General features: G+C 63.4%; 4 protein-coding genes across 5 annotated transcripts; 2 read left to right on the plus strand and 2 right to left on the minus strand.

Annotated features, from left to right (window-relative positions):
• Positions 1-7,108: 7,108 nt before the first annotated feature.
• Positions 7,109-29,022, minus strand: ASPG (asparaginase). Of its 2 annotated transcripts, none has more exons than XR_013960610.1 (16): positions 28,666-28,964; positions 23,821-23,929; positions 23,119-23,230; positions 20,743-20,868; positions 20,332-20,415; positions 19,864-19,990; positions 16,233-16,345; positions 15,418-15,600; positions 13,680-13,793; positions 13,075-13,188; positions 12,042-12,137; positions 11,651-11,814; positions 9,809-9,895; positions 8,229-8,328; positions 7,828-7,934; positions 7,109-7,328 (listed from the first exon to the last, which is right to left on the minus strand). XR_013960610.1 is itself a non-coding variant. In XM_080668244.1 (16 exons), the coding sequence occupies exons 1-16, from the start codon at positions 28,745-28,747 to the stop codon at positions 7,308-7,310; spliced, it is 1,713 nt and encodes a 570-aa protein (XP_080524370.1). In that variant the 5' UTR covers positions 28,748-29,022; the 3' UTR covers positions 7,109-7,307. The 2 variants fall into 2 exon arrangements, 1 of the variants encoding a protein (XP_080524370.1); XM_080668244.1 differs by having other exon boundaries at positions 7,828-7,908; positions 28,666-29,022.
• A 5,161-nt stretch (positions 29,023-34,183) lies between these two features.
• Positions 34,184-88,243, minus strand: TDRD9 (tudor domain containing 9; the record flags this gene model as incomplete). The annotated part of the gene is made up of 36 exons (XM_080672692.1): positions 34,184-34,779; positions 36,023-36,095; positions 36,990-37,108; positions 37,698-37,836; positions 38,913-39,009; positions 39,719-39,828; positions 41,121-41,191; positions 42,630-42,782; positions 43,667-43,927; positions 44,549-44,638; positions 44,868-45,080; positions 46,241-46,352; positions 48,672-48,845; positions 49,894-49,994; positions 51,315-51,422; positions 52,165-52,281; positions 54,383-54,436; positions 54,963-55,007; positions 55,404-55,467; positions 55,542-55,605; positions 55,671-55,836; positions 56,749-56,880; positions 57,278-57,375; positions 59,413-59,517; positions 60,738-60,795; positions 61,815-61,899; positions 62,033-62,087; positions 62,762-62,826; positions 66,206-66,309; positions 66,866-67,030; positions 69,155-69,235; positions 70,265-70,387; positions 70,743-70,964; positions 72,173-72,270; positions 78,076-78,182; positions 87,993-88,243. 36 exons carry the CDS (start codon positions 88,241-88,243, stop codon positions 34,678-34,680), a joined length of 4,182 nt encoding a protein of 1,393 aa, XP_080528818.1. The 3' UTR covers positions 34,184-34,677.
• On the plus strand, positions 81,236-83,316 carry RD3L (RD3 like). Its single transcript, XM_080672701.1, has 4 exons — positions 81,236-81,415; positions 81,500-81,647; positions 82,031-82,334; positions 82,667-83,316. The coding sequence occupies exons 3-4, from the start codon at positions 82,036-82,038 to the stop codon at positions 82,947-82,949; spliced, it is 582 nt and encodes a 193-aa protein (XP_080528827.1). The 5' UTR covers positions 81,236-81,415; positions 81,500-81,647; positions 82,031-82,035; the 3' UTR covers positions 82,950-83,316.
• A 4,808-nt stretch (positions 88,244-93,051) lies between the features above and the next one.
• ATP5MJ (ATP synthase membrane subunit j) lies at positions 93,052-98,788 on the plus strand. The gene is made up of 4 exons (XM_080668445.1): positions 93,052-93,183; positions 97,220-97,343; positions 98,041-98,064; positions 98,622-98,788. Exons 2-4 carry the CDS (start codon positions 97,220-97,222, stop codon positions 98,654-98,656), a joined length of 183 nt encoding a protein of 60 aa, XP_080524571.1. The 5' UTR covers positions 93,052-93,183; the 3' UTR covers positions 98,657-98,788.
• The last annotated feature ends 17,790 nt before the right edge of the window (positions 98,789-116,578 follow it).

Genomic DNA, 116,578 nt, shown 5'->3' on the forward strand with positions numbered 1-116,578 from the left:
CGAGGAAACTTCACCTGGACGTGTCCCCCGATCCATGTCCCCCAACCGTGTCCCCCATCCATGACCCCCCCATTCATGTACCCCTACCCATGTCCCCCTATCCATGTCCCCATCTGTGTTCCCCCATCCATGACCCCCATTCATGTACCCCTATCCATGTCCCCCTATCCATGTCCCCATCCGTGTTCCTCCATCCATGTACCCCCATCCATGTCCCCCATCCATGTCCCCCTATCCATGTCCCCGTGTTCCCCCATCCATGTACCTCATCCATGTACCCCAATCCGTGCCCCCATCCATGTACCCCAATCCGTGTCCCCCAACCGTGTCCCCCATCCATGACCCCCATTCATGTACCCCTACCCATGTCCCCCTATCCATGTCCCCATCTGTGTTCCCCCATCCATGTACCCCCATCCATGTCCCCCATCCATGTACCCCTACCCATGTCCCCCTATCCATGTCCCCATCTGTGTTCCCCCATCCATGTACCCCAATCCGTGTCCCCCCATCCATGTACCCCTATCCGCGTCTCCTATCCATGTCCCCATCTGTGTTCCCCCATCCATGTACCCCTATCTGTGTCCCTCTATCCATGTCCCCATCTGTGTTCACCCATCCATGTCCTCCATCCATGTTCCCCTGTGTCCCCCCATCTGTGTCCCCCCATCCGTGTTCCCCCATCCGTGTCCCCCAAAGCCTCTCAGACCATAGCAGAAGCTCAGCCAGGTCCCCGCTGGCCCAGAGCCCTCCCAGGTGGACAGGTCTGTTTCTCGGGGTTCACCTGTCACTGAGGGTGTGGAGAAAGTGAGGAGCTGCCCCCTGTTCTCCTCCCACAGCGGCAACTGGATGGCAGTGGCGGCAGCGGGCATAAGCCCTCACGGGCAGCCCGTGCATATGGGCTCGGGCAGACACCTGTGCCCGCTGGGGGCCCGGGCAGGGAGGCTGTGCCCGCTGGGGGCCCGGGCAGGGAGGCTGTGCCCGCTGGGGGCCCGGGCAGGGAGGCTGTGCCCTCTGGGGGCCCGGGCAGGGACCTGTGCCCGCTGGGGGCCCGGGCAGGGACCTGTACCCGCTGGGGGCTTGGGCAGGGAGGCTGTGCCCGCTGGGGGCCCGGGCAGGGAGGCTGTGCCCGCTGGGGGCCCGGGCAGAGAGGCTGTGCCTGCTAAGGGCCCGGCCAGGGACCTGTGCCCACTGGGGGCTCAGGCAGGGATGCTGGACCCCCCTGGGGGCTCCGCGGCTGAGGGCCAGAGGGCTGGCAGGACGCAGGCATCCCCCAAAGGCCCAGGCCGGGGCTGGGTCCCCTCCGTCCACCCTGTTCTCTGGCTGAAGTCTAGCACCTCAGCGAGGTCTCGGCCTCAGGCCTCAGGCCTGTCACCCTGGACTTGGGGCAGATGCTCCCTAGCCCCAGCGCCTCCCCAGCCCACCTCCCCAGCCCGGCCTGGCGCTCCTTGCCGGCCCTCTGGGCGAAGCGCTGGCTCAGGAGCGTGAACAGACAGCAGCGGCTTGGGAAGGACAGAGGTTTATTTCTCTGGTGGAAAAGACAAGCGGTCCCAGGAGCGAGGGTGCGTGTCCCCCGGGCCGGGGCTCCAGGACCGACTCGGGGCTGCAGCAGGGAAGTCCCGGCTCACCGCGTGTTCGGCCCCATCTTCGTGGCCCTCCGTCCACTTAGCTCGGCTCCTCGGGGGCCTGGCTGGGCTGGGAGGGGGAGGACAGGCCAGGTGCACCGGGCAGAGCCCCGTGTCAGCAGCGCAGGGGGCCATGTGCCCGCTACCCGGGGCTCCCAGCACTAAGAAGGGGTGCGGACTCCCATCCCCGCAGGTGAAGGAGAGAGGAGAGGCTGGGACACTGGGGCCGAGACCCAGAAGGACTGGGCTTGTGTTTGCCAAGCAGGAGCCGCCAGAGGCCCCGGGACTGGAGGGGCCACTTTTGAGACGCCACCCCACTGCCAACCTGCCTTTCCCCCACCAGCCCTCCCACCTCGAGGCGATGCGGTCCCAGACAAGCATGAGCTCGCACCCAGGCCAGCGTCTGGGGGTTGGGCTGCATCGCTGCCATGGACCCTCCAGTGGCCCCACGAGGTGGGCGCCGCTCCCCTTAACCAGAGTGGGGGGGGGTTGCACGGAGGGGAGAAGGGACTGGCCAGGCCACCTGAACCCCTCGGACTCTCTGCCTGTGCCATGCCGGCACCGGGGGGCGAAGGGGGGGATCCTCAGTCCTCCTACCCTAACCCTCCAGCCTCGCCCCCTCCCGAGGACCAGGGCCCCAGCCAGGCGTGAGGGGAGCAGCCAGGGGCCTGGGAGAGGCTGGGAACAGGGTGCAGTGGGCCGCGGGGCCGGGTCCCCTCCCCACCTGCTCCCTGAGGCAGCAGCTTCAAGCGGAAAGGGGGTGGGGGGGCAAGGGCCGGTCTCAGGGAGGCAGGAGGGGTCTGCTGAGTCCCGGAGCCCCTCCCTGGGGAGGGGACGCTGTGGCAGGGGTGGGGGCCTCCGGAGACCACAGAGCCAGAGGCAGGGATGAGAAGGGCGGCGGAGACGCCACATGACGATGCCGCCTGGGGGAGGAAGGACTGCAGCCCAGGATACGCTTCAGTGTTGGATCAGGTGTTTATTTTCGTGGATCACAACGTGCACATCCACCGCGGACACACCGGCCCAGCCCCAAACAGCACCCGAGGCTCCCAGGCCCACCCGCTCCCCAAGACTCCCGGCCCACTGCGGGCCCAGGGCTCCGGCCACCAGGTGCCCCGCCCTCCTCCGCACCCCAGTCCCTGTCCCAGGGACCCCTCATTCATTCCGCGCTCACCGGACGCCTGCACGCCCCGGGGAAGTGCGGGCTCCGACTGCACAATCCCAGCTGCTCCCAGCGCCCGGGGGGTGACCAGCTCCCGGCCAGGAGGGCAGGGCGCACCTCCCCAGCTCCAGGAGGGCAGGGCGCACCTCGCCAGCTTAGGAAGCAGAAGCAGGGGCGTGCCCTCCCTCCGCGGGGCCCACCGCCAGGTCCCGGCTGGGAATTCTGCGGAGTTTCGAGAAGGGTGGGGCCCTCCGGGCGCTGGAGGGCGGCGGTGGCGTCTCCAGGCCGACAGCGCGCCAGGAGCGCGGGGGCGGCCGCAGCGCCAGGCGGTTCCCCGGTCCAGCGGTCCCAGCGCCGGGCATCCCCAAGTCCGGCCGCCTCCCAGCAGCAGGCGCTCCTCCGCCAGGGCCGGGGCTGCCGAGCCGCACGCGGAACTCGGAGGAGACCCGGGTGCGTGGACCGCTTGGGCGGGCTCCTCCCCGGATCCGGCGCGCCCCTGCCCCGGACTCTGCGCTGAGCCGGCCGCGCGGGACGCCCCGTCGGTGTCGCCGGCGCCGCCGTGTCCTGCCGCCGCCGGGCCCGCCGGGGCTAGTGGTCCTAAACATTTCACAATTGCGCTACAGACTGTTGAACTGTTGAGAACCACTGGCCCCGGCGCGCGGAACGCGGCCGCCGCGCTGTGGAGAGAAGGCCCGCCTCCCCGTCCGGGGCCTGCGCTGCGCTCCGTGCGCCCCGACAGCCCGACGGCGCAGACGCCCCGGCCCAGCGCAGGGGAGCACAGCCTCGGGCCGGCCCATCCGCCGCGCCGCGTCCGTCCTCCGCGGAGCCCCCGAATCCCGGGCGTCCCTGCGCGCGGCCGGCGGTGCGTCGGTGCCGCGGAGGCCAGCGCGGCGGCGCCTTTTAAGCCGAGGCCCAGGCGCCCTCCCCCGCCCGGAATGCGCCCGCGCGGCGCTGGCCCGACCGGTTCTTCCGGGCGGGGCGGCTCCCGCCGGCCCGTGGGTCGCGCGGCGGGTCGTCCGCGGCCGGTACCGGCGGACGCGCCCCTGCGGGGGTGGCCCTGACTCACCGGCCGTGGCCCCGCCCGGCGCACCTGGCGTCCCCGGGGTCTCGCTTCTGGTGGGGGGGGGGGGGCACGCCCGCACCGTCTGGCGTGGGGCCGGCGCCCAGACTCCCTGCGGGGGCGGGGGCGGTGACACAGGCCCTGGGAGGCCGGCGGGAGGACGCAGCCTGTGGGCGGGGGCCCGGCCTGGGCTGCGCGCCCATCCCTGTCCCTCTCACTTCAAAGGGAGCTGGTGGGAGGGAGGGAGGAGGGGAACAAAGAGAAAGTGAAACCAGAGGTGGCGAGAGCAGCCCAGGTTTCTAGGTCTCAGACCCGGTGTCTTCCCAGAGGGAGGGCGGGCGCGGAGTCCAGCCCAGGACCCACACTGGGCGCCCCGTCCGGCCCCCTTCCCTCCCACGGGGCCCAGCCATGCCCCCCCCCCACACACACACACTGTTCCATGCCCCATGCCCTGGGTCTGGCCTCCCGGTCACCTGGAGATGCTGGGGGTGGGGGGGCGGCGGTAAGACAGTGAGTTCAAGCTTTAGGGAAGAGAAAGCTTGGAGGGAAGGGGTCCCCAAAGTCCTTGGCCACCTTGAGCCAGGGGTGTGGCTGCATGGGATGGGGGTGGGCGCAGGGCCGTCCTAATTCGCCTAAGCCCAGGGACTGCATGTTAGGGAAACTGAGGCTCAGAGAGGGGCAGCGCCTCCCGGAGGTTTCACCGGCTGGTGGTGGAGCTGGTGGTGGAGCTGGGCCCGGGTGCCTGGTCCGCAGGCCTGAGGGTCTGTGTGTGGGGTCAGGGGCTGGGGCAAGGGTGGGGTGTGATTGTCACAGAAGTGTGACCAAGAGGAGCCTAGGAATTCCTGCCCCCATACCTCCACCTCACGGGCCAGGGGAACCCCTCTCCGTCCCCAGCTCGAAGCCCTGGGACAGCCCAGCCCAAGGCAGACCCCCCTGCCTGCCCTGTCCTGCCCAGCACCGTCTCCCGCACCAGAGAGGCTGGTGAGAAGGAAGACGGGACACGGGATGAGCACCGGCAGCGGGAGGGACTGCGGGGAGCAGAGGGGAGGAGATGCGGGGCGGGGTGGCCCTGGGCGGGGCTGCCGAGAAGCCTGACTTTGATGGAAAACGCTGGTGATGGTAACAGCAGCCCAGGCGAGCGAGATTTCAGAGATAGGCTGGGATCAGGGAGGCAGGAGCCAAGCCCCACCCAGAGGGAATTGCTGGGTGTGAGCTCACGGGGGAGGCTGGTCCCTCAGGGACCCTGAGGGGCCCTAGCTGCCTCCCACGCTCCCCCGCCCTCGCCATGCCAGGCCTTGCTCCTGTCTCACTCCAGCCCCATTCCACGTCCCTGGTGGCACCACCTCCAGGAGCTGAGGAGGCTGCCCGGTCAGTGCCAGGCGCGCGCATCGCCATGTGCCGCGTGGGGACCCTGCGTGCAGACTGGGCCTCGTCTCCTCAGCTGTAAAGGGGGGGGGGCAGGCCCCTCAGGGGCGATCGGGACAGAATAAGCTGCATGTGGCACTGTCCTGGGTGGGGCTGTCCCATGCCACAGTGTCCTCGGAGGAGCTGACCTGGCCCCGGACACAAAACAGCCGAGGAGCTGTCCCGCTGTGCCTGCGACTCCCCCAGCTTTCTGAGGCGCCTGCCGGTCCCGGGGCCGCTCACCACAGGGCTCCGTGTCCCCCCCGAGTGTGGGGGCCCGAGAATGGGGTCAGCCGCCCGGCCCTGGGGGTGAGGGAGAGTGCCGGGATCTGCTGGCCGAGCCGCCCCAGCCGCCCATGACCCACTTGGAGAAGGGCCGGCTGGCAGTGTCTCCTCCGCGGGGCACGCAGGACAGTGGGCGTCTTGGGCTGGCAGGACCCAGCCCAGGACAGGGCTCCGCATCAGCAGGCCGGCACCTGCTCTGGCGGGCGGTGCCCTGTGGGGTGACAGGAGCGGTTTTCACAATCCCTCGTCCCCAGTCCCCTCCGAGCAGGGCCAGAGGCAGAGGGGGAGCCGGAGAGGACGGGTGCCCCGCTGTGGGCCTCCACCGGGCCCCCCGCCCCAGCCTTCTGAGGGTCCCAGCCCACCAGCAGCAGCAGGGCTCCCCCAACCCCTCCTCCCCCTACGGCCCCCACACCCCACCATCAGGTGTGGGGCAGAGGCCCAGGACCCACCATGCCCACGTGGTGTCACTGGTTGTGCAAGGCCCTGGCACACCCGAGACTGGGTGAGAATCTGGGAGGCTGCCAGCCGGGCCTGGGAACCAGGCTGAGGAGCCTTGGGGCGCAGGTGGCGCCGCCCCCGGCCTGGCCCACCTGGGAGAGGCCCCGGCTGCACAGTGGGTGCCCAGGGTGAGCTCTGACTTCATGCTTTTGCCCCAAATCTACAGGGCACGGCCTCTCCGCCCAGGGCACACGGACAGATGGACAGACAGCCGGAAACCGTCCTGTGGGTAGTTGAAGAGGTACCAGGTGCTGCGGGACCTGGAAGGAGGCAGCCCCCGGCTCCTCAGGCCTATCAGGGAGGGGTTGGGGGATGTGGGGGGCCGGAAGGGAGCCCCCCGGGCAGCCCAGGCAGAGTCACAGATGGGGCCGAGCCTGGGGTGTGCCCTGCCCACTGGACCACGTAGATGGACAGGGGACCAGCCCGGGGACCGGACGCCTGGTCTCAGTTCCACCTGGGCCTCTGAGGATGGAGCTGCCACTGGCCTTGGAGAATCACGCCCACCAGCCGGGGCCTGCCCGCCCACCTCACACCTGGGGGCCGCGGGGGGCGAGGGAGGCTGCCATCTGCCCACTCAGAACCAGGGATGCACAGGCCACGCCCCTCTAGCTCCCCAGGCAGGTGGCCTGGTGGCAGGGGAGGGGGGCTCACGGTGTGTGGTGAGTCAGGGCCCCCGGCAGATGGGGACTGGAATGAACCCCTCGGAAGGGCCGGCCCCCTGCAGGGCCCTGGGCAAACCAGGCAGCCGCAGGCAGGCGAGGCCCCGAGAGAGGGTTCCTCGGGAGTTACTGGGGAGCCGCGTGGGCGGGGGGCTGCCTGGAGGAGGTGACTCCAAGCTCTAAGAATGAGAAGGATTCCCACGGAGGGAGGTGATGGGGCAGAGGTTGTCTGGAGGAGGGAACAGCCCGCAGGCAGGCGGGAGACGGGCAGTGGGGGAAGGGGACCGCTGGCCCTCGCCGAGGCAGGGCCTGGCGCTCACTCCTGCTGCCTGGGGCAGCCAGCCTGTGAACCAGAGCCTGGACCTCGCCCGTCCCCCCCCCACCCCCCCCCCCCACACACACACACAGCACGGGGGACCCGGGAGGGAGTGTCCCTGAGACTTTATTGTCACGCCACCCAACACAGACACCAGCCCAGTCTCGGGAACAGGACGGACAGAGTGCCGGCAGCGGGGGCACATCAGTCAAGAGCCACGGGGAGGGGTGCCCCCCCCCGCGACCCCGCCTGCAGGTCACAGGAAGGGATGGCTGATGCGGCGGCAGACAGATTCGGGTCAGACACCAGGCAGCACTTCCTGAAACGAGAGGTCTGCTGAGGCCCAGGGCAGACAGAGGGGCCCACCCAAGGCCCAAACACATCCACCAGCCTCGAGACTCTTCCAGAGGCCGCGGAGGGCATTGGGGGGTGGGGGGGGGCTGTTGGCGGGGTCCTGGCCAGCACAGCCTGGGAGGCAGTGGGGGCGCCCAGTCAGGGGGGCGCGGGGGTAAGTGGGTCAGGGCGGGCAGTACACACAGCAGAGGCATCCAAGCACCATTGGGGCTGGAGGACCTGCTTGGCCATGGCCGTGCCCTCCGGGGCTGTGGTAGGTCTGTCAAGGGGCGGTTGACAGGACAGAATCCAGAAGGCCTGAGGTGGCCCCTTCCTCCAGGCAGCCCTCCCTGACTGCTCCCATCTTCCACCAGCATATTCACCTGCCCTTACACAGTGGGTGCCTGCCCACAGGAGAGGCTCTGGCCCACGCTGGGGTCTGGCCACAGGGCTGGGAGTGGTCAGCCCTGCCTGGGGGGACTTACCGGCCCCGGGGCCGGGGCCCCAGCCGCAGCCTGGAGACTCTGCAGGAGAGTCACCACCTCCATGTTCCCAGCGGCTTCTGCCTGCAAGAGGGAGCCCGAGGGAGGGGCTGCTGAAGGGTTACTGACCTGCCGCCTGGCCTCTACCCAACCTTCCCCAGCACAGGAGCCCCCGCTCCCCGCCTCCTCCCACCCAGACACACGGGGCCCATGTGTCACTCTCGTCCCCACAGCTCTGGGCGCTGGAAGGGGGTCATCCCTCCCTACCCCACCCCGGGCTCCCAAGTGGGAAGTGTGTTCACCAGGAGAGTGTGGGCATTTGTGAGAGGGGCAGGGGGGCTTGCGGAGCTTCAGGGAGGCCTTCCTGGAGGAGGCGGCGGCCCTGGAGCCCGGGTGGCACTCACCACAAGCAGGGCGCTGCGCCCATCGTAGCCCGGCTGCCCCAGGTCGGCCCCCGCCTGCCACCACGCCCGCAGGCCTTCACCGTCCGCCCTGGAGGCCAGCCTGGAGGGGAGCCAAGGGGGCCATCAGGGCCTGCTGGGCGCCGGCCGGCCATCTGCCCACCTGCCTGCCCGGGTGCTGGCAGCGTCCGTACAGAGCCAACGCCAAACAGCTGGCCCAGAAGCGCCGGGCCCGGGGGCGGGAGGCGGGGGTGGGCAGCCTGGGTCTGGTTTCACCCAGTGCGGGTGCCTGTGACTCAGGTCAGGGGTGCACACGCACGCACACATGCACGCACACGCGCACACACACATGCACGCGCGCGCACGCGGGGACACGTACACACGGGCATGCAGGCCCGGGCACACGTACACACCCCGTGCTGAGAGCTGCGTGCCAGTTTCACATTTCACAACACGCTCTCCCTGGGTGGGGCCCACGGGCCAGGAGTGTCTGAGGCCGACCCGTGGGGGGACGGGAGTGAACCCGGCAGCTCACGGAGGGGCCTGGCTTGGCGGGGCCTGCCGCCCTGGAGGACGAGGTGGCAGGTGGCAACCCCGCACCCCTGCCCTCTCGGAGGAGCCCACCCCCAGCTCTGGGACCTGGGGGTGCGGGGCTGGGAGGGGCAGCCCCACAAAGCGGCCCTAGTGACCCTCTCCTAGTCAGGAACCCACAGCAGTCCCCATGGCGGTGCTGGGTAACTTCTGGGTGCACCCACCAGCCCCTCTGGGACCTGGCTGACCCGACCGCTCCCTGCCTCGGTTTCCCCATCTGTCAATAAAGCCAGAAAGGTCCACCTGCGGGTGCAGCCCTGAACCAGAAGTCCCTCTCGAGTCCAGACCAGAGGCTGTGGGCAGCCTCACAGGTTCGGCCTGAGTCCCTCCCTCCGGGCCCACCCCCACCCATCTGCTGGCCCAGCACACCCCTCCTCCCTGACAGAGGGGCAGGGGGGTCAGGCGCAGGACGTGACCCACGACCCTGAAGCCAGGGCTGGAGGGAGGCTGGGGCTTTGGGGTGGGTGCGGGGGCAGAGCTCGGGGTCTTCTCCTTGTGAGCGGGCAGCTCACCCCTCCTCACTCCCCGCCAGTCGTCCCGAGACCCCTGGGCCCGGGCTCTGAGCTTCGGGGGGGCACACCCCAGCCATGGCCAGCGCCCCAACCCCAGCCACACGGGACAGGCCTCGCCCTGCTGTCTTCTACGCTGCCCCAGCGCCATCCTCCCACCTCCACCGCCCGCAGGCCAGCCTGTGGGCAGCCCGGGCTGGATGTGGGAGCTGCTGGGGGCGCAGGGGGGCAGCGACGGGGCCTGGGCACCCTGGGGAGGGTCCCAGGGACGCAGGAAGCCCTGGCCTGCCCTCCGCAGCCAGCAGCTCCCTCGCCGGGGACCTCCAGGCCCGCCCGCCCTGTGCCTGTCCCCTAGGCAGGCCGTGGTGGCCGCTCAGGGCGGCTGGGAGATCAGTCATGCTGGCCATGGGCACAGGGCCTCCAAAGACCCCCTCCAGGCCCCCCGCCAAGGCCTGGCCTCCCCGGCCCAGCCCCAGGCCTCACCTGCACAGCTCCGTCCCCACGTCCTCCAGCTCCCGGGCCGACAGGCGGGCCCCGGCCGCCCGCAGGAGCCCGATGGTGCCCTGGTGCCTGCATGGGGAGGGGTGCTGAGACACAGCGGGGCTCCACTCCTGCGCTCGGGACAAGAGCCCCTGCCCCAGACCAGACCCACGCCCCCCGCTAGTCCAGGGCACCCTGGCTCCCCAGGGGACGGGCCCGCCAGCCCCCTGGGAAGCTCCTGCATCGCCCCCTGAGGTCTCCCCGCCCCCCATGCTGGGGCTGCGGCACCCCTGTGAGCACCTGGGACAGCCCACCCTGGGGGACAGTCCCCACGCCCAGCTGTCCACCCCACGGCACACCCCCCTGGCCGCGCTGAGCCTGGGCAAACTGAGTCAACGGGACGGACTCTGCCCTTGGGGTGGGGAGGGGACGAACATGGGTTGTGCTGGTGGGGAGCAGGGCTGGTGTGGACAGCTGTCAGAGGCCAGTCCCCTGGGCCCGCCGGGCTGAGCCGGCCATGGGGAGGGTAGGTGGGTGTGGCTCCAGAAGTCAGGGCAGAGCAGCCCGCTGCAGTGGGGGGCAGAGACCCCCGCCCCCGCAGTGTCCAGGTAGACAATAAACCCCACGGAGGCCGCCTCCCCTTCAAGGAAGCTGGGAGGAGGGTGTGACCCCAGCCCTTGCCCCCCCACGCTGCCAAAGAGCCTGCAGAACCACCCCAGGGCACAGCAGGGTGGGAGGGGAGGAGCGGGGAGACCGGTTTGGGGGGTGTTGTGACAGCAGGCGGGTGGGGAGGAGGGCGGGACCCGGGTGGGGTGATCTCATTGTGCTACCCAACCCCGCCCCTGCGAGCTCCAGCCAGATCGCCTGGGCGCTGGGGTACAGCCTCCAGGCCCCCCGCCCCCCGCCCCCCGCCAGGCCTGTTCTGAAGGCCCCGTGCTCACAGGAGCCTGGGAAGGAGGGTGGAGCCCCTCACCCCTTCACCAGGGGATGCACCCACCCAGGGCGCACAGTGGAGGAGGGCACCAGGGCTTGGCCCTGACCGTCTGGGGGCCCAGGCCCCACACCCCCACCGCCTGCCCTCAGACTCCGGAGCCCCTCCCTGAACTAACCCAGGACCCGCAGGCACGCCCCATGCCCTCCCCCAGGGAATGCTGAGGGGCCGGGGCTGGGGTGGGGTCTGGGGGTGGGGCTGGGGCTCTGCCTCTGGGGGAGGAAGACTTCCCAGGGATGAAGAGCGAAGCTGAGGCTACTGCCCAACACACATGTTCATGCGTGTTCACACAGACGCGCACACAGCTGTGTCTGGGGCTGCTCTGGCACACACGGGCAATGGGGCCGGGACGCCAGCAGGCCCGCCCCACCTGCTGGGCAGCCACGGTGCCTGGGCCCGGCACCTGCCTGTCCGGTCACATCAGGGCCACCGCACCCCCCCCAGGTTTGGACTGTCCATCAGGGCAGGTGAGGTCGGCCCCCGGAGAGAGGCCAGGCCTGGGGAGGGCCAGGAGGCGCCCAGAGAAGGCACGCGGATCCTCAGGCCACGGCCTGCCCGCCGGACAGAACACCCCCACTGCCTCTCTGCCCGGTGCCCTCTGCCCCCTCCCTTGAGGAGACCACACTGGCACCCCCAAACACCTCAGGCTGGGCCCCTGCCTCTAAGAAACAGGGTGGGGCCAACTCAGGGGAACTGAGCCTGTCCGAGGGCACCTGTGCCCACCCAGCCCGACGCCTGGCACCGTGCAGCCAGCTTTACACGTGCCCCAGCCCAGAGCTTGCCCGCCCCCGGAGGTAGCTGGGTCCAGGCCCCCCACAGGGCGCCCCGCCCCAGTGTGCACGCAGGGCCCATACCTGCCCCTCACGGCCAGCAGCAAGGGGCTGAGGCCCTCCTGGTCCCGGGCGTTCACCGCCGCCCCACTCCTCAGCAGCAGGCTCACCGCTGCGGCGTGGCCCCTCCGGGCGGCCACGTGCAACGGAGTCTGACCCTGAAAGTCCTCCAGGCTCAGGTCACTGCCCTGGGGTGACGTAAGGACATGTCCCCCACTGAGGAAGGGCTGGGCAGGGTCGGGTGGGCCACAGGGAAGGGACAGGCGGGGGCGGGGTGCAGCCGGGGCGGGGCCCGGCACAGCCACTGTGCTCCCCTTCGCTGCAGCCGGCTGCCCAGCCTTGTGGCCCCGCCACAGGGGCGCTATGGAGCCCCAGAAAGACCATCCTGCCCCCCCAGGGCGGGGCTGGGGCTCACCCGCTCTGCCAGGGCCTGCAAGGCCTCCAGGTCACCGGCGTGGGCCGCAGCACAGGCCAGGCTGGGGGTCAAGGCGTCTCGCACAGCATCCATCTCCTGGGGGGGGGGCAGGGATGCAGCATCTGGGACCATGCCTTGCCCTGGGTTCTCAGCATCCCCCAGAGCGAGTCCAGGGCGTGAGGCTGCCACCCGCTCTTCTCACCAGCTGGGCCCAGGGTCCCTGCCCCTGAGACCGCTTCCGGCACCACCTTCCGGGACATACGACCACGAGGCGCTGGGGCTCTCGGGAAGGAGCCAGGCCCGCCCCCCCCCGAAAGAACCCCACTCCACACGTCTCCAGAGCCCCCAACACCAGGAATGTGGGGGCGATCCAGGAGCTCCCCCGATGCCAGAGGCCAGGGGTCCCAGCAGAGGCCGCGGCAGGCAGCCCCGCACCTGGCCCAGCCCACGCTCAGCCCGCACCTGTGGCCGGGCCTGACCACACGCATCCGGCTCTCATCTGACCGCCACCCGGGGGAGCCGCAGTGAACGCTCCGAAGCTCCCACGACAGGTCCGCCCACGCCTGCCGTGCTGAGGGGAAACTGAGGCACGGGACGTGACCCCGCCAGGTCTCACTTCACCCCGAGGTTGGGTGTGTGAATGGGCACTGAGAGGCCCCAACCTCCCCTGCAGACCTGGCCCCCAGCCCCCACTCCTCTGCCCTTTCCTGGTCCCGGCAGCCTGGCCGAGAAGGGGGAGGAGAGAGAGCTCGAGGCCCAAGGCCGTGGGGCTTGGAGCCTCACCCCGTGGAGCCTGAGAGACCCCTGTGCTGGCGGCCCCTCCCTTCCAGCCTTCAGGACCCGCACCTCACGAGGCAGCCTGCTCCATCCCACCAGCGGCACGCCACAGAGGCTCCCCGGCTGCCCCGCCTCCTCCCTCACTGCTCCACGAACCCCGCAAACCCTTTCTGCGGACCCGACCCCGGAAACGGGGGGACCTGGGTCCAGAACCGGCCAGGCAGCTCCCGCGGACCCGCCCCCGCACCGGGCATACCTGGCTGAGGCTGAGGAGCTGGGCCACCCCGAGTCCCAGGCTGCTCTGAGGGGAGGGCCGGCAGGTGTCCGCCTCGGGCAGCGTCATCTCTCCCCGGAGGTCCCTGGCCAGCAGCTGGGGGAGCACAGGAGGGCGGGCCCCAACGCGGCCCCGTGGACACGCGGTGAGGGGCGCCCGGGGCCTGCAGCTCCCCATCCGGGCTCCATCCTTCAGCCTGAGCACCAGGCTCTGCAGACCAGCCCGCCCCCCACCCCTCCTGGCTCAGGGTCCCCAAGACCAGGCCCCTCCTCAATCAGAGCGCCTGGTGGCTGTGCCTGGGGCTGCCTGGGGCGGGGGGGCTCTCTGGGGCAGTTTGGGGAGCCTCCGTGTGTGCCTGACCTCGGGCTCCCTGAGAAGGTGAAAGGACAAGTGGGGGTCGGCAAAGGGTGCGGGAGCGGAGGCCCCAGAGCGGGCCCTTTGCACCGTGGGAGGCCCGTATCCCTGCCCCCTTTCCAAACGCAGACACGGCCCTGGGCCGCCCCCCCCCCCCCGCCCCTCTGCCCGTGTCACACCCCGGCCCGCCCTCAGGATCCCGCTGACATGCCCACAGCCTGAGGGGCTCGCACCTCCTTCCTGTCGTCCAGGCTCAGCCCGGGCTGGCCCAGCACATAGGACAGCTTGGCCAGGGCCGCCTCGGACGTCATGTCGAAGCCTGAGATGATGCCAGCTCCCGCCGCGGCCTGCGGGGGAGGGGCGGCCGTAAACCGGTGTGGGTCCCAGCCCAGTGCGCCCTGTGCCCTCGCCCGCCCCCTCCGGGCCCGCTCCCCCCATGCCCGCTGCAGCCTGCGGGGGGGAAGGGGTGATGGGGGAGGGGTGGCGGTGCCCTTGCCCACCCCCCTCCAGGCCCGGCCCCCCACCATGCCCGCTGCGCCTTGTGCCCTCGCCCACCCCCCTCCAGGCCCGCTCCCCCCATGCCCGCTGCAGCCTGCGGGGGGGGGGGGAAGGGGTGATGGGGGAGGGGTGGCGGTGCCCTTGCCCACCCCCCTCCGGGCCCGGCCCCCCACCATGCCCGCTGCGCCCTGTGCCCTCGCCCACCAAGCCTGCGGGGGGGGAGGAGTGATGGGGGAGGGGGGCGGTGCCCTCACCCACCCCCCCCAGGCCCGGCCCCCCCCCATGCCCGCTGCGCCCTGTGCCCTCGCCCACCCCCCTCCGGGCCCGGCCCCCCACCATGCCCGCTGCGCCCTGTGCCCTCGCCCACCAAGCCTGCGGGGGGGGGGAAGGGGTGATGGGGGAGGGGGGCGGTGCCCTCGCCCACCCCCCCCCGGGCCCGGCCCCCCCCCCATGCCCGCTGTGCCCTGTGCCCTCGCCCACCCCCTCCGGGCCCGGCCCCCCCCCATGCCCGCTGTGCCCTGTGCCCTCGCCCACCCCCCCCCGGGCCCGGCCCCCCCCCATGCCCGCTGCGCCCTGTGCCCTTGCCCACCCCCCTCCAGGCCCGGCCCCCCCCCATGCCCGCTGTGCCCTGTGCCCTTGCCCACCCCCCTCCGGGCCCGGCCCCCCCCATGCCCGCTGTGCCCTGTGCCCTCGCCCACCCCCCCTGGGCCCGGCCCCCCCCATGCCCGCTGCGCCCTGTGCCCTTGCCCACCCCCCTCCAGGCCCGGCCCCCCCCCATGCCCGCTGCAGCCTGCGGGGGGGGGGGAAGGGGTGATGGGGGAGGGGGGCGGTGCCCTCGCCCACCCCCCCCAGGCCCGGCCCCCCCCCATGCCCGCTGCGCCCTGTGCCTCGCCCACCCCCCCCAGGCCCGCCCCCCCCCCATGCCCGCTGCAGCCTGCGGGGGGGGGGGAAGGGGTGATGGGGGAGGGGTGGCGGTGCCCTCGCCCACCCCCCCCAGGCCCGGCCCCCCCCCATGCCCGCTGCGCCCTGTGCCCTCGCCCACCCCCCCCATGCCCGCTGCGCCCTGTGCCCTTGCCCACCCCCCTCCAGGCCCGGCCCCCCCCATGCCCGCTGCGCCCTGTGCCCTCGCCCACCCCCCCCAGGCCCGGCCCCCCCCATGCCCGCTGCGCCCTGTGCCTCGCCCACCCCCCCCAGGCCCGGCCCCCCCCCCATGCCCGCTGCAGCCTGCGGGGGGGGGAAGGGGTGATGGGGGAGGGGGGCGGTGCCCTCGCCCACCCCCCCAGGCCCGGCCCCCCCCCATGCCCGCTGCGCCTTGTGCCCTCGCCCACCCCCCTCCAGGCCCGCTCCCCCCATGCCCGCTGCAGCCTGCGGGGGGGGGGGGAAGGGGTGATGGGGGAGGGGTGGCGGTGCCCTCGCCCACCCCCCTCCGGGCCCGGCCCCCACCATGCCCGCTGCGCCCTGTGCCTCGCCCACCAAGCCCGCTGCGTAGTCCGAGGTCACGGTGCCCTGCAGGCAGTGGGTGCAGTTGAGGATGAGCAGGCCCCGCGCGGCCGCCGCCCGCAGCTCCCGCAGCAGGTCGGGCTTGGTGGGCCCGTTCCCGGAGCCGAAGGTCTCCATGACCACGCCCTTCAGGGGCGGCTGCAGGAAGGCCCGGACCTGCGGGCCAGGAGGGGGTGAGGCCTGGGCTCCCTGCCCAGCGGCCGCCAGCAGCTCGGCCCGCACCCGCGCACGGCCGGAGGAAGCGGCTGCCCGCGGTGCTCCAGGGCGGCCGGGCGCGGGCGCGTGGAGAGGCCGCTCCACCGAGTCCTCCCCGCGGGACCCCTGGTCTCTGCCATGTGTTCGGGGCTGCGGCTGGGGTGGAGATGCCCGGGCCACGGGAAAGGGCTCGGGGGGGCTGCCCACCTCCCTCCCGGCCTAGCCCACCGCCCGGCACGCAGCTCTGCCGCCCGCACCCGCACCCAGGAGGCTCCCAGCAGCCGGGGTTGGGGAAGGCCTGGCAGCTAAGCATGCGGGCGGGGTCGCGTTACCGGCCCACATCCCAAATCGGTGAGACGGCCCCAAAGCCCCGAGGAGGCGGGAGGGTGCAGGTCCCCATGCCCGACCCGGGACACTCCCGGCTCCCGGCACGAGGGGCGTATGCCCGAGGCCGGCTTCCGGGTGCCCAGCAGGGCGTGCATCGGGGACAGGATGGCAAGGCGGGCGGGCAGGGCCAGCTGGTACCGGCCCTGGGGAGCCATGGGGGGCCTGGGAGCGAGGGCACACGACGGTGGGGGTTCGGCGGCACCTACCAGGGTGGCGGGGATCCCGGGGTAGAGACGCAGCAGGCCCACGTCGCGCTCCATGCGGCTGTGCACCACCAGCCGGGCCTGCCCGCGGGCCTTCCTCACCAGCTCCCGGTTGACTGAGGACAGAGGGCCGCGTGGGGCCCGGGAGCCACCTTCGGGCCAAGACCCCGGCCCACCTCCTCCGGCCCTTTGTGCTGCCGGCTCCCCCCGAGCCTCCCCCGGCCACCGGGCCCTCCTGACGCCCAGCCCTGGGCTCACGAATACCCTGGCGTGTGCCAGGTCCCTGGGGCACAGTGCTCTGGGGGAGAAGGACCCCGGGGGTGGAGGCCTGCCTGAGCTGTGGCTGCGTAGGCAGCGGGGGAGGAAAGGCATTGGAGGCAGAGGAACAGCAGGTGCAAAGGCAGGAGGCACAACAGATGGGCCCAGCCACGGGATCCCAAGCCAAGTTTGCTGTCCGGGGCCCCCGGAGAAGTCGGGGTGGCCTTCTCAGAACAGCAGCCGCACCTGCCCCTGCCAGGCACCTACCCCGCCACAGCTGAGAGGGCGAATGAATGAGTGAGTGAATGAGTGAGTCTTCCGGACCCCTCACCGTTGGGGAAAGACAGCCTCCATCGGATTCACCCCAAAGCCTCAGAGGCCTAACGTGTGCCCACCCGCTCCCCACGCCAGGGTGGGTGACGGGTCCCAGCCCTGTGGAGGGAGGGGCAGATGCTTGGGGCCGGTGCCCCTCAGGCCACCACGCAGAGGCTCGGGGTCCCCAGTCTGAAGGCCGCTGCTCCGCCAGGACCGACCACGGCGTCCCCGGGGTGAGGGCTGGGCAGCGGGTCCGGCCTGCGAGCCTCAGGAGCCCATGCCCAGCAGGGCCCCTCTCAGCCCCGGCGGCCTGGATGGGCGGGGGGGGGGGTGGTTTGCTGACCCCCCAGCACCGATGCCATTAGAGCCCATCCCGGGCACAGGCACCTAGAGGCCCGCCCACCCCAGGACACGGAGGCCCGGAGTGGGGAGCCTTGCTGAGGCTGCTGGAGAGTCAGGGCAGAAGTGGGGGGACGGGGTTCTAGGAGCTCCACCCGGGCCTCCTCCACCCCGACGGGGTGGGTGCCAGCCTCTGTGCCCGCTGTACCCGCCAGAGCCCAGAGCAGTGCACACCTGATAACGACCTGAGGGACATTCCAGACACGCCACCCTCTCACAGGGCGCTGGGGGGGCGGGCGGGCACTGGAGGGTGGGCAGCCGGGAGGGGCCAGAGGCTAGGAGACCCCGGGGCCAGAGCATCAACCAGACGGCCTTTAATTCAGGGCCCTTGGCCCCGGCGGGGGAGGAGGTCAGACAGCGGCGGGTGGGGGCTGACACCACGGAGGAGTGATGGCTGCAGAGGGGTTCGCAGAGACCAAGATGGCCACGTCCCCACAGACGGCCACCCCGAGAGCCCACGGGACCCATGTCCCCCGCCCGGCCAGGCGCGCTGCCCACCACCAGAGAGGATGGCCTCCTGGGGCCCAGGGTGGACCACGGGCCTCGGCCGCTGGGCAGCTGTGGTCCACAGCCGGGGGGTCAGGGGCTGGCAGGCCAGGAGCTGGCCGCCCCCCTCGGACGGGGCCTCTGGAAGGGCGGTGAAAACACAACCCCACCCGGGAGGGGGCCCAGTGTGGAGAAGCCCTCCGGCTGCGTGCCCACACCCCAGTCACCCGGGGCCCCGCCAGCCACACCCGGGACCCGGGCAGAGCTCCCTGTTTCTCAGCAGCAGCTGCCAAACCGGACAGGCCTGGGCGCGCGAGGCCGGGTTCTCACACCCGCACGCAGTCCAGCCGGTGGGAAGCCAGTGGGGACCTGGGCCTGGGGGCCGGGGGGGCCTCTTCCCTGAGGCCAGCCTCAGCCCTGCACCCGTCGAGCCTCTGAGCCTGGCAGAGCAGGCGGTCCTGTGCCCGCGGCCTGCCTGGGCTTGGCGAGACCCAGCCAGGGGCCCCGGGACCCAGCGCCCTCCTCCGCGCCCGCCAGCAGGCTTCACCCCCCAGCTCCACTCCTAAGCTCCAGATGAGGGGTGACTCAGCCCCCACGGGGGAGGGGTCCTTGCTCCTTCCTTCCTCAGCTGGGCTGGGTCTCCCGACACAGGCAAGAGGGGCTGAGTGCCACCACCCAGCATGGGCAGGGAAGCCAGGCCTTCCACCAGCGCCAGCATCGGTGCCGCCCTCTCCAGGAAGCCCCCTGGATTGCTCCAGCTCTCAGCGAGCAGGAGGGCCCTCCCCGCCCCCGGACCCCTGGGAGCGCTGCACAGGCATGAGGTGCACTGACGTGTTCTGGGCCTCACCCCCCCCCTCCACCCCAAAGCCCCCGGGGAATGGACAGGGTGGGCCCAGCCGGAGTGCAGGTCAGAGCTCGGGAAAGGGAGTCGGGGCTCGGGGCCAAGCCAATGCCTCCCTGCCCCTCTCCACCTCGGTCCCACCATGGGGTCCTCCTGCCCTGACGCCCTGACCCCCTGGCAGAGAGGCCTGCCCGTCACTGTGCCTGACCCCACAGCTGTGTCCTGACCGGAGATCCGAAGGCTCTGGGGGCGTTCAGGGTCACATGACCAGCCCACCTGCTGGGAAAGAGCCCGCCCCTGCAGGGGCTGCACCCCAAGCCCTCCCCGGCTCCCCGCTGCCTGCCTCTGGGAACCGCCCTGCAGACCCCGAGGGCTCCACCTCGCAGGGGCAGAGGCCCTGTGGGTGAGGCCACCTCCGTGTTCCGAGGGCCAGACGCTCGGGCAGGCGGACCAACCTGAAGAGCTGGGTCCTGTGTGTCCCACAGAAGCGGCCCCGCCGGGAGCGAGGCCCCAGGCCCCACACGCCCCCCAGGAAGGGGTCACAGCTGGGGGCAGGGCGGGGCGGGGCGGGAACAGGTGCTCCAGAGCCCCTGTGCCATCGGAAGCACAGGCCTAGCAGGCTGGGGTGTCGCTTACACACGGGGCCAGGGGTGGCCAGGCCCCTGGGGGAACCCACAGGTCCCAGGGGCGTGGGGACGCTCTGGCCTGTCCCGGGAGGGCTGCCAGGGTGTGAGGGGAGGGAGGCGCTGGCCAGGCCCATCTCGGACCTGGAGAGTGAGGGACACCACGGGCCTGCAGGTCTAGAGGACCCTCCGGGGCCATTAGGTGGCCCTGAGCTTGGCCCAGCGGCCTGGTCAAGCAGCTCCCACACCCAAAGCAAGGGGTGGGGCGTCCTCCCGGGGGTCAGGACACATGACCTGCTGGAGACAAGGGGTGCGGGCTGCCTGCCAGGCCCGGGGGACAGAGAGAAGGGCCCCAGGACCAAGGTGCATGGCCTCTGAGAGGGACTCCTGGGCTGGGGCCACCTGGCCGGGGGTGGGGGGGGACACGAGGGGCAAACCCCCCAAAACTGCTCCTCCTCTGGCTGACTCCTGGCCCGGGCTCCCCCCCAACCCCTCCCAACCCTCCCAACCCCCCCAACCCCTCCCAACCCTTCCCAACCCCCCCAACCCCTCCCAACCCCCCGCAGCCCACGCAGCCCCGGGCAGAGCCGAGCTGCACTGTCCCAGCTCGGGGCGGTGGGTGCTCCCGGCCCAGTCTCCCCGCCCAGCTCCCCGCAGGGTCCGCAGGCGCCCTCCTGCCGCCCTGGCACCCCTCACCCCTCACCCCGCTTACTTATGACGTCAGCGCCCACCACAGCCAGCGGCGGCAGGTTGGGGGAGCAGAAGGCGGCGAACTTGCGGGCGTCCACCTTGGTCACCCGCGTGCCCCGAAACAGCTGGTTCTGGAAGAACAGGCAGACCTGCGGGGGGCGGTGGGGGGGGCAGCAGGTGACACGGGCCGACCGCCCCTCTGTGCAGGCCCCTGCTGTGTGGGGGGCGGGGAACCTCGTGAGTGACGGCTGTGCCAGATGCTGAGGCGGGAAAGGCCGGCTCGGATCGGCCAGGACCGTGTGCCTCGTGGGAGCTCACCCAGGGGAACAGAAAGGCAGGTCTGGGGGACCCCACGGACGACCGCGTGCCCCGAGGGCAACGTGGGCGGCTGTCCCGCCCCTCCCTTCTCCCACGGAACACGGGCCGTGCGTCAGTCACAGGTGAGGGCAGCCCCCAGTGCCCGAGCCCCTGCCGCCCGGGGGTGGGGTACCTCGGGGATCACGTACTGGCCGGCCATGAGCAGGGCCCCCAGCAGGTTCTCCCGGCCGTCGCTCCACAGGGCGTGGATGGGCACCTGGGGGGGCGCACGGAGCTAAGGCTGAGGCTCCGGAAGGACAGAGGGGCCGGGCAGCTCAGGATGGGGGAGCGGGTCCTGCCCCCCCTCTCCCCCCGAGAACTGCCCTTCTGATGCTACTGGCCCAGCCCGGCCCCTCCCCTCAGCTGCCCCCGCTGGTCCCCACACCAGGAGGGTTCCGCCTGGCTTCCTGCCGCCCACAGGGACCACACCACGGCCAGCCCAGCCCCTGGGTCCCCAGGGCACCTCGCTCCTCGCTGCCCCGGGCAGGACAGGGCCCCGGCAGAGGGCAGAGCGCGGGGCCTGCGGCCGCAGGAGGGCGGTCACCTGGGCACCCGTGAGGACCACGGTCTTCTGCAGGTTCTCCAGCACGAAGGCGAGCGCGGAGGCGGCGAAGGCCATGGTGTCGGTGCCGTGGATGACCACGAAGCCGTGGAACTGCTCGTAGTGTGTCTGCGGGAGGCGGCCCGCTCAGCCAGGCACCAGGCACCCCTCGCGGCTGCCGGCGGCCTCCTCCTCGGAGCGGGAGCCTTCCCCTCCGCCGCCACCGACACGGCAGGGCCCCGGCTCAGAGCGGGGCGGGGTGGGCCCGGGACCCTGACATTGAGGCCGGGCTGGGCAGGCTGGAGGCCGGCCCCGCTCTCCCCGCCCCAGGACGGCTCCTTCCCCGGCTCCTGGTGGGAGCCCACCGTGATGGGGCGGTGGACGGCCCCCGAGGACAAGCGGGGCGCCCTAGGCTTCCCAGGCAGGACCCCTGAGGACCCAGCTCAGAGAGCCCTGTGCTGAGTGACACTGCCCAGGGCAGCAGGAGGGTGGGGAGCAAGCCCTGGAGCCTGGAGGTCCAGCGGGTGGGCCAGGCATGGGCACAGCGATGGGCGGAGGCACGGGCAGCACTGGGAGTGGCAGGAGATGTGGGCAGGCGGGCAGGTGCTGGCGGGCAACGGGGAAGGGTCCTTCCAGGCACAGCCCTGCTGGCCAGCTCTGCAGGAGTGAGGGTGGCTGCGGGGACAGCCTCCGGCCACCACCTCCTGGAGGGCCGCCAAGACTGAACCTCGGAGCGGTTGCGAGGGGCCCAGTTACGGGACAAGGGGACCATGATTGAAAGACCAGCAGCTGGTGGGGATGGCAGAGCCGTGCCACAGGGCGGGCTGGGGCGCCATCTGCTGGCCACACAGGGCTCGGCCGCAGGCTGGTGGCCCGGCTCCAAAGGCCCTGCCTGCAGGGAGTCCTGGGCTGGCTGGACACTGCAGCCAGGACAGCGGCCATGTGCTGAGCAGCGCACAGGCCCCTGGGAGGGAGCCTGACCTGGACAAGGGCCGCAGACATGCCCATTGGCCGCTGGTGGCCCCCAAAGGGACAGAAGGGCCAGGCCCAGGGCCACACACCCTGTCCCAGGTGCTCACAATGAAGGGGGGGCAGGAGACAAGCCATGGCCGGGGGTCAGGCCCTTGGCTGCCCAGGAAGGGGAGCCTGTGTGATGAACCCCTGGGGGCCGGTGAGAAGTGGGCCTGGAGGATGGGAGGCCCCCCCACCCCAGGAGCCAGGACCAGGATCATGCAGGATGGGGTGGGGAGCGGGGACAGAGAGGACAGCTGGTGGAGGGCGCCCTGGCCTCAGGAAAAGCATGCTGTGAACCCAGACACCCCTCGGGGTCCTGCACCCTTTTATGGCCCTGCCTCACTGGCGGGCGGGCGGGCGGGCAGGGGGTGGACAGCGGGGAAAGGGCCAGGTGTGAGCTTGTCAGTCTGCGGGCAGGTAGCACACACTTGGACCCAAGTTCCTCCTGGGACAAACCAAGCGCATGGACAAACCAGGACGGCTGTCCGTCACCGGAAAGAGCTACCGCCCCTGCACGGAGTGGGGAATGGGGGGCGGGATAAGGTGGGCAAGGGCCTCAGAGGCCCTGCAGCTGGGATGTGACCTGAGGGCCTGGCACTTTCCTGAAGCCGCAGACCCACCACATACCCAGAGCGAGTGGGTGGGCTGGCCCCGCCCCGCCCAATAGCCCTGCCTGACTGCAGCCTGCCCACAGTCCCAGCTCCACCCATATCTCAGCCCCGCCCAAGTGCTGGCCCCACCCACATCCTGCAGCCCCACCCACAGTCCCAGCTCCACCTATATCTCAGCCCCGCCCACAGTGCTGGCCCCACCCACATCCTGCAGCCCCACTCACAGTCCCAGCTCCACCCACATCTCAGCCCCGCCCACAGTCCCAGCTCCACCCATATCAGCCCCGCCCACATTCCTGGCCCCACCCACATCCTGCAGCTCCACCCATATCTCAGCCCCACCCACAGTGCTGGCCCTGCCCACATCCTGCGGCCCCACCCACAGTGCTGGCCCCACCCACATCCTGCAGCTCCACCCATATCTCAGCCCCGCCCACAGTCCTGGCCCCACCCACACCCTGCAGCCCCACCCAGTCCCAGCTCCACCCATATCTCAGCCCCGCCCACAGTCCCAGCCCCACCCATATCTCAGCCCCGCCTACAGTTCTGGCCCCACCCACATCCTGCAGCCCCACTCAGTCCCAGCTCCACCCATATCTCAGCCCCGCCCATTCCCACAGCCCTGCTCAGTATGCACAGCCCCGCTCAGTATGCACAGCCCCGCCCACATGCTGCAGCCCCGCCCATTCCCACAGCCCTGCTCAGTATGCACAGCCCCGCCCACAGCCCCAGCCCAGCCCACACCCCCTGCTACCTCAATGGTCTGGGCAATCTGCACCCACTCAGTGATGGTCATGTCACTGGAGTCGAAGAGGGGCTGGCACTCCAGCACCGTGTAGATGATCCTCTGGTCAGGACTGGCCGGCCTGCGGAGGCAGAAGGGCGGTGCCCACCTGACTCCCGCCTTGGCCACCCCGTCCCCCTCCGCCGCCCGCAGGGCCTCTGCACCGGGGCCTGTGTCTGCGCATCCACAAACTCGGAGCGGAGTACAGGGCCCAGCCTCCCTTCACCGGACTTCCCAGGAGCGGGGACCGTGGGTGCTGAGAGGGGCCACGGACGGGCCAGGAAGAGCTGCAGCAGCACAGCCACCTTCCACCCCAGCCCTGAGGGATGAGCCAGAGCCCGCCTGGGAGGAAGGTCAGTGACCAGCAGGGCGACTCCCCACCGCCTGCCAGCCGTGAAGGGCACCAGGCAGCCTGGGCCGAGAGCCGAGAGCCGGGAAGCAGGGGCCTTCGCACAGGGAGGAGGGGCCCGCGGGCCACCCCCAGCGGGTGGGGTTCTGAGGCGCTCTCCAAAGGGGACTTTGGTCCGTTTCAAGCCGTGGAAGAGGACATGAGTGACGGCCTTCTGCAAATGAATCGCTGGAGGGAGGCCCTGAGAGACGCAGCTTCCTGATGGCCCTCCCCCAGGACAGCGGGCCGCCTCCCTGGCCGACCCCGAGGGAGCCCACACTCACGGCAGCACCAGGGTGTCCTCCGGGAGGCCGCGGGCCCGGGCGTGCTCCTCGTCGTGGAACATGGGCAGGGTCCTCAGGACGGCGGCCAGGCCCCGCCCGGGGACCAGCACTGCAGGCGGGGGACGGGGTCAGGGGCTGGCAGCCACCACCAGCTCCCACAGCCACGGCCCCTCTGTTCTGTGCTGGGCATTTGCTGCCCTGTGCCGGGGGTCAGGCCTGGGCAGGCGTGTGGGCAGGGAGCAGGGTTGGCCCAGGTGAGCTCGGAGGCCAGGTGGACAGGCCTGCAGCTGCCAGGGCCCCGTCTCCAGGGGAGCCCACCTGAGGCTCCTGGGGCCTTGGCCTTCTGTGGCCTCTTTCTCAGATGCCACTCCCCTGCCCCCGCTCCGCAGAGCACCCACAGACACGCTCCTGGCTCTGCCAGGAGTCCTCAGCCCCAGCCCTCTCCCAGCCTGTCAGGTGCTTCACCCCAGCTCAGGGCACTGCCTCCAGGAAGCCCTCCATGATGCCCAGGCCCTGCTGCCTTTCCCACATGCCCTCCACGGCCTCTGCTCCCTTGCTGGGCTGTGTGCCACCCCTCCAGGGTCCAGCCCAGGCCTATGCCTGCAGCGTCCGTGCCCCAGAAACATGCTTCTACCGAGGCCCTGGCAGAGAGGGCGCCGGGTTCTAGGCAAACCCCAAAATAGGGGTGGGGGCGTCCAGCCCTGCCCCGGCATCAGGGGCGAGTTAATTAAATGTTCGACCACGTGGAGCAGCTCATTTTTAAGTGGGTCATTTCGTATGGCCCGAGGGTGACGTTATACATATCCAACGGCCCTTGGCAGGGAAAAGGGGCCCGCCCTGCCCTAAGCGGTCACAGTGTGCCTCCTGGAAACACCACTCCTCAGCACAGGCCTCCGCCCCGCGGCGCTCCCTCCCAGCACCGCGCCCTCGGGCGCAGCCACTCCTCGCGGAGGTTCTGTGGGCGTCTGGGCACCCGGACTCAGCAGCAAGGACAAGGTCCCCACCCACCCCCATCGGCTGGAACATGTAAGGCCTTCAGGACCAAGGTCAGTGGTCACTCCCGGTGATGGCCTTGCTCCCGGCCTTGGAATCTGCCGGGTGTATCAGTCCCCGCTGCTGTGTAACAAACGGCCCCAGCCGGGCTGCTCAAAACAGCACCGCTGCTGCCTCACGGCTCGGGGGGTGCTGGGGGCTGCGTCCAGGCTCCCTCGGTTGTTGTCAGAATCCGGTCCCATGCGTGGACCCCTGTCCCGGCTGCCTCTGACCCGCCACCTCGGCTTCTCCGGCTCCCAGCGCCCAGGCCGGGGCCCCTGGCTCTGCCTTCAACGCCAGGTCGAGTCTCCCTCACACTTCGAACCTCTCTGACCTCCTCTGCTCATCTTTCCCCTTCAGGGGCCTGAAAGCCCGCTCACCTGATCCCGGAGGGTCCTGCTTCAGGGCCCGGGGCCAGTCCACTCCCTCCCTCGGGGTCAGCAGCTGAGCTCAGGCCCCCAGCCCTCAGCCGCTGCCCCAGGCCCTCTGGGCCCGAATGCCCCTCCTGCTCGTGGCTCCGGCCTCGCTCCCCGGGGGCACCAGTTTCTGTCCTGTTATGTGTCCCCACAGCTTGGCCTTCGGACCAGGGCAGTGCGTTCTCTGGTCTCCGCCGTCTGGAAGGCGCACTGACCGGGTGCAGCGGGCGGCCAGGCGCATGGGCTGCGGTTCCAGCCCCGCTGGGTCCGGCCGAGCCAGCTCCCAGGCCACTGTGTCGGGGGGCCCAGCCCACAGGGGCCCTGTCCTGTCCACCTTTGCTGCTTGTTCACGCTGGAAACAGAGGGCCCCACTTCCTCCACTTTCTTGTTTCCCATAAACGGCTCATCGTTGGAGCCGCGGCAGGCCCTAGGCCTGACAACGGACCCTTTTCCTTAGAAAAATGTCTACACGGAACATAGCCGTTTGCTGGGAGAGCTCTCCTGTTGGCGTAATACCTGGTCGTTAGGGTTCCCTCAGTGAGCCCGGCGAGCGTCGACCTAGGAACCAGGAGGTCACAGTTCGATTCCCGGTCGGGGCACAGGCCTAAGTTGCAGGCTCGATCCCCAGGGTGGGGCCTGCAGGGGGCAGCCCATCAGTGATGTTCCTCTCTCGTTGATGTTTCTCTCTCTGTCCGTCTCCTTTCCTCTCTCTAAAACTCAATAAAAACAGACAGACATCGCCCTGACCGGTGTGGCTCAGTGGATAGAGCGTCGGCCTGCGGACGGAAGGGTCCCGGGTTCGATTCCGGTCAAGGGCATGTACCTTGGTTGCGGGCTCATCCCCAGTGGGGGGTGTGCAGGAGGCATCTGATCGATGTTTCTCTCTCATCGATGTTTCTAACTCTCTCTCCCTCTCCCTTCCTCTCTGTAAAAAATCAATAAAATATATTTAAAAAAACAAACAAACAGAAACAAACACAGACAGACACATTTCTTAAAGATCCCTCAGTAAGACCCAAGGGCAGCGGTCACATGACCAGCCCACCTGCTGGGAAGGAGCCGTCCTGCACGGGCTGCATCCTAAGCCCTCCTCTCCCCCCTCGCTCCCCCCTCGCTGCCCCCCCTCGCTCCCCCCTCGCTGCCCTGGCCTTGGCACGGCTTGGCCGCACCGTGTGCCCTGGCGCCTGCTGTTTACCAGCAGGCGCAGAAGTGCCCTCGACAGTGACGATCCAGGCAGCTTTGCTGAGGCCGGGCCACCTCCCTCCCGACCTCCCGGGGGCAGAGCCCACGTCAGCAGCGCGGCCAGTTAATCATTGACACCCACACCATCCTGAGGAAACGCCGGGCGGGGGGCCTGTGGTGCCAAGGTCACCCCCCCCCCCCCGGCTCATGGAGGGCAGGGCTTCCCCAGGCCCCAGGCCGGCTCTGCTCTGGGCGTGGAAAGGTCCACGCCACCCGTGTCCGAGGACCGCCAGACACCTCAGCACAGGGAAGGCCTCCGATGTCCCTCGGGGTCAGGGGCACCGGGACCCTCGCTGCTCCTCTCCTAGGGGGGCAGCAGGGACAGGCTCAGGCCTCCCCTCCTTCCCCCTGGGGCCTTCCTCCTGGGCCACCACCGCCTCCTGAGGGGGAGGGTCTGGCAGCGGCCAGGAGGCATTGGGGGGGCGGGGGAGGCAGGTGCCGAGTGGCTGGTTCCTTCTGGGGCAGCCCTCAGCTCAGTGGAGACGCCGCCACGATCCCAGTGGGCCAGGCTGGGGTGCCTGCTCCGAGACCCCAGGGCTCAGGAGGCCGGCATCCCCGCTGGCTGGGGCAGGCTGGCTGCTCTGAGCCTGGAGGGGACGACAGGGTGGGCTGGCCCCAGACGAGTGGGCAGGCCAGCCCTTGAGGGAGCAGAGGCCTCTCTCCCCAGCCTTGCAACCGCCCCCCGCCCCTCCGCCCCACGAGGTCCAGCCCTCCCAGACACAGGCTGGTCCAGCAGTCAGGTGCCCACGGCCCCGCGGCCCCACGGCAGGGTCCTCTGGGACCAGCTGCAGTCCTGGGGGGCTGCTGGTTTAAGGTCCAAGCTGAGGGACCAGCAGCCCTGTGGTGGGCGTGTGGCGGGACCGGCGGCAAACTGTCCAGATCGGGGATAAGGAGGCACAGCAGCGGACAGCAGGCTCCTGGCAGCTGGGGGGAGCCACCGGCCAGGATGCGGACCACCCAGTCCCAGCACCCGAGCCCCTCTGACAGGGCCCAGCCACTGGGCGCCTTGAGGGTGTCTATGAAGTGACCATCACGTGTGGCGGATGGACTAACAGGGGCCGAGGCCCCAGAAGCACTGTCGGAGGGCAGAGGGCAGAGGGCGGAGGGCCTGAGTGGCTGCTTCAGTGGGCAGCGTTGGGAAGGAGGGAGGAAGGGACAGGAAGTGGCCCAAGGACCAGCAAGGGCAAAGGAGAAGGTTAGACCCGGGGGAGGGGGGAGGGGGGAAGCTGAGTTAGTTCTGAGGCAGGGAGAGGCCAGGCTGCAGGCAGTGGCCAGGCCCCGGAGGGCTGCTGGGAGTGGTCCGGGGAGGGCGCCCAGGGCCAGGTGTGGGGCCGCCCAGGTGTGGCCGGCAGGTGGGAGCGCGCGGAGGAGCGCTGGGCAGAGGGAGGAGGAAGGTGGCAGAGGACAGTGCCGTGGGAAACGGGGCTCCTGAGGGACCGGGCATCGTGGACAGCGAGGAGGGGAAAGGGTTCGAGGATGAGGCTGAGGGCTTGTCCTGCCCGCCCGGGGAGGGACACCCCACGGGTCAGTCACGGCGCTCAGAGGAGCCTCTGCCGCAGGGACATGCAGCGCGGCTGACCCAGAACCCGACAGCCGATGCTCTTCCCCCGGGGGCTCCCGGCCTCCCCGGGGTCCCTCCCCGAAGGCAGCACCCGGCCCGCAGCCTTCCCCCTGGGAGCCCTGGCTGGCCCACGCCCCACACCGAGCGGTCACTCCTGCCGACTCCGGTCAGGCCAACGCCACAGGCAGACAAAACACAGCTCCCCAAGCCCCTGCGCTGACCTCCCCCAAGGGGTCAGAGCCCTCAGGCGGCCAGGCGCTCAGAGCAGCAGGGATGGCTGGGGCCACCTCAGCGCTCAGGGGCCCTAGTGAGGCGCCTCGCAGCCCCTACAGCCCTGCCCGCCGGCTGGTTGGCCCGGGGAAGGGAGAACGGGTGCCCGGCCCACCCCCCACCCCCCACCCCCCACCCCCCACCCCGAGGCGGGCAGTCACCGCAGGACCCGCTGGCCGCTGTGCTCCCTGCCCTCCAGGGGCAGGCACCTGGGCCGGAGCGGCTCGGTCCGCGGCTGGGACCTCGGAAAGGCCGGGCGCGAGGACCACCCCGTCCCCCGACCGGAGGCCGCCCCTCCCGGCCGCCCGCCCGCCGCCGACTCACCGCCGCGGTGGCTCCGCATCCCGATGGTGCCCCCCGTGTAGATGGCCAGGAGCCGCCGCTCGGGGCCCGCCGCGCGCGCCATGCCAGCAGGGACCCGGGGGAAGGGGGCAGAGAGGGCTGCGGGCGCAGGAAAGGGTGCGGGGAGCCCGGGGACTTCGGGGGGCTGTGGGGACGGCGGGAACCGGGACTGAGGAGGAGAGCGCCCAGGGCACCCGGGATGGTGGGGCTCGCTGGGGGGGCGGGGGGGGCGGGGCCTGCTGTGGCGGCGCCGGTGGGGACTCACGGGCTGGGTCTACCCCGAAAGTAGGGGGAGATGGTGGGGCCTGAGAAGGTCCGGATTGGTGGGGCGGAGCCTGCGGCACCTGCTTGGGGGCGGGGCCTGTTGGGGCGGGGCCTGTTGGGGCGGGGCGGGCCTGGCGGGCGGGGCCTGAGCGCCCGGCGATCCCGGTGTCCGAGGGCCTGTGACGGGGCGTAGGCTGGCGCCCCACGGACAGTGGCATCAGCAGCCGCATGGACGCCGGTGCCCAGCAGAGCCGGCGCTGTTGACCGCCTTCGGGGTCCACTCCCTGGGGCGGCGGGGCGTGGGCAGAGAGAGGCCCCAGCCCGCCCCTTGCACCCCGTCAGAAGGGCCCGAGGGGACGGGCACCTCCAGGGCAGGGCCAGGAGGAAAGGAGCGGGATTTGGAGCTGCCTCCCTCCCCGCACAGCCCCAGCCGCCCACGCCGTCTGGAAAGAGCCGGGATTCTGGTTCCGTGGAAGTTTCTTTGATCCGCGAACTAATGCTGCCCGGAGGTCGGGGGGGGGGGGGGTCTGTATTAGTTTGCTGGGGGGGTCTGTATTAGTTTTGGGGGGGTCTGTATTAGTTTGGGGGCATCTGTATTAGTTTCCTGGGGGGTCTGTATTAGATTGCTGAGGGGGTCTGTATTAGTTTGGGGGGGTCTGTATTAGTTTCCTGGGGGTCTGTATTAGTTTGCTGGGGGGGTCTGTATTAGTTTGGGGGGGTCTGTATTAGTTTGGGGGCATCTGTATTAGTTTCCTGGGGGGTCTGTATTAGATTGCTGGGGGGGTCTGTATTAGTTTGGGGGCATCTGTATTAGTTTCCTGGGGGGTTGTATTAGTTTGCTGGGGGGATCTGTATTAGTTTGCTGGGGGGTCTGTATTAGTTTGGAGGGGTCTGTATTAGTTTGGGGGGTCTGTATTACTTTGCTGGGGGGTCTGTATTAGTTTCCTGGGGGGATCTGTATTAGTTTGGGGGGGTCTGTATTAGTTTGGGGGGTCTGTATTAGTTTGGGGGGGTTGTATTAGTTTGGGGGGGTTGTATTAGTTTGCTGGCGGGTCTGTATTAGTTTGGAGGGGTCTGTATTAGTTTGGGGGGTCTGTATTACTTTGCTGGGGGGTCTGTATTAGTTTCCTGGGGGGTCTGTATTAGTTTGGAAGGTCTGTATTAGTTTGCTGGGGGGTCTGTATTAGTTTGGGGGGTCTGTATTAGTTTGCTGGGGGGTCTGTATTAGTTAGGAGGGGTCTGTATTAGTTTCCTGGGGGGTCTGTATTAGTTTGGGGTCATCTGTATTAGTTTGCTGGGGGGGTCTGTATTAGTTTGGGGGGTCTGTATTGGTGTGGGGGGTCTGTATTAGTTTGGGGGATCTGTATTAGTTTGCTGGGGGGTATTAGTTTGGGGGGTCTGTATTAGTTTGGGGGGTCTGTATTAGTGTGGGGGGGTCTGTATTAGTTTGGGGGGTTTGTATTAGTTTGGGAGGGTCTGTATTAGTGTGGGGGGTCTGTATTAGTTTCCTGGGGGGGTCTGTATTAGTTTGGGGGTCTGTATTAGTTTCCTGGGGGGTCTGTATTAGTTTGGGGGGTCTGTACTAGTTTGGGGGGTCTGTATTAGTGTGGGGGGTCTGTATTAGTTTGGGGGGGTCTGTATTAGTTTGGGGGGTCTGTACTAGTTTGGGGGGTCTGTATTAGTGTGGGGGGTCTGTATTAGTTTGGGGGGTCTGTATTAGTTTGGGGGGTCTGTATTAGTGTGGGGGGTCTGTATTAGTTTCCTGGGGGGGTCTGTATTAGTGGGGGGGTCTGTATTAGTTTCCTGGGGGGTCTGTATTAGTTTGGGGGTCTGTATTAGTTTGCTGGGGGGTCTGTATTAGTTTGGGGGGGTCTGTATTAGTTTGGGGGGTCTGTATTAGTGTGGGGGGTCTGTATTAGTGTGGGGGGGTCTGTATTAGTGTGGGGGGTCTGATTAGTTTGGGGGGGTCTGTATTAGTTTGGGGGGGTCTGTATTAGTGTGGGGGGTCTGTATTAGTTTCCTGGGGGGTCTGTATTAGTGGGGGGGGTCTGTATTAGTTTGGGGGGGTCTGTATTAGTTTGGGGGGGTCTGTATTAGTGTGGGGGGTCTGTATTAGTTTCCTGGGGGGGTCTGTATTAGTGGGGGGGTCTGTATTAGTTTCCTGGGGGGTCTGTATTAGTTTGGGGGGGTCTGTATTAGTGTGGGGGTCTGTATTAGTTTGGGGGGTCTGTATTAGTGTGGGGGGTCTGTATTAGTTTGGGGGTCTGTATTAGTTTCCTGGGGGGTCTGTATTAGTTTGGGGGTATTAGTTTGGGGGTCTGTATTAGTTTGGGGGGGTATTAGTTTTGGGGGGTCTGTATTAGTTTGCTCCAGCCGCCACAGCAGGAGGGCAGATGGGCAGCTTACACACAGAGGGCCTCAGTCCTGGAGGCGGGAGTCTGAGGTCTGGGGGCAGGCTCGGCTCCTCCCCAGGCCCCTCCTACACGTGATCCCCGGTGTCTGTGTCCAAATCCCCTCTTACAAGGTCACCACTCTCGACCTCTGTTCACTCTAGTCCCCCTTAAAGGCCTGGCCTCCAAGCACAGTCGCATTCCGAGGTGCTGGGACCAGGGCTTCCACCCGTGGGCGGCGGGGTGGGGAGGGGGGCAGTGCAGGCCTCCCGGGACCCAGGCCGGCCGCACGTTTCCGCACCAGATGCGGGACCAGGGCGGAGGGTGTCTCACAGATGCCAGGTCTCTGGGCCACCGCTGCTCTGCCGGCCACTTCCGCTCGGCTGCACCCGGTTGCAGCTCCCTGCGCCCATGGGGTGCTCACCCCCATCAGCACTGGGCTTGGCAGTGGTTTACTGGATGTGACACCAAAGCACAGGCAAGATACGCAAACACAGCCAAATGGGACACAGCTGCCCAAAACGTTCTGTGCATCGAAGGGCACAGGAGCGGAGTGGAAAAGCAACGTGTGGGATCAGGGAAGACATGTGCCAGTCACACAGCCCATCAAGGCTGGAAGCTCGGATCCCCGACCCAGCAGCCCCGCTTCCGGGCTGTGCCCAAGGTGCTGGCGGGTCCTGAGGACACACGAGCACCCGTGCTCACAGCTGCACCTCCCAGCAGCCGAGGCGGAGCCCCGGGCCCTTTGAGGACGAGGGATGAACGAAGCCGTGGTGTGTGCCGCACTCGGGACACGCCCGGCCTCGAGAGCCTGCCCCGGGTGCCGCAGGACGGACCTGGGCCTGTGCTGCGGGAAGAAGCCAGTCTGGGCAGGACAGCTGCTCACCGCTCACAGGAGGGACCCAGTCCGAGCGGGACGTGGGGTGGGAGCGGGGCGGGGAGCTGGGGGGGCCCTCTTTAAGGGGAGTTTCAGACAGCGTGATGCGAGTCCTGGAGACTGTCTCAACGATGTCCGTAACGATGTGCGTAACAATGTCCGTAACGATGCCCGTGACACCTGCAAACGGTTACGATGGAAAACGCTGTTTTCATCTCAGTAAAACGAGTCACACGGACAGACTAGGAAAGCATGTTCACCACCCAGGTCTGGCCAAGGACTTGTCTCCGGAAGGAACAGCGACCTCCCACAGCTCCACGCTGAGAGGCTCTGGCAGGAAGGAACAGGAGCAGGAGCCGTCCCTGCGCGTCCTCCAGGGCCCTCTGCTGGCGAGGCCTGGCGTGGCACCCCTGGAGGCAGGAGGCGGCAGGTCCAGCGCGATGGGGGCAGCCAGGGAAGGCGGGCTAGGGCTCCAGCTAGCAGGGCGCACGCGTCCCGGGCCCTTTGCGTGTAAGTTCAACGCCACCGGCTGGACGACCCAGGGAACCCACTCAGGTGTGGCCCGTCCGTCCATGCGGCTTGCTCACAGCAGCTTTCTTCCTAAGGGGCCCATCGGCCGGAGAACAAAGAAGCTCACAACCCAGGAAGGAGAGGGAGCTGCAGACGCCACGTCCACGAACGCGGACGCCAGGCAGGCGAGGCCACAGTGACGTGGGCACGTGGGCGGAACTGCTGTGGTGACGGCTTACCCAGAGGCGGCTGCACGGTGTGGGCTCACCGGAACCCACCAGGCCTCAGACCTGCACGTAAATTCCACCTAAACAACGCGAAGGGACGAGCCTCCGTCCGAGGGGCAGGGAGACCGCTGTCTTCTAGTTTTATATTAAACCGTGTTCCTCTAGAATAAACCCAGCCAGCCCATCACACCGCCTGGAACCATTCTCCAAGTTGTTCATGAAAATGCTTCCGCCAAGCTGAAGTCCTGCTTTGCTGAAATTCCTCATCGACGTGTCCCACCTTGTTACACGTACAAGGTGTCCCCACTGTCAACGGTTCGCAGGCTCGTGGGGGAGCTCCCAGACCTGCAGCGAGCGACCCTGCGGGGCTGAGGCGGCAGGTGGCAGTGCTCCCGTCCTGACGCCCCCATTCACGAGGAAACAGTGCTCCCTCCCCTGGAACTGGTAGCTGAAACCCGAGAACGAGCAGCTCACAGCGAACGGCGACTGAAGCGAGAAGACAGGGTGTGAGCGCTGAAGGCAGTTTCTAAGCCCAGGTACCCAAGAGCAACCCTTGTTTAAGGCTCCTCCTGTGCCCTGGCCGGCGTGCTCCGTGGTTAGAGCGCCGGCTGTGAACTGGAGGGTCACGGTTTCGATTCTGGGTTGTAGGTTCGATCCCCAGCCCTCAGGGCATGTGCCCCGACCTCCTTCCTGGGTCCACACTCACCACTGAGCCACGCTGGCCGGTGAGGCCTTTTTTATTTTTTAATATATTTTATTGATTTTTTACAGAGAGGAAGGGAGAGGGATAGAGAGCTAGAAACATCGATGAGAGAGAAACATCGATCAGCTGCCTCCTACACACCTCCTACTGGGGATGTGCCCGCAACCAAGGTACATGCCCTTGACCGGAATCGAACCCGGGACCCTTCAGTCCGCAGGCCGATGCTCTATCCACTGAGCCAAACCGGTTTCAGCGTGAGGCCTCTTTAAAAAGCAGCTCTGAGAACAACAGCCTGTGCCCGTGGCCACAAGGGGCTCAGCTGGCTCTTGCCCAGCAGTGGGTTCCGTCAGGGCTCAAGCCTGGGTGGCCGGCTCCATCCCGTGTGGGCGGGGCAGGAGGTGGCCGATCGATGTTTCTCATCATTGGTGTTTCTCTCTCCCCCCCTCCCTTACACTCTCTGAAATCAATAAAAACATTTAAAAAATAAGCTTGTATTCCTTTATCGGTTTTATAACTTTGGACTTTTTTTGGGTTAAAATACATTTCAGTCTCCTGATTTAAAAATGTCAGAAACAGAAACTGAGTCTAATGCTTTTATTGTTTTAACAGATGCAGTTGCCAGGTAATCTCTGATTTCCAAAATGTGAGCTAAGAATTGTAACTTAAATGAAAACCTAAATTATACAAAACTGAGGTTCCTTTACGGAAATTAGACATGTTCCCTCACGGACAAGAACTGGAGAACACACAGGGTTTGGAGACGCAGCTGCGGCACGTGGTGGGCGGGGCAGGGAGTCAGGGGAGGGGGAGGGGAAGAACGTGAGCACGGCTGCTGAGCTTCCCCAGGGACAGCAGACACGGCTCTCCGTCCGTCCGGGTGAGGCTTTCAGAGCCCCCGCGCCTCGCAGGTTCTGTTTCCAGGAAAGACAGGCCGGGTTCCTCCTGCCCGCCGTGGCGGGAAAGGACAGGGACCGAGCTCAGACACCGGCCGTGGAGGTGGCTGCCGGCCCTGGGCCCCGCGCGCTAGGAGCTGAGCACGATCAGCCGGTGCAGCTGGTACAGGAAGGGGCTCTTGCCCCGGCCGCCCTCCCGCTCCGCCTGCTCCATGACCAGCTTCGGGTCCACCTGTGGCACAAAAGCACATGTCAGCATGGCCCTGGGCACAGAGGAAAGCCAAGTGAAGGAAGAAAACACGCACATGCACACGCACACACACAGGCACACGCACAGGCGTGAAGGCAGCAGAGAGGTGTTTCCAAGCAGCGTTTCCAGGTCACCTCCCCCAGCACAGCCCCGCTGAGTCACCTGCCTTCAAATCCACCCGGAGGGCCCGGAGCCCTCCCTCGGGCTCCCCCACGCTCCTGGGTGGACGTGACGTGACAGTGACTTCGCTATGAGCGTACAAAGCAGCACGTTTCCTAAAGCGCTAATCAACCTCACAATGAAGGTCAGCTCTGAGCTTCACCCCCGGGAAACGGCGGGGTGGCTGGGCCCCGCCCCGGGCCCCACAGAGCCTGTCCCCGCACGGCCCGTCCCCGCACAGCCCGTCCCAGCACAGCCCGTCCCCGCACGGCCCGTCCCCGCAAGGCCTGTCCCCACAGAGCCTGTCCCCGCACGGCCCGTCCCCATACGGCCCGTCCCCGCAAGGCCTGTCCCCACAGAGCCTGTCCCCGCACGGCCCGTCCCCGCACAGCCCGTCCCAGCACAGCCTGTCCCCGCAGAGCAGGCTCAGGATGGCCCTGAGGCTCTGACGACGAAGCGTGTCAAGGGCACACGGAGTGAGGGCAAGTGGCCCCGGGGAGGGCCCCCCCACTGACTGGCTGAGGGCAAGGGCCTCGTCAGCTGCCTTCACCACGACGACACCCAGCTCTGAGTTACAGCTTACACCCCACATTGTGCCCCGTTTTCCACCCTTCCCGGGGGGAGGGGGGAGGGCCCCGCCCAGGCCATGATGCTATGGGCTGAGCTGGGCCCAGGTTCCCTGCTGAGGCTCAGACCCCAATGCGAGGAGGCCAGGAGGTGACCAGGGTTGGACGAGGGGGTGCGGGTGGGACCCCAGATCTCCGCCGCCACACAGCTCGAGGGTGGCTGTGCACGGGCGGGAGCAGATTCTGCACGCGCCGGCCCCTGCCCAGCCTCCAGCCTCTGAGCCTGTGAGCGAATGAATGGCTGCTGGTTGGCCCACCCGCCCAGGGAGGTGGCTGTGACAGCGGAGCCAGGGCACGGTGACAACGCCCCCTGACACTCAGGCTTCCTGCTCCACCCACAGCCCCAGGGCAGGACCAGGCCGAGTGTCTGGACCAGAAACAGAGGTGTCTGTGCGGCCTCGGTAACTAGCCGCCTGCTCTCAGGGCCCGCCGCCACTCACCTGGTTCCACTCATACGGCTTCTCAGGCCACTTAGGGACCGTTCTCGCTCTCGGCTTCAGCTGACAGAACAAACTAGAAGTTACAAAAGAGAATCAGTCATCCACTGCGCTTTTCCTGAAGAGGCAACCCTACACCTTCCTGCGGAATCGCACTGCAATGAGTTTCCAAGGTCAAACCGCAGTCTAGTTATGCCCAGGGACGCGCGGCAGGCCCCAGGCGCCCCACACGCCCCACCGTGCAGGCGGCCGGAGCCGGGCCTGCATGGCCCGTGCCCACACCTCTGCCTGAGCATGGTGACCAGCGGGGACGCCCGACAGCACGACTCTGACGGGCGCCGGCCACGGCGGTTCTCTCTGCGCACGGACGTGCCCTGCACCCCTCACAGGCTGCCTTACCTGCCGTGGGAGTGTTTCCGTGAGGAGCAGGGAGGAGAGAGAACCAGGACCGGCCTCTCCCAGCTGCTCCCAGCTCTGCTCGCCACGGTCACAGCGCCCACAACAAGGACGCCCACCCAACGCGGGACACACGCCTCCTGCTCGCGCAGCTCAGGGCGCTGTCTCGGGCGGAGGGACCTGCCACCAGCCCCGGGCCTGGCTGGGTTTGGCCTTGGGGGTCCAGGCAGCGGGGAGAGGGGGTCAGGATGTTTGTCCCTGACCTCCTTCCTGGGGGAGGCTCACAAGGCCGAGCTCAGCCTGCAGGCCCCGCCCCTAAGGGACCCACTGCCCAGCGCACTCGGAAAGGGTCCCTCGGTTCCTTTTTCTCAGATCGCCCCACGTGAGGGTGCCCCCCAGCTCCTGCCCGGGGCCCACTGACAGTCACAGGCGGCTGCTCCCCGGTGAGCTGGTGTCGAGCTGAAACCTAAAGCCGCCTCAGCCCTGGAGCGTCAGTCACCAACCAGCCTGTCCCGCCCCAAACTCCGGGAGGGCCCAGAGGGCTGGAGGCTGCGGGGGCGAGCACATCACTCACCCTAGGAGCTTCTGGCGGACGCTGTCCTGCAGCTGCGCGACCCGCTCTGGGCCCAGGTGCCTGGCCCCGTTGGGCCCCTCGCACACCAGCTTGTTGACCGTGGCCCTGAGGATGTTGATCTGCAGAGAAAGGGGCGGAGCACGCGGTGGCCCTGGGGCAGCTGACTCACTGCAGCTCCTGCTCAGCACAGCCCAGCGGAGCCACACACAACCCCCCAACCCCGCCCGCCCCGAGCTAATTTCAGACACAAGTCACTGCCACAGCCACTGCACGATGTAAGAAACAGTAACAAAAAAGAGGCGGAATCACCAAGAAAGGTTCCACTGAGCACAAGACACTCCCTGAGCCCGTCTCAGCCTGGAGCCCCACGTGGCTGTGAGCACACGCTGTGCTCCCGATCGCAGACCCGCTCCTGCTCCGCGTGCGTGCGAGGTCTGCGGGAAACCTGGGTGGTGCAGCCGTGCGGGAGCCCCTGCGGGGAGCCTAGCAGGTCATGTGCACGGAACCCTACAGCGTGCGCGGGGCCTGGCTGCCGCTGCCTCTACCTCCTCACGAAGAGCTGTCCCTTCCGCATCCCCACAGCCCTGAGTGAGCCCTGCTGCGCACTGTCGGCGTCCAAGCAGAGCAGGAGTGCAGACCACTGCCGGGCGGAGGGGGGGGGGGGGGGCGGGAAGGGAGGGGAGGGGACATGCCGGGAGGCAGCCTCACCTCGACCACGTCCTCCACGCTGAACTGCACGTCGAAGGCCAGCTCCATGTCGTGCTCGGGCAGGATGGGCGCCCCGGTGGCCGGGCTCCACCCCAGGCCGCAGAGGGCTCCGGTGTAGCTCTTCCCGTCCTGGTCCACCCTAAGCGGCGAGGCGAGGGGTTGGCGCTGCTTCCACAGGACGGCACTGACCCCGAGGCCAGGGGGTCCTGCCAGCCCAGCCACACCACGCGCAGCCGGTGCCGGCTCTCATCCGGGTCCACGCCACAGGCGGGGGAGTGCTGTCATCAACGACACGGTAGCCGGCCACCGCCTAGCACCCCCCTGCTCCCCCTCAGCAGGTGAGGCGCCTGTGTCTGCCCCTGCCGCTGCCCCCGCGGCCTCCTCCGTGAGGCTGGAGAAGAGCACCCGAGTGGCACTGCCTAGGCTCCTGCTGACAACTGGCTGCTAGACGTCAAGCCACGCCCAAAGCCACGAACCCAGCGCAGCCATCACAGCGTCAGAGCCACGAGCCGGCTCCACCCATCTCCTCTGCCCGTTGCACTCGCACTCCCGGGGAGGCTGCGTGGACCTGCCTGAGCCCCAGCTCCCTCAGCCAAGTCCAGGCACAGGACACCCATGGTCTCCGAGGCTCCCGGCCCGCCGGCACAGGGCGCCCGCCGGCACAGTGTTCCCACAAGGACGGGGCGCCCGCCGGCACAGGGTGCCCACAAGGACGGGGCGCCCGCCGGCACAGTGTGCCCACAAGGACGGGGCGCCCGCCGGCACAGTGTGCCCACAAGGACGGGGCGCCCACCGGCACAGGGTGCCCACAAGGACGGGGCTCCCGCCGGCACAGGGTGCCCACAAGGACGGGGCTCCCGCCGGCACAGGGTGCCCACAAGGACGGGGCTCCCGCCGGCACAGGGTGCCCATAAGGACGGGGCGCCTGCCGGCACAGGGTGCCCACAAGGACGGGGCGCCCGCCGGCACAGTGTGCCCACAAGGACGGGGCGCCCGCCGGCACAGTGTGCCCACAAGGACGGGGCGCCCGCCGGCACAGGGTGCCCACAAGGACGGGGCTCCCGCCGGCACAGGGTGCCCACAAGGACGGGGCTCCCGCCGGCACAGGGTGCCCACAAGGACGGGGCGCCCGCCGGCAGCAGGTGCTTCGCGGCCAGTCTGCAGCAACCGCCTCCCCCGCTCCCCCGGCGGGCTCCTGTCAGAGGCCTGCGGTACCTGAGCTCCATCACCGGGGCGAACAGCATGCTGAGCAGGGCGGGCAGCCCGGGGATGTGCGGCAGCAGCGACGTCTCCCTCAGCAGCATGGTGGACCCTGCGGACAGGCGTGCGGGTCCCTGAGCAGAAGCCCCGCTGCTGCCCTGGCCCCAGTCACACCCACAGCCAAGGGCCCCGTGGCCGGCCTCACGGCCCTGCAGACAGACGCCTGGTCCCAGTGCTCAGCTGGGGGACCCCTGCTCGGGGCCTCCTCTCCCGTCCTCCTCACTAGGCGGTGGGTCTGCGGGGCCGCGGCTTGGACGGCTCCCCTTTGCAGCGCAGGCGTGAAGAGTGAGGGGGCAGCTGCTTCTGGGGCAGGGGAGGCCGAGGCTCCCCTCTCAGACCTGCCTCCGCCCACATGCTGCACCAACCCCGGACAGGGGGCCTGCCGGAGGGGGAGGGGGGGCCTGCCGGAGGGGGACAGGGGGCCTGCCGGAGGGGGAGGGGGGGCCTGCCGGAGGGGGACAGGGGGCCTGCCGGAGGGGGAGAGGAGCCGGGACGGGGAGGGGGGCCTGCCGGAGGGGGACAGGGGGCCTGCCGGAGGGGGAGGGGGGCCTGCCGGAGGGGGAGAGGAGCCGGGACGGGGAGGGGGGCCTGCCGGAGGGGGAGGGGGGCCTGCCGGAGGGGGAGGGGGGCCTGCCGGAGGGGGAGAGGGGGCCTGCCGGAGGGGGAGAGGGGGCCTGCCGGAGGGGGAGGGGGGGCCTGCCAGACGGGGAGGGGGGCCTGCCGGAGGGGGAGAGGAGCCGGGAGGGCCCCGCCGCACTCACCTGTCGCGTTGACGGAAAGCGAGGCCGCCACCAGCAGCCTCTGGTGCAGGTCCTCGGGGGCGTCGCTGATGGCCACCGAGTTGATGCTCTCCTTCTCGATCCAAACGCGCCTGGGAGGAGGGCACAGGCCCGTGGGTCCCGCCTGGCATGTGGATGCCCACCCGGGACGGGTCCCGGCGCAGAGGCAGGGAGCACCCCTCCCCTGCACCACTGCCCCTCTCCCTCCCACCCCCACCTCAGGGATCGCACCCACTCCCTGGCTTCAAGCATCACCCATGTGCTGACAGCACCCCAATCTCCACTCCCCCCAGACTCCATCTCTCTTCCTGACCTTGGCGGCCGCACCTCCGTCCCAGGCAGGCCACCCCAGGGAGGAGCATGCAGAGGAAACTCGGGGCTTAGCGTCCCCCCACATCACCCTGCGGACGCCACCCCCACACGCTCCGGGAGAGCGGAGAGCGGTGGGCTCTGGGCCCGGCCCCGGACGCCGTGCAGTCACATGCCCCACCGGGTGACAGCGACTGGCCTGTGTGCTCCCTCCCAGGACCCTTCCGCCCGAAACCCAGCGCATCCACGGAGCGCCTGCCGCGGGTCCCCTGGCCGCTGTGGGGCCGAAGGTGCTCAGCCAGCAGGACGGGCAGGAGCTCTCACTTCGGACCAGATCCCCGGACCCTGTGCTGCCTGGTCCAGGGGCCTGAGGAGCAGGGCTTCCCTTGCAACCAAAGTGACCGCAGTAAAATGCACACAGTAGGGCCGCGCCCTGGCACCTCGACCTCGCACCAGCTCTGCAGCCCCTCTGCTCCCCACCCGACGTCCCCCTCCACTGAGCGCACTCTCTCCAGGGAGGCTCACCCCTGCGCTGGACCGTCCCCGCCTGGCCCTCACCTCTCCCCACCACACGCCTTGGCCGCCTGCACCCTTGAGGCCTCATGGTCTCCGAAAAACCTCCGTGTGTGGGGGCCCTCCGATGCTTGCTTAGTGCTGTGGCCCCCCAAGACCCTCATCACCTGCCGTGTAACAACCACTTTCTCCTGCGTACCCCACACTGGACCCATCATTTTTGGGAGGTCACTGACTGCATTATTCACTACCGACCCCCCCAAACTGTGCAGTTCTCAGAACCTGGGGGCAGTCCCACGTTTGCTGAATGAGTAACAATGATAATAAGAACAGAAAAAACCAAGTCTTTGATGGAAAATACTAAAAACATCTTACACAGAATGGCTTTCAGATCAGAGAGAGGGAGGGAGGGAGAAAGGGAGGGAAAGAAGAGGGAGGGAGAGGCTGGGACCGTCAGAAAAGGTAATAGGCGCTCACACGTTAGGGTACAGGGAGCCATTTCTGACGAGCTCTGTACACATGGGAGCAAGAGTGAATGCCCACGGGAAGGAGCGAGTCATACCTGAACTTGGATATCCTGGTCAGGCTGTGACACTTCAGCTCGTAGGGGTTAAAAGGCCCGTGCAGTACCGCCTGTGCACACAACACACACGTTACCAGGAAGCAAGACACCCTTCACGTGCACTTTAAACCCAGAAGTCAGCTCTGCTTTAAAAGAAGGAGGTGTGCCTGCCAGTGTGGCTCCGTGGGTGAGCACCGGCCTATGAACCTGGAGGGCACGGTTCCATTCCCGGTCAGGGCACAGGCCCGGGTTGCGGGGGGCCACCCACCAGTGACTCTCTCTCACCCGTGATGTTTCTGCCCCCCACCCCCTTCCTCTCTGAGAGCAGTAAAAAGCTTTTTAAGAGCAGCTACGTCCTCAAGATCCGGCGGGAACAGTGCTTTCAAGAAGGTCCTTGTCTGGACTCCCGGCAGGATCACAGGATGAACCCGCTCCTCCCTCGCCGTGCACACTGCAGAGCCTCTGCCCAAGGCCACGCGAGCACTCCAGCCCCAGGGGCGGGGGGTGGGGGGCGTCCTCTCCTGCGGCGCCTAGCGCGGGGTGGGCAGGCCAGGCGCAGGGCAGCACAGGCAGCACAGGAGAGGCGGAGCCCGGACGGGACAGGGGGGGACGCTGCAGCCGGTGCGCTCTCCCCGCAGGCAGGCCCAGGACCCCAACGTGCGCTGCTTCCTCCTGATACACAAGCCAGCTCACCTTGGGAAAGGCTGGTCTGAAGACAGACTAGCCCTGCTGGTGTGGCTCAGTGCTGAGAGTTAGCCCGCACAGCGAAGGCTCTCAGGTTCGAATCCCAGTCAAGGGTACGTGCTCAGGTTGTGGTTCGCTCCCCACCCCCAGTCAACCAATGTGTCTCATTCACATCGATGTTTCTCTCCATCTCCCTCCCTCCCTTCCACTCTCTCTGAAGAGCAATGGGAAAATGTCCTCAGATGAGGATTAACAAAAACCTATCTACGTAAAAACCCAGCGACCAGAACGCCCCGACGACCAGAAGGGCTGGTCGCTATGACGCCCACTGCAGCCAGCGAACTGGCCCGATTGGGGGTGGGGCCAGCCGCCAACCTCCTGCGGCCCCTGCCCCAGCCAGCCCCACCCAGATCGGCCCACAGCCCCTCCCCTCCACCAGCTCTGCCCCCAATTGGCCCCCCCACTTTGATCAGGGGCAGGACCTGCTGCCCAGCCCTGATCAGGCCCCGATCAGGGAGGGCTCGGCCGGCCGGCCACCCTCCCGCTGTCTCCTCCTCCTGACAGGCCTGGCTCCGATCCGTCCCGATTGGGGCTGGGCCCACCGGACCCCACCTGTGCACAAATTTGTGCGCTGGGCCTCTAGTAAGTAAATAACATACGGTGCTTATTTACTGTGTTTGAGAAAGACTAGTCCAAGCGTTCCCTACAGCAAACCCCAGGTTTCTCTTGGCAACAGGTTCCCCGGGGAAGGAGGCCGGGGAGCCAGGAGAACGGTCGTGCCCACGCCCCACCTTGGTTGGCAGCATGAGTGAGGTCGGGAGGTACCTTGTGGTTTGGGGGCCCCAGCTTGTTGGAGGAAAAGCTGTCCAGCAAGACCCGGATCAGGTGCTTCTCACTGTCCTTTGCGGAGGAAGGTGCACACGTGTCGGTCACGTGTTCTGATTTGGAAAAGAGACCCTTGAGAGCTTCGTGGCTTTGCTGAACAGAATGAGAAAAGCTCGTTTTACTACAAGAAAACTCTGTGAAAAGCCCTTGATTCCAAACTAATCCAAGTGTTTCTTTGGCATGACCTTTCCCAGCTGATCTCCGGGGACTGAGGTGTCCGGAGGTAATTCTACCAAAGACCCTGTCAACCAAACACGGAAGCGGGACGGGCTTCCAGAGGCTCAGCCCACGCCTTCACTGCCTTCCCGCCACCAACACTGGAGAGCGAGGAGGTGTGGGGAGCGAGAAGCTGGTGGAGTGCTTTCTGCACACGTGGTGCTGGTCGCCTGGGGATGTCACCAGGACCGGAAGTGTGTCCACAGATGGGACCCACATGGGGCAGCTCTCGCTCATGGCCCACACACCCCCTCCTCTCCAGCAGGATCACAGGATGAAACCCCCGCCTGCAACAGCAGCTTCGGAAGCGCCCCTCTAAACCCGCAGACCAAGAGAAACCGCTGCAGCCCTGACCGGTTTGGCTCAATGGATAGAGCGTCGGCCTGCGGACTGAAGGGTCCCGGGTTCGATTCCGGTCAAGGGCATGTACCTGGGTTGCAGGCACATCCCCAGTGGGAGGTGTGCAGGAGGCAGCTGATCGATGTTTCTCTCTCATCGATGATTCTAGCTCTCTATCCCTCTCCCTTCCTCTCTGTAAGAAATCAATAAAATATATATTAAAAAAAAAAGAAACCGCTGCAGAGAGGATTGTGACACTTTAAATGTTTGAATGATAGGAAACCAACCATCACCACCCAGCCGCCACAGTCTCTGAGAAACCTAGCAGACCCAAGAGGGCAGCTGGAGGACACACACCCCGCGCCCCGCCCCCTTCCGCGGCCCCGCCCCCTTCCGCGGCTCGCCCCAGGGCCCTTGCACACCCGGGACTCGTAGCACTCCTCGGCCAGCTCCGCATGGCCCTCCTCGATGAGCACATCCCTGACGTTGACGAAGTCCTGCAGCCCCGAGGACAGGTACAGGTCCACGTGCAGGACGCTGTGCACCACGGAGAAGACCTTGACAAGCAGCGCACGGCCGCTGACCAGGGCTGCGAAGCGCCGGCTGGCCTCTCCGCTCCAGTGCTCACCGCACACCAGGGACCTCGCTGAGGGGCGCAGCCTGCAGACCTTGAACTCCAGCGCCTGCGGGTGAGGGCAGGGCTGGCCAGGTCTTTGAGCCAGCCACCCCAAGGGTCTGCCCTGTGATTCACGGCGCTCTCGTAAACCCACTCTAGCCTGGCCCGTGTGGCTCAAAGGTTGAGCTGGTCCCATAAACCAGGAAGTCACTAGCTCTGTTCCCGGTCAGAGCATAGGCCCCGGTTTCCGGCTGGTCCCCAGTGGGGGAGTGCAGGAGGCAGCCGATCGATGATTCTCTCACATGGATGTGTCTACCTCTCTCTCCCTCTCCCTTCCGCTCCGTAACCGATAACAAAGCACCCGAGCTGAGTGAGGCTCCAGGGGGGGAGGCCTGGGTTCGCTCCTCAGCAGCAATGCAGGTGCAGGAGGACTGTCTCATCCTGACAGACAGCGGGTCCATCTGTCTCCGGCCACCAGAAGTCTCCCTGGTTTCAATATGACCAGAAACCTTGTGCCAAGTATGAAACCATCCATTATTTTATCTCACTCCCCAACAACACTGGCAAAAACCCTACAGCGACACATCTGCAGGAAAAAGCAGAGGCCTGATCTGGCTGGTGTAACAGAACAAGCCCCTCCCGCTCCGGCCCGCCGCCTGCTGGCCCCACCGCACGGGAGCCCGCCCACCTGGAACGGAAGTTCGAGAAGCTGGCTGGGAATCTCCATTAACAGGTCCAGGTCCACGTGAGATTTGTTGCCGTAGTCCACGAAAAACACCTGCCGGTAAAGGGCGCACGTCAGGGCGAGGCCAGCGCGGCGTCCCTCCCCGTGTCCACGGTGTCGGCCAGGCCGTGCAGCCGTCCGCTCTGCTCCACACGTCCCTGCGGGAGAGCGCGCTCCTGCCGACCACCGGTCTAACGCTCATTACTTCCTGATGAGCTTCCACTCTGCGAGGACTCTGCCTGACTGCCCAGGGGTCCCCCCGAGGGAGCGGCAGCAGACGCACCTCGGCAGAATTCCCCGACACATACAGGATCTGCGCCCTGAAGTAGCTCCGCTCCTCCGAGTCGGCAAAAGGCGCCAGGCAGACCAGGTCCGGGTGCGGGTGGACGGCCAAGGGCACCAGCTTCAGGCGCTTTATCTCCGCCATCAGGTTCTTCAGAATGGCGGAGTTCTTCTCGTCGATCCTGTACCCCCAGAAGTGCCCCACCTCCACCACCTGCAGGAAGAGGGCGCCATGAGACCTCAGGTCCTGCGGGGCTCCAGCTCCAACCACACCCCCGGCAGGGGGACGCGGCTCCTAGCAGCACCCAGGAAAGGGGTTCCACGGCAGCCACGGTGAGCCCGGCGCCTCCCACCACCACCGCAGCCACGGTGAGCCCGGCGCCTCCCACCACCACGGCAGCCACGGTGAGCCCGGCGCCTCCCACCACCACAGCAGCCACGGTGAGCCCGGCGCCTCCCACCACCACGGCAGCCACGGTGAGCCCGGCGCCTCCCACCACCACCGCAGCCACGGTGAGCCCGGCGCCTCCCACCACCACGGCAGCCACGGTGAGCCCGGCGCCTCCCACCACCACGGCAGCCACGGTGAGCCCGGCGCCTCCCACCACCACCGCAGCCACGGTGAGCCCGGCGCCTCCCACCACCACCGCAGCCACGGTGAGCCCGGCGCCTCCCACCACCACCGCAGCCACGGTGAGCCCGGCGCCTCCCACCACCACCGCAGCCACGGTGAGCCCGGCGCCTCCCACCACCACCGCAGCCACGGTGAGCCCGGCGCCTCCCACCACCACCGCAGCCACGGTGAGCCCGGCGCCTCCCACCACCACAGCAGCCACGGTGAGCCCGGCGCCTCCCACCACCGCCGCAGCCACGGTGAGCCCGGCGCCTCCCACCACCACGGCAGCCACGGTGAGCCCGGCGCCTCCCACCACCACGGCAGCCACGGTGAGCCCGGCGCCTCCCACCACCACGGCAGGAGCAGGAGGCCCGGCCGGCAGCCCCGGAGCCAGGTGTCGCGTGGCTGCCGCGCACCAGGAAGCGAGCCTGCTCTCCAACTGACACTTTAGCTGGCTGACCCCTCAGGAAGCACATGCCGAAGCTAACTGTTGATATTAACGGACGTGAATAGCACAGGCATACACTCTTACTCCAATTAACACTTCCACATGCATCTTGTGGCTAAAACTGGTTTTTGGTGTTTACACATAACTAACATTTGAAATCCACTTAGAGTTGAGAACGAACGTTGGTGTTTGGCCTCGTGGGCTGGCCACATTTCGCTGACGCCCGCTCCCTGGGGACTGAGGTGTGCGAGGACCACGTCGTGCACACTCGTGGCAGCTCTGACGCAGGCGCGGAAGCTCGCGGGCCTACCTCCGTGACGTCGACCGTGAGGAAGAGGTCTGGGACCAGCCGGGACCTGCCTGTCGTGTTGAACGACACCTGGACGGGGTCCACCGTCTGCTTCTGGAAGTCCACGTTCACCCTGCACGCGGTTTGGAAAAAGGAGTCACAGTCCAGCGTGGCAGGGAAAAGGCGTGCGCGGGTGACGTCACTGCCGCACCAGCCCGCCGCCTCTGCGGGACAAGAACGCGCTCGGCAAACACCCGCCGAGACGGGCTTGGTCCCCTCAGCTCGAGTGTCTGCTGCTTCCTGAACGGCCCCACGCCTGCCAGGGACACAGTCTACGGCCCGGAGCTCACAGGTGAACGCCAAGGCTGCGTGTCCCCGGGGGTTCGGAGGGGAGTGGCCTGGGCCTCCAGAACTCGGCAGGTGGCCAGCGGGGCAGGTCCCAGGAGACCAGGAAGGGGCTCGCCCTCCAAGCGTAAGAGCGCCCGAACGCCGGGGGGTGTGACACGCAGCTTCGCTGGGAATGACGCTGCCCTTCCCGATGCCTCTCTTCACCGTAAGATGAGGAATTGTAGCAGATCCTGTCCAACTCTCCCCAGTCCAGTCCCCCTTACTAACCAAGAGCAGCTGAGGCAAAGGCACCCCAGATGGTCCAGACCCACCACACCCCACGCCTGGACCCGGCAGCCCACGATGGCGCTCACGGCACGCCCTGCCCTCACCAGCTCGAGCTCCGGGTGGAGTAAAACATTCCGAGGAGGAAAGGAGAGAGGAGAAAGCCTGCCACGTGCTGTGCGAACAGGACCCAGCGGCCACGTGACGTCACCCAGAGTGCAGGTGGTCCCGGAGAAGGAAGTTCAGGAGCTCGACGGCTGCTGCCCAGCAGCCAGGGCCACAGGCGGGCACCAGAGCCAGGGCAGACCCGCCCTCCGGGGGGCACAGGGGAGCCCGCTCACCAGGGAAGGGCTGTCTTGTGCAGGCAAGCAGCCAGGTGCTCCGATGCCCACCGCCCGCCCACCGTCTGCTGAGCATGGAGCGCAGTGCGCTTTGCTCACAGAGGAGATGGACGGCGAGGAGGAAGAAGGGGCCCGGGGTTCAGGCTAAACTAGCCAGTGGTGAACGCGCCCCGCCACCCGCGGCCGCACACTCAGCATCACGGCCCGCTCACAGCAGTGCGCTTAGTGGGAGCGCAAGCAAGGTGAGTCCTTGGTTATCACACAGAGGAGGCTTGGAAGCAGGAGGGAACGCCGTCACAGAATGGGAGGGACCTGGGCAGACGCCTGCGAAGCCCGCAGCGCACGAGAAGGCGCTCCACCCCAGCAAACCTCGATGAGCGGCCATATCACCCCGCGGCAGCAGCAACACGACCCCAGCCGAGTGCTGGGCGGGCGGGGCTCAGGGGCCCCGCGCCCTGGGAGGGCCGCACGGGGGCAGCTGCTGGAGACCCGTCTGGAGGCCCTCAAACTCACACACAGAGCTCCCGGCGGCCAGCAGTCCCTCTGCTGTGCCTTTAGCCAAGGGAAACACTGACTCGCAACAAGACCGGCCCCCTTGTTCCCAGGAGCCAGGGCACAGAGACGGCCCACGTGCCCGCTGGTGCATGAGCGGGCAGAGAAGGGGTGCCGTGTCATTCAGCCATCAAACACAAGGAAATCTTATCTGAAACAATGTGGATGGACCTTGAAGACATTACTCTAAGGGAAACCTAAAACAAAAACCAAGACCACACACACAAAACACTCTCTCAGGCCCGACAGGCCTGGCTCAGTGAATAAACATCGACCTATGAACCAGGAGCTCACAGTTCGATTCCGGTCAGGGCACATGCCCGGTTGCGGGCTTGATCCCCAGTGGGGGGCGTGCAGGAAGCAGCCGATCAATGTCTCTCATCATTGATGTTTCTCTCTCCCCCTCTCCCTTCCTCTCTGAAATCAGTAAGAACGTATTTTAAAAAATAAAAGAAAAGGAGCTCAGATTTGGGGTTATGGGAGGCGGGGGGGGAGGGGAAATTGGAGGAAGGTGCTCAGAGGACAGGAAGGTCCAGCTGCAGACCCTAGGTCCCAGGCTCCTGAGCACTGGAGGTGCCAGCGCCACACTGCCCCCAGCAGACAGGAAGGTGTTAGGAGTGAACCCGGTTCTCCTCACAGGAAGACCTTCTGTTTCTGCTTTCTCTGCTCTAACTGTCTGGGAGGCGGTGTCAGTGAATAGCGTGTGGTGGTCGCTCCACCACCCATGTGAACCACACCAGCACGCTCAAGCCCTGAACTTCTCAGTGAAACGGGGGAAGATGGAACCCTGAGGCTCCGAGAGGCGAGTGACGGGCCCAGCACACAGCCAGGAGGTGAGGAGCCAGGATTCGCAGGCCGCCTGGCGGCTTCCCAGCCGGTGCTTCCGGGGAGCGTGGGGTTGGCTGCGTAAGAAAACGGGGGCAGAGCCTGGCCCTCCCTCGCAGTACCTGGTGCTCCTGAGCCTGGACACGGCGCCCCCCTGCACCCGGCCCTCGATCTCCTCCGCCGAGTGCACGCTGAGCTCCAGGGCCACCTTGAGCTGAGACATCTTCACCGCCATGTACACCGCAGGCAGGACCTTGAACCTCTCGGTCGGGTTCCGGGAAAACTCCACGAAGGCTCTGCTCCACAAGGCAATTAAAGTCAAGTTACCGCCCTGGCCGGCCCGGCTCCGTGGAAAGAGCGTCGCCTGCAGACGAAGGGTCCCAGGTTCGATTCCGGCAGGGGCACATACCTCGGTTGCAGGCTCCTGGCCCTAGTAGGGGGCATGCGGGAGGCAACAACCGATGTGTCTCTCTCACATCGATGACTCTCTCTGTCTCTCCCTCTCCCTTCCATTCTCTCTAAAAGTCAACGGAAAAAATATCCTCAGGTGAGGATTAAAAAATAAATAAATATAAGTAAAGTCACCCGGCGCCTGGGAAAGCAGCTGAGTGCAGTCAGCTTCCCTCAAGGTGAGAGATGCTCAGTCACACCAGCGACTCCTCCCTCACCGAGAGAAGCAGCCACTACAGTGACATGTCCTCTCACTGACATCACGGATCCTCCACGGAAGAGGCAGATGGAATTTTCGGTCAAGAAACATTCGTGTTCACGATTAGAACAGAATGGCAGATTTGGGCTTTCTTTCTATTTTACTGTCAAATAAGCCGCAGGTAAGAGCAAACCACCCACACACGGGGGGTCTCGGTGGCCTCCCTCCAGACACCAAGTGATCACCCAGCAGAGTGGCAGCTGCCCCGCCCCCGCCCACCTGGGGGGTCAGGCTGCAGGGCACCTGCCTGGCACCCCCCTTCAAGTACATGGGCTCGTGAATGTCAAATGCCCGGGTCAACACATTCCCCACCCCCCTGACTACCACCGAGTGAGGGACGCCCGTGCTGGAGGGCAGTGCGCCAAGGGCAGGCAGCCCCGCGGGGCCCTCACGGGAGTGGGGGCCTGCTCCAGCCCTCCGCAGGGGAGCCTCTGGGACCTTCCCCTCACTGTCCCCGCCCACGGCCCCTTCTAACCCCCCCCCCCCGACTACTGAAAGGTGCTGACCACGCGCATCTTCCTCCCACCCACACGAAGGCCCATGTCCATGCCACGCGGTGCCAGCCGGCACTGTACCCATGGAGACCACCGATGGCTGCTCCCTCACTGCGGCGGTGACAGGAACCCACGACTCACTTGGCGCCGTCGAACACGATGGACTTGACCTGGCCGCACTGCCGGAAGAGGGACTGCAGCTGCTTGTGGTAGAGGAAGCCGTAGGGCGGCGTGTGCTTCAGCTGCAAACACACGGCCCCTCAGAGCACGGCCGGCCGGAGCCTGACGCCGGGCCCACGTCCTGCTGCTGTCGCTGCCCCGACGCAGACTCCACGGCCGGGTGCACTCAACACCAGTCACTTAACGGTCACTAAGCTTAGCGGGAAGTACGCTACACAAAAGCTAACGCTCGCCTCACACAGCCCGGACGCCGCACAGGGAGGCTGAGGTCGCTCGGCGTGGCCAGAAGCCAGCCTGCATCCCGGTCCCAGCCGAGTGGCTGCAGGCTCTGCCCGGGGCGCCCCCGCTGCCTGGCTGCGACCAGGTCCCATGTACCACGGCCCTCCCCGCCTTGATGCGAGGCGCGGGTCTGAGCGCACACCCTGCCCCGTGGGACGTCCAGAGGCAGGTCAGGGGTGCCCCTCGGACTCAGCACGCACAGCACCAAGAGCAGGGATGACGAATCCCTCTCAGGGGGCCCCTCAGGCAGCGCCAAGGAGACGCGGGTGCTCACGACGTGCGCAGCAGGAAGGTAGCTGGGGCTCCAGCAGGCATGGGGGGCAGGAGGCCGCCCACCCCTGGCGCCCAGGTGGGGGGACCACAGGAAGAAGGGTTGTGGGGAAGCTGCTGGAGGCCTGGCCCACCAACGGCCAGTGACTGCCCCTGCGGGTGAGCATCCCTCCCAGGCGCTCGCCGCCTCGCTGAGCACCGGCTCCGTCTGCATCCTCTTCTGCCCATGTCCTCCCTACGAGTGGCGACGGCCAGTGTCACCAGGAAGAGCGGGAAAGCCGCGTGCACGCTGCACACCAGGCCACACACCAGGCCGCACACCAGGCCGCACACCAGGCCGCAGTGCCCACAGCCCGTTAGGTGCCGGCGGCAGCGGAACCACCAGGCCCAGGAGGCCCGTTCCCACGCTGTCACCCTGAGCTCCCAGGGCTCAGCCGGCAGGTGTCCTCACAGGCTGGCCTGACGGTCGGTGTCACCCTAACCCCCGAGGCCAACACTGCTTCCGGCCACACCTCCTAGCTCAGAAACGGTGGCAGGGCCTCAAGCACGAGTGGCACAGAGGGCAGTGCGGGCGGCCACCCGGAACACCTCGCTTCGTGTGAAACAAGCGGAGGGTGAACGAAACGCGCCTACACTCACGGAGCAGCACCCCTCCACGGCCCCGGCCGCACGGCCAGGTCCGCACGAGCAGGACGGCCGGGCTCCCGTTCGCGGGGACGCCCACTGAGGACCCAGACCGACTCCTGGGACCGAGAGGCTGGGCCAGCCGTGCTGGGAGGGAGCCCCTGGGGCCTCCGTGGCCGCTCTCCCCAGGAAGGCCTGCCCCCACCTACCACGATGGTGGTCTTGGGGTCCTTGCCAGCCAGCTCCCGCACCGCCATCTCCTCGTCGGGCTGCCCGAAGGTGAAGTAGTTGGGATAGAAAGCACCAGCCAACACCACCTGGAGGGGAAACGTGCCCCATGCAGCAGCAGCAGCAGCTTACAGCGTCTCCTCCTCCCAGGATGCAACGCTGGTAACGTGAGGGGAGTTTTATAGAAACCAGACCCCTACTCGGGCAGGAAGCCACGGTTCTGGTCACTTCACGGTAACAGACGCGCCCTGGCCGACCTGCCTCCTAGGAGCTAGAGGACTTCTGACGGAGGGGCAGAAGGCGGGGAGCAGAACGGGGGAGGGGGGCAGGGTGAGCAGGCAGACGCCCCCTCCGGGCACCTCAGGGCTGGCCGGGCTCGGCTCCCGCAGCCACACGGAGGTCGGAGCAGCAGCTCAGCAGGTCCCGTGGAAAGCACTCTGCGAGGCCCCCTCAGTGACAACACACCCCTGACCACACCCCCCTTCCAGTGCCACCCAAGCTGACACCCAGGCGCAGAGATGCCCCCCGGGCCCCACGCAAGGGCTCCGCCACCTTCCGGAACAATCCCTCCCGCAGTCGCGGTCAGTTCCTTCCCACCCGCTCATCAGACGCGGCCTCAGAGCTGCAAGGACATGTCAGTGTGGGCTGCACACGCCGAGGGATGCTCGAAGCGGCTTCTTCTCCTGGAAGCTCCAGCGCAGGCTCAGTCCTGGGAAGTGCAGTGTGCGGCCCACACGCCCTCGCCGTCAGAGCGGTGAGGACCCAGCTGTGGGGCGGCAGCCCCGGCGTCAGGAAGGGGAGGGCTGTCAGCGGCCGGCCGGCCACGCGCACCTGCAGGATGAACCGCTGCTTGTGCGTGTACTCCTGGTCCAGGGCCGGCCGCCGGGAGCCCGCATTCATGTTGAACTGCGAGATCCTGCTCTTCAGCTCCTCGTACAGCTCCGCCACCTGCGCAGACAGCGACACGGTCTCGGGGCACAGAGCAGGGACACCGCGGGCCCGGGAGCACTCGTCCACCGGGAGGCACAGCTGTGTCACAGCGTCTCCTGAGAGCTTACTAATCAGGAACCAGGGATGCTCAGCACGGCACGGACACTCCCTTCCTACACAGCATGATCCCCACGCCACGCGCACACCAGCGAAACCACCGCAAACGTACAACCACCATCACCAGGAGGTTTCGAAAGAGCAAGTGACCATGACCAGCCCTCTGCTTTAAGCCATCGGAGCACGAAACCTCCGCGTGAGTGCGGCTGCTCCTGTGACTGGAAACAAGCTGAGTGGCCAGCAGTCGCTCTGAACAGCCTCTCGCTGCAGGAACGGTGTGCGCAGCAACCCTCACGAGAACACGCTCCAGGCGCCTCTGCGCTGATCATAGAGCAGTTCCCGCCGAGTTGCCTCAGTAAGTCACAGAAAGCAAACACCACACGAACCACACGCTGGAGACACAAGTGAAGGAACTGGAGGACAGACAGAGCCGCAGGGGCCGCAGGAAGGCCACGCCCAGCGCACGCAGCACTGAGTCTCCAGGTTTCTGAACGCCTTCCTCCAGGCTGCAGTCACGTGCAACCTCTCTAATCAAAAACCAACTTAAAATTAAGCAAGACACTCAGCCAAAAGCAATTAACTCAGAAGCCAGCAACAAAATACAAGTTCTAAACCGCTTCCTCGCCCTGGAAACCCAGCGCTCTTCTGAAGCTCCTGCATCGGGAGACCAGGGGAGACCAGCGCTGCAGGCAGCTCCCCCAGGACCCGCCCTCCCAGGCCGGGCGGCCCAGCCGCAGGGCACTCCGGTGCTAAGGAGGTCACCACTCATCTGGGAAAGCAACAGCAAGCAGCGGCATGGGCGCTGCGTTAACAAGAAAGCAAAAATTAACCCATTAAAGCCCTCCCCCTCCCCCAAAACCCACCCAGTCAATTCAAACCGGGAGTGCATCCTCCGAGCCCGGCTGCTGGTGCCCCAAGCGGTCAGAGCCTCGCCAGGGCACTGAGGGGTCGGGTCTGTGTCCCCATCAAGGGCGTGTACCTGGGCTGCAGGTTCGATCCCGGCCCTGGTCGCCGGGTTGTGTGTCTCTCACGTGGTGGATCTCTCTCCCCTCCCACACCCTCCCTCCCTCCCACTCTTTCTAAAAAACAATGGAAAAAATACCCTCTAGCCAGGACCAACAAAACGAAAAGCACACAGAGAGTCAGTTCTCTGGAAACAATGAACAGGTGAGCGCCTGTGCACCGGGCGGCACAGCCCCGGACTCCGCAGGCTCCGTGTCCACACCTTGCACGTCCCCGACAGCCGGCTGCTCACGGACCGGAGCCCTTGGACGGTCCGCCTCATGGGAGCCTGTTTAGCTGAGGCCTTGGACACAGCGCTTCAGGCTGCATGTCCTCTGTGCACAGAGGACCCGGGCCACGCGGTCACGGTGACCTCTGGAGGGGCTGCTAAGTCGCTAAGACCAGCCACGCGGCACCCACGCCCACCGAGCCCACCTGACCCCGCCCCGGTAAGACCGCAGCAGGACTTGGCCTTGGTGAGCACAGCGCTACAGGCAGAACCAATCGTGCCCCACGACTCCTGGGAGCCGCCGGGGCCTGGCGCCTGGTCCCTGCTGGCTCCTCCCGGGCCTGGGACCTGCGCTGCCTCTATTCTGCATCCTGTAGCTGTAGGAACCCCCAGCCACACGCATAGCAAACAGCTGGTCTGAGCTCTGTCTTTCTAGCCAATCACTGAACCCGAGGGTGGCCATGGGGACCCTCCCCCTCTCCCTCCCCCCGCCCCCCCCAAACACACAATCTAATCAAGAAACAGAGAGGACACAGGGACCCAACACCTGGAATGAGACAGAGGGGCCACTCCTCTGAGAGGACAGGACAAGGACAACTATGTGTAGCTGTACTGTGTGTTACACGAACACGTGAAGGAGGCGCAGGTTACGTGAGTGTAGACCTGACCTTACGTACACACGCTGCTGTGGAACACACACTGACTCTCCGAAGGCTGGAACAGGCTGTGCCTCTTGGGATGCCCGTTACTGCCCTGGGGACCCCCACTTACCTCTCTCATTCTCTTGATTTGGATGTAATTTAACCGTCCCCAGTCAAGTTCATCCTTTAAACACATAAAGCAGAGCACTCGTGTCACTGCAGCCGATGGGAGCTCACCCAGCAGGAGTACAGGCAAGAGGAGAACCACCAGCTGAGCCTGTGAAGGGGCTGAGCCTGTGAAGGGGCTGAGCCTGTGAAGGGGCTGAGCGGGAGCTGGGCCAGTGGGAGGACACAGCTGAGCTCGGCAGGTGGAAACACACACACACCTGCCTGCAGGCCTGAGCCTCGCGGCCCAGAACCAAACCTGGCCAGGAGGGGGTGGGCGCTGGCAGGCCGGGTTCTTCTAAGCCCATTATCTAAGAACAGCCAAGGACAGGCCTCGGGTTCTGAGTGGAGCCGCGTCCACGCGCATCCCCACTGGTACCGAGCACCCCAGGGAGAGGCTCCCGACACTCCGAGGGTCATTATGCTCAGGCAGGACCGCCGGGCTGTGCGCGGCCTGCGTCAGCAGAGGAGTACAGTGGCCTGGCTCAGGCTCAGGCTCCGTGTCTCGCAGCGCCCCGGGCCCCCAGCACCCCGGGAGCCCCTACCTTTGGGTGCCGCAGCTCCCCTCTCTGCCGGCAGGACTGCCAGGTCTGAAAGGAAAGGAAGCCCGAGTTTCAAAATGCTTCACTGACGACTCAAACTGTCTTCTACACGTTCACTTTCGACCCAGTTGGACCAGAGGAAGTTTACAAATTCAATTTTTCCATCAATTTCAGAACACTGGACTCCCACCCCCATCCACTTCCTCCAACATTTTATTTTTTTAACGTATGTTCATCGATTTCAGAGAGAGGGGAAGGGAGAGGGAGAGAGAGAGAAACATCAGTGATGAGAGACAAGTTGATCAGCTGCCTCCTGCACGCCCCACACTGGGGATGGAGCCTGCAACCTGGGCATGTGTCCTGACCGGGGATCGAACCGTGACCTCCTAGTTCACAGATCGACGCTCCACCACTGAGCCACGCCGGCCGGGCCAGAGCACTTACTTTAAATGCCTCAACCAGGGCGATGCAGTCGCTCTTACTATTGCCAGAGAAATACACCTTGTTCCTACAACGAACAACACGCAAGGTCACCGGTACCAGCAAAACCAAGCGGCTGTTCCAAATATGAAGGTCACCTACCTGTATCCGTCCAGGTGCTGCCTGAAGGGCATCGCGAAGAAGTTCTTCAGAGACAGCGCTGCCGCTGGCGAGAGAAAGCAGGCTGTCAGGGCGGGCACGCGGGCGCCGGGCGGGCCGCCCCTCACTCACCGATGATGAGGCACTCGTCCAGGCAGCCGAACACGTGGCCCAGCACCATGAGCTTGCCGAGCTGCTCGTTGACGGGCAACTGGGCCAGCACTCTGCCCAGGAAGGTCAGCTCGCCGTCGTGCGGGTTCTCGTCCTCTCTCTGCCCGCTGACGGCCAGCGCGCCCACCTGGGTGACAGATGAGCGCGTGAGCCAGCCCTGACGGACACCATTTCCTCAAGGCGGGAGGTCTGGTGGACAGAGGCTCTCAAAGGCACCGTGCCCACCACGGGAGACGGTGCTGCCAGTACACTGACAGCTCGGCCTGGAGCTCAGAGCACACCTGCGACCTCAGAGAGGGTGATGGCGCCCGAGGCCAGCCCCTGCGGCCCGCGTAACTCACAACGTGGCAGCGGGCTGCACTGCACTACCCACTCACGTGGCACGCTGGCCACCCCCAGCAAAGCATGTGACCTGCGCGCAGGAAAAGACCGCCTTCGCTCCACTGAGTGTGTTTCACAGAAAGCCCGCAGACGTTAGATGAAGGCAAGACACTAGCCGGCTTGGAGGGCGGAGCCCCAACGAAGGACAGGAATGGGGTGCATGGGCCCCAGGCCCAGGGTGCCAGTGGCAAGAGCACAGCTGAGGGGGTGGAGTGAGAGCTTCCAGCCATGGGAGGAGGAAGTGGGGGCAGCCAGAGTGGAGGGGCAGGGCCAGAGGGGTGCGCAGGCCATGGAAAGCAGACAGCTGCCCCCAAACCGGGCCTCAGGCCGCAGCCTGCAGACCACCGCACAGCCCTCCCAGGGTGAACTCGCCTCCTGCGGGCGTTCCTCTAACAGCAGCGTGAAGACAGAGGTGAGAAGCTCAGTGGCCAACGCTCCGCTTCTCAGAGCTCCCCGGCCCTGGAGGCGAGTGGGCGCCGGGTGCGGGGAGGGGAAGCCACGCGGTTTTGAAGACAGCCAACAAGGCTCACGTACACAGGTCTGGGATCGGAGTCAGGGCTCGGTCCCTGCACGGCTTTTTAAGCCGATGCTGATCATTCACGACAAAACGCCTTAAAGCTGCCGCAGCATGAAGCCCGCTCCCGCCAGCGCGGCCTACCTCCTTCAGCAGCAGGATGGTGCGCTCGATGTCGCTGAGGCTCGGAGGGGACAGGGCCGTGGCCAGCAGAGCCCTGGGCTCCCCCATGTCCAGCAGCTTCACCTTCAGGATCGTGCTGCCTAAGGGACAGCGCTGAGAGGACAAGCCTGCACTCAGTGTGGTCCTGCGACTGAGCCGAGTCCAGGGGGAGGGGGCCGGGGAGGGGGAGGGAGAGGGAGAAGGGGGAAGACACAGAGAGAACGGAAGACAGCGAGCAGGAAGGGGAGGAGGGGGAGGGGAGCAGAGCACACTGCCCGCCCGGCCCGCACTGCCTCGCTGATGAGGGTGGAGCCTGCAGGGCACCCCGCTCAGCAGCGAGCGGTGACTGTGCTGCAGACGAGGAGTTTTACGGAATCCAAGTCACATCTCTTGGAGCAGCGGCCGCCAGCCGGTGGTCCGTGAGGTCCGAAAGGCTGGCGGCCGCCGACTTGGACTGTTCCGTAAAACTGTCTCTAAGGAAGTGCATCGGCTACTGGCCCCAGCGTATTACCAACATCTCCGGGATGACGTGGTCAGGGATGGCGTTGTCCCAGAAATCCCTGTGCACCAGGCGGTAACAGTAGCCTTTAGACACGCGCCCAGCACGGCCTGCAGGGGAGACATTCAGAGGCCGCGTGCATCAGTCCCGTCAACGTCAGCAGGCGCTAAGAATGACCCCTGACCCCTGAGAGGACCCGTCTCTCTAGCAGACAGGCCAGCCAAACCCTGGGCAACCTGGGGACCCTGGAGTGAGGCCAGTGTCCCTAAAGCAGCAGCCGCTGCCCCACGCACTGAAGCTGCACATTCAGGGGCCACGCCTCCTGCGCGCTAGCGAGCTACAGAGGCACCGAGCCAGCGGCACGTGGCTCCCCAGAAAACGGCCTCGCCAAAGGGAAGACACATGCGGGAGGCGGCCACCTGGTCCTCCGCGTCCTGCCTCCTCCTCGAGGCGCTCCCCCCGCAGCTGCTGGTAGTGAACGAGCGAGTCCACGTGGAGTTCGGGACCAGGCGGCAGGGGGAGGGCACCACCGAGCAGCTGTTCTGCTGAGGGTGTACCCCCAAACCGGAAACTCTCCCAAGGAGGGGGAGGGTGTGCTGCCTGCATCGGTGCCCAGCCTTTAAACAGCAGGGGCAGCGGGCAGGTGCTCCTTCCCAGGGCATGCAACCCTGCGGCGGGGAGTCTGCCCTGCCCCCTGCACCCAGCCTTCCCCAGTAGTTCCCGTCCCAGGAGGTTGGGTGGAGAGTCCAGACTCCACAAGCCCACCCCCGCCTCATCTGCCAATGACAAGACTTTCGAGGAGAAAACCCGAGGTAATGACAAAAAGCAAAACAGAAACAACTCCTGGGACCGATCAGTGAGATCAGCGAAGCCACCGGACACGTGAGGAGCAAGATCAGGGCGCTTCGTACAGCACTGAGCGTGTGAGCACCCAGCGCCAACGCAGGCCACCGAGACCCCCCAGCACAGGAGCATCCGCGCGGCCCGGGCAGGGCAGGGTCTGCACTAACAGGACACGTGCTGGCGGGAGGTCAGCAACGACTGGGATGCGGGCGCCTCCGTGGATGTGCACACGCTCTCTCTCAAATCCACGTGGAAGGGCCACGTACGAGAGCTGCACACCTGGGGGTGAAGAGCCATCAGGAGGAAGCGTTTTGTGTCCAGACTCACTAACCACAGGCAAGGCAGTGTCAGGAGGCAGGAAAGACAGATGACCAGAGCACGCAGAACCCCAGAGGCCCCTCCCCCGGACCCGACCTCTCTCTAGGCCGTGCAGGTGAAGGCACAGGGCCCGCACCGGGGAGTACCTGCCCACCACGTCCCGACAAGGAGAGCCTCCGGTCAGACAACCCTCTCCGAGCTCCACGCAGAAACACCCGCGCTTCAGTCGGGAGGTGGGCCCGTGGGGCGGCACTTCCCTGGAGAGATGCAGGAGGCCAGCAGACCTCCTGACACGCGGCTCGGCAGGAGGCTTTCCAAAGCGAGGCGGCGGTCAGTCCCAAGCCTTTCCCAACCACCTGACCTTTCCCCTGAGCCCCTCGGGCTGGGTCACGGCAGAGCCTGGCTGACAGGGCCCCAATCCCGGCCCCGGCCTCCCAGGCAGCCTGCGGCCCTGCTCGCGGGGTGGCGTGGGGACAAGGAGGGACACCGGAGCTGCGCCTGTGCATGGCGGGCGCCAGGAATGGAGCCTTCTCCACGCTGGACGAGCAGCTTTCCTCTTGGAGCCGCCCCCCCGCCCCCCGCCCCCCGCACAAAGGCTAAGCGCAGCGCGCCCCAGGCCACACCACGAGCAGGTCCCTGAGGAGTGCACGTCCCGGCCACCGTGGGCCCGTGCGGCCAGCTCAGAAGGACGTGTAGGAAGAGCCAGAGTTGGAGGAAGGTTCCCAAAAGCTGACCAAGCCAGCCCCTGGCTCTGGAGCTCTTCCCGAAGTTCACAGATCCTCTGCGAAACCACAGCGTTGGGGGACGGACCTGCCCGTCACGTGTGCACAGCCTGCACCAAACTCCACGGACATGAGGGTCCAGGGTTCGGACACGAGGGTCCAGGGTTCGGGCAGAGCCTGAGCTGGCCCCGTGACGGGAGGGCGGGCTGAGCGAGCGCACAGGAAGCGCAGACCTGAGGGTGGGAGGCGTGCGGCCCAGCGTACCTTTCCTCTGGTTACAGCTGGTCTTGGAGGCCCAGCTCAGGCGCAGACTCTGGTAATTGGTGTCTTCGTCGCAAACCAGGGTTCTCGTCAAGCAGAAGTCTATAACTGCCACGCGAAGACGGGGTGTGAGCACGGGGCAGCGAGACTGCCGATCGCAGCGCACGAGGGCAGGGCTGGGGCAGGCCTGTGGGCAGCGGGTCGCTCCTGCCTCCAAGGACCCGGGTCTTGGGCAGAAAGGACAGGTCCCTGCAGCCCGACTGTCACAGGAGGAGCCCAGCTGGGGTCAGGGCCGGGCAGAGCTTGGAATCGGGGCTGGGTGGGGGGGGGGCGGGCATGGAGCTGCCGGCCTCTGTGCTGCAGTGTCCTCACTGTGCCCGGTGACCGAGCCCCTGCACTCCTGGGGCAGACCCTCCCGTCCCGGCTCTGAGGGCCGTCTCCGAGGCGGCACTGAGCCTGGGGCCTGGTCCTATCCTCCGGGCCAGCCCCACCACACTCCTCCTTCCCCTTCCCTCCACTCCACAGAGTCGCTCTCAGCCCACCTGCCCCGTGAGGACCCGCCCCCACCCTGTCCCTTTAGGGCCTCGCTCCTTCTGCCAAGCGCAGTCTGCCCGCCCCGCCCTCGAGCGCCTGCGCCCTTGGCCTTCGCTCTACCGTGTGCCCAGGCCCAGCCCTGCTCAGTGACAGCTGTCCCCACACGCACACGCCAAGTGGCCCGAGAGGCCAGCAGGCTGCCGGTCCCTTCACCTCCTGGTCACCGGCTGCGCGGGGCCCACAGAGACCCCCGAGCGCTCCATCTTGTTTGATGGCTGCCCTCAAGCCTCTGGCGCCCTCTCCCTCCTCCCTCACTGAGGCCGGGCCTCTGGGCCGAGGATGCGGAGGCCACCAGAGCTCCTCGCGGCCCCGCTGTCCTCCCCGCCGCCTACCCAAGGCCAGGGGTACGCCCGCGCCCTCTATTCCAACCCTGTCACTCAGAGAAACCCGCGGGGCCTCCTGGCAGGGCGCGAGCTCTCTCATCTCATCTCATCTGCGCCTCTGCTCCTGCTGCGCCAGGGTGCTGCCGGCCGGCCTCCCGTCCCCGCCCCCCCCCACACACCCTCAGTGTCTCCTGAGAACAGAGACCCGTGTTCTGCTCTTCCCAGGCCTCCCCCCGCCCCCACCCCCATCCGTCTGTCCTGACCCCACGCCTTCCTGCTGCTCCCCGGGCCGTCCTGGGCCAGAATCTCCTCTCTCCGCGGTCGCTGCTCCCAGGCCTCCTCAGAGCCCCCACGCACCACCACCACCACCCCCCCCCCCCCCCCCCCGCCCAGGCGCGAGCAGTGTCTCACCGTACTTGACGTCAGGCACGGTGACGGAGCTCTCCGCGATGTTGGTGGACAGAATGATCTGCCGAACAGCAAGAAAGGAGCCCAGCGCTCTTACCGTCCAGGGAATCTCCAAGCTCACACTCAACCAGCATCTACGAGCTTCGCCCGATACTGGGCTCCGCTTTCTGAAAGGCACCCTGTCCCTCCCTTATCCACGTCACACTTGACCAAGGGCCTGGGCTGGGGAGGAGGCTCAGTGTCGGGGGAGGCCAACAGCTCCGTTCCACAGGGCGGGACTCGGGCCGGGCCGGCTCTGCCCGCTTTTCCCACGAATAAAATGGAGACAATGGCACCCCCCTCACGGCTGTGGGCAGACCCTGAGTTAGCCGAGCAGGCGGTGAAAGCTCCGGCCCGCGGCAGAGCCAGGTCAGGGAGCGGCTGTGTCATGGTGCGGCGCCCTCTGCGGGACACCCGCCTGCGTGGCCGGAGGCACCCCTGTAAGAGCGGCACCTGTCGCCCTAACTCGCCTTCCTGACCACTCTGCCACGGCCGTTACTGACGGGACCGCCAAGCGATGCTGCGCCGTCTTGGGGCAGGGGTTTGCTCATCACACCGCTGCAGGTGGGACCCACGCCACCGGCCGTCCCACGTTCTGAACCCTACGCCTCAGCGCAGCACCTGCTCCTCCCCAGGGGGTCACTGTCAGGGGCAAAGCCGCGCCCAGGGGACACCGGACAGGTGGGAGGGCTGCGCAGCAGTGGCCCTGGGATGCCAGCGAGTCCCCTGCCCTGGAGGCTGACTGAGGCCCGGCCCCACCCCCCGAGCAGCTCTGCTGGCACCCCCCCATCCCCCGCTCTCCCCCCCCCCCCCCCCCCCGCTCAGGCACAGGCTGCAACGGAAGGAGCCAGGAGGGCGCTCGCCACCGCCGCCTGGGCAGTGCCAGGGACACCAGGCGGTCTGCGCTCTGAGACGTGACAGAGGAAGCGGCACCCTGGCGAACTGGCCAAAGCCAGACAAGACGCGCAGGCCGGCTCACCAGGCACCCGTGTCTGGCGGACTGCCTCGCCCGACGCCCAGCACAGGGCCCCACGCGCCCACCTTTCTGTAGCCGGGCACCGGGCTCAGGAACACGTTGTTCTGCTCCTCCAGGGTCACGCTCGAGTGCAGGGGGTAGACCTGCAGCCTGGGGGACGGACACGGCCATGAGCACAGGTGACAGGGCCGCACACCAGTGGCTGACCGCACACTGCGCTCGGTCCATCATTAAGGCAGAAGCCGGCCAGTGCTTATGAGGACTAGCGGCATCGTTAACACACCTTTTCTGGATCATGTTTGTGAGGAGTTCGTGCATATAGTTTATTTCACTCAGACCTGGGAAGCAGAGGGGGAGGCAAAGAAAAAGACGTGTGTTTACTGCTGCAGACCCTTTCCGGGAAGAGCACACCTCTTTCAAAGGCCCGCCCCATTCACTGCAGCGCCTTCTGTCCCCCCACCTGAGCGTGTAAGAGCAACAAGCGGAGACGCACAACAGCACCGAGTCCAGACGCTGGAAATACAGATGAAAACACCTGGACCCCCTCCCCCCCACCACCCGTAGCCCCAGCAGCGCTGCCGGACGGCTGCGCGGGAAGCAGCTACGCTTCTCCCCCCGCTCATTCCCTGATTTCCTACAACGAGCATGAGAAATTTCACAGCCACGAAGTAGTGGTTAAAAAGTATTAAACGTTATCACTCTAAAGTATTATTAACATTAAAATAGCGAAGAAGGCCTGGCCAGGGTGGCTCAGCGGTTGAGCATCACCCCATGGACGAAGAGGTCACAGTTCAATTCCAAGTCGGGGCACATGCCTGGGTTGTGGGCTCGACCCCCAGTGGGGGGCGTGCAGGAGGCAGCCAATCACTGATTCTCTCTCAGCCTTGCTGATTCTGTCTCCTCTCCCTTCCTCTCTCTCTAAACTCTATTTTTTGAAAACATTTAAGAGGAAGCGAGACAGAGAGGACACCTCTCCTGGCGCTGCAGTCCCGGCCCGAAAGCTGGCACTCACCTGGCAGAAACACCAGCACACTGCCCCGCTCCCACGCGAGCTGGGCGCCCGCCCAGGCCTTGTTCCTGTTAAAAAGGTGAGGTGCGCACGTTAACCACCGAGGACAGCCCTGCAGCGCCCGATGCCGACAGCCTCGCCCAACCACACGTGTAACGTTCTCTACACCAGGAAATGCGAGGTCCCCAGGAGGAGCCCCGAGGCCGCAGGCTCCCCTCACTCCCTCCACACTCCCTGTCAAGTTTTCCCTGGAATTTACTGTGATCCACCCCCAAACCCACAACACTGAAAACGAACTCCACGCCCTGGCCGGCAGCTCAGCTGGTTAGCGGGTCATTCCGATGCGCCCAAGTTACCCATTCGATCCGGACAAGAGTCAACCAATGAGGGCGTCACGATGTGGAACAACAACATCGGTGTTCCTCTCTCTCTCTCTCTCCCCCCCCTTCCTCCCTTTCTCGCTCTAAAACCAACAAAGGTATCTTTAAGATAAACTCTAAGTTAGAGTCCAAACTGTCGTTAGGAAGCCCTTTTACAGGACAAGATCTCAAACCACCCCCTTGCCGCCCCCCACCCAGCCCCTGCCCCTGCATGACTTGGTGTGCAGTGAGAACCCTGCCCTGCAGACCTGGCAGCCGCTCCGTGCCAAGCCTGGGGCTTTGAAAAGATCACAGCACTGATCCCCGATCTGCAGCTGGTACCCAAAGCAAGGAAATGCCACGTGGCAAACGGCACGCAGCCAGCTTACAAAGGCCCCGCGGTCTAATTTTGGACAACTGACCATCAAAAAGGAAAAGTGACTGTGATTAACTTGGACACTTAAACAAACCTAAGTCTCAAGAGAATGAGAAGACCAGGCACCGACTGAGCGAAAACCGCCGCCAAGGCCCCTAAAGGGCTGTTCCCGAAACGCGTACACAACCCCTCCAGTGCAACCGCTAGGAAACGACGCGCTGAGAAGTGGGCCAGAGACCCGGACAGACACCCCCTCAGCGAAGGTGTACGGAGGACAAGCACACGTGAAAAGATGCTCCGGCCACGTCGCCAGCATTGTGAATCGGAGCATGCGACCCACTGCACACTGACCGAACGGCACGGCCCGGGCACGGCACCGCCAAGGGCTGCGGGGCAGGAGCAACGGGACGCCCGCTCACTGCCGGTGGGAACGCCCGCTCACTGCCGGTGGGAACGCCCGCTCACTGCCGGTGGGAACGCCCGCTCACTGCCGGTGGGAACGCCCGCTCACTGCCGGTGGGAACGCCCGCTCACTGCCGGTGGGAACGCCCGCTCACTGCCGGTGGGAACGCCCGCTCACTGCCGGCGGGAACGCCCGCTCACTGCCGGCGGGAACGCCAACGGTGCGCCACTGGGAGAGTCGGACAGGTTCCTACACAAGTGCGCACTCACCACAATCGGGCTGTGCTCCTGGGCATTTGCCCAAAGAAGCTGAAAACTCGGGTCCCAACATGAACCTGCACTTGGGTGCGCAGAGCAGCTTTGCTCACAGTCACCCACACTCGGAAGCCAGCACGAGTCCTCAGGAGGGACGAATACACGAGCTGTGGCCCGGCAGACCGTGACGGTTACTCAGCAAGAACCAGACACGGGCTGCCCCCCGGAAGACGTGGGGGAACCTGAAATGCACACGCCCAAGTGGGAGCAGCGGCCTGAAGAGGCTGCACGCTCTAGCACTCCAACTAGACGAGACTGCGGTGACAATACGGTGACCCATGGGCCCTGGCCAGGGCGGCTCAGTTGACTGGATCACCCTCCCGCAAACTGAAAGGTGTGGGTTCCCGTGCCCGGTCAGGGGACGTACCTGGGTTTCAGGTCCCCCAGATGGGAAAGCAATAGATCGATGTCTCTCACACATCAGCATTTCTCTTTCTCTTTCTCCCTTCTCCTCCCTCTAAAATCAATAAGCACATCCTCAAGGACAAAATAAACAAAATAAAATAGGCAATGGTTGCCAGGGGTTACGGGGCTGGGACGAGCAGGCAGAGCCCAGGGTTTTCCGCCCAGTGAAACGACTGTCGACATCACAGTGGCAGACGTGTCATTATACACTTGTCACACCCACATGACGCACGGCGCCCAGAGCCCCCGAGTGTGACCCAGGGCGTGGGTGACAGCCTCCATGTGAGAAGCTGGCCAAGGGGGGCCGCATGGGACTAGGAAGACTTCCTGTGCTTTCGGTTCCAATTCGCTGTGAACCTAAAGCTGCTCTGAAAATGGAGTCTATTGAAAGGGGGACCCGAGTCCATTGTGACACCAGGAGAGAGGGAGGAGAGGCAGAGAAGGCGGTGGTGAGAGGGAAGCTCCTCTCCACAGAGGGAGCTCAGGGAGTGGATGAGAACGAGTGGGAAACCAGCACAGTGGGCAGGAGGCTGCCGCTGGCAGGACGAGGCCACCAGAGGAAAGGCTGTCGGCAGCGTCGCCCAGGCTCAGACTCCGCGAGTCCAACGGGGCAGGAGGCGGCGTGAAGGGAGCCCCAGCTCCAGCCAGCGCTGCCCCAGGGGCGCCACGGTTGCACGTCAGCCCGACCAGGAAGCAGGCTTCCCTGCAGGAACAGGCAGACCAAAGGCGACTCACGTCATGAGATGATGACGAGACAAGACCACCAAGCACAGGAAGAGCAATGAAAATGAGCGCATTCGATGCATGTAAGTTACATCCCGATGAAGTTAAATAACGATTCAGGGAAAGTGGGAGTACGGAGAGAATTAAACGGCAACCCAACTTCTACATCTAACCCAACTATTCCAAGAATGAGAATGAAATAAAGACATTTTTAGCTAAATCAAAACTAAGCTACCCAGCCAGGGCTACCAACAGACGTTTTTTAAAAAAATTATTTAATGATTTTAGAGAGAGGAAGGGGGAGAGGGAGAGGGAGATTTGTTGTTCTACTTACACATTGGTTGGTTGATTCTTTTTTAAAAAATATATGTATTTATTGATTTCAGAGAGGGAGGAAAAGATAGAAACATCAGTGATGAGAGAGGATCCTTGATCAGCTGCCTTCTCCACACCCCACACTGGGGATGGATCCCACAACCTGGGCACGTGCCCTGACTGGGAATCAAACCATGGCCTCCTGGTTCCTAGGCCGACCACTGAGCCCCGCCAGCCGGCCACTGGTTGATTCTTGAACGTGCCCTGACCGGGGTCAAACCTGAAACCTTCGTGCGCCAGAACAACACTTTAACCAACTGAGCTACCGGCCAGGGCTCCCAGCAGACTCTCTGGGCAACATCTGGGGGAAACTCCAAGGGGAAACTGCCAGTGAACTTGACAAGATGCTAAGCTCGTCTCTAACTAGGTAGAGTGACTGCTGACAGAGTCTCTGCGTTAAACCCTGACAGCCACACAAAAGCTTCCAGCTGAGTGCCCCGCCCTGAGGCCCCCCCCCGCCCCCCCGCAGAGGCTGCAGCCGAGGCCTCCTACCCGCTCTCCTTCATGTCCGTGTCATCGAACATCTGAATCAGGGAGATGGCGACCTCGTACATGTCCTTGGTTATCACTGGCTCCTCCAGGACGTGGGGGGAGAGCTGGAAGCAGGAGGAAACCAAGGGGGTCAGAGGGCGTCGGGCTGGACTGCGGCTCCCCCTTCAGGCCGGCACTGTGACCTAGACCCCAGAGGCGAGGCATGCGTTTGTAGCCAGCGTCAGAGCACCAAGTGTCACCAGATGCCCTCCCCGCCTGAGAGCAAGGTCAAGGTGGGGCAGAGTCCAGGCATCACAGCCACGTGTCTGGCAGGGAACCGACTTTGAAGACACAGAATCAGTGTCTCCAAACACCTATGGGGCCAGGAGTTGTGACCCCAGAGTTGCCTGGTCACCACCAGGAGCCCCAACATGGCACCTCGCCCTAAAACCACAAGTCCCGAGGCAAGGCAACACCCAGTCCACGCGCCAACGGCTGCCTCGTCAGGGGTCAGGGGTCACTGCCACCAGACCTCAGTGAGCGGTGCACTAAAGGGAGGCGGAGCCCAGTCCTGCTGATTGCCCTCACCATCGCGCAGTCCCCACGAGGTGACATTACGCTCTGACTGACCTCCCCTCCACTCCCCGGAGAGAACCCCCCAGAGGACCAGCGCCCGCGTACCCTGCCGTGCGGCACGTGCTCCAGGTCGCCGAGATAGAACTCCTCGATGGAGTGGGGCTGCCCGGCCACCTCGAACACGTAGGCAGGGTTCATCTTGTTCTGAACAGGAACCGCAAAGTAGTCAGCGAACTCCCTGCAGTTGATGGTGGCCGACATCAGGATGACCTGTGGGCGGGCGGGCGGGCGGGCGGACACGGGGGCAGAGTGAGAGCGGGCGGCCTGGAGGGAGTCCGCACCCAGGGCCGCTGCTTCACGCCTTCCGAGACGCCAACAGCGCGGACTCGACCTCTCGTGGGAGGCGATGGCTGCCAGCTTTCCCTCTTCTCCTCAAACACCTATCGAGTGAGGAGCTACGGGGTCCCAGTGACGCTGCACCGTCTCCCCAGAAGGAACCTCTGCATCAGAAACAACTGGAAATGGAAGGGACTGGAGGAGGCGCTCCAGGAGGAGGTGCAGCAGCCGCGAGGACGGCGGGATGGCCGGGCGCAGGGGGCGGCGACCAGGGAGCCGCCCTCTCCTGCGGACACAGGACTGTTCTGCCCAAGGGAAGCGTGCGTTGGTGACGTCCTCACACAACGGCAAGGAAGGCCGGCGCGGCCCGCGGCTCCCCACGAAGGTCCGCGCCCTCACCCGTCGCCCGGCATCAGGAGTCTGCCGCGCACAGCTCAGCAGGAAGGCAAACACAGGCGTTCGGTACGGCTGCTGGGGGAGCAGGAGACCTGAGCTCCCCGCTCTGACGCTCCACACAAACGGTAAAACCACACAGAGCAGAACGCACTGGGAGGACGTGGCCCAGGGCGGAGAGGAAGCTCCCAGAAGCCCCTGGGGTGCCAACCTGAGGCCAAATCTGACCTGGGCTCCAGGTGCAGGCAGCGCTGCCCCGGCCCCGCCTCCTGTGCGCCCCTTGCCCCCCTCCTCCCCCCCCCCGCCTTCAGACCCCTCCCGTCCCAGCTGGTCTGCGTGGTCGGCCAGCAGCAGCAGGGTCCGGGGCCGGCGAGGGCCGGAGCCAGTGGCCCCACAGGTAGTGGGAAGGCCGCCTGCCGGCGCTCCGGCACCTGGTCTCTCCTTTTAAAAAGTAATAAGAAAGGAATTTTCAAGTTTCAAAAACTGACTGCAAAACCTTCTGGCACTTGAATTCTACTCTTGGCCCAGCTGCACACACCCTATCGCGGCCCCACATCTGAAAACGCTCTGCTCCCGTGTTCAAATAAACCAGGGTGCTGGGGAACTGACGGCCAGCTCCTGCGCCCACAGCAGGCAGGGCTCCTGCCGCCGGGCAGCGGGGCGGTGACCTGTAAAGACCCCGGCACTGACTCCCGTGACTACTGAAAACTGAAAACTAAAACAAAATCAACTACCTTAGAGCAAAAAACGTCACGGAAACGACAATCAAGAAATGCTCCCGTTGGTCTAACCCTCTTTAACGTCACCTTTATGTTACAACTCCAGAGGGAAAGCAACGGCCAACCTTCTCATGCGTTCAGTCACCTCAAGCGTAAGACAAGGCGCTGCAAATGTGGGTTCCGAGCTCCACCCTCCCTGAGCCCGCGGTGCAGAGAACGCCTCCGGCTGAGGCCCCTCGGGTGGGGGGAGAGGAGCCGTCCCGCTAAGCGAGTGGCTGAAGCACCCGAAGACCAGCATGGCCGACTCCGAGGCGCCTGTCTCCACGGCAGGGGGCCCGTCGCAGCCCTCGTCAATGACAGAGCCCCGCTCTGCACCCACCCCACCCCACCCCCCGCTCTCAAGGGGCCCCCAAGGCCTCTGGCCGGCAGCACGGCAGCCCTGGTCTAGGGCATAATGATTAAGCACCCCCGCCACCCTCCCCCTCCCCACCCGCTGCCTTCAGCGAGAGCTTGGCCTCCCTTCTGTTCAGGAGGGTGAACAGCACTGACCCCCAGGGACTTCGGGTGCCGCATCACGTGTGTCTCTAGGACGTGGTGCATCGGACCGGGCAGACTCCCGTGCGCTCCGGTGCTGTTTTCAAAACAGCGACTGCAGCCGCGTGCACACGCCTGTCCACGCAGTGCTTCCCCACGAAAGCGGGCTCCACCACCCGCGTTTCATCCGCCAGCCACTCTCGGGTCCTCCCCTCCAGGCTGAGCGTTACCACCTCAGGCGACACAACGCCCAGGGCCGACCCCATGCCCTCAGAGCAGCCCTCCCTGCTAGCCAGCCCGGAGCACTGCACGGCAGGCCCGTGAGGGTCCCTGCTGCTGACAAAACAAAGAGAAGCGAAGCTACCGTCAGTCTCAGTCCCACGTCTCGCTGTTCCTCCTGAAGTCAGTTTACCTTCACAAAACAGGAATTGGCTCTTAGAAGCTTGCGGACCACCAGCAGCAGGAAGTCCATTTCCTCGGTTCGCTCGTGCACCTGCAACAGACGCAGGCAGCACCGGCGCTGAGTGACAGGGCGGGGCCGGCAGGGAGCCAGCGGCACTGCTGGGTCCGTCCCGGCTAGGAGGGAGCCCACGGGCATTGGGGTGGAGTGATGTTTAGCAACCCTGGCCCGGCCCACTCAATGCCAACAGTGCCCAGACCACTGTTACAGCCAACCCCCCCTGGCCCCAGCTTGGAGAACCACGGGCCACGTCCACGCCTCCGCAGGTCACAAGTGAACGGCTGCTCAGCGGTGAGTGCAGAGCGGCAGCGGCCGGGGCAGCAGTGCCCTGCCCGACGGGACATGTGCTGTGGCTCGGGCACTGTAGGACCGGCGACAGGAGGCTGGCCCTGAAGAAGCCGCGCGGCCGGGAGAGCTGCAGAGCGCTGGGGCGCGGCTGCTTCGTGGCCCTCCTCACGCAGAGGCTTTCCTGGCCGAGCCGATCGGAGGGCCGGAGCCACCCCGGCCTGCCCCACCCCAGCACCAGCTGACAGCAAAGGGACAGGACCCGGGGCTTAAGTCAGGACGCCTCCACACACAAGTGGACAGTGGGAAGCTGCTGAGACATTTCTCTGCCGACTGGAGCGCGCAGCTGCTCGTGCAGAAGCCAGTCTCTCCCCGCGCAGCGCCCTCCGAGCCCGCGGTGCACGTGGGGAAGGAGCACCGAGGACAGATCAGCAGCCGCTGACCAAGTCACGCTCACAGAGGATGGCTGGGAACCTACCAACGCCTGGGCAGCCCTCATGACGCCCCAGACCCCAGAGCACGGCCTCCGCACTTCACCGTCTCCCACGTGAGAAACAGGAAGCTGCTCCTCACCGAAGCCCCGCGGGCCTCTCCTCTGAGGTGCGCAGGGCCCTCAGCCCCGCACTGCGAGTTCCGACCCAACCCCGCCTCCCCCGGCCTCCGGGCTGGCCCATGGCCCCCTGCACAGGCGTCAGGCCGCCGCACCGGCTCCGTGAGCCGTGAGCTGTGAGCCGTGAGCCGAGACCCAGCGGAGCACAGCGAGGGCAGTGCACGCACCTCGTCGATGAAGATGTGCGTGAAGGCCACCAGGCTCTTGGCGCTGACGACCTTCTGCAGCAGGACCCCGGTCGTCATGTAAATTAGCCTGGTGTCCTCCGTGGCCACCTTCTCCAGCCCCACCTAGATGGGGGGAAGGAAAGGAAAGAGGGGCAAGTGTTCAGGTTTAAGTGGCTGCATTTAACTCCAAAACATCCGTTTTATCAGGGGGTTACATCACTTTTACATTAAGACCATTATGTATGAGAACATCTACGTACAAGAATATAATGAAAAGGTAAGAGCGTAAAAGCCTAAGTCAGAGGTTTTTTCCCTATTAAACTGGAAAAAAGCTCAAGTTATTTTCAAGGAATTCAGAGTTCCACTGTTTTTTAAATTATGCCACAGTGCTACTCATGAGCAACTGGGCTCGTTTTAATCCCAGCAGGAAAACGTCAGGTCGGACGTCAGTTCACACAGTCCTTGCGGCTCCACCCACCTGGTAGCCCACCAGGCCGCCCAGCGTCCAGGCGCGCTCCCTGCTGATCCAGCGGGCCATGCTGCTGGCCCCGATCTTGCGCGGCTGGGTGACGGCGATGTGGCAGTAGGCGCCGCGCTGGATGTAGTGGTCCAAGATGTACTGCGGCAGCTGCGTGCTCTTACCGCTGCCCGTGGCGCCGTGAATGATCACCACAGAGTTACTTTCTATCAAAGAAATGACCTGCGAGTGAAAAAAGGTCTTTCAGCATTCCCGCAGAGTGAACAAGGACATGAGATTACCTGAGGACCAACGTTTCTCTTGAGAAAGCTTTCGGGGTGACCGTCCTTCCACCTTTAAGTTACTGAATAACCACCTGGGCATCATCAAGGAGCAAGAAGGCTGAAGTTTGCTACATTTCAGCCAGCGTGTCCTCCACAACCAGCAACTGCTTCTGCAGAAACCGGGCCAACTTCCCCTCTACTTCTCAACTTCTTCATCTAGAACAGTGGTCGGCAAACTGTGGCTCGCGAGCCATATGCAGCTCTTTGGCCCCTTGAGTGTGGCTCTTCCACAAAATACCATGGCCTGGGCGAGTCTATTTTGAAGAAGTGGCGTTAGAAAAAGTTTAAGTTTAAAAAATTTGGCTCTCAAAAGAAATTTCAATCGTTGTCCTGTTGATATTTGGCTCCGCTGACTAATGAGTTTGCCGACCACTGATCTAGAAGAACGAAACACCAAACTGGGTTTCTACAGCTCTTGCTAAGTCTAAATTTCAATTATTCTGAAGTTTTTAAGTATTCTACTGAGAAACATGAAAGTCTAGGAAGAAAAACATGGAAACATAGCTGTTACTACATCCAAGTGGCTTGAAAAGTCCACTTAAAACCTTACAGACACCTGTTTAAACAGCTTCCACTGCCCACTTACAGGGGCCACGGGCATAGTCCCCCCCCACCCAGGCCCCACGCCACCTGGGCTTCTGTAAGCCAGTGCTGGGGTCAGGGAGCACCTCTCAGTGTGAATACTGCCCTCTAACACCCAGCAAAGTGTGTCAACTCCATCAACGCGTGTGCCTCCATCTAAAGCAAAAGTAAAACTCCACCTGGCCCTTGGCCGTCCGTTTCCCTGTGGCCGCTGCTCCCCGGCACACACGGCGTGAGAGGCAGTGAGCTGCCCTCCTGGTGGCGCCGTCCGCTCACGCTGCTTCAGAGGAAGACGGGGCAGCAGCCACGTGGGAGACCAGCGCGGACGCCGAGCAAACGAAGCACAGCCCAGGAAGGCCCGCCCGGCGCTCGCCGTGGCCACGCCAACACCCCTGCTGCGCCCTCTGCTCAGAGCCGCGCACGCGGGCACTCGCCTGCCCCTCCACACTCAGACTGTCCACCAAAAGGGTTGGGCCGGCACCTGTTCACACCGCAAAAATCACATCACAACAACAAGACTCTTACCTCTTCCTTGCACCGATTTATAGGCAAATCGGGGTATTTATACGTTGTCTCTGGGATGCACGTGACATTGCTTGACTTAGCCAAAGGGGGCCGTGGACCTGGATTCAGACAAAATGAATACAAGGCTGTTTCTTACCTGGAAAGAGAAAGGCAGCCCCAGCCGGTTTGCTCAGCAGGTAGAGCGCTGGCCTGCGGACCAGAGTCCCGGGTTCGATTCTGACCACGGGCATGTACTCCGGTTGCAGGCTCCTGGTCAGGGCACGGGCAGGAGGCAACCAACCGATGTGTTTCCCTCACACCGATGTTTCTGTCTTTCCCTCTCTCTTCCACTCTCGCTAAAAATAGATGGAAAAGTATCCTCGGGTGAGGATTAAAAAAAAAGACAAGCCGAAACTTGTTTGGCTCAGTGGATAGAGCCTCGGCCTGTGAACTGAAGGGTCCCGGGTTCGATTCCGGTCAAGGGCATGTACCTTGGTTGCAGGCACATCCTCAGTGGGAGGTGTGCAGGAGGCAGCTGATCGATGTTTCTCTCTCATCAATGTTTCTAACTCTCTATTCCTCTCCCTTCCTCTCTGTGAAATATCAATAAAATATATTTTAAAAAAAAAGACAAGGCAAACAACGCAATGTTATTTCTAATCTGCACATACACATTTATACACACGCGCGCACGCACACACACACATACACACGCACACGCGCGCGCACACACACACACGCACACGCATGCTCTATACAGGCTCACACTGAGGGTAATTCACAAGTTCCCTAGTCCCCGCTCCGCGTCGCACATCTGAGAGGGGCTCAGCTCTCCCTTCAGAGACAGGAGACCTGCAGGCACGGTGCTCGTTGCTGGGAAATGGGGCTCAATCAAAGGGGAGCGCACAGAACAAAGCTCATAGAAACGTCCACAGAACACACACTGGTAAGTGCTTCAGTTCGCTGCTTGCTATTAACACAGCTGGTAGCTGGGAGGTACAGCACCAGGGAGGGGCGCCCTCCGCTGGGAAAGACACATGACGGGCGCCCAGCCCCCTCACCGCGCTCCTGGGAGCTCCTCCTGTAACTCCGAACCTCTGCACCCCACCTGACACACTGACGTTAAAATTCATGGCATATGAACTCTTACTGGGAATAATTTTACTTCCAAATTCAACTCTGCGGCCTCCCTGTCTCTCCCAAGTCTCAGCCAGAGCGCCGTCCCGCCCCAGACGTCTGCCCGGCTCGCCGGCCTCTCCTCCAGCCCCATCCTCTGCCCCAGCGTCCCTCCCTCCACCTTCCCGGTCCCCTCCGTCCTCGAGCCCCGTCCTCTGCCCCAGCGTCCCTCCCTCCACCTTCCCGGGCCCCTCCGTCCGACGCGTGCACAAGTTCTCCCGTGCTCTCCCGTGCATACGGCTTATCGCTGCTCTAGTAACAGATGGTGGGTGTGGCCCTTTGCCTGTATGTGAATCCCGGTGGGGCACTTGCTCTGAACTTGAAAGGAGCAGAGGCAGAGCTGTCAAATCTCTCAGAGCCAAAGGAGCTTCTTCTGGGCCAGCAGAGGCACTGGTTCAGGGCTGCCCGCTGCCTCCTACCGACAGCTTTCCAATCCTCAGCCTCACCTCACTTCCCTCCACAGCTCCTCTCAGCTGAGACACATCAGTGCTGCCTTCCTGTCCTCCCAGCTGGTGAGCCCCTCCCCGGGTGCCCCCCACCCCCACCAGAGCACTCTCAGCTAAAGAGTCCTTAAAGCGGCCCTGGCCAGTTGCTCAATGGTTAGAGCGTTGGCTGCGAACTGAAGGGGCCCGAGTTCAAGTCCAGTCAAGGGCATGTATCTTGGTTGCACTCGATCCCTGGCCCCCGTTTGAGGCACATGCAGGAGGCAACCAATCAATGTGTCTGACCTCAATGTTTCTCTCTCTGTGTCAATCCCCCTCCCTCTAAAAACCACTGGGGAAACATCCTCAGTGAGGATTAACAACAACAAGAGTCCTTTTAAAGCCAACGCCACGTTGAACACTTGCTAACTCACATGTCATTCAATTGTCTGGAACTCTGAACGCACGCTGGGTCTCCGGGCTGGGTATCTAGGCCCGCCCACAAATGCAAGCAGGACACGATGTTTATTCAACAGGGAAACACCTTCTTGATGCTCGAGGCGTCTCGATCACGAACAGGCCTTTTCCACACAACATGTGGAAGGATGAGATCCACGGGGCCCGAGTGAGGACGACGGAGGGGAGGGCTGCTGGGCCGGCCTCTGCTGCAGGAGGGATATGCAGGCAAGTGTGGAAGACAGAGGAGCAGTAAGGAGCACAGGGAGGGGCTCTGAAGGGGAGAGACGCTGACAAGGCCGCAGCTGTCCTGCTGAGCCCTGAGCCCGGGGCCCCGGGGCCCCGCGGCCGCCCCTGACAGCACTGACGGGATGTACACCCCTGGCTGCAGGCATCAAAGACAGAATTTTCAAAACACAAACTCCAAACAAACAAACAGACAGAAGCTCTATCCAACTGTCTACACCCGGCCCGCCCCCTGCACGGAACACAGAGGCAAGCTGCCATTGTCAGGTCAGTGGCTGAAGCAGAGCCAGCCCAGGTCAGGCCTGCCTCCCGTCCAGCACCAGAGGGAGGGCAGGGGCAGGGGGAGGGCAGGGGAAGGGGGAGGGCAGGGGGAGGACAGGGGGAGGGCAGGGGGAGGGCAGGGGCAGGGGGAGGGCAGGGGGAGGGCAGGGGCAGGGGGAGGGCAGGGGGAGGGCAGAGGGAGGGCAGGGGCACAGGGAGGGCAGGGGCAGGGGGAGGGCAGGGGCAGAGGGTGTTCGCGCTGTGGTCTCTCACTGGGCGCCAGCAGCAAGCCAAAGGCAGCTGGCAGGGAACGCCGCTACGCTCTCAAGGAAAGGACAATGGATACGTTAAGGCAAATCACAAACTCCACACAGCCAAGTGCAGTCCCCACGTGACATGAGAAGTACCCCAACCTCACCCAGGGCTGTTCGGTTTCCTGTTGTCTCTTTACCCTAGGTCAGTGGTCAGCAAACTGCGGCTCACGAGCCACATGCGGCTCACGAGCCGCAGTTTGCCGCTCTGTTGACTGAGTTTGCTGACCACTGCATAGGCATTACCCTTACCCAGAAGTTTTGACTTCAGGTTAAAGACATTAGTACATTATTAAAATGTTTTTTTAAGTGTTTTTCCCTAAGGCAGTGGTCGGCAAACTCATTAGTCAACAGAGCGGCAAACCGTGGCTCGCGAGCCGCAGTTTGCCAACCACTGCCCTAGGTAATCAACATTAAAATATTTTACATCGACTGGAAAGGTCTGGAAACCAGAAGCCACGCTGGTTTCTGTTCACAAAGTCCCCCTTCCAGGAAGTCGAGTGGCGAGAGGGTGGGGTGGCTTTACCTGGAGAACATATTAACGTTTCTCACCTTAAAATCCAGACACTACACTAGAGAGTGAGTTTACCTCCTGCGGTGCTCATTTAAGCACGAAATTAAATCTTCAAATAAGGATCTGCATGTCCCTTTCTCCCAGTGTGGGAGGGCATTCTGAACACAAAATTCAACAACTAGAATGTTCCCCTTTCGGTTCTGATACGGGGCGGGGCGCCACGGAGTTGTGAGCGCGGGAACACCGTTCACTCCAGGGCTGTCACTAACGACAGCATCACTAACCGGTATGACACCTGCTACCCTGCCCGCCCTGACTACTCAGCAGAGGCCAGCCCTTCACGCCGGAAGAGCCACAAGCACTCGAGGACCCAAGTTCAAAGGCCGCAGCACGGCGGCCCTTCCCCAGAACGAAGGACACACCCAGGACGAGGAGAACCTGCCATGTCAAAGCAGAAACCCTGGGAGAGGAGCCGGTCTGAAGCCAGGCTCACAGTTAGAAAATGCTGTTAAACCTCATTTAAAAAATAGTGCACCTTTTTTAGATCTTCATTTAGTGCCCTGCCGGTGGCTCAGTGGTTAGAGCATTGGCCCACACCCCAGAAGGTCTGGGTTCCATGCCTACCCAGGGCGCTGCTGTTTTCTTCTGTCCTTGGCACCCCGGCAGCATGGACACGGCACACGCCAGGGACTGTGGCGGGAACCCGCTGGGCCAGTGGTCGGCAAACTGCGGCTCGCTCTGTTGCCGCTCTGTTGACTAATGAGTTTGCCGACCACGGCGCTAGGCGACGGCCTGGCCGCCCTGCAGAGGCTGCCCCTTCGCCTGCGGCTGCACAGCTGTGCTTTCGGAGGCAAATCTGAAGGCAGCTCTATGGGTCCTCAGACAAGGGTTTCTGACCTGAGCTGGGGTCTCAGGCCAGTGACAGCCGTTCCAACGGGAGTCCAAATCAAGGTCACAGGGCAAACGTTGGAGTCGCAGGCTTCTTCCCCAGGGGCGACCCCGCAGGCCGCATGCACGGGGCTCCGGGCCCAGGGCACTGGGGGTGTGTCCAGGGCCAGTGGACCTAGGTGTAGCCAGCGCATCACCTGGACCCCACGCACTCCCCCAAACGGACACCCACACGACGGGTCTCACAGCAGCCTGCTGGCTCCCTGCTGCTGCTGCAGCTGCACGCCCTCCCCATCAGGTCCCCGCCCGCCCTCGGACGGCTAGGCGGCGTCATGGCTTCCCAGAGAAGCAGCGGTGCAATCACCGTTCTCACGCGCACAGCTGGCACTGCCCTTAGAGACGCAGGAACTGGTGGAAGGGCACGCGCACTTAGAGCTACCACTTCTGGCACCAACGTACTGGGTGCCGGACCACCACCCCCGAGGGCAGTGAAGAGGCTGAACCAAGCCCACAGACATCCTCTTCAAGAACCAAAGGGGGGAGACCAGGAGGGGGCACCGGCCAGTCTGCCACGCCAGAATGGGGGGAGGCAAAGGTGAAAGCCAACAATGAGACAGCAACGTGCGTCAAGTGACAGAAACGGGAACTACAAAGCGACGGGAGCAGTGGGCAGACAACGGCTCCGACCCTCCGGAACTGAGGGTGGGTACCAGCGAGGAGTCAAGAAGCCCCGCTAAGCCCGCAGGACGAAGGGACGTGCTGTGTGAGCGGACTGTTTCTGACCTTTACAGGCTACTGAGGAAGAGGAACTATTGCTCTCCCCGGCCTCTGTCCTAAGCTGGAGGCCGCACGCCGCCGAGAGGAGCACAGAGGACCCTCGCCGCTGCCCTGCGGGAAGTCTGGGTGGCCAGCCTGGGAGAGGAGCACAGAGGACCCTCGCCGCTGCCCTGCGGGAAGTCCGGGTGGCCAGCCTGGGAGAGGAGCACAGAGGACCCTCGCCGCTGCCCTGCAGGAAGTCCGGGTGGCCAGCCTGGGAGAGGAGCACAGAGGACCCTCGCCGCTGCCCTGCAGGAAGTCCAGGTGGCCAGCCTGGGAAGCCGGCGGCCCGCTGGGACCTGCGCCTGCTGCTACAGAAAGTCGCTCCACCCAAACTCGGAGCAGAGCGGCCTGTCCTTGGGGAGGGTGCTAGGAAGGACCTGCACCTTCTACGCTACCAGTTTACCCTCTGTTTAGGTTTCTGTCTTAATGTTTATTTTTCTTAAACTATTAACAATTTTAAGTAAGTTTCTAATTAATAGTAAGATAATGTTATTAGTCTTTCAAAGAACAGACTCTTTAGGATCTATATTTAAAAGAAAAAAATGTACACTTTAGTCCCCAAAATCCCAAATTAGCAAGCAGCATGGATTCTTTATTGACCAAAAGGCTACATTTCTTAGACTTTTAAGAATTTAATGTTTTAAGAGACCTGACTTGGGATGGTAAACACACCATACATTATGCAGGTGATGTGTTATGGAATTGTACACTGAAACCTATAGAATTTTATTAACCATCATCCCAAAAATTCAATTAAAAAAAAAAAGTTAACGTTTTAGCGAGTGGACAGCTCACACTTCCTATTTTGTAACAGTGAACGATGCCGGTTACCTGGCGCGCGGGCTGGGTGGTCACTGCCATGCATGTCGAACTCCTGTGCTTCGAGCTGTCTGTACTTGTTAATATACTCCAGTTCCCCACTCTTCTGGCCAAGTGACCTGCAGAGAACATCAAAACTCAGCACACTGTTTCCAAAAAGCCCTGGACTCACACTGCGCCGAGGAATGCTTGACCACTCTTCATCAAGTCACAGAAGAAATGCAAATGGTCGATAAACAAGTAAAGGGAGCCCTGGCTGGTATGGCTCAGTGGATAGAGCATCCGCCTGCGGACCAAAGGGTCCCAAGGTTTGATTCCAGTCAAGGGCACATACCAAGCTTGGTTGCAGGCTCCTCCCTGGCCCAAGGCCAGGCCCTGGTCGGGGCGCATGCAGGAGGCAACCAATCAATGTGTCTCTCTTACACTGTTGTTTCTGTCTTTCCCTCTCTCTTCCACTCTCCCTAAAAATCAATGCAAAAATATCCTCAGTGAGGATTCACAACAACAAAAAAGTAAAAATACACTTAAATTCGTAGTCATTTACCAAGCAGATGCAAATTAAAGTGATGCGAAACCATTTTCTCATCCTTCAAATTGGCAAATACTCAGATTATAGGGAGGGTGGTAATGGGTCTGACATTCCCTCTGAGGGCGAGCCGCCTGCCGTGTCTGTTAGAACGCACAGCTCTGCAGCCAACACCTGTCCCCTCCGCGCCTTCTGCAGAGCACGTGGGGACAGGAGGCACGGAGGCTTCGGTCCTTTCAGCGAGTGTTGCCCGTCCCAGCACCCGGGAGGCCGTCTCAGAGCCGGAGGCACAGCCTGAAGCGTCCTCCCAAGCGAGGAGACATCCAGATCTGCAGGCCCCTCATTGGTGACAGGCAGGGCCTAGGGCTCCAGGGAGGCGGGTGCCTTCTCATCACACCTGTGAGAGTTAGAAGCGGGGGGGTGGGGGGTCGGGGGGGGGAAGCCCAGCAGAGGGACACGCTAACCTGTGGCATGCTCTTACTTAACCTGTATCATTTTTTTAAAATATATTTTATTGATTTTTTTACAGAGAGGAAGGGAGAGGGATAGAGAGTTAGAAACATCGATGAGAGAGAAACATCGATCAGCTGCCTCCTGCACACCCCCTACTGGGGACGTGCCCGCAACCAAGGTACATGCCCTTGATCAGAATCGAACCTGGGACCTTTCAGTCCGCAGGCCGATGCTCTATCCACTGAGCCAAACCGGTTTCGGCAACCTGTATCATTTTTTTAAAGAATGCCATCTGAGGCCATACTCATACTAATAGACACAAATGTCCCAAACAGCCCTGGCCGTGTGGCTCAGTTGGCTGAGCAGCGTCCTGTGCACCAAAAGGCTCTGGTTCGATTCCTGGTCAGGGCACATGCCTGTGCGTACAGGAGACAGCCAGTCAATGTTTCTCTCTCTCTCCCTCCCCTCCTCTCTTTCTAAAATCATTTTTTTAAATGTCCCAATCATTCAGTGAGAAAAGACACCTGCACTGTGACATGCAAACGGCCCGCGGCACTTCGCCGAGTTTCTGGGAGAGGGCCTACCTGGAATGCGCTGCTGTCGGAGGAATGACGGTGATGCCAACACTGAAGTTTGAAGTCACTTTAACACAATGGATTTGCATTAAAGGCACCTCTGGCCTGATATACCAGCCTGTCAGCATTCTTTTGGTCCCTCTTTCCCTGATATCTACTCCTTCGTTCCCTCAGCAAAGCAGTCACTCAGGCCTCGAGGCTGCAGTCGGCTGGGGAGTGAAGGACAGTGGGGCGTGTGCCAGAGGCGACAGGTTCCCAGGGAGAACGCAGCAGAGGAGAGGGGCGAGCAGAGGTGCAATGTTAGTAGGACGAAGAGCATTCAGGCAAAGACCAGGAGAAAAATGAGAAGGGCCGTGCAGGTCTGCACGCGGACACAGCGAACCTGCCTGGGACAGAGTGTGCTGTGGGCAGAGCCAGAGGGGCCGGATAGAGGGGCGCGGGAAGCCTGCAGAGCCCTGAGCAGAAACGCCGTGCTGGCTCCACAGCCAACCTGCTCCAGGTGGCCTGCACCAGGTTCGAGGCAGCATGAACCACAGCCATCAGAGGCGGTCACCCAGGGGCAGCAGCAGCGGGAGGCCACAGGCGGCTGGCAGGGTGCTGTCCCGAGCGCTGACCGCCACAGTATACTGGAAACCTCCTGGCTGCAGCTGATGGCGCGGTCTGCCCTGTGAGCCGCTGGTGCTGCAGACGCCACACATAACCTCTCTCACCATGACATGCAGGCCTAATGTGAACCACGTCTCTTCTTCATGGTTCATTTGGAGGAAAGGGCCAGAGAGAAATATTGTTAAACTAGAGGACCGTTGCATGAAGATTTGTGCAATAGGCCTTCCTTCCCCTGGCTGCCGGCACCGGTTTTCCTCTGGCACCCGGGACCCAGGCCTTCGCTCCAGCCACAGCGGAGAAGCCAAGCCTCTTCAGTCTTCTTCAGTCTTCAGTCTTCACACCGCACCTGCATATGCAAATTAACCCACCATCTTTGTTGGGTTGATTTGCATACTCACTCCTGGTTGGCTGGTGGTCATCGCAGAGGTATGGTCAATTTGTGTATTATCTTTTATTAGATGTCATCCAAGGCAAAGCCACTGTGCTGTCATCAAACACAGGCCTGGAGCGCAGACCCCGCCTGCTCTTCAGCCAGACCTGCCTGCACCACAGGCCGCACAGTGATGCCCTGGTCCTCAGCACCCACCACACAGGAGGTGGTCGCTACAGTGAGTCACATGTCCTCACAGCTCCATTTTCCCGGTCCTTACTCCATTACTGCCTCACCACCGTGTTTTCAGAGATCATGGTGCCATGTTTCAGTTACCTGCTTGCACATGCGTGGCAGGCATCCTGTGCTGTGACCCGCTTGCACACACTACCATTCAGAAAGAAAACGAGGGGAGTCCCGGCTACTCCGCAGCTCACCCTGACCCGGCGGCTCTGCCTCTTACTTGGGGATGGCACTTGCTCAGAACCTGTGCTTTGCCAACAGTCAAGCCTGGTGCCCTTTCCCTGCTGTCCCCACAGAGGACAGGGACCTGGCTCCCAAGGCCTGAGAGTACAGCTGAAGAGTCAAAGCAACAAGGTTATTTTTGGAGCTCCAGAGGCACGAACTTCAGCTCCACTGTGACCCGCAGCCGCGCAGCAGGCAGCGCAGGAGACAGCCCCCGTGTCCTGGGGGCACATCTGCTGCACGTGCTCACTCGCTCGGCATCCACTTCCCTCCCCCCCACATCTGCACGCATCGAGGGCAGCACCAGGCCGCCGGCGTCTTTTCAGACGACGAGCCACAGTCAAAGGCTGACCTTATGTAAGCAGTGCAGCTTCGGTAGTAAGCTATTTCTGTCGTTTCCTCCGCTGCTTACAAGGTGAATTAATGAGCGCCTCTCCACAGGAAGACTTCACAACCTCGTTCCCAACATAGAAAGTTATTTATTCAAGCGCAGCCCCGGCGGCGAGCGGAGGCAGCCTCGCAGGCGCAGCGGGAGCAGCAGACGGGCCTGAGTGAGGCGGCCGAGCGCCGAGTGGACCGCAGCCTCAAGGTACGCTGACCCGTGTCTGTCCCCGCCCGTGCCACGCATGTTTCTGTACAGCACTTTGCTGTGCTAATATTTTAAAGTGTCCTCAGAACTTTTAGAGCAAGTGTGAAGTGTGATTCTCAGAGAATGTTCAGTCTGCAGGTTATCTCTAACGTTGTATATCTCATTTCTGCTTAGCTACACAAAGCATTTTTAAAGCTTGGTTTTGGGCACCGACCTAGTTAGGAATTAAGACTTTCATCCATGTTCCGACCTTATTTTGACCTGTGTATCTACCCAGAGAAAAATGCACTCACTTCTCTGGAAAATGCATTATGCAGAGACAAATACGTGCTGTCAGAACCGTGACACTGTATGCAAATAAACGCGTGAGAACCCTCCCACAGGCTAGATGCCCCTCTTCGGCTGGATGCGATGGCCCAAACACAACCCCTGCCAAGCGGCACGCCGCCCTGGCTCGGAGGCCGTGGCCAGGACGCTGCTGCGGGAGCTGCAGTGGCACCTGAAGGAGCGGGAGAGGTTCATACAAGAGGTGGACCATGGGCACCAAGGGGCTCGCGCGGGGGTAGATTACACCTGGCTGAGAACCTACCAGAACCCCCACACGGCCATCCCAGCTACTGAACAAAGGCACCTTGAAGCTCTCTGCTCGCAAGTGCAGCCCTGCCAGGCGGGAGCCATTCTCAGCAGGTAACAGCCCCCCTTCTTGCTTCTGATGCGCATACCGTGGGTCTAAGCACTCACGCATCCACATGGGAAAGTGCACGCTATCGGCAAGCTCTTTAACCGTGTGCGTCCAATTCCCAGCAACCGAACGCCTAGCGGGCAATATCTGCTGCTATCTTACTGGCTAGAAATGCTTTAAGTCACCCCGAAATCTCTTTACTAGACGCATAAACTAAGCCGCGTGCAGACCCTCACAGGTGGCACCGCCACACGGCCACAGGACATGCTGCATGTGGGAGACAAGGGGATGGCAAAGGGAACTGTCTGAACCACATATTCTCACTGCTTCCCTCTAGATTTCGAGAAGTTCTGGCAGAAAATGATGTCCTGCCCTGGGAAATTGTCTACATCTTCAAGCAAGTTCTGGAGGACGCCCTGGGTAGCCCTGAGAAAGGCGGGCAGCCGGGCCTGGCAGTGGGGGGTCCCACTCACCCTGCGTGTCCAGGGGCCAGCGCCCGGAGTTCAGACCAGGATGAGATTCCCACTGTTTCCAGTTACGTGGAGCGACACGCGGAAAACAGGCTCCCCACATTCTTGCGCAGGACGTGGAACCTGCCGTATTACCACCCGCCCAGCTAGGCTGCTGGTGACCAGAGGCGGCGATTCAGGACCACCGCAGTCACAGCTTAATATTCAGAATAAGGTGATGTGACCCCGTTTCTCTCTGTTGTGAGGTCAAAGTTAAAGACCCCTGTGGGCGTGTCCTGTTTTAGACAGTGCTCCCTTTGAACCTCTCCAACAGTGCAATGTTTCTCAAAAACTAAAATGTTTCCTAAATATTTTGAAAAAAACATCTGAAGTATTTTCTTATACCTCAAAACATCTCACAGGAAGTGAGGCATTTATGTCGTAAGAGATTTGACAAATTCTGTGTGACACTTCGACATCAACCTGGACTTTGATTCTAAGAGGGAGCTACACACAGAACAAATAAACGAGTGGCGTGAATCCTCTCTCCTGTGACTGTGTCGCCAGGGCATTCTCTCAGAGGGGAGAGCCATGGGGCAGGAGTGAGGGCAGCGTGAGGACAAAGCTTCATCCTGACACTTCATTTTTAATCTCAGCTAAATTAAGGGAAAGTATAAACACAGCTCTGTGTCCGATCAGGAAAAAGAGATGGCCTGCTGTAACATTAGTAGCTGCTACTCTCAAAGAAAACAATGCTGACGTATACTTTACACCAATATTATGTTCATTTAAAATAGCAGCATATTTAATATCTAAATTAAACGTTTCATAATTTCATTAAAGTAGAAAATTATTCATTAGTCATATTTATCTTTATGATCAAACTAGAGGCCCAGTGCATGAAGATTCATGCACTGGAGGGGGGTCCCTCAGCCCGGCCTGCCCACTCTCACAGTCCGGGAGTCGTCAGGGGCGGGAGCCAACCCAGCAATCAGGGGAAGGAGATGCCCCCATCACACCTCTGTTGCTGCCACTGCCGGCAGTGCAAGCCTCAGCCGGCCCTGGTTACCTGCACGTCGGGCTGGCCCTGGGTGGCTGGGGGGCTGAGGTGACTGGGCGTCGCCATCTTGTGTCTGTGGGCACTGCCATCTTTGAGGGCATGGCAGTCCATTAGCATATTCCCTCCTTATTGGCTGTGGGCACCGCCATATTTGAGGGCGTGGCAGTCAATTAGCATATTCCCTCCTTATTGGCTGTGGGCACAGCCATCTTTGAGGGTGGGCAGTCAATTAGCATATTCCCTCCTTATTGGCTGTGGGCACAGCCATCTTTGCAATGGCGTGAGGGTCAATTAGCATATTCCCTCCTTATTGGCTGTGGGCACCACCATCTTTGCAATGGCGTGAGGGTCAATTAGCATATTCCCTCTTTATTAGACAGGATGCTAGACTTTACCATTCTCTTTTGTTTCTTTGTTAATCCTCACCTGAGGATATTTTTCGAATTGCATTTCAGAGAGAGAGTGGGAGGGGCAGACAGAAAGAAACATCAATGTGAGGGAGACACATCTGCTGGTTGCCTCCCACACAGGAGAGCAAGCCTGCAATGGAGGTACATGCCCTTGACCAGAATCAAACCCAGGACCCTTCCGTCGGTAGGCGGATGCTCTATCCACTGAGCTAAACCAGCTAGGGCTAGACTTTACCTTCTTAAAGGTAATTCCAAGGGACCTAATGTCTATAATTTTATATTTGGAGATTTGTGGGGGGTTATTTTTCATCTAAAAAGAAAGAAAAAAAGAACAGAACTAAACATACCCGCCAAAGCACCCTCCTGGCCGTCCTCCCTGCACACCCGGGAGCGGCCTCACTGTGGCCTCTGATCCCAGCCGTGCAATAACCAGGGTCACGCCGACCAGGGCTCGATAGACAGGCACCTGATAGCCGAAGAGGGCCTGCAAGCAGAGCTCCTGTGCGGGTCCTCCCTTTCCAGGAGGCGTTGCCGAGGGCTCTTCCATGGCGGTGAGACTTCTCGCGGGAACTCCCTGAGCGCAAGGTCAGTCCCCACGCGCACAGCCGCTGACTGCGGCAGACCCAGGACCCGCCAAGGGCCTGCGCATCCATCCACGCGTGCCAGGCCCTGAGCCAGCTCCACCGGCTCGTTTCCTGTGGCTGCCATAACCAGCAGCAGCCTGCGTGGCTTCGTGCTGCTCGGCAGGCACCGCTGCTTTAGAAAGAGAAGGTGTGAGGCAGCGCCGCATGGGGCAAGTCCATGGAAGCCATTGTTCCAACAGGCTCAGGTGAGGGTTAGCGTTTTCCGTTAAGGTATGTCCAGAGATTTCACCATAACATACGGCCTACTTCACAGGCTACAGCATGGTGTGCGCGTAGCTTTTACATGCACTGGGAAAGCCAGACGCTCACGTGACTCCCTTTACTGTGATGCTCGCTTCACGGCCCTGGTCTGGGACTGCCCTGCAGTATCTCCGAGGTGTGCCTGGGCCACAAATGCAGTTTAAAACACAGCCTGTACCATCCCAGGTTCTGTAAACTGGACATCCAGGGAAACGCAACTGGGCCCCTGCTTAGGGTCCCACAGGCCAACACCAAGGTGCTCACAGGCTGCGTTCCCCACTGGATCCTCATTCAGGCTGCGTTCCCCACTGGATCCTCATTCAGGCTGCGTTCCCCACTGGATCCTCATTCAGGCTGCGTTCCCCACTGGATCCTCATTCAGGCTGCGTTCCCCACTGGATCCTCATTCAGGCTGCGTTCCCCACTGGATCCTTATTCAGGATGCGGCCAAACTCAGTGCCTTGAGGTTGTAGGTCTGAGGCCCCATTTCTTTGCTCGGAGCATCAGCGGGGACCAGCCTGGCCCTGCCACGCCCACAGCCCACAGCCTTCTCGTGCTTCCCTGAGGCCTCATCTAACAACCACCAGGCCAGCCCCTCTCCTGCCTGAACCCCCACTGGGCAGAGGCCTCTGCTCCGAAGGGTGCATGTGATTAGATAATCCAGGTAAGCTCCCTGTTTTAGGATCTGAACCCTCTATTGCATCTGCCAAGTCCCTTTGCCATGTCACACAGGCACAGGTCCAGGGGACAGCTCTGGGGTCATCTACTTCCCAGGACTTCCCACTGGAAGCTGAGCAACAAGCCACCTTACCACCCAACCTTTTTCCTCATCTACAGTCAGAACGCCATCCACCCCCCGGAGGGCTCCAGGGTGCTTCCCTGTGCCTGCCACACGAGGGAGGGGCCCTGGCATGAGATGGGCAGGGTGCAGGCCCAGGACGCTCCTGCCAGGAGGAGGATGGAGACGGACAAGGTTGACACTGTGTGCCTGCACCCCTCACTACCGAGGCTGACGCTCTCCTGGCAATTTCACACGCACTGATTGTACTAATTTTTAGAATGGGGCTTATTTTTGTCTTTTCATTTATTTTACAAAAGTCTCAATCCATAAAGGACTGGAAACTTAAAAAACTGGTCCTTAGTTATAGGGACACTTAAATCTATACATCATTTCTGACAAGGTTAATAATTTACTTTCAATGTCACACCACAATGAGTATTTAAAGCAATGCTGTTCTGTCCTCCAAGTCTAGGGAGCAAGCTGGGGCGGGGGGGGGGGGGGGGGGGGGCAGGGAGCAGTAAGGAGGGCAGCCTACGGGGTCACTCAGCCGAGTAATCCTAGGCAACAAAGTGCACAAAAACATGAGCAGCGCCGCCGCCCAACGCGGCACAAGGGTCTCTCTGTCCCCTCCCTGCCTCCAGGACACAAACCCACCGAAGGCCCCAAGTTGCCCCTGAGCCTGCAAAGGCTGGAACAACCATGGACCCTGACCCATAGATCAGACAGAGCAACAGACAAGGTCAACTTAACAAGTTAAAAACAAAACCACTCTAAAAAATAATAATAAAAAAAAAATAAAAACAAAACCACTCTGCGGACTGTACCATAAAGGGTGTGGAACTCCGTGGAGGGGCCAAGCAGGGATGCAGCTACCCAGAGCTGGAGGTGCCTCCACGGGCCTTCCGAGAGAGAGCAGGTGTTTCTACTCACCAGGTCCACGTCTCCTAAAAACAGCAGGCAACCTCCTGCCACCACAATCACAGACAGCAGCTGCTTAAGTCCAACAATAGCGGGAGGCAGAGCGCCCATAAAACTGAACAAAGCTCCAGCTTCCACGCTCCCGGGTATGTACCCCATTGGGTTGAAAACTTCTGACCCCACAAAAACCTGGGCCTGGGTGCTCACAGCAGCTTTACTCGTAATCGCCAAAACTCGGAGGCCGCCAACGTGTTCTTCAGTAGGTGGTACCCAGACATGGGCTGTTACTGAGCACTTGAGAAGAATGAGCTCTCTGGCCATGACAAGGCCTGGAGGAACCTTAATCGCATCTGGCTAAGTGAAAAAAGCCAATCTGAACAGGCTACATACCTGTGATTCCAAGCATAGAACATTCTGGAACATGCAAAACAATAGAGATATTAAAAAGATCAGTGGTTGCCAGGCGGGGGGGGGGGGGCGGTCATGAATAGGCAGAGCAGAGCAATTTTCAGGGCAGTGAAACTGCTCTGTATGATACTGATGGTGGATACATGTCCTTGTACATTTGCCCAAACCCACAGACTGTACAACAAACACCAAGAGTGGCCCCCCTTCTTAGCTATGATGTAACCACACCGCTTCATCCGTTGCAACATATGTAGCGCATTAGAGCAAAATGTTAATAGGGCAATGCTGGGGGGGATTGGGGGGGTCCACGGCACACTGCACTCAATTTTTATGTAAAATTCAACTGCTCTAAAAAAGTCGTCTAGCCCAGCCACATGGCATGGCTCAGTGACTGAGCATTGACCTATGAACCAGGTCACTGGGTCGGGGCACATGCCCGGAATGCAGACTCCATACCCAGTGAGGGGCGTGCAGGAGGCAGCCCTCCCATGATTCTCTCTCATCATTGATGTTTCTCTCTCTCTCTCCTCCTCCCTTCCTCTCTGAAATCAATAAAATAAATAAGCAAAATATTCTATTAATTAAAAAAAAAAAAACTAGAACTCCGCATCTGGTAGGGGAAGGTTAGCTGGTGTGGCCGGCTCGCTTTGGGACGGCCTGGCATCGCGCAGGCAGCGGGGACCAGGGACGTGCCAATGGGGCCCAAGTCCTCGTTGTCCCGGCCCCGCACCCACCCGCAGCCCGGCCGCCTACCTCCTGGATGCCGCCTGATGCGCCTGCGCGGGTGCTTGCGTCTGCGCCTGCGCCTGGGCCTCAGCCTGGGCCTCAGCCTGCGCCTGGGCGGCGACGGGGCAGGCACCAGGGCCTCTGTCCCTGCGGTGGGCCTCATCTCTGGCCGCCTCGGCCGGGAAGGCGGGCGGCGAGCCCAGCAGCTCCACATCGGTCACGGTCTTGCCGATGGTGAACCAGTCGTTGATCTGGTCGATGGTGAGCTTGCGCAGCATGGTCGCAGCCTGGCCTCGGCGCCGCCTCAACCGCCTGATGACTACGTGCGAACGTGGCTCAGCGTCGTGCCCAAGGCCCCGCCCTGCTCCCGGCCCTCCAATCAGTGTGCCCCAAGGCCCCGCCCTGCTCCCGGCCCTCCAATCAGAGCGCACCAGCGCCACGTGCCCAGGCCTCGTGCCTGCCAACCCACGCCCGGCCACGCTAGGCCTGCTGGGAGCTTGGCTCGCCCCGCCCCCACCCAGAGACGTGGGCTTTCAAAGCCCTCAGGGCTGCCAGCTCCGCCGCCACCTGCGCTGACCCGGAGTCTGCGTGATGTGACCCCCAGGGCCCGCAGCCCTCGGGGCGGGCGCAAGGCGTCAATGGACCGGGATGTGCAAGACCCATTCTTGCTCGTCCGCCCTCTCCCTCTGAGGGTCTCTAAGGGGAGGCTTGCGCCGGGCCCAGTGCAGGGCCGCGGGGATGGAGCTCAGGTGAAAGCAAAGCCGGGCAGGGAGTTGTGGCTGACTTGCTGAGGTCAACAACTGGCGGCGAAACGGGGGCACCTTGCCCGCGATCTGGGGAGAGAGGAGCAGGGAGAAGGTCACGGGAGGCTGTTAGGAATGACCCCTAACGGGACACCTACAGGACAACCAGGCACCATGGACGGAAGAGGACTCGGGATCCCAGAGGAAGGGCGCAGGTGGGTGAAGGCCCGCCCGAAGCAGGCAGCCCTCCTGGCTGAGTTGAGGGCCTGGAAGAAGTTCTGTGGGGCCGGAGCATAAGCAAACGGAATTCATCTTCCTCCTTTTACACCTGCATCTCCGCTGCACTGAACCGCCCACCGCTGAATAGGTGGCGAGGGGCACTGGCGTGGGGGTCCTGGGCAAGTGGATGGCGCTTAACACCCCAGAGCTGCTGACAGGGTCCCGGCCAAGCGCTAGACGAGTGGAGGAAGGTGGAGGACGGAACCCTAGGAAACAGCCCGAAGGAAGAGGCAGAGGGGAAATCAGCAAAGGGGTCCAGAGGAAGGAAGGCGACACGGAGACTCAGCAGCCTGCCAGGACCGCCTGCCACCATCATACCGTCAGTACCCAGCGCAGGGTCTGGGCATCAAGAGCATGGCGCTGACCAACAGCGTTAAGTCCAGTTAAGGACTGGGATATGCCCCCCCAAATGCCCCAATAAGAGGTCAGCCTGAGAAAGTGCAGCAGACGTCAGCATAGGCAGGCTTGTCCTATTGGTGCCCAGCATGGCACTGTTACCAGACAGGGGACCTGGCCCTGAGCCCTGAGCCCTGAGCCGGTCTGCCTCGGGCTGGCCAGGCGTGTGTGGGTTCTTGACCTGGTGCAGGAGGAACTTCACAACACGAGTCGGGGTGACTATGAGGGTACGTTTATCAACGCCGGGGACGGTGAAACCAGGAAGGGCTTCGCATAGCAGCAGCCACAGGAGAGCCCTCTGCTCACTGGGAGTCAAGAGAGGGGCCTGGGAGACAGGGTCAGGGGGTGGCCCGGGTGAGCTGTCACTGCCCATTGCTCCCGGGTGGCTAGTCTCTCCGGGTCCCTTCGCGTTTAGGACGTGCACACCTGTGGGAGAAGGAGAGGGGGGAGGAACGGTGCAGTGTGCTCCCCAGGGGGAGAGCTTGCTCTGGGCCCTTTGCTTTCGCGTTCTCTCTCTCTCGCAGGCCAGAATTTTCAGGAGGTCTCGGGGGGATTTAGCAAACTATTCACTGTTTTCCAGGCATGCTCTTTCGGGCTTGTGGTCTCCATGGATGGGTCAGCGCCAGAGCAGGTGGCGCATTGGTGACTGCAGCTGGTCCTGGTCTCACCCACTTGGTTGTGCTGCTTTTCTGGGCCTGGAGCTGAAATACAGCTGAGGCCTAGACGTCATCTCTAGGTGAGGCGACCTTCTTTATCGGCTGTGAATGACTCGGCCCGTTTGTTCAGCGCTCTCAACTGCCCCATTCTGCTCGCCAAGGAATTTTCTAGATTTTTTATTATTATTATTGATTTTTTACAGAGAGGAAGGGAGAGGAATAAAGAGTTAGAAACATGGATGAGAGAGAAACATCAATCTGCTGCCTCCTGCACACCGCCTACTGGAGATGTGCCCGCAACCAAGGTACCTGCCCTTGACCGGAATCGAACCTGGGACCCTTGAGTCCGCTGGCCGACGCTCTATCCACTGAGCCAAACCGGTTAGGGCTCTAACTTCTTATTATCCTGATCAGCACGGAGCTGGGAACCCCAGGCCCAAATCCTGGCCACACCGCTAACTTATATTATGAGCTCCAGACCTTGTATGCCGACTATGACAAATACGGCAGCCTCCAAAACGTGCCCCTGGCATGCTTGTTGGCCGAGGCCAAGGAATTCCATCGGCCAGCGGAGACCTGCGGGCCTTGCAGGTTTTGCCTATCGGCGTTCCCAGCGCAGCCTGCGCGGCTCACCCAAAGGGAGAGCAGCTGACAGCAATTACAGTGCCGCTGATGCACGAAGCACCCCTCTCCCGCAAAGCAGCAGAAGCCAAGGTCAACGTTCCCTCACGTCTTTGCTGACCTTCTCAACCACAAAACGCAGCATCTGCGCTTTGAGTAAATCTGCTGGGGCGGGCTTTGAGTAAATCTGCTGGGGCGGCCGTTCTTTAAACATTGTTTCCTTTGAAGGTGTGTTGGATTTGCAATGAAAGACGTTAAAAACCTGTTGATCTCAATTCAAGCTGGAAGTTCAAAAGCTTTGTCTTGAAATAGCTTACAAGGATGCTCTTCCAGTTTCCCCTAAAGGTTTGTTGCCCTCGGCATTTTCCGAACCCGTTGTGGGTCTAAAACACTCTTTTTCTAAGAGTGGGTCTCAGGACTCCTGGTCTCAGGATTCCTCTTAACAATAATTTGCCCTGCCCTGGCCGGTATGGCTCGGTCGGTTGGAGCGTTGTCCCAGGCACTGAAAAGTCGCAGGTTCGATTCCCGGTCAGGGCACAGGCCTGAGTTGCAGGTTTGGTCCCAGTCGGGGCGGGTATGGGAGGCAACGAGTGGATCAGTGTTTCTCTCTCACATGGATGCTTTTCTCTCACATGGATGTTTCTCTCTCTCCCCCTCCCTCCTTTCCTCCCTCCCTCCTTCTGTCTTTCTCCCCCTTCCTTTCTCTCCAAAAACAGGAAAACATATCCTCAGGTGAGAATAAAAAAATAAAAATAACTGGTGTGGCTCAGTTGGTTGGAACATCATCCCGTACATCAAAAAGTGAAAGGTTCGATTCCCAGTCAGGGCACATACTCAGGTTTCGGGTCCTATCCCATCAGGATGCATGCAGGAGGCAACTGATGGATCGATTTCTCTCTCTCTCCCCCCCTTCCTCTCTCTAAGATCAATTTTTTTTAAAAGCTTACAAAAAATAAAGCCGTGTGATGTTAAACAGGTATTTTTTTATGAAAAGTAACTAAAATATTATTTTTCCTGTGTGAGAAGAGTGACACTTTTCCATTGTCAGTGATCTCTTAATGTGGCCGTACTGGGAGACAGCTGTGGCCGTACTGGGAGACAGCTGGGCTCATACCTGATATCATTCTCTTGTGACATCACAAGTCACACAGCCTCTGGAAGACTCCAGCATGCCCTTGTGAGAGAATGCTAGTGAAAAAGAACACTCGCCTCTTCCCATTGTGATGCAAATGGATTTGACGCCCCGGGAGGAGCATGGAAACCCCCAAACCATGCTCTGAGAACCACTGCCCTAACATGGCCAGCCTTTAGGTTTCGCACGGGGCTTCCTGTGATTCAAACGGTCTTCTCCTGGAAGCAGGACCCCCCGCCCCCATCCCATCCTTCCGCTGGGGCTCATGTCCTTCTGCCTGAATGATGAACTGTTGACTTTTTTTTTTTTTTTAATGCGGATCTACTGGTGATTATTCCCTGTCTTGGTTTGTCTGAGATATCACCTTATCCACCAAAGGTTAATTTCCTTATGCACTGAATTCTAGGTGGGCAGTGGGCAGTTATTTTTAGTTTTCTATGGTTTTGTTTTCAGGTTTCAAGGTATCCATTTATTTTCATGCACCTGCCTGCTGGGTTTCCATAAGGCCTTTTGAATTGGTGGTGTGACTTTTATTTCATCACTTCTGGAAATTGCTCAGCCACCTATTTTCTCATGTTTCCGCCCCCTCTCTCATTCTTGAAGACTCCCATTACACATCTGACGGCCTCCCTTGCTGTACCCTCTCTCTGAACTCCTGTCGCTACGTTTCTGAATGGTTTCTTCTATCTTCCAATGCACTTAAGTCTTCAACTATCTCATCCGCTGCTGAACACATGCAATTTTTCTTTGGCTCTTTTTCAAATCCGGTGAGTGGTTTTCCTTTTGTTTCACTTGCTGCAATTTTCTGCTGAAATTTCCAGGCTGGGTTTTATCTCCTTGCCCAGGGAGGTGGCGCTTTTTAAAGGCTGCGTCTGCAGGTCCAGTGTCTGGAGCCCTGGGCGCGTCTTTACAGTGGCTCTTCGGTAGCATTTCTATGCACAGAGTAGATGCATAAAGGCACGCGGGGCAGACATGTTAACAATTCAAGGAGAAATGGCAAGAAAACCGCAGAGACCGGAGACGCGACTTCCCGGGCTTCAACATAGCAAGGAAAGCCGGTCCCCTTTTCAGGTTGACCAGCTCGTCCGCTCTGTCCAGGCCCTTCCCGGTTTCAGCACGGAGTCCCGCGTCGGGGACTGATCCACACGCTTTGTCACCTTCTTATGACACCCCAGCCCCGCCGCGCCCCGCCGCGCCCCCAAGCTGCAGCCTCGGCGCGGCCGCTGGAGGCGCTGTGGTGCGCAGGCGCCGCTTGGAACGCGCTCTGGCTCTGGGGCGCCGCTCCTTCCGCCTTCCCGGCAGGCCTTGCGCGGCGCCTGCGCGTTCAGTGACCTTCCCGAGTAGCTGGCTGTGCGGGTCGGTACTGCCCGAGCCGTTGGTCCTGCGCTGAGGTGAGTGCGGGGACCGCGGTCCGGTGCTTGGTGCAGGGCAGCCGCGACAATGGGGGAACGGGACGGTCGCCGGCAGCGGCTCGGGGCCGGATGTGCCCGCGGAAGGAGCCGGCGGCGAGCAGGACCCTCCCCAGACGCACCCGCCTCGACCCCCGCCGACCTTGCGGCCCAGCCCAGCCCCTGCCGTCCGCCTGCGGGCGCGAGCTGGTCCGCCCGGCCCCCGAAGCTGGAGGCGGTGGCCCGGGGGTTAGGTTGCGTGGGGACCAACCGCCCCTCTCCCTCTTGGACGAGCGCCTCGGCCGCGTAGGTTCCAGCCGCGAGCCGAGGTCGCGCTGCGGGCTAGTGATGGAGCCGGAGTCCAAGCCGAGAACCCAAACCCGCCTGTAGTGCGTTCTCCCCCGCACCCCTCAACTTCCCGCGCACACTTGTCTCCGAGTTACACTGCGCCTCTGACGTGGGGGAGGGAAACGGGGTTCAGGGGCGACGCTTGGATTGTACGGACCTGAGCCTGCGCGCCCGGGTCTGGCCGCCACGGTCAGGGTGGGAGTGGCTGCTGCTAATGCGCCGAAGCCTTTGCGGGGGGTACACGGACTCGGGGACACCCCTCTGACCTTTGGGTAGGACGGGCCTTGGAAGGAAGGTGCCGTGAGACCCGCACACGGAGCTGGGGATGTGGGCGGACAGGTGGCTCCAGCAGCAAAAGTGGGGGTGTCAGTATTAAATGTTGAGGACATGTCACCTGTCCAGCCAACTGTGGCAACTTTGGTTAAAAGGAAAGTCGGGGCGCCTAGCCTGTGTGGCCCAGTGGTTGAGCGTCAATCAGGGCGTGCAGGAGGCAGCCGATCGATTTCTCTCGCATCATTGATGCTTCTACCTCTCTGCTCTGAAATACATGAAAACATGTTTTTTTAAAAAGGAAAGTTGGGGGAGGTAAGTGTTGGCAGTGTCCCCGTGGCAGTCCAAGGTAATTGTAGGTGAGAAGATGCCGGGACACCTGAGCCCTGAGCCGAATGTCGGGGTGACTAGCGGTTCTTGGGTCCCTTCTTACCTGCCTCCTGTGCAACCTCCAGACCCTCATCTGGCCTCTCGGGGAGGGCCTGGCCCAGGGCGTCTTCTCTGGGTGTCCGTTGCCTTTCTTCTGCTGCTGCTCAGGTGGTTCACTGAGTTCTCACTCCACACCAGGCACCCCGCTGGGTTTCATGTCTCCTCAAATTCCGGGGAGCACCTGGGGGGCAGGAAGAGGGCTCCCTGCTTGCTTCACAGAAAGGTATCTCCTGAACCGGCAGTGTCGGGACTTGACCAAGGTCAGGAGCAGAGCAGGCAGAGCTGGTCCAACGGAACCCGGGGTTCCAGGCTTCTGCCCCGTGGCCCCTGGCACCTTCCTCCCCACCCACTGCGGGTGCAGGAGGCGAGGCTGCCCTCGGGCACCTTCCAAGTCAGCTTGTTGGGTTCGTGGAACCTCATCCTGACAGAGCAGCTCAGTACCGTGTGAGGACAGGACAGGTGAGGGCTCCGGGGGAGGACACGGCCGTGCTCCGAGGCCCATCCTCCGAGCGCCAAGCTTCAGGCCCAGGAAGATCTCTCCTGGCAGCCGCGCCTGGGGCAGGTTCTCGTGGTAACCAGAAGCAGGGCTGGCGGAGGGCAGGCTGCCTTCTCCAGTACCATGCGCAGGGAGGGGAGTGGGGAGGGATAAAGGGGAAAGCACGTGGTGACACTGTTAAATGTGGGTCACATCTATAATAATAAAAGCCAATATGCTAATTAGATCAGATGTCCTTCCGGATGAAGCCGGGGCTGTGAGGGAAGCCTGGGCCCAGGTGTCTGCCAGAGGCCAGAGGGAAGCCGGTGCTGGCAGCCGGGGAAGGAAGGCCTACTCTTACAGGAATTTCGTGCACCGGCCTCTGGTTTAGAATAAAAGCTGCACTCTGCCATGCCTCCAGGGCCCTTCCCTAGGCCACCATGGTATTTGGTATAATAAGCGCTCCACATCGGACGCCCGATGCTGCATCCCTGGCACCGACCAGCTCATCTTCACACCCTTTGGGGGGTGCTGTTCTCACCCTGCTTTACAGGTGAGGAAACCGGGGCAGTCTGACTCAGCTGGAGAGGTGCAGGGCCAGGGTTTGACCCCGGGCAGCACAGTGGCCTTCCCAGTCCTCCCCCCTCCAAGTCCGGTCTGGCCTGGGGTCTCAGCGCAGACCCGGCCGCCTAGTCCATGCTCAGCCCACGTTTGCTGGGTGAACAGGGACCCCATGTGCAGGTGTCCGTGCGGGGATCAGGGGAAACAGGACAGTTCTGAGCACGAGGGGAGGGGCGAGGAAGTCCGAGTGGGGGGAGGCTGCAGCACCAATGATGCAAAGCTGCGTCTTCAAGTAAAACTAGCATCCCTGCGCATGAATCCGTGTGCCGGTAGCTCTCTGCGGGGCCTGACCATCTGCGCCCGCTGCCCAGAGGCCCTCTGCAGTGGCAGAACGCTTGCCTCGTTGCCACAGCGACGAAGCAAGCATTCCACCAGGCTGCTCATGCTGCCTGCTCTCAGCGGCCACCCCCCCAGGACTGGGGGACTCCGGCGGGGGCTGAAAGGACTGGGTGCCACCATCTTTGTGACCGGAGTGACAGTTAATTTGCAAAAGGACAAGGACGAGGGCTGTGTTCCTGAGGGTGGTTTGAATGGGTGTGGGCAGCAGACCAGCTGTTTCTACAAAGCTCACCTGAGGGTAGGTTTTTGGTGATGGGGCGGGGGGGGGGGGGGTAGAGAGAAACATCGAGGGGGTGCCTTCCGTACATCCCCCGACCGGAATCCACCCGCAGCCTTGTGGTGTGCTGGATGACACGCCCACCCACGGAGCCGCCCAGGGCTCTTACCAAACTTACTCGGATGGCAGTGGGGGCGGCTCAGTGAGAGTCTGTAGTAAAGTGTAAACATCATCAAAGCGTTACTGTGAGACCTACACGTACCAGTGCGCTGTGTAAGGTGAGGAATTGATGGCTTTATCGATCAAATCCAGCAATTCATGAAATCAGTTGCCATTGTAGCTCTTAGGAAGTGAGCTGGCCTTGAGCTGCCTGCTTTGTACTTAGCAATGGGCTTCGAGACTGGGGCACACATAAAACATCGCGACCCTGGTTAAGGCCGTACTTTGTTGTATGATTGAAGTTTGCTGAGAATGGAACTTAAAGGTCTCACAAAGAAAACACACGAGGTGATGGAGGTGTTAACTAACTGCGTGGGGAAACCTCACACAGTGTATACATACATGAAGCCACACCGCAGTGTACACTTTAAATATCTGACCCTTTCCTATTATCGGGTAAACCTCGGTGCCGCTGAAACTTGAAGCGCAAGCACGGAGCGGCAGCTGTCGCTGTGCACCCACCTGGGTGTTGTTCTCACGGGAAATCGTGGTGCCTTGACCACGTTCTTGTTCTGCTTTGAATGCCAACAGTTCTGCCCGACCAGCGTGGCTCAGTGGTTGAGCATCGACCTATGAACCAGGAGGTCTCGGTTCGATTCCCGGTCAGGGCACATGCCCGGGTTGCAGGCTTGACCTCTAGTGTGGGGCGGGCAGGAGGCAGCCAATCAATGATTTTTCTCTCTCTCTCCCTCTCCCTTCCTCTCTGAAATCAATAAAAATATATATATTTTTTTAAATGCCAACTGCTCTTAGCATGGTGATGCAAACACACTGGTTCTCAATTTAAAGCTGTGAAGGTGGTGTGTGATTTGGGGCAGGACATTCGTGGAGGGTAGCCCTTGGGGGACATTTGCTGACACCGCAGGATGGCACAGGCCTGAGGAATGAGGGTGACTGACCGAGAGCTGCGCTGGCCCAGGTCGGGCGTTGGGGGGCTGGGGGTGCAGCTCAGAGAGCAGGGGCCCGTGGGGGTGTAGCGGTGGAGGGGGGCATCTGACATCAGAGCAGATCCCTGAAGAGTCGTGGGAAATAGGGTGAACTTCATGAATAGATGGAAATCTCTTGCCGTTTCTGTTGGAAACCATGGTCGTGTTAACATTTATCACTGCTTTCCTTTCCAGATGTTTCAGAGCCTCATTAAAAATGTGTGGGTGCCCATGAAGCCCTACTACACGCAGGTTTACCAGGAGATCTGGGTGGGCATGGGGCTGATGGGCTTCATCATTTACAAGATCCGGAGTGCGGGTGAGTGTCCGCGGGCTGGGCTCTTGGGGTTATGGGCAGAATTACTTCCAGAGGCACTTCAGGCACATTGACGGGACTGGAGTTCTTACCTAACCCATTGGGCCCCCGTTAAAATGTGGGGAGCACACATTGGCCAAGAAGTGTTTGGGGAAATTTGAATAAGACTTGGCTACCAGGGACCTGACTTTTCTTAGGTGGGACAGTGGTGTTTCGAATGCATAGGCGATACCCTCAGCGTTAAGAATGCAGACTACCTGTTTGGGGGTGACGTCCGGGATGCAGTGTTCACTGCTCCTGTTCCATCGTTCTGAGTGTTTGAAATGTCTTCACGCTAACCGTTACGGCAGGGTGACCATTTCGTTCTCAGGAGCAGCGGTGGGCCCCATCACGTATTGACAAGCCATTGGTTCAGAGGGAAAAACAGGAGGAAACTTTCCAGTTGCCAGACAAGGGCTCGGGGTGTGGTGGGATGTGATGGGCGTGAGAGCCCTGCCACGCGGAAGCGGAAGCGCCGTCACCGCCCAGAGCGCGTCTGTGGCAGGTGCTCCCCTCGCTGTGAGACAGGAGCGCCCGTATCTGAGAGCTCCCTGTCGGCTCCGCCCAGGCCGTGACCTCCCCCGCCACATGCTGGTCCCACAGTGAACTGGCTCCGGGCTTTTGTAAAGCATTGACCACTTTTTCTTTCTTTTCCTTTTAGATAAAAAAGCTAAAGCTCTGAAAGGTAAGGGGCTTGCTTTCTAAGTGGGTGGGAATGAGAGCCCCATTGGACCGGGAAGGGAGTCAGGGCCCAAAGGGAACCGAGAGGGTGTGATGGGGGGCTTGCGAAGGTGAAGCCTGCTTCTCGGGGTCTGAGGTTAGAGGGGGTGCTCACGCGTGTGCAGCAGGAGGGAGCATGGACGGGCAGGGAACTGGCGCCCCTGTAGGGGAGCCCCAGTTGCTGGGAGCACCCCGCCCAGTCGGTGTGTGGGGGGAGCCCCATGAATTTAGGCCCTGGTACTAGGCAGGTCTTACGTTGCTTCCCGAGTGACAGTGAAACGCTGTCATCTGAGCCCTGCACACCCAGGGCTGCCCCTGGCCCTTGGGGAGGAGACGGGGCCTGCCCTCCCTCTTGGCGCCTGTGAGTGAGCTGCATGCACGCGTGGGGCCAGAAGCCCTCACACTCCCTGACCCGTGTAGAAACAGCCTCTTCACACGACGGGCCATGCTTACACTTGATGCTGACACGGTAGCTGCACTCGGCCTGCTCTCCTGACCGTATCTGTTGTGCTTCTTCCAAAGGTTCGAGTCCCGCACCTGCTCATGGTCATCACTAGCAGCTGAGCCGAGTGCGCAGCGGGGAGCGGCCTGGCGCACACTTCGGCTGTTAGATGGGGGCGGGGGGGACCATGCTGTATCTAGAAGTGCCGGGTCCTTGCTGGCATGAATAAACATACCTGTAGACACCACGGCTGCTCGCCGTCCCTCCCTCCGCCTGTGGCTGCCGACCCCGCGCGGATCTGTAACAGCAGGTGCAGCCAGGCGCTCCGAGCCGGTCGGCCTTAGGGATCCCCAGGAATTGGTGCCAACATCTCGGTTATCATAGGAGTTGGGGGTCAGGCCTAGGCGCTCTCCCGTCTGGGGCTCAGTGCCCATGAGCTTGCACACGGGGTGACGATGTGCGCTCTGCCTCAGCGCCGTTGGGAGGCTGGGAGGGCTGTGGAGGAGCGTTGTATTCCAGCTAACATGCTTGGAAAGACGGTCCCGTTAGATCAGTGTGGGCGGAGTTAGAAGCTCGGGGTGTCATCAGAAGGCAGTCGTGACATTAGAACCATCGATACTTCAGTGAGGCTAATGCCACACGAACGCTGCGTGGCCTTTCCTCCATCTAAAGCAGTGACCACAGCCCGTAGAGGTGCGTGCTTTAACCTTCTGAAGCCGCGAGCGTGGAGCTGCAGGGAGCCCGGGGTGAAACCTGTCCTGGCGGTCAGGGGTCTGGCTGTGGAACAGAGATGATGCCGTGGCCCGGTCCCTGGCTGTTTCTTTCCCTGCCTTTCCTCTGCGTCTCCAGCATGCGGTCGGGCCTGGCCCGGTTGGAGCCCGGCCAGTGGCCGCCGCGTCCTGTGGGTTCCTGTGCCTCCGTGTCCGTTGTGAGTGGGTCAGATCGGCCGCTGCCTCAGGCTCCAGCAGGAGTTGGCGTGAAGGCGTTGGCGGCCCAGGAACTCGGGGGTGGGGGGTCTCTTTCCCACAGGAATCGCATTTTCTCCTAAGAGTTCCGCCTCCAGGGGATGGGTTGGCGCTTGGTTCAGAAAGACTACCTTAGGGTTACTCACTGGGTGCTACACTCAGACCAGCTGGTGTCAGCGACCTGGGGCCTCAGGACTGCTGGCCTGGTGGGGCCCGAGAACTGTCTTTCTTACCTGTTCCCGGGCGTGCCGATGCGCAGGGACCACTGGGAAAACGGAGGACTGCTGATCCTACAGACAGCGGCACCCACAGAGCGCTTATGTCCACGGCACCGCTCGCCATGTTGGTTCCAAGCTGAACGGTGGGGCTCCAGGCCCACGTACAGAGGAGGAAAGGGGCTGAGCGAGGCCGTGACGTGCAGGTCACCCAGCCCGTGCAGGGCCTGGGCCTGGACTCCAGAGCCTGAGCCCGCCCAGAGAGGCACAGGGAGGCCCCGGGAAGGGGCCTGGAGGCACAGGGCTGGTGCGGCCGGGCGCCTGTTCCCTTGTCGCCTGTGGTTCCTGCAGTTATCATCCGGGCAGGTGACATTGTCTCCTTAAAGATGCTTGTCACCCATGTGGGCCGGCACCTGGACCACACTGTGCAGAGCGGTGGGGTCTTTGGGGCTCATGTGAGGGGACTGAGCCGAGATCGGGGGTGCCCTCTGAAGGTGGGCTGGTCTGCTGGCTGCCGCACGGCGGTTTGTAGCAGGGCAGCTGGAGGGCGTCAAAGGTAGATGCCACCCACCTGCCCCCGCAGTTCTGCAGGGCCAGCCGTACAGGCGGCTTCCTGGCCCAGGACCCATTCACACCCAGCTCCTCTGGGCTTTGGGAACAAGCCGGTCATGGCCTCGGGTGGCCTGTAGGTGGAGCCAGCGTGTGTCAGGAGCTGATGGCACAGCTTCCTGTGGGTGACAGCACCCACATGGGAATTGCTGGGTGCTGGCGCTGGGCAGAGGGGCCTGTCCAAGGAGCCCTGGGGGTGCTGCAGCCGCAGAGGGTCCCGGCCCTGCAGGAGGGAGCATTCTGCTTCTGGAAGTCCACGCAGGCCTTTCCCAACACCCACACACACCTCCCTCCTGGCCACGTGCTCAGCGGAGGGCCCAGGCATCGGAGGGGCATCTGACCGTGTAGCTTTACACTCGGCACTTCAACTTAGCCTCCGGGAGCCTTCCTGTCACCGTCCCAGGGTCCCTGGGCCCCTGCTTGAGACGCTGGAGGGTGTGCCTCCTACCACCTTCAACGATGGCGTATCCTGCCCCCTACTTAACCTGTGAGCTCCTGCTGACACCCATTTCACAGATGAGAAGTGGAGGCCCCGACAAGACAATTCGCTTGCATTTGAGGATAACTAGCTGGTGACCAAGCTAGCATAGAGCCAGGGCTCAGACTCCGCCTGCTGTAGGGTGGGGCCCGGTGTTAATAGGCTATGGAGGTGGTGGGCACAGCCTGTCAGTGGAACTGAGTCTAAGAGCAGGGGGAACCGGGCCCCCCAGTGCGGGCGGCACCCTGGGAACGTGTGAGAAAGACAGAGCTCAGGCCCTGAAGGCCCCAGGCCTGGCAACAGCCCCAGGCGGTTCTGACAAGCTGAGAAACAGGGCCCAGGTGAGCAATTTCCAAGATAGTCTTCTGAGCCACAGGCCAGCGTACCCCCTGGAGGCCCAGGGCTCGTCCCCCATTTGCTACCCACCACCCACCGTGAGAGGGAGCATCCAATGGGTCTAGCAGTGTCCTCAAGTGTCCAGGAGACGAGATGGGGAGCACCCCCCCCCCCCTCCAAGGGCCGGCTGGAGGCCTCGCTGCAGTGCCCAAGGGCAGGACTCACGCAGACTGCTTGGGGGGGGGCGGGGGGGCGCTGTCCCTCCTCAAGGGGCAGAGCGGAGCCTGTGTCTGCCTCTCCCCTTGGGCCTGAACCCAAGCGGCTTTTCCCAGAGACCAGCGCCAGGGCCTCCCAGGCACCCACCAGGCCTGAGGGGCAGTGACGTCCACCTGGCCTCTGCCCACCATCTGAGGCCACGTCCCCCAGTCCCTGGGCCCCCACCCCTGCCAGGACCCCCTTTCCACAGGACAGCTCGCCCACCTGCAGGAAGGAAGCGGGGAGCGGGGGGCCCTCAGCTCACAGCACAGGCCCTCCCAGAGCCCGAGCCCCATCCAGCGGGCAGTCAGGGCGGCTGTTCCCATCCAGGGCGAGGTTTGCTTGTCGAACCCTAGCCAAGCCAGCGACTCTTCTCAAAGTGGGGTTCCGGGGCTGCAGCAGCCGCTGTGGGCAGGGCCCGGGGCCTGTGCTTCCAGGAGCCCTGCAGGAGGTCCTGATCACACCAAGTTCAAGACCTACTTCCTGGAAGAGCTGCCTTTCCCGGAAAGGAAGCCTGGAGCAAAGCCGGCAGCCGCCTGCAGTCCTGCAGTCCGCCCTCCATGACTCCCAGGCGGGCAGGGTCCCTCACGAGAACCCGCGCGAGCCGCTCCCGGAAACCACAGGCTTCACCAGGAAACCACGTCTGAACTCTAGCCTCCCCTTCCCTTCCCTTCCTTCCCCTTCCCTTCCCGCCCACCCGCCAGGCCCCACTGGCCCTGATTAAAGCTGGGAGCAGGCAAGGAGCCCCACCCCCACCGTGCTGAGGTCACACTGGGCCTGAGGTCACGGCAGGAAGGCCTGGGCTGAGGTCAACTTCCCTCCAGCCGCCCTCTGACTTCCAGCCCAGAGCTGGGCCTGGGGGCCCTGCCTTCCACCTGGTCCACCCCCTCCCCAGGAGACCGGCTCCCTTCCCGCCCCACGGTGGTCAAGTGGATCATTAACAGATGTCACTGTTGCACGGACCGCACACCCCACGCCCTCCCCTGGCTGTCCCTCCAGCAGGCCCCTCACACAGGGGTCACTTCCTTTAGGCTGCTCCCGCCCGGGAACCAACCACCAGCCAGTCCCGGGCTCCCAGCCGGCGAGCCAGTGCGTGCTGAGCCACCCCAGACACACCGCCCAGGGCCACCACGTCTTGTGCGAGTGACCCCGACTGCTCCGCTGCCCCCTGGTTCCGGCTCTGCCTGTAGGCAGGTGGGAGGAGGGTGCACCCCAGTTCCACAGACGGTCTCCCTCGGAGGGTCCTCTCACGTCAGCCCAGGCGGGACAGAGGGTCCCCAGGGCCCCCTGGGAAGGAACTGGCTGCTGGGCCCCCTGGAGCCCAGAACTGGGTCTGAGATGTGAGCTCTGCGTCCCTCCGGGCCTCTGGCCTCCCCCTGCCAGCACTTCCCCCTGCCGCCTGCCCCTCTGCCCTGCCCCTGCCCTTGCCCTGTCCTCTCCTCTCTGTCATGACCTTTGGCCTCACTACCCTCCTCCCACGGGCACCTGCCTCCTCTGTCCTGGTGAGAATACCTGAGGGGACATCGATAGGCCAGCTTGGCGCCCGCAGCTGCCGTAGGTCACGGCCGGCCTGGGATATGAGCTGCCTGGGCCAGGTGCCCGCCCTCAACCAGCGGCGTGACCTCCTTCCCGACGGCTCTGATCCTATCCGGCCGCCCTGAAACCCCATCCGGGTTCCCACTTCCACGGGTAGAGCCCTAAGTGGGTGAAGTTTTATTTAACCTTTAACGGTGGTCGCATCGTGGCATGTCCGCCGGCGAGTCTGACCTGAAACTCCAGGTCTGGGCGGCAGAGGGTGTGCTGTGAGCTGGGTCCAGGGGCCGGGGGGCCGGCCTGAGCCTGGGGGGGCGGCTCCCCCCACAGCCACCCCGGAACTCTGCGTCTCTCCAGGGGAAACTGATCAGACAGGCCTCTCACCTCAGGAAAGCAAGGAAGCTCCCGTGTCACTGCGCACTGCGGAGGGCTCACCCCGACTCCGCTGGCTCCTGGGGGCTGGGCGGGCTCTAGGAGTGAACTCGGGGCCCAGGGACAGCAGCGCCCCCTTCTCCTCCACCTACGGGGGGCTGATAAACACACCTGGAGGCTGGAGGTGGGGCGCCTCTACTCCAGGAAATGAGTCAGGAGAGCTGGTGGCCTGGATCCGGTCCCTGTCAGAGTCACTTACACCCACATTACACTGGCGTCCGGAGTAAGTGGCCAGGGGAAGTGTTTGTCCTCGCGGGTGAACAAAGCGGCCTTTGTCGCCCGCTGACGGCCCGCCAGGCTCCTGCGATAGGACCGGCTGGTGCCGTCCCGGCGCCGGCAGCTGCGGAGGACGGTGAACCCTTCTCGCGTTGGTTGGCTTTGCGGGGTCTCTGCTCCCCCTGCAGCCCCTCCAGGCAGCACCCTCTCAGCCCCCAGGTCAGCGAGGGGGCCCTGTCTCCTCATCTGAGTGAAGGTGGCCTGCACCCCTCAGAGCAGCCTGGGGGGCCCTGGGCCCCACCCTCCTGGGGTCTCACCCTGCCTCCCAGGTCCTCAGAGCGCTCTCCACGGCACCCCCAAGACTCACACACCCTTTCCCTGGCCCCGGGCTGGGTGACTCGGGTCAGTTCCTGGGTAGGAGCTGGGCACTTGATCACACGCACACGCACACGCACACACACACGCACGCCTTCCCTGGGTGGGTTCACAGCGATCTAGGAAGGGGGACCGGGCGACGGCCACATCAACGAGCGGGCTGAGCTGGCCCCGGGCGCGGGCCAGGGAGGCCGTGGGAGCCGCCTCTCCAGAGAGTTTCACGCGTGGAACACCAGCGGGGCCCACACAGGGCGAGCTCAACGCTCCCGAGAAACAGCGCCAGGCCCAGGACCCCCGACTGGATGGCGGCTCAGGCACAGGGCCCGCTGCACCTGCAGCCGCCACGGCCAGCCCCGCCTCGGGAGGTGCATGTGAGGGTCCGCCGTGCGGGCTGCGGAGCCCAGAGGACCGGAAGGAGCGCCCAGGCCCGGGGCAGGAGCTCTTCCCGGGACCCTTGGTGTCGGAGGGGGAACAACCCGCTGGCAGTGGGCCCTTTAGCCGGTGACCTCCGAGGGGACAGGCACAGAGTGGCAGGTGGGGCGTGGCCCTGGGAAACCAGGCCAAGGAGGCGGTGCCATGAACGAAGGCAGGTGCCCTGAGCTGGGGTGACTTGGTGCCATGAGTGAGGAGGAAACGGGTGAGGAGCTAAAGGCCACTTCCCGCGCCTCCTCCTCCGGCAGCTGCCCCAATTAGGGCCTCTGGGGGCACGGCAGGTCGCACCCCTCGGCCCGCCCGGTGGCCTGGCCTTGACGGCATGGCCTCGCCCTGAGCCAGTCCTGGGGAAGGTGCCCAGCAGAGGCCACGGGCGCGGGCGTCACCCTGAGAAGTGACGCTCTCCCGTGGGGGCGCGGCCGCAGGACCTGGGCCCGCCTGGCATGAAAGGGGGCTCGGACCCTGTCCTGGAAGGTGGGGTCCACTCCGCCATCTCCCGCCCGCCACCCAGGGGCGCGGGGCCTGGAGGAGGGACAGCGCGTGGCTGGACAGTTCCTGTGTGATTCCTCGGCGTCTGGCCGGAGCACTTGGTAGGACGCCTGAATTACAGCGAATCACGGAGACCCCAGAGGCCCCGACTTCCTCCCTCAGCGTCTGGACTCTGGCCTCGGTCCCCCTTCACCGGCCGCTTGTCCTTGGTGCCCCACACTCCTCAGTCAGGCCTGCCCCTCGGTCCCCGCCAGACCCTGGCCTGCACACGATGCCAGGAACCCTGGGTGAGTCACACGACCTCTCTGAGCCTCAACTTCCTCATCTATAAAATGGGCCTGTCCTGGCCACCTGCAGGTCATAAGGTACAGTCTATATGCTGACGGGGCAAGATCTCCAAGATTTAGTTTGCTTAAGGGAAAAGCAATTGATAGGACGATACATTCAGAGCGACACCACTTGAGTTTAAAAACACAGGCCTGGCCGGTGGCCTCTGCTGGGCACCGTCCCCGGGACTGGCTCAGGGCGAGGCCATGCCGTCAAGGCCAGGCCACCGGGGGGGGGGGGAGGGGGGGGCTGAGGGGTGCGACCTGCCATGCACCCAGTGGTTGAGCATCAACATATGAACCAGGATGTCAGGGTTCGATTTCCAGGCAGGGCACATGCCGGGTTGGGGGCTTGATCCCCAGCAGTGGGTGAGCAGGAGGCAGCCCATTGATGAAGTTTCTCATCAGTGTTTCCATCTCTCCCTCCCTCTCCCTCCCTTTCTCTCTAAAAATCTATAAAAACATATTTAACACACACACACACACAGGCACAAAATGCAGACTGTGTGATTACGTAGGCACGTGCCTGTGTGTAAGTAACACACAGGGAAAGGCTGGCAAAATACACACCGAACGAGAACAACAAACACCCGGGAGGGAGGGGGGCAGATTAAAGGGGTTTGGAGTTTCATTGCTGTGCTTTCATTTTATGAGACTGTGAGTAGAGTGACTATATTATTTGACGTAAATAAAATTTTAAATAGCACCCAAGGGTGTGAGAGAGTTACCCCATCAGAGCCTAATGTGGCCCCGCCGTCCTGCCCCTCCCCACCCCTCAGCACCTCCATCCGAGAGCACCGCCCCTCCAGGTCATTTATTCACTCATCAAGCACCTGCTGCCGCCTCCTCCACGCCGGCCTCGGGCTGGACTCCGGGTCAGCGGCGGGCGGACCTGCAGCAGGCTGGACCGGAAGGAGGACTTGGCACCAGCCTGCCCTCAGCAAACAGCTCCTTAATGTCTGAGGGTGCGGGAGACCCAGCCACGGCGTTCATGCCAAACCCCCAGGAATGTGTCTTCAGAAGAGAAAGTTGGCCCTAGTGAGAGCGTCGGCCTGCGGATGGAAGGGGCCCGGGTTCGATTCCGGTCAAGGGCACATGCCTGGGTTGCGGGCTCGACTCCCAGTAGGGGGCGTGCAAGAGGCAGCCGACCAATGATTCTCTCTCATCATTGATTTTCTATCTCTCCCTCTTCCTTCCTCTCTGAAATCAATAAAAATATACATATATTTAACGAGAGAGGGAGAATTGGTCAGACCAAAACTAATTGACCAAACAGAAACACACACAACCAGAATGAAGGAGGCCAGCCACCTGGCTCCCAGCCCGGGAGGATCAGGGAACAGGTGGCCTGGACTCGCCGAGCCCCTGCCACACCCTGTCAGCGCTCCGACTCCAGACTCTCCCAGGGGCCCCTCCGGGCAGGCACCCAGGTTGACAGTGGCGCCCACAGCATCCCCCCTGCTCCCCTCCCAGCACCCAGACCCGTTCTGATGCCCATTTCTCCTCCGGCCCAAACCCCAGGGGTCTCTGCCCTCAGTCCAGCACATGCCTGGATCCTGTTTGGCAAACATGGAAGGCCTGCCGGGGCGACCCTGGGTGCAGGACTTGCCCCTCCCGACCGCCCCGGGCTCCGGGGGCCCCGGCTGGCCTGAGAGACGGTGCGTCAGGCCTGGGGGAACGCTGTCCCCAGAGGGCACCAGGGAAACCACGCCAAGGTCAGCCTCCCCGAGCCACTGCCTGGTGCCCACTGGGCTGGGGGGAGGGGGGGCTGTCACTGCTGGGCAGCAGCGCCCTGTCCACGGGGCAGTGGTGGAGACCGCGTGTAGGGAGGGAGCTGGGGGGGGGGGGAGGGCTGGGAATGGCAGGCAGGAGGGGTGTGAGCAAGGGCAGGAGAGCCCAGCCCAGGGAAGCCCCCTGGTAGACGGGGGAGGGGAGGGGGCCCCCGCGTGACCGGGCCCGAACCTCAGACCAGGGAGAGGAAGTGCAGGACTCGGCCCAGGTCGGGAGACCCGCCTTTCGGCTGACCCCCCTCCTGCCTGCTGCCCCCTGGAGCCCTGGTGGACGTGCGGGCCCCTGAGACTCCCTCGGAGGGGTCTGGGGGAGGCATGGCTCTCGGGCAGGCAGGGAGGCCCCTCACCACCCAGCTCAGAGCCTCCTCGATGCCAGCCAGGGACGCCAGGCCAGGCTCACTCTCAAAGGTGCATGTTCTTTTTTTCTTTTTATTTATTTATTTATTTTTTAAAATATATTTTATTGATTTTTTACAGAGAGGAAGGGAGAGGAATAGAGTGTTAGAAACATCGATGAGAGAGAAACATCGATCAGCTGCCTCCTGCACACCTCCTGCTGGGGATGTGCCCGCAACCAAGGTACATGCCCTTGACCGGAATCGAATCCAGGACCTTTCAGTCCGCAGGCCGATGCTCTATCCATTGAGCCAAACCGGTCAGGGCTCTTTTTTTCTTTTTAAATCTGTATTATTGAGAGTCTTACAGATGTCCCCCTTTATCCCCCACTGACCCCTTCCAGCCCACCCGCCCCCGCCCCAGGCCCTCACCACCCTCCTGTCTGAGTCCATGGGTTATGCATATATGCATACAAGGTCTTTGGATGGTCACCTCCCACCCACCCACCTTCCCTTCAAGGGTGCAGGGCTTAACCTCCGCCACCAGCAACCCTGACCCAGGCCCCACGCCACTGAGCTCGTCCTCACAGCAGCCCATGAGGCAGGATGGCCCTCAGACCCACTTCCCAGATGAGGAACTGAGCTCCGAGGGGAGAAGCAGCTGTGCAGAGAACAGGCCAGGCCTGGGCGTGAGGCCAGAACTGCAGCTCACAGCGCCACGCTGTGCCTCTCACCCCAAAGCACTACCGCAGGGCGGTCAGGATGCCAACCCTCCGGCCACCTCGGGCCTCACGGCCGCTGCCCCCCTGCCAGACCCGCTGCCTGGAGGCGTGAGGTGAGCTGGAGAGAATGAGCCTGCTGTGGCCGGAGGACACAGGATCAAATCAAATCCGGCCACTGAGTAATGTGTGACTTCAGCCGGATGACCTGGCCCCCGGGCCTCAGTTTCCTGGTCTGTAAAATGGGGTTGCAATGTCACAACAGCGGCTGATGGTGAGACTACGTGGGATGAACTTAGGTGACCTGTGTTCCTCAGGGCAGATGGTCTGGGCAGGGGGAGGGGCTCAGCCCTAAAATCAGAGCCACAGAACTGGTCAGAACACGGAGCTCCTGCAGGGTCCACCAGCCTCCAGTGGGGGCCTCGTGCGCGGGCCCAGAATCAGCCTGCAGGTGCCTACCCTGAAGGAGGGGGTCGGCCCGCACACACAGCATCTCAGGGGCCGTCCCTAACCGGGGAGGCAGCCCAGCATCTGCCCCACCAGCCACCACCCCACAACGCCAGCAGGAAGCAGCTGGAGAGGCAGGGGCAGCCAGCAGCGGGGGACTGCCCCATCCCCCCAGCCTTGCCCCTGCCCCACCAGGCTGTGCAGAAAATACCCGTGTTTTGGTCAACTTCAGGTCGGAGGGGCCGGGGTGCAGACCCCGTTGCCAGCCGACAGCCCTGCCCCCCAGGGATGCTGACTAGATCCTGCTGCTGATGCTGGTGACTTGCAAGGAGCTTCGTCTCCTCCTCGTCCACCAGCCCAGCTGATAACACCACCCACGCGGTGCTGAAAGGGCTTATGGGAGCTCGCATGGCTGTGCTCATCAGAAAACAACAGCAGGCACTTTAAAAACAATAGCTCCGAGGGCTGAGCATCGTCCAGTGCACCGAAAGGTCGCAGGGTCAGTTCCCGGTCAGGGCCCATGCCCAGGCTCTGGGCTTGATCCCCAGGAGGAGGTGTGGAGGAGGCAGCTGATGGATGTTTCTCTCTCCCTCATCAATGTTTCTCTCCCTCCCTCCCTCCCTCTCTAAAATCAATGAAAAACAATAGAGTGATAATCCCCCAGCCCTGCCAGGGTGGGCCTCCGTGAGATGGCGTCGGGAAGGGACTTCGGGGCTCCGGCCAGTCGGTGCCCACACATCTCACGCTGGCAGCCTGGCACCCCGTGCCGGGCACTGGTGTTACCAGCAGGGTGGCCGGGCCTGGAGGAGCCGTAGGATTACTGGGCGCCCTTTCACCGCCCTCTGATGGGCGGCTGCGCCAGCGCCCCTGGCATCCAGAGCGTCTCAGCCCCTTCGCCGGGGCGGAGGCCCAGGCTGCCGGTGGACGCGTCCTGCCTGGAGGGACAGACAGATCGGCTTCCGGCGCTGCCCTGCGGGAGGGGAACCGAGCTGAACTCCTGGCCCCGACCCAGGCTGCAGGCCGCGGGGCCTCAGTTTCCCCCATGAGCAGAAGCTGCAGGGCCAGGACCAGGTGACGGGGAGGCGCCCAGGGCACCATGCGGAGGGACGCTCCCCCCCCCCACCCCCCACCCCCGGCGCTCGGGTCAGGCAGGGCCTGGGGCTCCCACGGGTGGAGGGAAGCAGGCCTCTAGGCTGCCCAGCGCCTTCCGCTGCCTCTGGCAGGACCCAGGCTGGCCCCGTCCTGCCCAGCGCCAGGCTGCGCCCTGCCCCAGGCCCCAGGCCCCAGGAGGAGCGTCCCGGCACCTCCCTCACAGCACAGCCCCTGCCCGCCCCCAGGCCTTCCATGTAACCTGCCTGGCAAAGGTTAGAGTTCAGAGGCTGTGAGGGAGGAGTCAGCCTGTCTGGGCCCAGGGTGGGCAGGGGTGAGGCGGCACGACCTCCCCAGCCAGACAGGCAGGGAGACTCACACCCCCCTGGGGGCTGTGTGTGCTCAACCAGCCCCCCCCCACCCCCACCCTGCAGCCCTGGGAGGAAGCTGCTGTGCTGGTGGGGGCTCACCCAGCCCCCCACCCCCATCCCGCAGTCTGGGAGGACGCTGCTGTGCTGGTGGGGGTTCACCCAGCCCCCCCACCCCCACCCCGCAGCCTGGGAGGACGCTGCTGTGCTGGTGGGGGCTCACCCAGCCCCCCCACCCCCACCCCGCAGCCTGGGAGGACGCTGCTGTGCTGGTGGGGGTTCACCCAGCCCCCCACCCCCACCCCGCAGCCTGGGAGGACGCTGCTGTGCTGGTGGGGCCTAGAGCACAGCCACGTGCCCCAGCTCTCCTGGTGGGAAGGTGCAGGGGCCTGGCTTCTTCCTCAAACGCTGGTTCCCAGGCCGCCCCCCTGTGCTTCTGCCTGACGGGTCCCTGGCCAGCACCCCCGTGCCCCAGCGCAGTGCCCAGCCCAGAGGGCTCTCCGTGTCCATCCAGGGCCCGAAGCCCAAGAGGTGCCCGGGAAGCCTGAGGCAGGGAGGCCGGAGGGAGGGGGCCCGGCAGGCACGCAGCGGGTGCTGGGCGTGCCCGAGCCCAGCCTTCAGAAGACAAAGACTGAGGCCGAGGCTCCAGGCCTGCGGACCGGCCTGAGCGTCTATTTTTACCTCCACGCTTCCCGCTGCGTTTCCTGTTCCAGGGAGCGGCCGGGCCTCTGCGCGGAGCCAGGAGCCTGGCAGCCAGCCCGCCCCTTGGCCCCGAGCAAGCAGGGTCCTCCGCCTGCTTCCGACACGTATGGCCACAGCGGCCCTCCTCCTACAGCGTGGCCCGGGGCCTCTTTTCCTGGAACACGCAGGGTCACGGTGTGGGGGGCCCAGGGGCAGTGGAGGAGCTGCCTCGTGCCCAGAGGGGTGACACTGGGGGGCCTGGAGGAGCCACTGCCCGCTTGCCCGGTGTGTCCTGACCGCTGCCCTCCTCTCACCCCAGACTCCTTCCCCAGCCCTGGCTGCTGGGACCGGCCTATGAGCCAACGTAGGGGGACAGGACCTGGAGGGGCAGGAAGGCAGGGCGGGTGGAACCGCGGGGGGGGGGGGCGGGGGGGCTGCTCACCTTTCTCTCAATGAGCAGCCTGAACGTGACTTCTCGGAACCCGTCTCCGGACCCCAGGTCTGGGCCCTGGGTCTCAGGGTGCTCACCTGTGAAATGGGGCTGCAGCGGTGGTGACCTCAGCCTCGCTCAGGGTCACGGCCACGGCCACGGCGGGCAGGCCCCTAGTTCTCCCACCCCCAGGACTAGAAAGCCAGCTCTGGGCACGGGAGGCAGAAAGGGGCCGACTGGGAGGAGTGAGGCATCTCCAGGGCGACAAGGGGCTTGAGCTGAGTCTGGGGCCTCCTCCTTCAGCAGGCCCTCCAGGGGTGTAGCAGGCTCACGCCAGGGCCCCCCAAATGTTTTTATTTCTTCTAAAGTCGGAAAGAAGACAACATCTCAATGTATAATAAATATATTCACAGTATGTCAGCGCAGTTGTAAAATGAAATTTTTAAAATATATATACTAGTATATTATTTCTTGATTTCAGAGAGGAAGGGAGAGAGAGAAAGAGATAGAAACATCCGTGATGAGAGAGAATCATTGACCGGCTGCCTCCTGCACGCCCCACACTGGGGATCGAGCCCAAAACCCAGGCATGTGCCCCAACCAGGAATCAAACTGTGACCTCGTGGTTCCTAGGTCAACGCTCCACCACTGAGCCACACCGGCTGAGCGTAAGATGTCCCTGTGGGCCAGTACAGAATCAGGTTTCCAGAGGGAGGTTCTGATTGGTCAGCTTGAGTCAGGGGCCCACATCCGGACCAACAGTGCAGGCCAGTGGGCAGGTGACCAGGCCCTGGCGCCCCATGTGAGGGAATCCCCGGGAGTGGCGGGGAGCCACAGTGGGGCTGATACCCGGAGGGGCTCCGCTACACCCTCCCCTCGCGCTGGGACTGTCCTGTGTCTGCCCTCTGCAGCACTGACTGCGGCCTCCCACCCAGGAGCCCGGCTGCGGCCGCCCCACCAGCTTCGGACCCGCTGCCATCAGAGCAGGCAGCAGAGGTGACAGTGACCATTCTCCAGGTCAGCATTGCCAGCCCTGACCTCGGCTGCTCCCGAGCACCCTGCAGTTTGTAGTGGGGGGACCCCTGGAGTGAGGCCTCCACTCACCTCCTGATGGTGGGGGCGGCTGAGCCTCTGAACCAAAGGACTTGGGATACAGTTCAGGGTGGGGGCCCCCCTTACCGGCCATGGGGGCCTTCTTTGGTCCCCTCAAGTTCCTGGTGGTAAAGGGTGGCCCTCTAGGGCAGCGCTTCCTCTCTGTAAAGAATGGCAGGAGCCCTGGCCGGGTGGCCAGTGGGTGACAGCATCGTCCTGATATGCCAGTCAAGGCACATGTAAGAGTCAACCAGTGGCCCTGGCTGGTTTGGCTCAGTGGATAGAGCGTCGGCCTGCAGACTGAAGGGTCCCAGGTTCGATTCCGGTCAAGGGCACGTACCTTGGTTACGGGCACATCCCCAGTGGGAGGTGTGCAGGAGGCAGCTGATCGATGTTTCTAACTCTCATCGATGTTTCTAGCTCTCTATATCTCTCCCTTCCTCTCTGTAAAAAATCAATAAAATATATTAAAAAAAAAAAAGAGTCAACCAGTGAATCCTCCTATCTAATAAAAGGGTAATATGCAAATTAACCGTCACTCCGTCACAAAGATGGTGGCGCCCAGTCCTCTCAGCCCCGCCTGAGTTCCCCAGTCCTGGGAGGCGAGGGGGGGTGCGGGGGGGCGGCCGCTGAGAGCCGGCAGCATGAGCGGCCTGGTGGAATGCTTGCTTCGTCGCCACAGCGATAAGGCAAGCATTCCGCTCCTGGCCGCGGATGGGCCTCTGGGCCCCACAGAGAGCTACTGGCACACGGATTCGTGCGCAGGGCTGCTAGTCCATAAATAAGTGGAACAACACATTGATGTCTCTCTCCCTTCCTCTTTCTAAAATTAGAAGAAAAGAAATGTAATCGTTGTTTCTTTTTGTGATTGTTGTTGTTGTTAACCCTCACCCGAGGATATTTTTCCATTGGTTTTTATTTATTTTTTTTTAAATATATTTTATTGATATTTTACAGAGAGGAAGGGAGAGGGAGAGAGAGTTAGAAACATCAATGAGAGAGAAACATCCATCAGCTGCCTCCTGCACACCTCCCACTGGGGATGTGCCCACAACCAAGGTACATGCCCTCGACCGGAATCGAACCCGGGACCCTTCAGTCTGCAGGCCGACGCTCTATCCACTGAGCCACACCAGTTTCGGCTCCATTGATTTTTAGAGAGAGTGGAAGGGAGAGGGAGAGACAGAGGGAAACATCGATGTGAGAGAGACACATCTATTGGTTGCCTCCTGCTCACACCCCGACCCGGGCCAGGGAACCTGCAACCGAGGTACGTGCCCTTGACTGGAATCAAACCCTGGACCCTTCAGTCCGAGGGTCGATGCTCTATCCACTGAGCCATACTGGCCGGGCTAATCATTATTTCTTTAAAAAAAAAAATAGAAAAGAAACAGCAAGGACCAACCTCAGCAGCATTGCTGGAGGTGCGGACAGAGGGTGGGAGAATCTCAAGAGACGCGGGAACATTCCGAACCCTCGTGTTGGCGCTTGCTGAGTCCTTCGGGGCAACGTAGGCACCTTGATGGAAATATTAGCCCAGACCCCCTCACCCCCACCAGCTGGTGGGTGCTGTCCTGAGGCCCCAACAGACAGTGGGGAGCAGGCCGCCTCTGTCACCCTGCGGCCGAGCTCCCGGGCCCTCTGGCCGGCCCGCCCATGCTCAACCTCAGGCCCCAGCCTCAAAGTTTCTGGACGCCAGGTGCCCCTCATCAGGGTGCCCTTGTCCCCCTGGTCAGCGCAGCTGATCCTGAGCAGACGCAGGCGGGAAACCCCTTGCCCCTTGCCCTTCCTCCATATGCCCGGGCATTGTCTGGGCCAGGGGCGGGCAAACTTTTTGACTCGAGGGCCACCATGGGTTCTTAAACTGGACCGGAGGGCCGGAACAAAAGCATGGATGGAGTGTTTGTGTGAACTAATATAAATTCAAAGTAAAGGAGCGGAGGGGAGAGCAAGAGAACCGGATAGAACAGCCGGATCCGGCCCACGGGCCGTAGTTTGCCCACGGCTGGTCGGGGCCCTGCCTTCATGCCAGCCGCCCGACTGAGCCGTCTCCTCCCCAGGGGCACGCTGAGGCAGGGCCCTGACACTCACCCCATTTTACAGATGAGGAGACTGAGGCTCGGAAATCAAGGGGCTTGCAAATCACTATGTGTCAGTTCTAAAGACGCAGCACCCTTATCACAGGCGCTCACAGGCAGTGGCTTCCAGGCTGGGCGCTGGAGACAACAGCTGTGGGGCTGCAGGGGGATGTCAGGCGTGCAGGGAAGGGTGACCGTCCCTCGGCCAGGCCTCCTGCTCACAGGCCACCTCCCGCCCTGCTGGCCCACTTGGCACTCAGCCAGCGTGGGCTGTGGCCCAGCCTGTCCCCCAGCCTGGCAGGGAGCCTGGAGGCCAGGCCAGGGCCCCCAGCACTGGTCCTCACACATCCACCCCACCCACACCGTGGGTGTTAGCAAGGCCAGGGGACCCCACGCAGGTCTGCGGCCTCCCTGCTGGCTCCTCCTGCCCCAGGTCCTCAGGGTTGTCATTTGGCGCATCCACAGCGCACAGAGCGGCCTGGGCAGGGCAGGAACAGGAGCGGAGGCTGCACCCCAAACATCTGCATGGCATCGCTCCCGCCTGCGCCCCAAGATAACGCAGCCTGTTTGTGTGGGGAGGTGCACCTTCCGCCCGCGGGGAGCCCTGGCGGCAGGGACAGGCGGCACGTCCTGTCCCCGAGCTGTTTTCACAGGGTGCCTGGCCCGGAGCAGGCGCCATGCCCTAGCCCTGGGCGAGAGCGCCCCTCCCCTCCAGAGCTCCCACGGCCACGCTTTCTCCCGAAGCTGCAGTCTTCCACGTTGTGGGGAGGCATCTCTGTGAAGTGAGGGTCCTGACGGGCAGCCTGGCCGCTGGGAAGCCGCTGACCGCACAGCCTGCCCTTCGCCCGCTGACCGGTGAGCTGCTGTGTGAGCCACGCTCTCTGACACTTGACCCCAATGCCCGGCCGGTGGGGCTCAGGGGTTGAGCGTCCAGGAGGTCATGGTGCGATTCCCGCTCAGGGCACGTGCGGGGGGGGGGGGGGGGGGGCTCGATCCCCAGTGGGGGGGCGTGCAGGAGGCAGCCGGTCGATGATTCTCTCTCATCCTTGATGTTTCTATCTCTCTCTCCCTCTTCCTTTCTCTGAAATCAATAAATATATATATTTTTTAAATTTTTTTTAAAAAAAGACTTGATCCTAAAAGCAAGAGACTAAAGGAAAGACTAATCCCGGGAGCGGGGAGTGTGGACAGGGTCACAGGCAACACGAAGCAGGGAGCCCCCGCCCCGGGCCTGGAGGCCTCAGGCACGAAGGCAGGACAGGAGGAGGGGGCTTGGAGGAGGGAGGGGCTTGGAGGGGGAGGGGCTTCTCTGTGACCCCTGCTCATGGCAGCGGGAGGGACGGGAGGCGGGAGGGGGGCCGGGGGAGAGGGGGCAGACCCCTGGGGGCTCCTGCGCATCCTCCTTCGCTTCCTGGATTCCGGGAAGGCTCCCAGGGCGGCCGTGGACCACCCCCAGGCGGGCGTGCCCATCCTGTAGCCCGGCCAGCCTTCCGGCAGCGGGGCAGCCCCACCAGGAGCCGCTGGGAGGGCCCGGCCTCTGGAGCTGGGCGGCGGGCAGGAAGGCCTTGACGGACAGAGGGGAGGGAAGCCAGGGGCCGGGTCGCAGGGCAGGGCTGCACGCATCGCAGGGGCATTTGGGGAAAACGGACAGTGGCTGTGGCCGCACCCTCGGTGCCCCCACCCGACGGCCCTGCCAGGCTGGGAGCTTCTGACTGACCGGCTCCCAGGGCCTTCGGCGGACAAGGCGGTGCAGCCCGCTGGCCGTGCAGTCACTCTTGAGCGAGACCGAGATGACCAGTCCCCAGACCCGGGCCCAGCGCTGGGACCGACAGCAGCACAGGGCAGGGGAGGGCGATTCCGAGGGGTCAGTCTCAGGTGCCCGGGAGGAGGGGGCAGAGGGAGGGGATGCCTCTGCGGGACCTGACGGTGGCCCTGGGGTGGTCAGCGCTTTAGCGGGGGGTGGGGGGGCCTGTCTGCAGAGGTGACAGGGCAGTGAGGGTGTGGAGAGGCAGGACCGTGCCCTGGGACCCCTGGGGATGAAGCCTGGGGGCGGGGTGGGGGGTCAAGCAGAGCCACCACCCTCCCCCACCTGCGGGCCTCTCTAAACCAGCCACCCCTTCCAGCCAGCTGCCCGCAAAATGCCAGAGCAGCAGAAACACGGGGCGGGGCGGGGGGGGGTGGTGTGTGGGAGGCCCTGTGCCTGTCAGGGGAGGGCATGAGAGTGGCGTGCACATCAGAGCAGCTGGCTCAGGGGTCAGCAGCCGGCTCCTCCCCGAGGGGAGCCCCTCCTCCCAGGGGTGGGAGAGGTGGGCCTTGCTGCCTGGAGAGCCCCTACCCCACACCCCAG

This window comes from Plecotus auritus (genome assembly GCF_963455305.1).
Source record: "Plecotus auritus genome assembly, chromosome: 1".
Taxonomy (NCBI): Eukaryota; Metazoa; Chordata; class Mammalia; order Chiroptera; family Vespertilionidae; genus Plecotus; species Plecotus auritus.

Coding starts and splice junctions, on each gene's coding strand:
- ASPG (XM_080668244.1), bottom strand. CDS start 28,747: ATGGCGCGCGCGGCGGGCCCCGAGCGGCGGCTCCTGGCCATCTACACG. Junction 7,909..8,228: donor GGCGCAGCGCCCTGCTTGTG/GTGAGTGCCACC, acceptor TCCCTCTTGCAG/GCAGAAGCCGCTGGGAACAT. Junction 7,329..7,827: donor GGGCCCCGGCCCCGGGGCCG/GTAAGTCCCCCC, acceptor CTCTCGTTTCAG/GAAGTGCTGCCTGGTGTCTG.
- RD3L (XM_080672701.1), top strand. CDS start 82,036: ATGCCCCTCTTCGGCTGGATGCGATGGCCCAAACACAACCCCTGCCAA. Junction 82,335..82,666: donor GCGGGAGCCATTCTCAGCAG/GTAACAGCCCCC, acceptor GCTTCCCTCTAG/ATTTCGAGAAGTTCTGGCAG.
- ATP5MJ (XM_080668445.1), top strand. CDS start 97,220: ATGTTTCAGAGCCTCATTAAAAATGTGTGGGTGCCCATGAAGCCCTAC. Junction 97,344..98,040: donor TTACAAGATCCGGAGTGCGG/GTGAGTGTCCGC, acceptor TTTTCCTTTTAG/ATAAAAAAGCTAAAGCTCTG. Junction 98,065..98,621: donor AAAAGCTAAAGCTCTGAAAG/GTAAGGGGCTTG, acceptor CTTCTTCCAAAG/GTTCGAGTCCCGCACCTGCT.